Here is a 144,179-nt window from a genome sequence, read left to right as displayed (position 1 = left end):
TCTTCATGGGAAATAACTACTTCTCACACCCCTGATTATATCACCTTCTCACAGATTCCTCTGTTGGAAGGAATACCTAGAATAAACCCAAAACAGAAATGTTCCAAGAGTAACAAGGGAAGAGTGAAAAGCTAGTGAATGCATGGATTGAGGAGAGTCCCTGACCTTTTGAGAAGTCAAGTAAATCCAGAGCAATATACTTTGGAGCAAACTACTATGGCAATTAAAAAGATTAGCAAAGGCTTACTGATCTGTGGCAAGCAAACCACTGTTCTAGACTTGGAAAACAGAATTTTCTTTGTCTCTTTTAATTTATAATGTGTATTTATATGTGTGTGCATATACGCATTGTGTACATATATGTGCCTATGTGTGTACATATATGTATATGCATGTGTGCATGTATACATACATGCATATATATTCAGTAACACAGCGGACTGCTCTTAACCTGTTATTTACTATAGCACTAAAAAAGTGAAAGTACTCAGTGTTATAATAACCAATCCAAAACCTGAATTTGAAAAATATTTACAGTAAACCATATTTATAACAAGTTTAAATTTTAAAGTTCTCCACTATCCATAAATATGGTAATTTTAACATTTGTCACCTATTTTATCGCCAAGAAGCTATACTCTCAGCAGGCTCACCACTTCTGACATTTTCTTTTGTTTTGCAGAGATAAGTAGCATCCTGGAAATGCTTTTCCCACTCTCCATGCCATTAGCATTTATAATATTAATTGCCAAAAATTACCAGCTGCAAGAAATTTTATCTAACAAAGCTGCTCTGTGGCTTCTTCAAGACCATTTAGTACCATTTATGTCCCAAGCAAATACTTAGAAATGTAAATAGGAAGAAACTCATGGCATAATTAATATTTAAAAAGTCAGACTCAGCAAAGCAGTTCTTGAATATCCATTCTCTCCCCCCTCCACTAAACCACCTGTTCTTTCTTGAGAAATGTCCTGGGTTTTAACTGAACAAATTATAATTGATCTGAGGTGAGTGTTTTACTATAAAGTACCAAAAATTACCCAGCCACAAGGTATAGGAACTAGGGTTCAGAATGAGTTTTATTTAACTTCTACACCATTCTTTGAATTCCTTTTATTGGAGCAATTTATTCAACACATGAAAACAAATCATTTTAATCAAGATATAAATCAGAACACAGCAACTGGTTAGATGTAGTCACTGAAGTGATTTTTTCCCCTACTGGTTATATACTGACTGTCAATAAAATGCTACATTTTGCATTCTTCTCAAACCCGTATTGAATTCAAATTGTTTCCATTAGCCAAGAGATATTCTTTATTCAGATTTACAACTGATTTGTTACAGTTACAATGATTGATGTCACTCAAGAAATTTCAGTGAAGTCAAGGAGTCTTTCTTTTTTTGACACAACTGGTGACTGGCAAAGGTTCAATTCAATTCATCAAATATTTATTAAGTGCCTACTAAATGTCGAGAAATATACTAAGCACTGGGAGGACAAAGACAAGATTAAACATACCTTTGAATTCAAAGAGCTAAATATTCTGTTGGGTAGAAAAAATATGTAGACAGTCAAGTGAATTTAAATATATATGTGCATACACGCATGTACACACAATACACATATGTATATTCACACATATATGCGAACATACATAGTACACACCTATATACACACATGCACATGCTAGATCATGTCGAATCCTGGATACCAATGTGTATATTGGTTTGTCTTTCAGGGATATTATTAATCCCCAGCTTAACCTGGAGTCTTTATCCTAAGAAAATCCCCCCACATCACAAGAATATCATATTTATAAGTTCCCCAAACATGAGGAATAAGGTCATGAGTTCCTGGTATTCGTATTTGGTAAAATATCATTTTATTTCATCACAAAGATGGATATCACAAAAGATTCACAGAATTCCATAAATAGATATAGAAATATTTAAAACATTCATGGTATAACATGGCAGATAATTTCTTTTTAACTCTATAAAGATCTTCTCAGGAGTTATACTCTGTTTTTAAAGTTTTCAAATGTATTTTAAACTTATGCTAAAAATAAGAAAAAGAAAAGAAACACTGCCATGTACACAGCAGAAAATTTAAAAAAAGATTGAAAATTAAGAAATAATTTCCATTTCAGTTAAGCCTATATGACAAATTCTACACATTGTTTTCAAAGCTGTCCAGCCTCTCTTTGCTATGTAGGGTGTTTTTTGTTCTTCTACTAATCACTTTTTACTTCATTTTCCCGTTCCCCCCCTAAAGCAGGGTACAATTAAGCAAGGATATGTGTGTGTATTTGTGTATATGTCAAATGCACACATGCATATATTCATACATATATACATGTATGTTCATATATGTATACACACATACAAAGATATCCATAAAACATGTGTTTATATATGCATGTATATGCACGTGTGTGTGTGTGTGTGTGTGTCTGTCTGTCTGTGTGTACTCATACTCATACTCATTATTTAAGACCGTACTATGCTTGTTTCCACTTTTCATCTCTTCCTCTGAAGGTGGATAGCATCTTCTTCCATAACTGCCAGTATTTCCATGTTATTCTGAATTAACCAGGTCATAATTTCCTACACTACAGTTACATTCCAACCCAATCACTTTCTTTCTGAGAGATTTTCTATTAAAGCTACTCCATCACCTCAATTTTCTGCATTCCTTCTATTCTTCATAGGTTATGTTTATAGAAGAAAAAATCAATTTAAAATAATAAAAATTATTCATTTTACACTTCAGCAATACTCTCACCTTATAATATGGTGAATCTCTTTCCTTTACATCTTCCCCCCACCCCGGTTTCTTTGAAGTACCTGAGATTTTGTCCTTCTAAATGAACTTTGTTATTATTTTTCTAATTCAGTAAGTTAATTTCAGTAATTTAATTGGGGTGATATTACATAAATAGATTAGTTAGGTAAAATTGTCATTTTAAAAATTATATTGGCTTTACCTACCCATGAATAATAAATATTATTTCAATTATTTAGACCTAACTTTATTTGTATAAAAAGTGTTTTATGTTTATATTCATATAGTTCCTGCAACTGTTTTGGCAGGTATACTCTCAGGTATTTTATACTGTCCAGTTATTTTACATGGTCTAAAATATTATTGAATAACATGGCTGAAACATAGTGTAGTTTCCATATTTCTCTCTTTTTATTAAATCTATTGTAGTTTAAATTTTGTCTGAAATCATAATTTCTTCCCATAATTTTTATATAAATTCTCTCCTGACCTTTATTTTATATTTCTGTGTATCTCTCACTTTTGTAACATTTTTCTGAAGGTAAAGCATTGTTCAATTCAAATTTTTAATCAGCTGTGCATTTCCATTTTATGCATAAATTCATCCCATTCACATTCTAAGCTATAATGACTTGTTGCATATTTTCTTCCTTCCTATTTTTCCTTCTTATCTTTTTCACCCTATTCCCATACCTCTTCACTACTCTGCTTTACCCACTACCTTACCCTTCTATTCCTTAACCTATGCAACCCTCCAAGAATTCCTCCTTTATCTTCTCTCCCCATCATATCCCCTTGCCTTATTTCTTTCTGATTTTAGAAGACACAGACACATATACATATATCCACATACATACATATGCGTAAACATATATCCACATACATACATATATACATATAAACACACACACATACACACATATATTCCCCCCCCACTAACTTCTGTGTCAATTTTTATTTCTTTTCCCTAATTTGTATATGGTAATTGCTCCTTTTTATCTCTCCCTTCAGATTTTTTAGAATCACTCTATTATATTCAGCTTCGCCAAAGTCTTTTTTTTCAGATTACTCAAATAAAAATGACAGTCATAAAAGAACTGATATTTTGTCATATAAGAAATAAGTGATTTGACCCTATTGAGTTCCTCATAAGTGATCCTTAATGTTTATATATCAAAGATTCCCTTAAATTCTGCTGTGTTAGGCACAAATACCTGAAAGTCTTTCAGTTAGTGAAATGTCCTTTTTTTTTTTTTTAAATTCAGGATTTTACTTAACTTTGCTGGGTAAGTTACCCTTGGTCATAACTCTAGTGTTTTACTCTATGAAATATAGTATTCCAAGACCTATGGTCCTTCAATGTAGTAGCCATTCAGTCTTGTTTAATCATTTCTGTAGCTGCATGATATTTAAAATGTTTTTATTTTCTTGTTGCTTCCAATATTTTCTCCTTAACCTGGGAGCTTTGAAACTTGGCTCTGATATTCCTGTAACTTTTCCTCCTAGTACCTCTTTTAAGTGGTGATCAATGGATGTTTCTATTTCTGCTTTGCCTTCTTGTTCTATAAGTTCAGGGCAATTTTCCTTATAATATCTTATAATACTGTATCAAGATTTTTATCATAATTTTCTGGCATTCTGACTATTCTTATATTATTTTGCCTCATTTGTTCTCCAGAACAATCATTTTTTTGTCTGATGAACAGTTTCACATTCTGTTCTACTTTTTCATTCTTTTGATTTTGTTTTAATTTTTCTTTGTGTCTTAGAATGACATTAGCTTCCCTTTGCCTGAGTCTAGTTTTCAAGGAATTATTTTATTCAATAAGTTTTTGGTTCCCTATTTGAAGTTGATTGACTTTCTTTTCATAATTTTCTTGATTTTCTTGGCTTGCTTTTATTTTATTTTATTTTTTAAATTTTTCCTCAGTCTCTTCTAAGAAACATTTTTGTGATTGGGACCATTTGATGATTCTCATTGAAAAAGGAGTGGCTTTTTTAGCTCCATTATCTTCCTTTGAATATAAACCCAAATCTTCTCTATTCCCATCAAGGGTTGCCTTATTTCTCTTTTGTTTTTTCTTTATTATTATTTTTTATTTTATTTTTAGAAGCTATTAGTACGATCAAGTTCTAGTCTTCTGTATGAGGAATAATGCCCCAAGCCTCAAGTCCTTCTTACTATTATTTTCTGAGATCTGTCCCATGCTAAACCTTGGCTCTCCTCTCCACTCCTTTGGCAGGGTAAGAGCCCCAGGTCATGCCATTCTGCAAATTATCTTACTCCCTGGGGTCCTTCAGTTGGTTGCAATCTATAGCTGTCCTCTCTTCCCTAGAACTGAAACCACAGACTCCGCTCTCCTACAAGCGCCCTTCCCCTCTGTTACTGCAATCACCAAGGTTTGGGATAGCTTCTTTTGTCCCACAGCAGCAACCCAGCCTTAGACTTTCTGGTCAGCAAAGCTGTGTTTAGTTTCCCTTGACAGGCCTTCCTTCTCCTTCTACTCAGCTGTCTGATCCCCCACACTGTTAGTGACATGAAAGTTTCTGAGGCTGAGGTTATCTCTCAACCCCAGCTGCCCCCAGGGCTTGTTGACTGTTGATTCTGTAGAATTGGCCTGGAGGCATTTGCACTTACTCTGGCCAAACCTCTGCTCCTGGAGGTCAGGTCTTTCCTGGAGTCTTCTTAGGTTTTCTTAGGAGATGAATTGCTTAACTTGACTTTTTTTTTGTTCTGTTTTTGTGTGCAAGAAATTTGGAAAGCTGAAAGTTTTTTGTCCTACTCCACCATATTGCCTCCCACAATCGTCCCAGAGTTATACTTTTCTCAGAAACAGAAAAACAAAATTGGAACTGCCAATGGCATCAAACTTCATTGGATCTAGATTTCTCTAATAACTCACTAACAATAAAGGGATGGCTAACTACTGGTTTTTTGCTTCTGTGATCACAGGGTTTTTTTAATTTTTTTTAATTGTTTAAATTCTATTGATTTATTTATTTATTTTTACCACTTCTCTGTTCACAGGGCCCATGCAGGTTTCTTCTTTTCTCAAAAGGCAAGGTTACTCAAGAAATCTAATTTCTCCAGAATCTCCATAACCTGAACTCTCGGACTTGAAAGTGCTTAATATTAATTTTACAAAATATCCAAGAAGTCTTCCTTCACTGGTTAGAAGGTTGAATTTTGGAATCACACAGCCAACAAATCAAAATTCCTCCACTTCTACATAGGTTATTGGTGTTCAGAAACATGGTATTTTAGGTGAATTTTTGGGGGGAGAGGAGGGCATACAGGTTATTTTTTCAACCCTGTACTCCCATAGGTAATTACTAATCTGTGCCCCCAGTTTTCTGCCTTTTTTGGTCCATGAAGGTTCACTCTCTCCTCTCAGCCTGCATGGAAAACCTTATGCAATTCTCATGTACTTTTACCCCAAGGTAGCAGAGAAGGAGAGAGCACACTACTAGACTTCACTCCCCATATCACTGACATGTCCCTGAATACATAGTGCTTCATTTTGCATTGTAATCTCAAAATAGGAAAAAAGGGGAAAAAATGACCAAGAGCAGATTTTGCTCCTCATTAAAGGACAACAAAGGAGAAGCATTTCAGGAAGCCAAGATGATGGAGTAAACAGCAAATCACTGCAGCTTTCCCATATTAATCTCCTAACAACAAAAAAACCCTATAAAATCGCACCCCAGAATAAATACTGGAATAGTGGAGCCAGCAGAAAGTGTGGGTGGCATGTTTTTTTTTAGTCCAAGAGACTTGCATGATCATCATGAAAGGTCCATCTTACTCAGGTGAAAGGGGAGCATATTCCAGGAGAGGAAGCATCTCAATAAGCCAACAGCAAACCCCATTCCAGCAAATCAGAGGGAAATCCTGAGGCTCAGTGTGATGGAGAAGGAAAATATAAACATCAAGACCCTATCCCCACCCCAATGTACCTTAGTATAACTACTGGAATCAGCAGACTCCAGCTACAAGAACCACCATGTGCTTCAGGGTAGCACCAGACAAACAGGCACTGTCCTTCAGCCAGACATCTCCATGCTTTACATGGCCTCACCAGGCATCCTACAGCAACTGGATGTGCACATGCTTTAGAGTGGCCCTGGGCAGGCAAGGGTGCTCCAATATGCATTCTTCCACATGCTTCAGCTGAACTCAGGGCTCTATCACTCCCCAAAAGTGTTTTGCTTCTGACTACCCACTCCTCCAATCTGTCCTCCTTTCTATCACCATCTCTTTTCTTATCCACTTCCCTTCCTATTTTCCTGCAGGTTAAAATAGATTTCTATACTCAATTACATTTCTATGTTATTCTCTTTTTGAGCCAATTGTGATGAGACTCCTTCTCTTCTCCTTCCTCTTCCCCTCCACTGTAAAAGATTTTTCATGGCTCTTTTATATGAGATAATTTATACCATTCTACCTCTCCTTTCTCTTTCTCCCAGGACATTCCTGTCTGACCCTCTGATTTTCTATTTTTAGATATCATCCTTTCATATTCAACCCACACCTGTGCCCTCTGTCTATATATACTCCTTCTAACTACCCTAATAATGAACAAGATGTTAGGAATTACAAATAACATCTTCCTATGTAGGAATGTAAACAGTTTAAATTGATTAAGTCCCTCATAATTTCTCTTTCCTGTTTACTTTTTATGCTTTTCTTGAGTCTTGTATTTGAAAGTCAAATTTTCTATTCAGCTTTGGTCTTTTTATCCATAATGTCTGAAACTCTACTATGTCCCTGAATGTCCGTTTTCCCCCCAAAGGATTATACTCAGCTTGCCTTAGTTGTAATTCTAGCTCCTTTGCCCTCCAGAATATCATATTCCAAGCCCTCAAATCCTTTAATGTAGAAGGTGCTAAATCTTGTGTTGTCCTGACCGTATCTCCATGATACTTGAATTGTTTCTCTCTGGCTGCTTGGAATATTTTCTCCTTGACTTGGGAACTTTGGAATTTGACTATAATATCCTAGGTAGTTTTCATTTTTGGATCTGTTTCAGTAAGTGATTGGTGAATCTTTCTATTTCTATATCTTCTTTTGCTTCCAAATATCAGGGCAGTTTTCTATGATACTTTCTTGAAAGATGCTGTCTAGGCTCTTTTTCTCATCATGGCTTTCAGGCAGTCCAATAATTTTAAAATTATGCCTCCTGGATCTAGTTTCTAGATCATTAATTTTTCAAATGATATATTTTAATTATCTTCTTTTTTCCACTCTTTTGGTTTGTTTGTTTGTTTGCTTCTTGATTTCTAATAAAATCACTAGACTCCATTTACTTCATTCTAAATTTTTAAGGAATTATTTCCTTCATTGAGCTTTTGGATTTCCTTTTCCATTTGGTCAATTCTACCTTTAAAGGTATTCTTCTCATTGGCACTTTGGACCTCTTTTGCCATTTGAGTTAGTCTATTTTTAAGGTGTTACTTTCTTCAGTATTTTTGGGGTCTCCTTTACCAAGATGCTGATTCATTTTTCATTATTTTATTACATCACTCCAATTTCTCTTCCTAATTTTTCTTCTATCTTATTTGCTATTCAAAATCCTTTTTGAGATCTTCCATGACCTGAGACCAATTCATACTTTTCTTGGAGTCTTTGGACATAGGCGCTTTGACTTTGTTGTCTTCTTCTGAGTGTATATTTTGATCTTCCTTGTCATCATAATAATTTTCTATAGTCAGAGTTGTTTTCCCTTATTTGCTCATTTGCCCAGCCTATTTTTTAATTTTTATTTTTTTGTTAAAGTAGGACTCTGGAGCCAAGCTTCAAGGCTTTTGTGCAACTGTTTCCAGAGATACTTCTAGGGACCAGTAATTTTTTTTCCCCAAGGTAGTATGATCTAAGAAAAGGTGATTACTACTCCCCCTTGCCTGTTCTCTAGTTGGTGAGTGATCACAAGCACTCTTTTCTGCCCTGCAATTTTGATGACTGTTCCTGCTCCACTGTGGCCATAAGCTCTGCTGTGCTAGTGCTCCTCCTTGTCCTGGGACTATGACGGAGGATGGCAACTCAGACCCAAGTGTGGGCAAACTGGCAGATTCCTGCCTCAGTGCTAGCAAAAAGACCCTTGTAATCTACTGAGAATTCCAGAAGCAGTAGCTACTTCTGCTGATTCAGTCACTCCCAAGGCCTGCTCCTCTTTTGCTGTGGCTATGGCTGTGATGGAGTAGCCTGCACTGGACTGCACTCTACTTGCATCCATGTGTGACAGACTTTTTCCGTTTACCTTCCAACTTATCTTTGGCATCTGTTAGCCTAATGGTCTGGAAACTGCCACTGCTGCCACTGGTTAAGCTTCCTTAAGGCTTTTTCTGAGTTTTCTGGGGCCCAATCTGCACTGATGGTTTGAGATGGACTGTGATCCTCTATCACCCTGGTGCAAAAAATCTTTCCTGCCAACTTTCCAAGTTGTCTTGGCTTGGAAATTCATTTCACTCCATCTTTTTGTGGGTTATGCTGCTCTAGACTTTGTTTATAATCATTTTAAAAGGTATTTGGAATAGTTTTGGGAGAGTTCTTTTGAGTCCCTGCTTTTACTCGGCCATCTTGGGTAAACCTTTTAATTGGGATTTCAAGCAATCTTGTTGTAGAGAAGAGAGAGAATTTCAGATAGCCAGATAAAATGCCTGTAGTCACAAGATGGGATATCTTGTTTGTACAACAACCAGGAGGCCAGTATCATTGGTTCATAGAGTATGTAGCAAGGAGGAATGTGTAAGAAGACTCAAAATGTTGGAGAAAAATGAAGAAAGTCTTTGAATGCCAAACAGAACGTTTTGTATTTTATCTTAGAGGTAATAGCAAGCTACTAGAGTTTATTTAGTGGAAGGGTAACATGATTGAACTTGTGCTTTAGGATAATCTCTTTGGTAACTTACTTGAAAATGCATTAGAATGGTTATATACTTGGCACAGGAAGACCCAGTAGCAGGAAATATTCCAGGTATGAGGTGATGAGAGCTTTCAGTAATGTGATGGCTGTGTCAGAAAAGAGAAGGGCAGCATATATATGAGAGATGTTACATAAGTGAAACAGATAGACTTTAGCAATAGATTGTATGGGAGGGAGATAATGAGGGATTCAATATTACCTAAGTTGTAAATATGAGGGATTAAGAGGATGATGTTAACCTGTACCATAAGAGGCAAAAGGTAGGAAGGATTTAAGGGGAAATTCAATGAAATCTGTTTTAAGCATATTGAGTTAATTTAAGATTTCTACTGGAAATCCAATTGGAAATATCTTAAAGACAGTTAGAAAAGCAGTGTTGGAGGTCAGCAGAGAGTATGTGGCAGCCAAAGACAAGGTTTATTAAACATCCATCATATTAGCCAGACCCTTAAAGATTCTGAGTAGTAATATAGTGAGACCAAGGGAAAACAGGTGGACAGCTTGAACTCTTTAATGCTAATCAGAGGAACTTAAAAACAAAATTCATGGAAGACATAGAGCAAATTGGGTAGGTATCCTTAATTTGATTTATGGAAGAAAATGGATAAGAATCACAATGGATGCATTGTGGTATGTATCTTTGTATAATGTAACAACACCCATAAGATCACAGTTCTATTAAAGTATTTATGTATTCATAAAAAAAAGAATCTGAGCAGTGACTAGATTTTAAGAATCTGAGCATTTTAATGGAGGCAAGATGAACTTAATATACAGAAAGACTGTGAGAGGGATCTAGAATTGGCCAAGTAGTTTAGGGTAATTGGAGGAATCTCAGGAAGATCTGGATGTTAGTGGCTAGCAAACTGGAGTTTACAGAATGCCTGGGACCTGGACCACTTGGCCAAGGGAGAATGGAGTCTAGATAAGATTAAGGGTGAAGGAACTGGGAGATTGGGTTTAGGGTATAACAAAGGCCAATTGATAGGATTATAGCCTCAGGAAAACACCAGAGATTTGGCCATTCAGGAAAGCCCAGGGTTTTTTTTTTTCTTTCCTTTTTGGAGTCCAGATCCCATCCTCATCATTCCTCCCTCAAACAAACGGGGCCCAAATTCCTTTGGGATAAGGGGCAAAGGTCTTCTGAAACTACTTCTTGCTGGCAAGGCGCATACAGCTGTCCCTATCTCAGAGTAGTCCCAAACAGTAGTTTGACTGGTACCATGCACAGGATACATTCAAGGAACAGTGAGGGAGGAGAAGGATATTGGCTCATATCCACTGTTTTCTACCAACTGCAAGTGAATGGCCTGTAATCTAAAAGACAGAAATCTGACAGAAAAAAAGAAAACAAAACAAAACTGCAAGACCAATATATGACGGGATAAAATATCCTTAGCTCTGTTTGGATGTACATAATTCAGTTTTCCAACCACACAGTATAAAATCTACCTCATAGTCAGACTCAGGAATAGCCAGGGGGGTGACATTCTTTTTCAAAGGAACATAACAGAGCGATATAGGCAGGAGGATCCCATCTCAGAGTGAGGCTAAAATTGTCCTCTCAGCTTTTCCCAATGCTGACTTCTCACCAGTATAACATTGTCTCTGAGTAGCTTGTGGCATCTTCCTTAGATAGTGGATTATTGATTATCAATGGATTATGATCCATCTGACAACTCAAAATAAATCCCACCAACTTTTATCTCAAACAAAAAGTTTCACTGATCAGAACTTAGGAAAAAACTTTTCAGGGATTTATTTCTTAAATTTAAATTTGTCCTGGTGTAAAGAGCCAATTGTTAGAGATTATTTCTATATACTTGCAAATTCTCAGCAAGAAAAAACCCAAACAAGCTTTTTGGCAAGTTTGCACATTAAAATAATAACCAAAAATAGCCAAATTATTTTAGCAGTAACCAAATTATAAAAAAGTTGTTTGGCATCACTGATACAAAAAGTTCACCAATTTGAAAGTTGAAACAAATTCACTACCAATCAGGTGACTTCAGTTTTGTTAAACACATTTTCAAATTAATTTACACAGGGAATCAATCTTATCATTAACAGTTAAAACTACAATTTCAAAAGAACATGCTTACCCACGTTCAGAGGTTAGCTTCTTTACCTTGAGCAGGATGTGCTGAACCTGGCTGGTACTTTCATGGCCCAAGACCATTGTCAGTGGAGCCCATGCTGTAGAGGGCAAATTTAGAGGTGGGAATGGAGAATGTAAAACCTTCTTCTCCTATGAGAGAGATTAACAAATACCCTCTTGACTCAAGTGAAGGGAGTGGGAGAAGGGAGTGACCAGGGTTGTAAGGAGCTGTTTGAAAACTCCTTAATGATCAATCATAAAACTTCCAGAATCTGATAAGATGTTTTTAGCTGTTCTAACTTTTCTTTGTAACCTACATGAAGGAGAATACAGGGGTTTCAAGAGAAGGGAGTAAGTAAGCCTTAGGGAACTAAAAAGCACCTGCAGTTTTCCCAATTCCCTAGTGCTGAGAAAACTGACAGAATTGGGCATGTGCGTCTAGATAGCACATACATCCTTGTCCTCTATGCTGCAGAAGATGTACCCAAGTCCATGTCCTTGGACTGAACCAGTGGAGCAAGAGCCTGAGAGTGTCAGGCTGAGTGTGAGATAGCCTTGCAACTGTCCACCTGAAAAGAAACTCCAAGCCTCCTAGGTTCTTGGAGAGTAACCTGAATGTAGGTCAGGAAAGAAGGGGGTGATGCTTATTCACCTTCCCGTCTTGGCTGGAGAAGAACTTGAGGTTAGACAGTTTTGCCCATAGGGGCCACCAAAATGTTGAGGTTTAGGGATATTTGGTCCCAAAAATCACAACACACATGTGTTCAACTCAAGCCTTGTTTCAGACAAAGACAAGGTTTATTAGAATATCCATCATATTAACCAGACTCTTAACAAATCTAAGCAGAGGCTAGATTTTAAGAATATGAGCTAGTAACACAATTTTTAAGAGTTAAAAGTATAGTCTTCCCATATAGATATACAATAACAGTTTAGCTCTATTGAATTCCTCATCTTTTCCCTTTTTTACCTATTAGTGCTTCTTTTGGGTCTTGATATCATAGGTCAAAGTCTTTAATTTATTTCTGGTCTTTTCACTATGAAGTCTTGAAATCCTTCTCTTTCATTGAATAGACTTTTTTTCCCCCTTCATGTATTATGATTAATTTTGCTGGCAAAATGGTTCTTGGTTGTAGCCCTAATTCCTTTGCCTCTGATCCTTTAATGTTACATCTGACAGGTCCTGGGTAAACCTGATTGTGCCTCCTTAATATTTGAATTGTTTCTTTCTGGCTACCTGTAATATTTTTATTTTTCCTTGAACTGATACTTCTGAAATTTGGCTAAAGTGTTCCTTGGGAGTTTTTATTTTGAGATCTCTTTCCTAAGGTGGTCGGTGGATCCTTTCAATGCCTATTTTTGCCTCTGGTTCCAGGACATCAGGCCACTTTTCCTTAATAATTTCTTGAAGGATGCTGTCCAGGTCTTCCTTTTGATTGTGGCTTTCAGGAAATATAGTGATTCCAATATTGTATCTCCTGGATCTATTTTTCAGGTCAGTTGCTTTTCTTTTGATATATGTTACATTTTCTTCCACTTTTTTATTCTTTTGAATTTCTTTCATTAATTCATGATGTCTTGTAGAGTTACTAGCTTCTATTTTCTTAATTCTAACTGTTAAGGTGTTGTTTTCCTTGGTTATCTTTTGTACTTTCTTTAACATTTGGCCAATTGCACTCTTTAAGTAGTTGTTTTCTTCATCAGATTTTGGTATCTCCTTTTCCATTTAGCCAATTCTCCTTGGCAGTTTTCAAAGCTGTTGACTCTTTTTCCATAATGTTCTTTTTTGTCCCCATAATACTCTTGTGTTTCTGTCATATCTTATCTCAATATTTCTTCCTTCTACATTATATGATTTTAAGCTCCTTTCTAAGCTCTTCCATGAGATCTTTCTGGGCTTGACACCACTTCCCATTTTTCTTTGGGGTTTTGCCCACAGTTCTTTTGACATTACTGCCATTTTCTGAGCTTGTGTCATGGTCTTCCCTGTCATCATAATAACTTCCTATGGGCATATTTTTTTGTTTGGTTATTGTTTTCTGCTCATCCCTCCTTTGATGGCCTTTTTCTTTCCTTTTAAATTTGAGCTCTGAGGCCCCCTCATGGCACCCTCAAGTCTGGTACTGTGCTGCAAGGTGGGGTTAGGGTTGCCTGGCACTGCTGTAATCCATGGGGTCTAGCAGCTTATGAGGTGGTGAACTGGGTTCCTAGTGGTGGTATCTGGTGCATGCTGGGGCAAGTGGAGACTTTCTGCATTTCCCAGTGGCTCCATTGAAGTAAGTGTTGTCAGGGCTCTGGAGATTATCTATGTGCCCACAGGTGTGCTGAAGCATGGAGGGGCCCATGCTGGCTTGTTTCTGCTTTTCTTTGCATTATTTCCACATTTCTTTATATCCTTTATAAACTTCAATTTTAATTATATTATAGTATCCTTACATTAATGGACTTTATTTAACCATTACCTTGGTTTTAAACATTTAAGGTGACTCTCTTTTTCTTAAATTAGAAATGATATTGTTCTAAAAATCTTTGAATAGATACTTTTTTTTTGAAATTTTAATATCGTACTCAGGATATGTATTTCTTTTATGAGTGAGAGAGAGAGAGAGAGAGAGAGAGAGAGAGAGAGAGAGAGAGAGAAAGAGAGAGAGATTAGATTGCAGTTCAGTAAAAAATTGTCTCAGTACCCACTAGCTGAGCACTTTTTTTCCCACAGAGGTGACTTTTAACTGTCTAAACAGGCAACCATGTTATGTCTTTGTCCTCAGCTTGCAACAATTTTTCTTATTCAAAATTTTATTTAAAAAAAAGGCATACCTATGACATATCTTTGACTAGAACCTCCACTCATTTCTATTCCTAAATGAAAATCAAATAGCAATTTTTTAAAAATCTTTTCTTTCTTTTCATAATGTTATTTCAAATTCATGTTCTCTAGTTCATATGCCAAACTTATCTCCTACTTTTCCTGGAAATCCTAATATATCATAATCTCTCTAATGAAATCACTATATCCCTGTGGTATAAGAAATGAACCTGACTTTAAACAAGTCAATGATTCATTCCTAACAGTAATAAGCAATTTCTTTTACCATGATCTTCTGAGTGAAATCAGACTAGCATTCCTACTCCCTATTCTTCTAACACATTCTTTAAAGTAAATCCAATTTCTAGCTGGATATGAAACTGAAGCCAAACCCGTAAATGCAGCAACTTACGTTACTTCAAATATGTCTCCCGGGTTAATTGCAATTTAATTAAAATTCTGGATGTCCACCACATGATATCCTGCTGTGCAAATACAGTTATCCTTCATAAAGCATATCCTTACTCTAAATCATCTCTGGAAGCATCCATCCCTCTCCTTTTCATCCCTTCCCTCACAGTAGCTTAACAGGTTCACTTCACTCTACATTCTGTCTCCTATTCTTGTATTCTTTTTAGACAATATATTATATGAAATGGCAGTATGTTATTTTTTGCCTATTTGTTTCTCCTTTCTCACTTTTTTTCTTTATCTCTGTTCCATTTTTTTCTTCTATCATTCTGTAATTTTTCAGCTTTTTCTTTGCTTAGCATAGTGCTTGCATATTAGTTGCTTAATAAACACTTATTGTTGGTTTTCCACCTGTAGGTATGTTCCTATCTGAAAATAGAACCTGACATTTGACATAACTCCTAACCAAAGAATTATTGAGCAAAATCCAGAGCTATGTATATCCTGCAGATTCTGCCCTTATAATCCTTTTTTTCGAACTTTCTGTATGTCTTGACTCTGCTCTTTGCTGAATGGAGCAACCAAGAGGCTCAACCCATCACAAGTCAGAGTTAGTAATGTCAAAGAAACAAGTGTCAGCAGCAATCATCATAGTAGAACAATACAAAGCTAAGCAGATACATTATACTACATGAATTCTTAACTTGGGATCTGCAGCCTTGCTTCAAAAACAAACAACAACCTACCTTTTTCAATACAATTGGTTTCCTTTGTAATTGTGTATTTTTCTTTAAACATTTAAAAATATTACTCTGAGAAAAAGTTTGTAGTCTTCACCAGACTTCCAAAGAGGCTCATGATACAAAAAAAAAAAAAAAAGTTAAAAATTCCCTCTGTCAGTTCAGTTTCCACCTAGACAGGAGAAATATCATACAGTGAAGTAATTTCTCATACAAGGCTTGTAGGGGAAAAGTACATTTTTGATCAGCTACTATGCCTGAGACATTATGTTAAGTGCTTAACTACTATTTCATTTCATACTATGGAAGTATGCTGACATATGAGAGTATTTTTGTTCTTGTTTGTTTTGTTTTTATTTTTTTAGATTTTATATTTTATATTTAGTGGCTTAGAATTACTTAATCAGTCCAATTTTAAGACAGAATTTTCAGAGCCTTAAAGGATTTTTTCTGATTATGGAAAGATCTGATCTATTGGAAACTAGGATCCTCTTTAAACCAACATGTTTCTATGTCTATGATTACAACAGAGTCACATGCTATGGAAAATAGAGTCTTTGCTTTATAAGAATCCATCAAAAAACCAAATCAGATGTGATTATTGTTATTATTACATTTTTGTAGGATGATAGCTGATTTCTTTTTTTCTTTAGTATTTTATTATTTAGTATTAATATTTATAATTTAGTATTTTAGTATTTTATTTTACCCCAGTTACAGTTAAAAACAATATTTGACATTTGTTTTTTGAAACTTTGAGATCCAAATTCTCTCCCTCACTTCCTCTCCACCCCTCCTCATTGAGAAGGCAAGCAATTCAATATGTTATACAAATATAGTCATGTAAAGCATATCCATAAACTAATGTTGTGAAAGAAAACAGAAGCAAAAACCTCAAGAAAAATAAAGTTTAAAAAAGCATGTTTCAATGTGTATTTGGACACCATCAGTTCTTCTTCTGGGGATGGATAGCACTTTTCATCATAATTCCTCAGAGTTGTCTTCGATCATTGTATTCCTGAGAAGAAGTAAGTCATTCACACCTAATCATGTTACAATTTTGCTCTTTTGTATACAGTATATTTGCATCAGCCCATGAAAGTCTTTCCAGTTTTTTTTTTCCTGAGGACATCCTGCTCATCATTTATTATAGTACAATAGTATTCTATCATAATCACATGTCACAACTTCTTCAGCCATTTCCTAGTTGATGGGCATCCCTTCAATGTCTAATTCTTTATCCCTAGAAAAGAACTTCTACAAATAATTTTGTACAAAAAGGTGCTTTTCCTTTCTTTTCTTTTCTTTTCTTTTCTTTTCTTTTCTTTTCTTTTCTTTTCTTTTCTTTTCTTTTCTTTTCTTTTCTTTTCTTTTCTTTTCTTTTGTATCCCTTTGGGGATACAGACATAATAGTGATGTGGCCAGGTCAAAGAGTATTCCTGGTTTTATAGCCCTTTGGGCATAGTTCCAAAGTGTTCTACAGAATGGTTGAATTAGTTCACAACTCCACCAACAATGCATTAAAGCCTTATTTTTCCAATATCTGCTCCAATATCTGTCATTTCCCTTTTCTGTCCTATTAGCCAATCTAATAGGTATGAGGTAGTACCTCAGAATTGTTTTAATGTGTATTTCTCCAATCAATATTGAGTTAGAGAGCTGGAGAGCAAAGATGACAGAGTAAGCAGTAGATCACTGTCCATCTCCCATTATCATCCCTGGACACCCATAAAACAGCATACCAGGACAGAATTTGAAAAAGCAGAGCCAGTAAAAAGATGGAGTAGCACTGTCTTTTGATCGAGGAGACTTAGAGGATCAGTAAATATGTTCCATATTACTTGAATAAAAGGGAGGTGCAGTCCAGGACAGGAAATACCCCAGCAAGCCAGCAGCAGTCTCCACCTCAACAAACCAGCAGGAGATGCTGAGCTCCAGAAAGTTGGAGCAGAGAGGTTCCAACACTAGGACATTGAATGCACCTTAGCACAGCCAGGGCAACCTGCAGACTCCAGAATGGAGAACCACCACTTGCTTCAGTGCAGCCCCATATAGCAAGGCATCCTCAAAAAACTGACCTCAACCTGCTTCATCAAAGGCCTAGGCAAACAGGCAGGAAACTTCCAGCAGGCAGACTTCCCTGTGCTTCAGTGCAGCACCTGGGAAATGCAGAAATACCATACCTGGCCTTAACACACAACAGACACCACACTAATCTCCAACACAGCACCAGGTAAACTGCCAGACATCTACAGACTCCAGTGGCCAGCACCTGAGGCTCCTGCACAAGAACCTTGGGACAGAGCCCTCTATACTCCAGCATGTAAGCTTAACTTTAAAAGCAGCAAATAAGACTTTGCTTCTTGCAAAGAAAGCAAAAAAGAACAAAGGCTACAGAATGTTTCAATACAGACAGGGATGCTCAAAACACAAATTCAGAAGAGGACAAAATTGTCAATATATACACATCTAAAACCTCAAAGGGGAATATGAAGTGGTTATAAACCCAAAAATCCTTCTTGGAAGGGCTCAAAAAAGTCCTTTAAAAGTCAAGCAAGAGAAGCAGAAGAAAAATTGGGAAAAGAAATGAGGTATGGGACAGCTAGGTGGCACAATAGATACAGTACTGGCCTTGGAGTCAGGAGGACCTGAGTTCAAAGCGGCCTCAGACACATAACACTCGCTAGGTGTGTGACTTTGGGTAAATCACATAACCTCAATTGCCTCACACACAAAAAGAAAGAAAGAAAGAAAGAAAGAAAGAAAGAAAGAAAGAAAGAAAGAAAAAAGAAAGAAGGAAGGAAGGAAGAAGGAAGGAAGAAGGAAGAAAGAAAGAAAGAAAGAAAGAAAGAAAGAAAGAAAGAAAGAAAGAAAGAAAGAAAGAAAGAAAGAAAGAAAGAAAGAAAGAAAGAAAAATCCACTAAAGAAAAATAAAAACTCCTTAAAAAGCAGAATTGATCCAATGGAAAAGAAAGAACAAAAACTAAGTAAAGAAAATAACTCTTTTAAAAGTAGAATAAGTTAAATGAAAAAAAGAAGTACAAAAGTAAACTAAAGAAAATAATTCATTAAAAAATAGATTTGGGTAAGTAGAATCTAACTACACTATGAGACATCAAGAATCAGTCAAATAAAATCAAAAGAATGAAAAAATAAGTAGAAGAAAATATAAAGCATCTTATTGGAAAAACAAATAATTGACCTATAAAATAGATCCATGAGAGATAATTCAATAATTACTAGACTACCTAAAAGCCATGATCAAAAAGAAAAAAAAAAAAGGAAAAAGAGCTTGGACAGCATGTTTCAAGAAATTATCAAGGAAAACTGCCTGTACATCTTAGAACAAGAGGGTAAAATAGTCATTGAAAGAATCCACTTATCACTTCTTGAAAGAAAGCCCAAAATGGAAATTCCAAGGAATATTATAGCCAAATTACAAAAATTTTAGGTCAAGGGAAAAAAATACTGCATGCAGGCAGAAAGAAACAATCTAAATATCATGCAACCATAGTCAGGACTTGCAAGACTTATCAGCTTCTGCACTGAAGAATCACATGGCTGGGAATATGATATTCTGTAAGGCAAAGGAACTTGAACAACAATGAAGAATCAACTATGAAGCAAAATTGTGTATAATCTTTCAAGAGAAATGTTGGACATTCATTGATACATGGAAAGTTCAATCATTCCTGATTAAAAACACAACAAAATAGAATAGAACAAAACAGCACAGCACAGAAAATTTGATCTTCAAGTAAAAGACTCAAGAGAAGCATGAAAAGATACATAGGAAAGACAAAAAAGATGATATTCAATAAGGTTAAACTGTTTACATCCTTATATGGGAAGTTATTTTTATTTTTTTGTCATTTTTATTTTTTTATGTCATATTTTTATTATGACATTTAGAAAAGGTATACATAGAGAGTGGGTGTGGGAATAAGTAGAATTTAAATTGAAGATAACAATAATTAATTAAGGGGTAAAAACAACAAGTAATGTCCTGGGAGAAGCTGAAAGAGAAGGCATTATAGAGAAAATTATATCACAGAAAGAGGCATAAAGACCTTTTGTAGTACAGGAAAAGAAGACAGCAGGGCAAGAATTGTTTGGACATTACCTTCATCAGATTTGGCTAAAAGAGAAAATAATATACACATTCAGTTGCTTGTGGAAACCTATCATACTCTGTGGGGAAATAGTAGGAAAAAAAGGAAAGAAAAGGGAGGAAGTGGGAAGAAGGCAGGGCAGAAGGGGAAGATGAGGTAAGAGGAGAAAGGGGAAAGAAAGGAGTGAGGTCCTCATAGAAAGGAGGAGAAATTAAAGGAGGTAGAGGTCAGAAGCAAACCACTGGTGAGAAGGGAAATGGGAAAATAAGAGAGAAAAGTACAAACAAGTGGAAAAATAAGACCGAGAGTAAATAACAGTTAGTAATCAGAACTGTGGAGATTCAGGAGACAAGATGGTACAGTAAAAGCAGTGAATTGCTTGAGCTCTCCCCCAAACCCCTCAAATACCTATAAAAATGGCTCTAAACAAATTCTAAAGTAGCAGAACCCACAAAAAGACAGAGTGAAACAAATTTACAACCCAAGACAGTCTATCATGCCGAGTAGGGGAAAGAGGGCAGATCCACTTGGGCAGAAAGGCAAGGCAGGCCTCAGCAAGCCTGGAAAAGGCCTCAGAGGACTGAATCCTGGGCAGCTGTGATGGTTTACAGACTTCTCAACCCATGAATTCCAAAGACAACTTAGAAGGTCAGTGGGAAAAGTCCGTGTCTGTGGTGATAGAGAGAAGGGTGGAGCCAGCCGCAGTCCCCAAGCTTGGCCCATGGGGAAGAGGATGCTTCTGGAGCTTCTAGCCCACAGAATGAGGGAAAATTGAGTGACTTATTAGAGGGGGATTGCAGGAATCACTTCCCTGGTGCAGGATTATCTTGCTTTGCTTGTGCTTGGATCTAGGTCACAGTTCTGAGTGGTGGTCCTGGGGTGAGGAGGAGCTTGTACTGGTGGTAGAGAGAAAATTCTCCTCACAGTTCCAAGAAAGAAAAGAGTGCTTGTGGTCACTCATAGACCAGAGCAAAGGCCAGGAAAGGAGTAAACACCTCACCCTTGATCATAACACCTTGGAAGAACTGAAAATTTACAAGTCCCTAGAAGTATCTCTCAAACAGCCACACAAACCCCCCTAATTTTGGGAGAGTACATTATCCACACTGGTAGGAATCCCTTACTTTAACAAAGAGTTTATAACTCAAATAATTGGCTGGGATCATGAGCAAGAAGCACAAAAAGAGTCAGACAATAGAATCTTAACTTGATGACAAAGAAGATGAAAATATACAACCAGAAGAAGACAACAAAATCAAAGCTCCTACATCCAAAGCCTCCAAGAAAAATATGAATTGGTCCCAGGCCATGGAAGATCTCAAAAAGGATTTTAAGAAGCAGGTAAGAGAAGTAGAGGGAAAACTGAGAGTGATGCAAGAAAATCATGAAAAAAAAAAACCCAAGTCAACAGCTTGCTAAAGGAGAACCAAAAAATAATGAAGAAAATAACACCTTGAAAAATAGCCTAACCCAAATGGCAAAAGAAGTCCAAAGAGCCAATGAGGAGAAGAATTCCCTAAAAAGCAGAATTGGCCAAATGGAACAGGAAGTCCAAAAGCTTACTGAAGAAAATACTCCCTTAAAATTTTGAATGAAGTGATTGGAAGCTAGTGACTTTGTGAGAAATTAAGACACTGCAGAACAAATCCAAAAGAATGAAAAAAATAGGAAGCAATGTGAAATATCTCATTGGAAAACAACTGACCTGGAAAATGGATCCAGGAGAGAGAATTTAAAAATTATTGCAGTATCTGAAAGCCATGATTAAAAAAGAGCCTAGACATCATCTTTCAAGAAATTATCAAGGAAAACTGTCCTGATATTTTAGAACCAGAAGGTGAAATAGAAATTGAAAGAATCCACTGATTACCTCCTGAAAGAGATCCTCAAAGAAAAACTCCTAGGAACATTGTAGCCAAATTCCAGAGTTCCCAGGGCAAGGAGAAAATATTGAAAGCAGTCAGAAAGAAACAATTCAGTTACTTTTGAAATACAATCAGGAAAACACAAGAGTTAACAGCTTCTACATTAAGAGACTACAGGGCATGGAATATAATATTCCACAGGACAAAGGAGATAGGATTACAGCAAAGAATCACCTACCCAGTAAAACTAAGTATACTCCTTCAGGGCAAAAAATGGTCATTCAGTGAAATAGATGACTTTCAAGCATTCCTGATGAAAAGACCAGAGCTAAACAGAAACTTTGACTTTCAAATACAGGACTCAAGTGGAACATGAAGAAGTAAACAGAAAAGTGAAATCATAAGAGACTTATTAAGATTGAACTGTTTACATTCCTGCATGGAGAGATGGTATTTGTAACTCATGAGACCTTTGTCAATATTAGGTCCCATGGGCCAAGCTTGGGGACTGCATCTGGCTCTGCCCTTCTCTCTCAACACAGACACGGACTTTTCCCACTGACCTTCTAAGTTGTCTTTGGAATTCATGGGTTGAGAAGTCTGTAAACCATCACAGCTGCCCAGGATTCAGTCCTCTGAGGCCTTTTCCAGGCTTGCTGAGGCCTGCCTTGCCTTTCTGCCCAAGTGGATCTGCCCTCTTTCCCCCACTCGGCATGATACGCATATGTATGTATGGATAGATAGATGGATAGACAGACAAATAAATAGATAGAGGGCACAGAGTGAGTTGAAGATGAAGGGGTGATGTCTAGAAAATAAAATTAAGGGGTGAGAAAGGATTATACTGGAAGGAGGAGAAAGGGAGACGTAGAATGGGGTAAATTATCTCATATGAAAGAGATGAGAAAAGGCTTTTACACTGGAGAGAAAATGGGGAAAGGTGAGAGGGAATGAGAGAATCTTATTCTCATAGTATTTGTCTTAAGGAGGCAATAACATACACACTCAATCGAGTATGGAAATCTATCTTATTCTACAGGAAAATAGGGAGGGAAGTGGCCAAGAGCACAGGGAGATGATAGAGGAGAGGGCAGATTGGGTGAAGGGGTAATCAGAAGCAAACACTTCTGAGGAAGGACAGGGTCAAAAGAGAAAATAGAATATATAAAGGTTGGGATAGGGTGAAGGGACATATACTTAGTTTTTCACAACATTACCATTATCAAAGTGCTTTGCATGACTGCACATGTATAATGTACATTGATTTGCTTGCCTTTTCAGTGAGGGTGGGTGGGAAGGGAGGAAGGGAGAAAATTTGGAACCCAAAGTTTTAAAAACACATGTTAAAAAAATGGTTTTCCCATGCAACTGGGAAATAAGAAATACAAGAAATGGGTTATAGAAATCTATCTTGCCCTACAGGAAAATAGAAGGGAAGGGGATATGAGAAGGGTAGGTGGAGGACAGATAGAAGGAAGTGCAGATTAGAGGAAGGAGCGTACAGAATTCATGCCATCTTGGGGTTGGGGGCAGGAATGAGATGGGGAAAAATTTGAAACTCAAAATCTTGTGGAAGTAAATCTTGAAAACTAAAAATAATTTTTTGAAAATAAAAATAAAACAGAATCACAACTGTGAATGTGAATGGGATAAACTTTCCAAGAAAACAGAAGCAGGTAAGAAAGTGCATTAAAAAGCAGAATCTTACAAAATATTTTTTAACAAGGAACACATTTGAAGAAGAGAGATACACACAGATTAAAGGTAAAGGACTGGAATTTATTACAGCATGTCAGTCAAAATAAAAAAATAATGAGGGTAGAAATCCTGATCCCAGACAAAGTAAGAGCAAAAATAGATCTAATTAAAATATAAAAAGAAGGAAACTATATCTTGCTAAAAGATACCATAACCAATGAAGTAATATCAATACTTAATCATATATGTACATATATATACATATATTGCTATTCTGAGCAATGCAATGATTCAAGAAAATTCCAAAAGACTCATGATGGAAAATGATATCCACAGAAAGAGACAGAACTACATAGTCAGAATGGAGATTGAAACATACTCTTTCCCCTTCTTTGGTTGTATTTTTGTGTTTTCTTTCTCATTTTTTTTTCTTTTGTTCTCATGCTTCTTTCACAACATAACTAATGTGAAAATGTTTAATATGGTCATACATATATAGCCTATATGAGATCACATGCTGTCTTGTAGGCAGAGAAATGAGAGGAGGGAGAGGAATTTAGAATTCAAAATCTTAAGGAAAAAAATGTTGAAAAGTAGAAAAAAAAGAAATATTTTAAAATTTTAAAACTAGTAAGAATTTTTATATGTCTATAGATAACTTTGGTTACTTCACCTGAAAACTGATTAAATATTTCTATCATTTATTCATTTGGGGAATGGCTCTTATTTTTTATACATTTGACACTATTCTCTGTATGTTTGAATAAGATAAATTTACTTCAAAATGTTTTTCATGGTTACTATTGTTAACTTCCCTTCATCCTATTTTCCCCACCCCTGTTTATTTTATTCTCTTTCTCCTTTCAGCCTGTTCCTCCTCAAAAGCATTTTGCTTCTGACTACCTACTTCTCCAATCTGACCTCCCTTCTTTCACTCCTCCTTCTCTATCCCTTTTGCCACTTGCTTTCCTCCATTGTAAGATGGATTTCTATACCCAATTAGATGTGTATATTATTTCCTCTTTGAGCCAATTCTGAGGAGAATAAAGTTAACTTACTCCCTCTCTTCTCCATCCTCTTCCCCTCTACTGTAGAATCTTTTTTTTGACTTTTTCATGTGAAATAATGTGAAATAATTTACACCATTCTACCACTCCCTTTCCCTTTCTCCCAGTACGTTCCTTTTTCACACATGATATCATCCCTTCATGTTCAACTCATGCATTGCCCTCTGTCTAAATATATTCCTTACTACCTTAATAATGAGAAAGGTCTTATGACTTACAAAAATTATCTTCTCATGCAGGAATGTAAACAGTTTATACTTATTAGCTCCCTTATTTAATCCCTTATTTCATTTTCTTCTTTGCCTTTTTATCCTTCTTTTGAATCTTGTATTTGAAAGTCGAAGTTTCTGTTCAGTTTTGGTCTTTTCATCAAGAATACTTGTAAGTCCTCTATCTCATCAAATATTCATTTTGTACCTTGCAGGATTATGCTCAGTTTTGCCTGGTAGGTGATTCTTGGTTATACTCTTAGCTCTTTTTCCCTCTGGGATATCATATTCCAAGCTCTCTGACCCTTTGAGGTAGAAGCTGCTAAATCTTTTGTCATCTTGAATATAGCTCCATGATACTTGACTTGTTTCTTTCTGACTGCTTACAATATTTTCTCCCCGACCTGGGAGCTTTAGAATTTGGTATAATATTTCTGGGACTTTTCATTTTGTAATTTCTTTTAGGATTTGTGTATTTTTCAATTATGATTTTACCCTAATGTTCTAGAATATTGGGACAGTTTTCCTTGACAATTTCTTGAAAGATGATGTCTAGGGTCTTTTTTTTTTTATTATTGTGGTTTTCAGGAAGTCAGATAATTATTATCTGCTTCTATTTTCCATGTCAGTCACTTTTTTTCATGAGATATTTCACTTTGTCATCTTCTTCTTCTTCTTCTTCTTCTTCTTCTTCTTCTTCTTCTTCCTTTTCCTCTTCTATACATTCTCTTGGCTTTGTTTAGTTGTTTCTTGATATTTCCATAAAGTCATTAGCTTCCATTTTGGGTCACTTCCTTCTTTCTTATTTAGTATTTTATTTTCCCCCAGTTAGATGTAAAAACAATTTTTAACATTCTTTTTTTTAAACTTTGAGTTCCAATTCTCTCCTTTCCTCCTTCCCCAATTCTCATCATTAAGGAATCAAAGAATCTGATATTACTTATACATGTGCAATCATCCAAAATATTTCCATTACAGTAATGTTGTGAAAGAAAACAAAGAAAAATCAATCAAATAAAGAAAGCAAATAAGAATAAGCAGTATACTTCAATCTCTGGGGATGGATAGCATTTTTCATAATAAGTCTTTCAGTGTTGTCTTGGGCCATTTTATTGCTAAAAATAACTAAATCATTCACAGCTGGTCATCTTAAAATATTGATGTTACTTTTTATGCAGTATATTTCACTTTTTAATTTTTATTGTAATTTATTAATTTATATATTTTTAGTTTTCAACATTCACTTCCTCAGTATCTTCAGTTCCAAATTTTCTCCACCTTCCTCCCCAAGACAGCATGCAATCTGGTATAGGTTCTACATATACATTCATACTACATATAGATAGATACATAGATAGATAGATAGATAGATAGATAGATAGATAGATAGATATAGATAGCTATAGATATATAGATATAGATAGATAGATATAGATAGATAGATATAGATAGATAGATAGATAGATATAGATAGATAGATAGATAGATAGATAGATAGATAGATAGATAGATTTCATATTAGCCATATTGTAAAGAAGAATTAGAACCAATTGGAGGAACCACAAGAAAGAAAAAACAAAGAAAACAAAACAAAAAGATAGCAAATAGTGTGCTTTGATCTGCATTTAGACTCCATAGTTCTTTTTCTGGATGTGGATAGCATTTTCCATTATGAATCTTTTAGAGTTGTCTTAGATCCTTGCATCGCTAAGAAGAGGTAAGTCTATCACAGTTGGTCATCATGCAATGTTGCCGTTACTATGTCCAAAGTTCTCCTGATTCTGCTTAGTTCACTCAGTATCAGTTCGTGTAAGTCTTTCAGGTTTTCTGGAGTCCCCCAATCCTCATTTCATTATTGCACAAAAGGTATTCTTTTACATTCATATGCCTCAACTTGTTCAGTCATTCCCCAATTAATGGGCATCCCCTCAGTTTCCAATTCTTGGCCACCACAAAAAGAACTGCTATAAATATTTTTGTAAATATAGAGCCTTCTCCTATTTTTATATAATTATTTCATTTATTTTTAGTTTTCAACATTCGCTTCCATAAGATTTTGAGTTCTAAATTTTCTTCCCCTACATCTCCTCTCCCCTCCATCAGATGGCATGCAATTTGATATAGGCTGTACTTATACATTGATATTAAACATATTTTCACATTAGACATGATGTAAAGAAGAATTGGTACTAATGGGACAAATCACAAAAAAAGAAGAAACAAACCAAAACAAAAGAAAAAGAGAGTAAATAGTATTATTCTATCTGCATTCAGACTCCATAGTTTTGTCTTTGGATGTGGACAGCACTTTCCATCATGACTCTTTTGGAGTTGTCTTGGATCCTTGTGTTGCTGAGAAGAGCTAACTGTATCAAAATCAGTCACCCCACAATGTGTCTGTTACTGTGTACATTGTTCTCCTGGTTCTGCTCATTTCACTCAGCATCAGTTCATATAAGTCTTTCCAGGTTTTTCTGAAGTCCATCTGCTCATTATTTACTTTTTTAAATGATTGTTTTTTTGCCCTTTTTAGTGAGGCAATTGGGTTAAGTGACTTGCTCAGTCACCCATCTAGTAAGTGTCAAGTGTCTGAGGCCAGATTTGAACTCAGGTCCTCCTGACTCCAAGACCAGAGCTCTATCTACTGTACCATCTAGCTTACCTACTCATCTTTTCTTATACCACAATAGTATTCCTCTACATTTATATATCACAACTTGTTCAGCCATTCCCCAATTGATGGACATCCCTTAAATTTCTAATTCTTTGGCACCACAAAAAGGGCTGCTATAAATATTGTTGTATATGTGCATCTTTTCCTCATTTTTTTTTTATCTCTTTGGGATACAGACCTAGTAATGGTATTGCTGGATCAAAGGGTAAGCTCAGTAAAGGGAAAGGGATAATGAAAGGGAGGAGGGACTGAAGGAGGTAGTGGTCAAAAGCAAAACACTAGTGAAGGGGGAAAAGGAAAAAAGGAGAAAGTAAAGCATAAATAAGGGGGAAAAGGATGGAGAAAAAAACACAGATAGTAATCACAACTGTGAATGTGAGTGGGATGAACTATTCCATAAAATGGAAATGGATTGCAGAATGGATTAAAAACCATAATCCTACAATATAGTTTACAGGAAACACATTTGAAAAAGAGTGACACTTACAGGGTAAAGGTAAAAGGCTGGAGCAGAATATATTATGCTTCAGCTGAAGTAAAAAATAAAAGCAGGCATAGCAATCCTGATCTCAGACAAAGCAAAAGCAAAAATACATCTAATCAAAAGAGGTAAGGAAGAAAACTACATCCTATTAATAGGCACCATACACAATGAAGTAATATTACTAAACATATATGTACCAAATGGTGTAGCATCCAAATTCTTAGAGGAGAAGTTAAAGGAGTTACAGGAAGAAATAGACAGCAAAACTATGCTAGTGGGGCACTTGAACCTCCCCCTCTCCGCACTAGATAAATCTAGCCAAAAAATAAACAAGAAAGAAGTTAAAGAGGTGAATAGAACATTAGCAAAGTTAGGTATTATAGACCTCTGCAGAAAACTGAATGGGGATAGAAAGGAATATACTTTTTTCTCGGCAGTACATGGCATATACACAAAAATTGACCATTACTAGGGCATAAAACCCTCACAATCCAATTCAGAAAGACAGAAATATTAAATACATTCTTTTCAGATCATGACACAATAAAAATTATATGTAATAAAGGTCTGCAGAAAGACAGACTAAAGAGTGATTGGAAACTAAATAATCTAATCATAAAATATGATTGGGTCAAGCAAAAAAACATAGAAACAATCAATAATTTCATTCAAGAGAATGATAATAGTGGACAACATGCCAAAACTTATGGGATGCAGCAAAAGCAATTCTTAGGGGAAGTTTTATATCTCTAAATGCTTACATAAATAAAATAGAAAAAGAGGAGATTAATGAACTGGGCATATAACAAAAAAACTAGAAAAAGAACAACTTAAAAACCCTCAACTAAATACTAAGTTAGAAATATTGAAAACCAAAGGAAAAATTAAGAAAATTGAAATTAAGAAAACTATTGAACTAATAAATAAAACTAAGAGCTGGTTTTATAGGGAAAAAAAATAAACTAGATAAACCTTTGTTTAACTTAATTAAAGAACAAAAAGAAGAAAAACAAATTACTAATATCAAGAATGAAAAGGGCAGAGCTACCACCAAGGAAGAGGAAATTAAATCAATAATTAGGAATTATTTTGTCCAACTTATGCCAACAAATTTCACAATCTTAGTGAAATGGATACATATCTACAAAAATAGAAAATGCCCAGATTAACTGAAGAGGAAGTAAAATACTTAAATAACCCTATCTCAGAAAAAGAGATTGAACAAGCCATTGATGAACTCCATAGGAAAAAATCTCCAGGGCCAGATGGATTTACATGCGAATTCTATCAAACACTTAAAGAATAATTAATTCCAATACTATATAGACTATTTGGGAAAATAGGTAAAGAAGGAGTCTTACCAAATTCTTTTCATGATGCAAATATGGTGTTCATACCTAAACAAGGAAGACTCAAAATAGAGAAAGAAAATTATAGACCAATTTTTTTTAATGAATATAGAAGCAAAAATTTTAAACAAAATACTAGAAAGTAGATTGCAGCAACTTATCACAAGAATAATACACTATGATCTGGTAGGATTTATACCAGGAATGCAGGGTTGGTTCAATATAAGGAAAACTATCAGTATCATTGAGCATATCAACACTGAAACCAACAGAAACCATAGATGCAGAAAAAGATTTTGATAAAATACAACACTAATTCCTATTAAAACAAAAGTAGAAAACATAGGGATAAATGGAGTCTTCCTTAAAATAATGAATAGCATCTACCTAAAACCTTCAGGAAGCATTATATGTAATGGGGACAGGCTAGAAGCATTTCCAATAAGAATGGGGATGAAGCAAAGATGTCCATTATCACCAGTGTTATTCAATATTGTACTGGAAGCCTTAGTTTTAGTAATGAGAGAAGAAAAACAAATTGAATGCATTAAAATAGGCAAAGAAGAAACAAAGTTATCACTCTTTGTAGATGACATGATGATATAGTTAGAGAATCCTAGAGAATCAAGTAGAAAACTATTTCAAATAATAAACAACTTTAGCAAAGTTGCAGGCTGTAAAATTAACTCACATAAATCATCAACATTTCTATATAGTACCAAGAAAGCCCAACAGCAAGAGATAGAAAGAGAAATCCCATTTAAACTTACTGTAGACATTATAGAATGTTTAGGAGTTTACCTCCTGAAACAAACCCAGGAACTCTATGAGCACAATTACAAAACACTTTTCACACAAATAAAATGAGATCTAAATAATTGGAAAAATATCAGTTGCTCATGGGTAGGCCGAGCTAATATAATAAAAATGACTGTGTTACCTAAGGTAACATACTTATTTAGTGCCAGACGTATCAAACTACCAAGAAATTATTTTATGCAGTTAGAAAAAATAATAAGATTCATTTGGAAAAAAAAGTCCAGAATATCAAAGGAACTAATGAAAAAAAAAAATGCAGGAAGGCAGCCTAGCAATTCCAGATCTTAAATTGTATTATAAAGCAGCAATCATCAAAACTGCTTGGTACTGGCTAAGAAATAGGGAGATCGATCAGTGGAATAGGTTAAATATGCAAGACACAGTAGTCAATGACTATAGTTATCTATTATTTGATAAACCCAAAGACCCCAAGACTCACTCTGAAAAAAAACTGCTGGGAAAACTGGAAAAGAGTACGGCAGAAACTAGGCATAGACCCAAATCTCACACCATATACCAAAATAAAGTCAAAATGGGTTCAGGACTTAGCTATAAAGGCTGATACCATAAGTAAACTGAGAGGACAAGGAATAGTTTACTTATCAGATCTATGGAGAACAGAAGAATTCATGAGCAAACAGAAGATAGAGAACATTATGAAAAGAAGAATGGGTAATTTTGATTATTAAATTGAAAAGTTTTTGCACAAACAAAGCCAATGCAACTAAGATTAGAAGGAAGGTAGAAAATTGGGAAAGAATTTTTACAACTGATCTCTCTGATAAAAGTCTCATTTCTAAAATATATAGAGAACTAAGACAAAATTTATAAGAACACAAACCATTCCCCAATTGATAAATGGTCAAAGAATATGAACAGACAGTTCTCAGATGAAGAAATTAAAGCAATCTATAGTCGTATGAAAAAATGCTCTAAATCGTTGTTGATTAGAGAAATGCAAATCAAAGCAACTCTGAAGTATCACATCACACTTATTAGATTGGCCAACATGACAAAACAGGAAAATGATAAATGTTGGAGAAGATGTGGGAAAATTGGAACACTAATACATTGTTGGTAGAGCTGTGAAATGATCCAACCATTTTGGAGAACAATTTGGAAGTGTGCCCAAAGGGCTACAAAATTATGCATACCCTTTGATCCAGCACCAGCACTCCTAGGGCTATATCACAAAGAGGTCAAACAAATGGGAAAAGGACCCACATGTATAAAAAGATTGATAGCAGCTCTTTATGTGGTGGCAAAGAATTGGAAATTGTCAGCATGACCATCAGTTGGGGAATGATTGAGCAAATTGTTGTATATGAATGTAATGGAATACTATTGTGCTATAAGAAATGATGAAAAGTCTGACTTCAGAAAATCCTGGAAAGACTTATATGGTCTGATGCTGAGTGAAGTGAGCAGAACCAAGAGGACTTTGTACACAATAACAGCCACTTTATGCGATATTGTTAAATTTAATATTGTTAAACTGAACCCTTCTCAGCAGGACAAGGCTTTAAGACATCTCCAGAGACCTAAGGAAGGAAAATGCTGTCCACATACAAAGAAAGAACTATGGAAGTCGAACTGCTATCACTTATTTTTACCTTCTGTTGAATTTTGTTTCATGTTTCTGATGGTTCCTCCTACTCGTTTTAATTTTTGCTTACAACTTCACTAATGTGAAAATGTGTTTAATAGGAATGTAAATGTAAAGCCTATATCAGATTGTGTGCTGTCTTGGGGAGGGTGGTGGGGGAGGAAGGATGAGAAAAATTTTCAACTCAAAAGCATATGGAAGGGATTGTTGATAAATCAAAATAAATTAATAAAAAAAGAGTAAAAAAATAAATAAAACTAATCAAAGTTGCAGTGGTAGCTAGGAACTTTTATATCTGAAGCAAATATTACTTACTACATGGAGTATTCTGGGTAAGGCCTAATCTAGGCCAGACCAGTAAATTAATTTAGAAGTCTGAAATGCAGTAAGTCACTTGTGGACTATAAAATTCAATAAATACAACTTTACTGTTTAGATTAGAAAAACTGAATTAAAAAATATATTAACACATTTAAATGGCACTCATTTCTCCCTCAGAGTTGTCATGGCAACCATTCATATTAGATCAGGAATGCATTTCTAGAGGGCAGCAGGATCACAGGTAAAAATTCTTACACTGATTCCCCCTAGGCAGTGTTGGCTTCCTTAAATATCTAGTCCAACCTGTGTATAACAAGTGCCTCTCCTATCACAACCCAGGTAAAGGCTATTGAAAACAAACCAACAAACAAACAAGAAACTGATCTCAATTGAGAAGAGATAATAGAGAAAAAAAAATGAAGTCACTGGAAGAGACCAATGCTGAAAAAGTCACTGAATACTATGGAGAGGTAAGATAATGGAGAGAGCACAGAAGTTCACATCAGATCACAACCTTCTCATTTTAACTAATTATTTCTGCTAATTAGGTGTGAAGATCTATTGTTTCTAGGTTGCTTAAGGACTACAAATGTCAGCACTCTCTAAATCTGACATCCTGAAAAAAGCCTGATTGCTCTTCCTTATTTATGGCTCTATTAAGTTTTTTCTTTTCCCTTATTAAATGACAGAAGCCAAAAACAACATCTGAACAGAAATTAAAAGAGAAAACTCTAGGAAAACAGTAATTTTCTGTTACTTTGGAGACATCTTATCATTAATTCAATTTTGTAACACCTACTGCCATTTCATAAAAGTGTTGTATAGTTTTAAAGATTAAAGTGAATTAAAATTGTTTTGAGAATTTGTAAAATTCCCTAATTATCGACAGCCTGAGATCTTGCAAAATCAGAGTTGTTAATCATTGATTCAAAGGTCAACATGAAATGAAAATGCTCAGCATATGTTTATTTTAATAAATGTAAACTGAATCCAAAGATATTTGAAAAGAAAACTTTTAGAACTAGCTCCCACACTATGTAAGAATGTTTACATGACAAATCATTAAAATGGCTTGATAATTAAATCAGAAAGTACTTCTAATAAAGATGGTACTGAGAATGGTTGTTGTTAAACCTCACTCTCCTAAAAATACTCTCCACCAAAGGACATAAAATAAAAGAGTTCCAGATGAAGCATTTGTCAATGATACAAAATGGAAGGAGACCATAAGAAGATGGCCAAAGGATGATTGGTGTTCTGTTTGGGGGTGTGATTAATGTCTGAATTCAAGATAAGGTCAGTTACAGGAGTGTTTGAATGCCGTGAGATCTCATTTCTATTATATCAGAATCACAACAAGGACCAGATATTAAATAATGCTACCAAATAGTTATCATCAAATCTATATGAGAATACTTCTGGTGCCAAAATGGCAGAGTGAGAAAGGAACCCTCTGAAGCCCTCCCAAATTCCCCCTCCAAACAACAAGAAAACCATGTCAGAATTTATCTAGGAGCAAGGATGCAGCATACAAGCCCACCAGAAAAGGTCTGTCTCACTGGGGTGGGAGGGGAATAAGGTCCAAGAGTAGCAGCACCTGCAGCAGCAACTGGCAGCCTCACAGCAGGGAGCCTGAAGCAGGGCTCCAAACCTGGGGTAATCTGCCAGTGAGCCATCATAGTCCTACAAGCCAATAGCCTTCTAGGCAAGTGAACAGTCTTTAAAGCAAAGCAAAGCTACACTCCAGTTACACCATCCCCCAGCAAAAGCTACCAGTGAGGTCTTGACTCCCTTGCTGTCCAGTAGTGAAGTTGAGCCCTGAGGCTGGCCAACAACAAGATCCCATGCCTAGAATATACCGAGAGAGAGAGAGAGAGAGAGAGAGAGAGAGAGAGAGAGAGAGAGAGAGAGACAGACAGACAGACAGGCAGACCCTGTTTCCATAGTAACCCTGTAGCTCCCCTGGGGCAGACCAGCAACAAAATCCTTCCTCCAGGGCCAGCAAAGAGAAAGACATTGTTACCATAGATACACAGAAGCAAGACCCTATTCCTAGAGCAGGCCAGCAGCTAAATTCCACATCCAGAGAATGCCAATAGGGAGGAACGCTACCCCTACCCCTGCCCAGTACAAACCAGAAGAGAAGCTTACCTTCCACAGAAAGCAAGCATCTAAGCCCTGAAGTCCAGTAAAAGCCAGTAAGAAGACCCAGAGCCCCAGCCCAAGAAGTTTTGGACAGTGCTGGATCAGAGTCCAACATAAGAAAACTATTTTGAAATATTAGAAACAGAGGGAAAAATAGAAATTGAAAGAATCCACTGATCGCTACCTTAAAGATCACCAAAGGAAAACGTCAAGGAGCATCTTAGCCAAATTTCAAAGCTCACAGATCAAGGAGAAATTATTGCAAACAGTCAAAAAGAAACAATTAAAATATTGTGGAGCTACAATCAGGATTACACAATATTTGGCAGCTTCCACACTAAACAAAATAACAACAATAAAAAACCCAAGAGGACTTCGAATATGATAGAGCAGAAGGCAAAGGAGTTAGGATAACAATGAAGGATGACTCACCTAGCAAAACTGAATGTAATCTTTCAGTTGAAAAAACAGGCATTTAAGGAAATAGAGAATTTTCAAGCATTTCTAATTAAAAGACCATCACTGAATAAAGCTAACTCACTAACTAACTAACTAAATAATACTAGCAAAGAGAATAAAGCAACTTATCATGAGAATAATATACTATGAGCAGGTGGGATTTTATATCATGAATACAGGGTGGGTCAATATTAGTAAAACTATCAGCATAACCTACCATATATTAATAAAAAATAACAGACATCATATTATTATCTCAATTGATGCAGAAAAAAGTTCCTCAACAAATATGACACCTATTCCTATTAAAAACACTAGAGAGTGTGGAAATAAAAGGATCTTACCTTAAAATGATAAGTAACATTTAATTAAAACCATCACCAAGCATTATCTCTAATGAAGATAAGCTAGAAACCTTCCAAATATAATCAGAAGTGAAATAAGGATGCCTATTATCACTTCTCTTTTTAGTACTGTACTAGAAATACTAACTATAGCAATAATAGAAGAAAAATAAGTTAAAGGAATTAGAACAAGCAATGAGGAAAAAAAGACTTTCACTCTTTGCAAAAGTTATGTTGTTATACTTAGAAATTCTTGAGAGAATCAACTAAAAAAAGCACTTTAGATTATTAACACTTTTAGCAAAGCTGCCAGATACAACATTAACCTATGTAAACCATCAGCACACATAGAAGTATAGTACCAAGAGATAGAAGGAGAGGAAATAGAAAGAGAAATTCCATTTAAAATAACTGTAGACAATCTAAAATATTTGGGAGTCTACCTGAAAAAGCAAACCCAGGAACTATATGAAAACAAGTGTAATACACTTTTTGCACAAATTAAATCAGATCTAAATAATTGAAATAATATTAATTGCTCATATATAGATTGACCCCATATAGAAAAATGACAATTCTACCTAAGTGAATCTATTTATTCAGTGACATACCAATCAAATTATGAAAAATTATTATAGAGCTACAAAAAATAATAAAATTAATCTGGGAGAACAAAAGCTCAAATATATCAGAGGAATTAATAGGAAAAAATATGAAAAAATGTGGGCTAGCTGTACCAGATCTCAAATCATGTTATAAAGTGGTATTCATTGAAATAATTTAGTACTGGCTAAGAAATGGCATGTTGGATCAATGGACTAGATTAGGCTCAAATTACATTATAATAAATGACAATAGCAATCTAGTTTTGGGCAAACATCAATAATAGGTCCGACCACGTGCCTTAGCAAAGTTAGGGGAACCAGCAGACTCCATTTCCAGAAACCATCACATACTTCAGTACAGCCCACTTGGAAGGAGTGCTCTTGGGGAAGGAACCACATGTGCTTCAGCTTCATGGTGGTCAGGCCAGACCTCCTCTTCCTATAGTGCAGCCCAGGACAAAAAAGCATCTTCCAGGAGCCTGACCTCTGTCTATTGCAGTGTAACCTCAGAAAAATGCAAAAAATTACCAGCCTCAACACATACCAGACAACACCACTAGCACACCAGCTGAACACCATGTGAAGCACAAGACCCCTACAGCCTCCATCCACAAGCACCTGAGGCCCCAGCACAGAAAGCCAGCTACCAGGTCCCTGTCTGCCAAAACAAGAAGCTTGTAACAGTATTCCTTGTGCTCTGGTAAGACAGCTCAACTTTGAAAGCCACAAAATACGGCAATAATTAGTAAGATGCAAAAACAAACGTTGAACATAGGAAGTTACTATGCTGACAGAGAAGATCAAAACACAAATTTAGAAGGGGACAAGATTTTCAAAGTACCTAAAACCAAAACCTCAAAGCAGAATAAGTGTTGGTCCCCAGGACAAAAATCCTTATTGGAAGAGCTGAAGAAGTACTTTAAAAGTCAAATGAGAGAGGTAGAAGAAAAATTGGGGAAAGAAATGAGAGTTACGTAAGAGTCAATAGTTTGGAAAAGGAAGGACAAAAATTGACTGAGGAAAGCAATTCTTTAAAAAATATAGTTGGTCAGATAAAAAAAAATAATATATTGAAGAAAACAACTCCATAAAAAAGCAGAATTAGCCAAATGAAAAAGAAGTATGAAAGCTAGCTGAAGAAAATAATTTCTTAAAAATTGGAATAAGGCAAGTGGAAGCTAATGACTTGGTGAAACATTAAGAATCAGTCAAGCAAATTTTGCTTCTGGGAGCCAAGATGGCAGAGTAAAAAGGTAGTCTCTCTCACCTTTCCCTATAAACCTCTGAAAGGCCAGAAAATATTGCCCCAGGAAAATCTCTGGAACAGCTGAACCAGAAGAAAGTCGGGGAGCAGCATTGCAGTAGCTCAGGTAGCTTAAGGGATTAATGGGAAAGGCCCCTCTTGCCGTAGGGGAAGGGGAGAAGTATGGAACAGAAGGCAACCCAGCCACCCAACAAAAAGCCCCACTTTAGCACACCAGGAGGAGATATTCCGTAGCAAATGGGTCTCCCAGAGCCTCAGCAAAAATAAGGGAAGGAGCACTACAAAGAACCCCAGGTGGATAAACAACCTGCAACATTCATCTGAAAGGAGCTGAAGTAAGCTAAAGGAAAGGAAAAGCAAGCAACTTAGAGTTGCCTGAGAATTCCAGCCTTGCTGATTCCAGCCCAACACCAGGTAGGCTGTCAGAACCTTACAGACTCCAACTGCCCAACCAGGAGGAGATGCTGAAACTCAGGAGGTGGGAGCAGGCAAACACCGACACTTGGGCCTCCAAGTGCCTCAGTGAGGGCAGGGAAACAGGTGGAAACCAGCTCAGAAAACCACCATGTACCTCAGCATTCTGCAGTAAAAGAGCCTCCCAGTGCCTCAGCAGAACTAAGGGAGGAAGCACAGAAAGGGGCCCCAGGCAGGTAAACACCCTGCAGCACCAACCTAAAAGAAGCTGAAGAAAGCTAAAGGAAAGGAAAGGCAGGCAACCTACAATTGCCTGAAAGTTACAGCTTTGCTGATTCCAGCCCAAACCAGGTAAGCTGCCAGAACCCTACAGCCTCCACTTGCAAACACCAGAGGCCCCAGCACACAAAGCCAGTGACCAAGACCTAAGCTCCCAGCACAAGAAGATTGGGTCAGTGCCCTCTGCTCCCCCAAAGGAGAACTCAATCTTTTTAAAAGCCAGGGAATAAAGAAAAACCATGAGTAAAAAGAAACATGCAATAGATTAATACTATGAGAAGAGTGAAGATCAAGGTAGAAATTCTGAAGAGGACAACACTATCAACAAACCCGCATCTGGAATCTCAAAAGGGAATATGAACTGGTCTGAAGGCCAAAAAGCCTTCTTAGAAGAGCTCAAGAAGGATTTTAAAAGTCAAATGAGAGAGGTAGAAGAATCCTTCAAAAATACAATTGGCCAATTGGAAAAAAAAGTACACTGAAGAAAACAAATCCCTTAAAAATACAATTGGACAAATGGGAAAGGAAATACAAAATCTAATAGAAGAAAACAATTTGTTAAAAATTAGAATTGAGTGAATGGAAACTAATGGCTGTATTAGAGAGCAAGAATCAGTCAAACAGAAACAAATAAAAAAAAAATAGATGAAAATGAAAAATAGCTCATTGGTAAAATAACTGACCTGGAAAATCAACCCGGGGAGACAATTTAAAAATTATTGGTATACCTGAAAAATATCAATGAAAAAAAGAGCCTGGAAAGTATCTTTCAGGAAATCATCAAGAAAACTGACCTGAAGTTCTAGAACCAGAGGGTAAAATAGCCATACAAAGAATCCACCAATCACCTCCTGAAAGAGATCTCAAATTGAAAATGCTGAGGAATATAGTAGCCAAATTCCAAAATTTCCAGGTCAAAAAGAAAATACTACAAGCAGCCTGAAATAAACAGTTTAAACATCATGGAACCACAGTCAGGATTACACAGGATCTTGCAGCTTCTATATTACAAGACAATAGGGCATGGGACATGATATTCCATAAAGCAAAGATGCTTGGATTACAAACAAAGATGAACTACCCAGCAAAAAGGGAGCATGATCTTTCAGGGAAGGAGATGAATATTCAATGAAATAGGGGACTTCCAAACCTTCCTGATAAAAAGACTAGAGATCAACATAAAATTTGATCTTCAAGTACAAAACTAAAGAGAGACATAAAAATGTAAATGGGACGCAGAGATGCAATATGTTGTTAATAAGGGCAAATTGTTTACATCCCTAAAAGGGAAGATGACCTTTGTAACTCTTGAGAACTGTATTGTTATTACACCATGTTAAAGGAGAATACACATAGGTGGTGGATGCAAGTTGACTTTTATGAACTGATAAAAAAAAATCTAATCAAGTTGGTTAAATGGATCCAAGTAAGTGGATTAATCTGATGTAAGATACTGTACTGAGAGAAAAGAAAAGGAGGAGTCAGAGAAGGGTAAATTACATTACAGGAAAAGACACAAAAACCTAGTAAAGCAGAAGGAAAGAAGGGAGAGAGAGGAGCATTGTTTGAACTTGTCATATAGGCAGTAGGAGGGAAAAGGGGAAAGAAAAGGGAAGGGACATAGAAGGGAGGTAAGAAGCAGTAAGGGTAAATGGGAAGAAAAGGGAAAGGACTAATAGAAGGGAGGAGGGACTGAGGCAGGCAGTGTTCAAAAGGAAAACACTAGTGAGAAGGGAAAAGAAGAAAGAAAAGAATGAAGGGGGGAAAGGATGGAGAAAAAGACACAGATAGTAATCATAACTATGAATGCGAATGGGATGAAGTGGATAGCAGAATGGATGAAAAACCATTATTCTACAATATGCTTTTAACTGGAAACACATTTGAAAAAGAGTGATACACACAGGGTAAAGGTAAAAGACTGGAGAAGAATATATTATGCTTCAGCTGAAGTGAAAAAATCATGCAGGGGTAGCAATCCTCATCTCAAAGCAAAACCAGAAATGAATCTTTTCAAAAGAGATGAGGAAGGAAACTACATCCTGCCAAAAGGCACCATAAACAATGACGCAATTTCATTACTAAACATACATAGACCAAATGGTAAAGCACCCAAATTTTTAAGGGAGAAGTTCAGGGAGTTACAGAGAGAAATAGACAGGAAAATTATACTAGTGGGGGACCTCAACCTCCCCCTCTCTGAACTAGATAAATCTAACCAAAAAATAAACAATAAAGAAGTTAAGGAGGTAATAGAACACTAGAAATGTTAGGTATGATAGACCTCTGGAGAAAACTGAAAGGGGGCAGAAAGGAATATAATTTTTTATTGGCAGTACATGGCACATACACAAAAAATGACCATGTACTAGGGCATTAAAACCTCACAATCCAGTGCAGAAAGGCAGAAATATTAAATGCATCCTTTTCAGATCATGATGCAATAAAAACTATATTTATTAAAGGGCCATGAAAAGATACACTAAAAATAATTGGAAACTAAATGATCTAATCCTAAAAACTGATTGAGGTAAACAACATAGCATAGAAACAATGAATAATTTCATTCAAGAGAATGACAACAAGTGGAGTGCAAGGAATAATTTACCTATTAAATTTATGGAGAACAGAAGAATTCATGACCAAACAGGAGATAGAAAACATTACAAAAAACAAAATGGATAAGTCTGATTACATTAAATTGAAAAGGTTTTTTTTTTTTTCCCAGAAAGGCAATGTAACCAAGATTAAAAGTTAGGGAGCAAATTGGGAAAGAATTTTTACAACCAGTATCTTTGATAAAAGCCTCCTTTCTAAAATATATAGAGATATAAGTCAAATTTATAAGAATACAGGTCATTCCCCAATTGATAAATGGCCAAAGCATATGAATAGGCAGTTCTCAGATGAAGAAATTAAAGCCAACTATAGTCATATAAAAAATGCTCTAAATTACTACTGATTAGAGAAATGCAAATCAAAACAACTCTGAGGTACCACATCACACCTATCAGATTGGCCAACATGATAAAACATGAAAATGATAAATGTTGGAGAAGATGTGGGAAAATTGGAACACTAATGCATTGTTGGTCGAGTTTGAACTGAACCAACCATTTTGGAGAGCAATTTGAACTATGCCAAAAGGGCTATAAAAATGTGCATACTCTTTGACCTAGCAATAGCACTTCTAGGGCTATATCCCAGAAAGAATATATAAATGGGAGAAGGACCCACATGTACAAAAATATTCATAACAGCTCTTTTTATGGTGGCAAAGAATTGGAAACAGAGAGGATACCCATCAGTTGAGGAATGGCCAAAAAAGTTGTGGTATATGAATGTAATGGAATACCATTGTGTTATAAGAAATGATGAACAGGCTGATTTTAGAAAAGCCAGGCAAGACTTGTGTGGTCTGTGCTGAGTGAAGTGAGCAGAACCAAGAGAACCATGTACACAATAACAGCCACATTGTACAATGACTAGTATTGATAAACTTAACTCTTACCAGCAATACAAGGATCTGAAACATTTACAAAGGCCTCGTGATGGAAAATGCTATCCCCATCCAAAGAAAGAATTGTGGAATTTCAATGCAGATCAAAACATACTGTTTGCTATTTTTTTCTTTTCTGTTGAGTTTTTTTTCTTCTTTTTGCAATTTTTACTTACAGCATCACTAATCTGAAAATATATTTAATGAGTAGATATAGATATAGATATAGATATAGATATAGATATAGATATAGATACAGATATCTATATCTATATCTATATCTATATCTATATCTATATCTATATCTATATCTATATCTATATCTATATATCTATATATCTATATATATATATATATAAATAGATATATATATATATAATATATATATAAAACCTATATCAGATTGTGTGCCATCATGGGAAGGGTGGAGGGGAGGAAGGGGGAGAAAAATTTTGAACTCAAAAGCATATGGAATTTATTGTTGATAAATCAAAATAAATTAATTTTAAAAATCAGTTAAAGTTAATCAAGAGAAAAAAATAGAAGAAAATATATACCACCTCTTTGGAAAAAGACTGACATGGAAAATAAATCCAGGAGAGGTTATGTAAGAATTATTCTACATCCTGAAGGCCATGCTCAAAAAGCAAAACAAAACAAACAGAAAAGAAACAGGGCTTGGATAGCGCCTTTCAAGAAATTATTGGGGCAACTAGGTGGTACAATGGGTAGAGCACTAGCCCTGGATTCAGAAGGACCTGCATTCAAATCTGGCCTCAGACACATAACACCAGCTTAGTGACCCTAGGCAAATCACTTAACTCCATCCCCTAGCCAAAAAAAAAAAGGCAAAAAAAAAACTATCAAGGTAAACTGTGTCCTAGAACCAGAGTGTAAAATACTCATAGAAAGAATCCACTAATCACCTCCTGAAAGAGATCGCAAAATGAATAATACTGTAGACAAATTTCAGAATTATAAGGTTAAGGAGAAAATACTGCAAGCAATCACAAAGAAATAATTTAAACATGTAACTTCAGCAAGGATTATACAGGAGTTAACTTCTACATGAAAGGATTGTAGGACTTGAAATATTATATTCTGAAAGACAAAGGAGCTTGGATTACAACCAAGAATCAACTAGCCAGCAAAATTGAGCATAATCTTTCAGAGAAAAAGATAAAATTTCAATGAAATATGGGACTTTCAATCATTCTTGATTGAAAAAAAGCAGCTGAAGACAAAATTCGATCTTCTAATGTAAACATGAAAAGAAACATAAAAAGTTATAAAGGAAAGGGGAAAAATTATGTTTTCCAATAAGTTTAATCTCTCTACATTCTTACGTGGGAAGATGGTATCTGTAACTCTTGAGAAATGGATCTTTACTATGGCAGTTAGAAGGGGTAAACATAGAGAGATGGTAATGGGTAAAGCAAAACACTGGTGAGGAGGGAAAAGGTGAAAGGAAAGAGAAAAGTATAAACACAAGCAGTAAACACCTTGTACTTTATCATACCACCTTGAAAGAACTGAAAATTTACAGGTCCCTAGAAGTATCTCTGACAACAGTTATACAAAATGACCTAAGCTTGAGAAAGTGAATTCTCCACACTGGAAGCAGATGTCTACCTTAACAAAGAGTTTATAACTCAAGTAATTGACTGGGATCATGAGCAAACTGTAGAAAAAAGCAATGATCAAAAAAAAAATAACACACACATCATCTTTCATTAAGGGACTGGAGGGCATGGGATATAATATTCCAGAGGGCAAAGGAAATAGGATTACAATCAAGAATCACCTACCCAGCAAAACTGAGTATGATCCTTCAGGGAAAAAAAATGGTCAGACTATGATGAAGAGGTGATATTTGGAGAAGAAAATTAAGGGGTGTGAGAGGATTACACTGGGAGGATAAAGGGAGAGGTAGAATGAGGTAAATTATGTCCCAGAAAACAGAGAAGAAAAGGCTTCTACAGTGGAGGGGAATCGGGGGAAGGTGAGAGGGAATGAGTGAATCTCATTCTCATTGGATTTGACTTAAAGAGGCAATAACATATACACCCAATAGGGTATGGAAATCTAGATTACCCTGCAGGAAAATAGGGAGGGAAGGGGACAAGAGTTCAGGAGAATGATAGAGGGGAGGGCAGATTGAGAGAGGGGGTAATCAGAAACAAACCATTCTGAGGTAGAACAGAGTCAAAAGGGAGAATAGAATAAATAGGGGGTGGTATAGGATGAAGGGAAATATACTTAGCTTTTCACAACATGACCATTATGGAAGTGTTTTGCATGACTGCCCATGTATAACATGAATTGAGTTGCTTGCCTTTTCAGTGAGGGTGAGTGGGAAGGGAGGAAGTAAGAAAATATGGAACCCAAAGTTTTAAAAATTCATGTTAAAAAATTGTTTTCACATGCAGCTGAGAAATAAGAAATACAGGAAATGGGGTATAGAAACCTGTCCTGCCCTACAGGAAAATAGAAGGGGAAGGGGATAAGAGAAAGGGGAGGGGTGAGATAGAAGGGAGGGCAGATTAGGGAAAAGGGTATAGAGAATGCATGTCGTGTTGGGGTGGGGGAAGGGATGAGATGGGGAGAAAATTTGGAACTCAAAATCTTGAGGAAGTGAATGTTGAAAACTAAAAATAAATTTAAAAAAGAGAAAAAAAAAACTTGATATAAAAAAAAGAAAGAAGAAATCCAAATTACCAGTATCAAAAATGAAAAGAATGAATTCACCACCAATGAAGAGGAAATTAAAGCAATAATTAGGAGCCATTTTTCTGAATTGTATGACAATAAATCTGAAAATGTAAATGAAACAAATTAATATTTACAAAAGTATGAATTGCCCAGATTAATCAAATAGGAAACAAAATATTTAAATAATCCTATTTCAAAAAAAATAATTTGAATAAGCCATTAATAAACTCCCTAAGGAAAAAAAAAATCTCTATGGCCAGATGGATTTACAAGTGAGTTCTACGAAACCCTCAAAGAACAATTGATTCCAATACTTTAAAAAGTATTTGGAAAAATAGGCAAAGAAGGAGTCTTACAAAATTCCTTTTAGGACACAAATGTGGTGCTGATACCACATTGAGGAATGAGGAAGAGCCGAAATAGAGAAACAACATTATAGACCAATTTCCCTAGTTAATATTTATGAAAAAAAAATAAATAAAATATTAGCAAAGAGATTACAGTAATTTATCCCAAGGATAATACACTATGAACAGATTGCCTTTCTATTAGTAGAGAGCTGGTTTAAATATTGGGAAAACTATCAGCATAATTGACCATACCAATAACAAAATTAATAGAAATCATGTGATTATCTTGATAAATGCAAAAAAAAAAATCTTTTGACAAAATATTTCAACAATTCCTATTAAAAACACTAGAGAACACAGGAATCCACTGAGTTTTCCTCATAATACTAAGTATCATCTATCTAGAACTATCAGCAAGCATTATATATAAAGAGAATAAACTAGAAGCATTCCCAATAAGATCAGGGTTGAAACAAGGCTGTCTGCTATCACCACCGTTATTCAATGTTAGACTAAAATTGTAAGTGTTAGCAATAAGAAAAGAAAAAGAAATTGAAGACATTAGAATAAGCAATGAGGAAACAAAGCTATCACTCTTTGCGTAGGATATGATGGTATATTTAAAGAATCCTACAGAATCAATGAAAAAAAAACTACTTAAAATAATTAACAACTTTAACAATGTTGCAGAATATAAAATAAACCTTCATAAATCTATGGCATTTCTATATATTACCAACAAAGCCCACCAGCAAGACACAGAAAGGGAAATAGTATTTTTTTTCTGTAAGATTTTTGGATAAGGAAAGAATTTAGGATTAAAGAAAACACAGAGAGAATTACAAAATGGAAAATAGATAATTTTGATTACATGAAACTAAAAAAATTTGCTCAGACAAAATTAATACTACTAAAACTATGAGGAATGTAGAAAACTGGAGGGAAATTTTGCAACAAGTATTTTTGATAAAGACCTCAATTCTCAAATATATAAAGTGAGTCAAAATGATGAAAAAAAAAAAGAGTCATTCCCTAAAAGAAAAATGGCCAAAAGATATGAACTGTCAGGGAAAGAAACCAAAGGTATCTATAGTCATATACATATATATAAACATGCTGTAAAATACTATTGATCAGAGAAATGCAAATTAAAACAACTCAGAGGTACCTCTGCACACCTATCAGGGTGGCTAATATGACAACAAAGGAAAGTGTTAGATGTTGGAGGGTCCTGGAAAAATTGAGATACTAATGTACTGTTGGTGGAACAGTAAATTGGTCCAACCATTCTGGAGAGGAATATGGAAATAAGCCCAGAGAGATATAAAAATGTGCATACTCTCTGATCCAGCAATACCACTGCTAGGTCTATATCACGGACTTCTAAAAAACAGAGAAAAGAAAAGTACCTATATGTTCAAGAAAATTTATAGCAGCTCTTTTTATGGTGGCTAAGAAGTGAAAATCAAATGTATTCCATCACTTAGTGAATGGCTATACACCCTTTGGTATGATTATAATGGAATATTATTGTGTTATAAGAAATCACAATCATGACAATTATAAAAAATACCCAGAAAAAGCTTTATGAACTGACACTTAGTGAAGTGAACAGAATCAACAGAATGTTGAAAACAACAAAAGTAACATTGTTTGATAGACAACTTTGAATGAGTGACTATCCTCCTCCAGAAAAAGATCTGACATTGATTGAATGAAGACTGAATCATGCTATTTTTCACTTTCTTCCTTTCATTTTTGGAAGAAAAAATGGGAAAAGAAATGAGAGGAATGCAAGAGAGAGTCAGTAACTTGGAAAAAGAAGGACAAAAAATAACTAGAGAAAACAATTCCTTAAAAAATACAAATGGCCAACTGGATAAAAGTACACTCAAAAAAACAAGTCCTTAAAAAATACATTTGGCAAAATGGAGAAGGAGGTACAAAATCTAACAGATGAAAACAATTTGTTAAAAATTAGAACTGACAAATGGAAGCTAATTACTCTATGACAGAGCAAGAATCAGTCCAAGAGAAACAAAAGAATGAAAAAAAAATAGATGAAAATGTAAAATACCACATTGGTAAAACAACTGACCTGGAAAATCAACCTAGGGGAGACAATTTAAAAATTATTAATCTACCTGAAAAGTACAATGAAAAAAAGAGCCTGGATAGCATCTTTCAAGAAATCATAAAGCACAACTGCCCTGAGATCATAGAACCAGGAGATAAAATAGCCACAGAAAGAATCCATCAGTCACCTCCTGAAAGAGATCCTAAATTGAAAACACCAAGGAATATGGTAGCCAAATTCCAAAATTTCCAGGTCAAAGAGAAAATACTGCAAGCAGCCAGAAAGAAACAATTTAAACATCATGGAACCACAGTTAGAATTACACAGGACCTTGTAGCTTCTGTATTAAAAGACAATAGGGTATGGAACATGATATTCCATAAGGCAAAGGCACTTAGATTACAACCAAGGATCAACTACCCAGCAAAAGAGGAACATGGTCTTTCAGGGAAGGAGATTGATATTCAAGGAAGTAAGGGGCTTCCAAACTTTCCTGATAAAAAGCAAACAGAAAATTTTATCTTCAAATACAAGACTCAAGAGAGATATAAAAAGGTAGGAAGATACAACATGTTATTAATAAGGGCAAACTGCTTACATTCCTACAAGGGAAGATAACACTTGCAAGTCTTGAGACCTGTATTGTTATTACACCATGTTAAAAGAGCATACGTAAAGGGGGTAGTTATAAATTGACTTTGATATAATGATAAAAAAAATCTAATCAAGTTGGTTAAATGGATCCAAGTAAGTGGATTAATCTGATCTAAGAAAATGTACTGAGAGAAAAGGAAAGGAGAAGGACAATGGTTAATTACACTACAGGAAAAGGCACAGAAACTCATTCCATAGAGGGAAAAAAGGGAGAGAGATGAGCATGTTTTGAACCTTACTCTCATCAGATTTGACTCAAGAGAGGTAGTTAGATACAGAAATTTAAATTACCCTATCAGAAGTAGGAGGGAAAAGGGGGGAAAAAGAAGGGGGGATAGAAGGGAGGGGGAGAAGTAGTAAGGGTAAAGAGGAAGAAAAGGGAAAGGACTAATAGAAGGGAGGAGGGACTAAAGGAGGCAGTGATGAAAAGTAAAACACTAATGAGGAGGGAAAAAGAGAAAAGAGGAAGAAAAGCATAAACAAGGGGGGAAAGTATAGAGAGAAAGACACAGATAGTAATCATAATTGTGAATGGGAATGGGATAAACTCTCCCATAAAACAGAAGCAGATAGCAGAATGGATTAAAAACCATAATCCTACAATGTGTTGTTTATAAGAAACACATTTGAAACAGAGTGGCCACACACGGTAAAGGTAAAAGACTGGAGCCAAATATATTGTGCTTCAGCTGAAGTAAAAAAAAAAAAAGCAGGGGCAGCAATCCTGATCTAAGACAAAGCAGCAGCAAAAATAGATCTTATCAAAAGAGATAAGGAAGAAAACTACACCCTACTAAAAAGCACCATAAACAATGCAGTAATATCATTACTAAACATATATGCACCAAGTGGTATAACATCCAAATTCTTAGAGATGTTCAGGGAGTTCAAGGAAGAAATACACAGCAAAACTATACTAGTGGGGGACCACAACCTCCTCTTCTCTGAACTACATAAATTTAACTATGAAATAAACAAGAAAGAAGTTAAGTAGGTGAATAGAATATTACAACAGTTATCTATGATAGACCTATGGACAAAAATAAATGGGGATACTAAGAAATTTTGTTTTTCTCAGCAGTACCTGGCACATACACAAAAACTGACCATGTACTAGGGCATAAAACCCTCACAATCCAGTGCAAAAAGGCAGAGATTTTAAATACATGCTTTTCAGATCGTGATGTAATAAAAATTATGTGTAATAAAGGGCCATGGAAAGATAGAAAAAAAGTATTTGGAAACTAAATATTCTAATCCTAAAAACTGATTGGGTCAAACAACAAATCATAGAAACAGGAATTTCATTCAAGAGAATGACAATAATGAGACAACATATCAAAACTTATGGGATGCAGCAAAAGCAGTTCTTAGGGGAAGTTAGCTTTAGCAATAACAGAAGAAAAAGAAATTGAAGATATTAAAATAGCTAAAGAAGAAACAGATCTGTTACTCCTTGCACGTAACATGATGATATCCTTAGAGAATCAAGTAAAAAACTACTTGAAATAATAAACAACTTTAGCAAAGTTCAGGCTATAAAATAAACATGGATAAATCATCAGCATTTCTATATATTACCAACAAAGCCCTACAGCAAGAGATAGAAAGAGAAATTCCATTGAAACTTACTGTAGACATTACAAAATATTTAGAAGTGTACCTACCAAAACAAACCCGGGAACTCTATAAACACAATTACAAAACACTTTTCACACAGATAAAATCAGATCTAAATAATTAGAAAAACATCAATGGTTCATGTGTAGACTGAGCTAATATAATGAAAATGACAATTCTACCTAAGCTAATTTACTTATTTAGTGCCATACCAAACTACCAAAAATTTTTTCTTATAGGTTTAGAAAGAATAATGACAAGATTCATTTGGAAGAAGAAAAGGTTCAGAACACCAAAAGAATTAATGGAAAGGAACTTATTCAGTGCCATACCAATCCAACTACCAAGAAATTATTTTATAGAGTTAGGAAAAATAATAAGATTCATTTGGAAAAACAAAAGGTCCAGAATATCAATGGAACTAATGAAAAGAAATGGAGGGGAAGATGGCCTAGCAATTCCAGATCTTAAAATGTATTATAAAGCAGCAATCATAAAAACTGCTTGTTACTGGCTGAGAAATAGAGTGGTAGATCAGTGGAATAAGTCAAATATGCAAGACACAGTAGTCAATGACTACAGCAATCTAATGTTTGATAAACTCAAAGACCCCAGCTTCTAGGATAAGAACTCACTCTTTAACAAAAACTGCTGGGAAAACTGGATAAGAGTATGGCAGAAGCTAGGCATTGATCAAAATCTCACACTATATACCAAAATAAAGTCAAAATGGGTTCATGATTTAGATATAAAGGCTGATACTGTAAGCAAAATGGGAGCATGAGGAATACTTTACCTATTAGATTTACAGAGAACAGAAGAATTCATGACCAAACAGCTGATAGAGAACATTACAAAAAGCAAAATGGATAACTTTGATTTACAAAAAGCAAAATGGATAACTTTGATTACATTAAGTTGAGAAGGTCTTTTTGCACAAACAAAGCCAATGCAACCAAGATTAGAAGTTAGGTAGCAAATTGGGAAAGAATTTTTACAACTAGTCTCTCTGACAAAGACCTTATTTCTAAAATATATAGAGAATTAAGCCAAATTTATAAGAATACAAGTCATTCCCCAATTGATAAATGCTCAAAGGATATAAACAAGTATTACTCAGATGAAGAAATTAAAGCCATCTATAGTCATATGAAAAAAATGCTCTAAATCACTACTGATTAGAGAAATGCAAATCAAAACAACTCTGAGTTACCACATCACACCTATCAGAATGGCCAGCATGTCAAAATGGGAAAATGATAGATGTTGAAGATGATGTGTGAAAATTGGAACACTAATGCATTGTTGGTCGAGTTGTGAACTGATCCAACCATTTTGGAGAGCATTTTGGAACTATGCCCAAAGGGCTATAAAAAATGTACATATCCTTTGACCCAGCAATACCACTTGTAGTGTTATATCCCAAAAATACCATACAAATGGGAAAAAGACTCATATGTACAAAAATATTTATGGTGGATCTTATTGTGGTGGCAAAAATTGAGATTGAGAGATTGCCCATCAATTGAGGAACAGCTGAAGAAGTTGTGGTATATGAATTTAATGGAATACCATCTTATTATCAGAAATGATGAACAGTCTGACTTCAGAAAAACCTGGAAAGACTCATATGGTCTGATGCTGAGTGAAGTGAGCAGAACCAGGAGAATACTGTACACAATAACAGCCATGTTTTGTGATGACTAATATTGATATCTTAATCCTTCCCTGCAGTAAAAGGATCTAAGACATCTCCAAAACCCTCGTGATGGAAAATGTTATCCACATTCAAAGAAAGAATTACAGAGTTGGGATGAAAATGAAAGCTTAGTATTTGCTACTTTTTTTTATTCTGTTTTATTTCCTCTTTCTGATTATTCCTCCTATTCGTTCTAATTCTTATTTACAACCTCACTAATGTGAAAATATGTTTAATAGGAATGTATATGTATAGCATATATCAGATTGTGGGCCATCTTGGTGTGGGAGTGGGTAGGTAGGTGGAGTAAAAATTTTAAACTCAAAAGATTATGGAAATGACTATTGATAATTCAAAATAAATTAATTTAAAAAAATAAATAAAAAGAAAAAAATTAAAGAATCCATCCATCACCTCCTGAAAGTGACCATAAAAGCAAAACTCCAAGGAATGTCATAGCCGAGTTACAGAAATATCAGGTCAAGGAGAAAATACTGCAAGAAGTCAGAAAGAAACAACTTCAACATTGCGGAGCCACAGTCACAATTAGCAGGACTTACCAGCTTCTATCTTAAAGGATTGCAGGGCCTATAATGATATTTCGGAAGTCCAAGGAACTTGGATTACTACCAATAATCAAATATCCAGCAGAATTGACCACAATATTTAAAGTGAAAAGGTGGATGTTCAATGATATAAAGGACTTTTGTTCATTCCTGATTTAAAAAAAAAATCAGAATTGAAATCAAAATTTGACCATCAAATAGAAGACTTAAGAGAAGTATAAAAAGATAAATAGGAAAAAAAAAGTCATTCAACATGGTTAAACAATTTCCATCCTTACACAAAATGATGATACTTGTAACTCTTGAGAACTGCATCTTTATTATGGACTCTAGAAAGAGCATACAGAGACAGAGGATGTGGAAGTAAGTTTTATTTGATGTGATGTTAAATTTAATTAATTAATTAACTAATTTGTAAAAAAAAAAGGTTGTACTGGGAGATGAGGAAAGGGGGAGGCAGAATAGAGCAATGTATGTCACCGGATGAAGTATAAATACCATTATATTAGAGGAAGCGTGGTGAGCATTTTTTTGTTTTTGTTTCTTAAGTTTACTATCATAGGATTTGGCTCAGACAGGGAATAACATCCAAATTTTGTTTGTTATAGAATCCTATCACACTCTATATGGAAGTAGGAGGAGAAAGAGTAAAGAAAAGAGAGTGAGTAGATAAAATACAAGGAAGAAGGGAGTGAAGAAGTAGTAGGGGAACATTATAATTACATGTAATAAAGGGTCATGGAAAGGTAGACTAAAAATTAATTGTAAACAAAATGATCTAATTGTAAAGAATGAGTTAGTAAAACAACAAATCATAGAAACAATCAGTAATTTCACTGGAGTAAATGATAATAATGAGACAACATACCAAAACTTATGGATGCAGCCAAAGTACTTCTTTGACAGAATTTTATATCTCTATATATTTACATGAATAAAATAGGGAATGATGAGATCAATGAATTAAGCATCCAATGAAAAAAGCTAGAAAAAAGGACAAATTAAAATCCCCAATTAAATACCCAATTAGAAATTCCAAAAATCAAAGGAGACAAAATAGAATTTAAATTAAGCCAACTATTACACTAATAAATAAAACTAAGAGCCTAGTTTTATAAAAATGACTAAATAAATAAATAAATAAATAACCTTTGATTAATTTAATCTAAAAAAAGAAAGAAAGTCAAATTACCAGCATCAAAAATAAAAAGGAAGTTAAATAGTAATTAGGAGCTATTTTGCCCAATTGTATGCCAATAAATCTGAAAATCTAAGTGAAAAGATGAATTTTACAAAAATACAAACTGTCCAGATTAACAAAGGAGGAAACAAAATACTTAAACAGTCATATTTCAGAAAAAATATTTTTAACAAGCTGTCAATGAACTCCATAAGAAAAAATTGCCAGGCCCAGATGCATTTACATGTGAATTCTGCCAAATATCTAAAGAAGAATTAATTCCAATACAATATAATGAATTTGGAAAAATAGACCAAAAAAAAGGAGTCCTACCAAATTCCTTTCACAGTACAAACATAATGTTGCTACTTAAACAAGGAACAGCCAAATCAGAGGGAAATATATAGACACACACACACACACACACACAGACACACACATAAGTGTGTGTGTATGTGTGTACACATGTACATACACACATATACATATATACATATATACACATATGTATATATGTATATATATATGTACATATGTACATACACACATATATACATATATACATATATATACATATATATATAGAGAGAGACCAATTTCCCTCTTGAATATAAATGCAAAAATTTTAAATGAAACTTTAATTAAGAGATGAAAGCAACTTATTATGAGGATAATATGCTATGATCAAGTGGGATTTATGCCAGAAATACACTGCTTGTTCAATATTAGGAAAAATGTCAGCATAATTGACCATATCAATAACAAAATTAACAGAAATCATGTGATTATCTCCATAGATGCAGAAAAAAAAGCTTTTGAAAAAAAGACAACATTCATTCTTTCTATAAGCACTAGAGAGCATAAGAATCAATGGAGTTTTCCTTAAAATGATACGTGGCATCTATCTAAAATAATCTGGAAGCATTATAGGTAATGGGGATAAGATAGAAGGATTTGTAGTAAGACCAGGGGTGAAACAAGGATATCCATTATCACCACTGTTATTCAATATGGTGCTAAAAGAAATTGAAATAATTAGACTTGCTGATGAAGTTATAAAGCTATTACTCTTTGTAGATGATATGATGGTATACTTAGAGATTCCTAGATAATCAACTACAAAACTATTTGAAATAATAACTTTAACAAAGTTGCAGAATATAAAATAAACCCACATAAATCATCAGCATTCCCATATGTTACTAACAAAGTCCAACAGCAAGAGATAGAAAGAGAAATTGTATTTGAAGTAATTGCAGGCAATATAAAATATTTGGAAGTCTATCCACTAAGACAAACCCAGTAATCATATGACCACAATTACAAATTACTTTTCACAAAAATAAAGTCAGATCTAAATAATTAAAAAAGCATCAGTTGCTCGTGGGTAGGGTGAGCTAATATAATAAAAATGACAATGTTACCTAAATAAATTTACTTATTCAGTGCTATGTTAATCAAGCTGTCAAAAATATTTTATATAGCTAGAAAAAAATAATAAAAAATCGTCTGCAAGAACAAATGTTCAAGATTATGAAGGGAATTGATGAAAGGACATGCAACGTAAGGTGGCATAGCTGTACCAGATCTAAAACTATATTGTAAAACAGCACTCATCAAAACAATTTAGTACTAGCTAAGGAATAGAGTGGTGGATCAGTGCAATAGACCTTATCTTGGTATATGGTGTGAAATGTTAGTCTACACCTAGTTTTTTTTCTAAATAGTGCTTTTTTTCCTTATATTCGGAAATTCAGGATATTTTTTTTCTTATTACATTTTGCATAAGGGTTTTCAGGTTTTTTGACTACTTGTGTTCTTCTTTGAAGTCTATTCCTTTCTTTCTATGCACTCTATATTTTGAGATCAAAGTGTTGTACAGAAATCATGCAATCTTTTATCATTATTTTATTTTGCTTCTCTTTTATATCAGAAGTTGTTAAACTACAGCTAAATGAGGGCTACCATCTGTTTTAGCATTAACCTGGAGTTAAGAATGGTTTGAACATTTTATTTCTTTAAATTTATTTATTTTTAGTTTTCAACATTCACTTCCATAAGATTTTGAGTTTTAAATTTTCTCTTCCTCCCATATCTTCCCCACAAGCACCTTGAGATGCCATCCAATTCAATATAGACTCTACATATACATTCATGTTAAGAATATTTTCCCATTAGTCATGATGTAAATAATGATTAGAACTAATGGAAGGAACCACAAGAATGAAGCAATAAAACAAAACAACAAAGGAAAAGGAAAGTAAATACTATGCTTCTATCTGCATTCAGACTCCACATTTCTTTCTCTAGGTGTGGATAGCAATTTCAGTCATGAATCTTTTGGAGTTCTCTTAGATTCTTGTATTGCTGTGAAGAGCCAAGTCTACCAAATTCAGTCATCCCATAATGTGGCTGTTACTGTGCACAATGTTTTCCTGGTTCAGCTCAATTCACTCTGCATCGGTTCATGTCTTTCCAAGATTTTTTTTTTTAATTCTGCCTGCTCCTCATTTCTTATAGTACAGTAGGTTTCCATTACATTCATTTACAACAACTTGTTCAGCCATTCCCCAACTGATGGGCATCCTCTTAATTTCCAATTCTTTGCTACCACATAAATAGCTGCTATAAATATTTTTTGTACATGTGGGTCCTTTTCACATGTCTTTGGAATACAGACATAGAAGTGGTATTGCTGGGTCAAAGGTTATGCACAATTTTATGGCCTTTTGGACATAGCCCCAAATTGCTTTTTAAAATGGTTGGATCATTTCACAACTATACCAACAATGTATTAGTGTTCCAATTTTCCCACATCTTCTCCATAATTTATCATTGTCCTGTTTTCTCATGTTAGCCAATCTGATAGCTGTGATGTAGTATCTCATAGTCATTTGCACTTGCATTTCTCTAATAAACAGTGATTTAGAACATTTTTTTTCCTATGACTATAGATAGCTTTAGTTTCTCCCTCTGACAACTGCCTGTTCATGTCCTTTGAACATTTATCAATTTGGGAGTAACTTGTGTTCTTATAGATTTGACTTAGTTCTCTCTCTCTCTCTCTCTCTCTCTCTCTCTCTCTCTCTCTCTCTCTATATATATATATTATATATATATATATATATATATATATATATAATATATATACACACACACACACACACACACACACACACACACATATTAGAAATGAGGCCTTCATCAGCGAGGCTGGTTGTAAAATTTCTTTCCCAGTTTTCTCTTTCTCTCCTAATCTAGGAGGCATTGGCTTTATTTGTGCAAACATTTTTCAATTTAATGTAATCAAAATTGGTCATTTTGCATTTCATAATGTTCTCTATCTCTTGTTTAGTCATAAATTTTTCTCTTCTCCATAGATCTTCCTTAGTTGTCTAGTTAGCTTATAGTATCAATCTTGATGTCTAAATTGTGTGTCTATTTTGAATTTACCTTGGTATAGGGTGTAAGATATTGTTCTATGTCAAGTTTCTGCCACACTTTTTTGCAGTTTTCCAAATAGGTTTTGCTAAACAGTTATTTCCTATCTCAGAAGCTGGAGTCTTTGGGTTGATCAAATAATAGATTACTAGAGTCATTGACTACTGTGTCTTCTATATTAACTAACACATACCACTGATCCACCATTGTATTTCTTGGCCAGTAGCAAGTAGTTTTGATGATTGCTGCTTTAGAATACAATTTAAAATCAGGTACAGCTAGACCACCTTCACTTACATTTCTTTTCATTAGTTCCTTTAATATTCTGGACTTTTTCTTCTTCCAGATAAAGTGTTTTCTTATTGTTTTTGTCTACCTCTATACAATAATTTTGGATGGTTTGATTAGTGTGGCACTGAATAAGTAAATTAATTCAGGTAGAATTGCCATTCTTAATATATTAGCTTGGCCTACCCATGTCCAACTGATGATTTTCCAATTATTTAGATCTGAGTTTATTTGTGTGAAAAATGTTTTGTAATTTTGTTCATATAGTTCCTGGTTTTGTTTTGGCAGGTATACTCCCAAATATTTTATAGTTTCTACAGTAATTTTAAATTGAATTTCTATTTTTATCTCTTGCTGCTTGGCTTTGTTAGTAATATATATAAATGCTTAGGATTTATGTGGGTCTATTTTATATCCTGCAACTTCACTAAAGTTGTTCCTTATTTCAAGTAATGTTTTTACTTGATTCTCTAGAATTCATTATGCATATTATCATGTCATCTACAAAGAGTAATAGCTTTGTTTCTTCTTCACCTATTCTAATTCCTTGAATTTCTTTTTCTTTTCTAATTGCTACAGCTAACATTTCTAGCACAATATTGAATGACAGTGGTGATAATGGACTTCCTTGTTTCACCCCTGATCTTATTGGAAATGTTTCTAGGTCATCCCCATTGCATATAATGCTTGCTGATGGTTTTTGATAGATGTTATCTATCATTTTAAGGAAGACTCCATTTATTCCTATGCTTTCTTGTGTTTTTTTTTTTAATTAGGAAAGGGTGTTGTATTTTGTCAAATGCTTTTTCTGCATGTATTGAGATAATAATATGATTTCTGTTAGTTTTGTTGTTGATATGAACAATTATGCTGATAGTTTTCCTAATATTGAGCCAGCCCTGCATTCCTGATATAAATCTTACCTGGTCATAGGGTATTGTCCTTGACATAAGTTGTTGTAATCTCTTTGCTAATATTTTATTTAAAATTTTTGCATCTATATTCATTAGGGAGATTGGTATATAATTTTCTTTATGTTTTGGCTCTTCTCAGTTTAGGCATCAGCACCATATTTGTGTCATAAAAGGAATTTGGTATGACTCCACCTATTTTCCCAAATAGTTTATGTACTATTGGAATTAGTTGTTCTTTACATGTTTAACACAAAATCTAACTGGCCTTGGAGATTTTTTCTTACGGAGTTCATTGATGGCTTGTTCAATTTCTTTTCTTTTTTTTCTGAAATGAGGTTAAGTATTTTATTTGCTCCTCTGTTAACTTAGGCAATTAATATTTTTGTAAATATTCATCAATTTCATTAAGATTGACAAATTTGTTGGCATATAGTTGGGCAAAATAGTTCCTAATTATTGTTTTAATTTCCTCTTCATTGGTGGTTTATTCACCCTTTTAATTTTTGATACTGATAATTTGGTTTTATTCTTTCTTCTTTTAAAATTAAATTGACCAATGGTTTGTGCATTTTATTGTTTTTGCTTCATAAAGGCATCTATAAGTTTTATTTATATCCTATATATGTGTATATATGTATGTGTGTATACATTTATATATACATACATACATATGTATATATATGTGTGTGTGTGTGTGTATTTTTTTTTTTATGGGAGAGGTCATCCCATTCACATTCACAGTTATGATTATTATCTGTGTCTTCCTCTCCATACTATTCCCCTCCTCCACAATTTATGCTTTTTTAAATTTTTATACCTAATTGATTATGCTATTCCCTCTTTGAACCAAATGTGATGAGAGTAAGGTTCAAACAATGTTCATCCCCCTCCCTTCTTTCCATCTGCTATATTTGTTTTTTGTGCTTTTTCATGTGATGTAATTTATCCTTGTCTACCTCCTCCTTTCTTCTTTTCACTTTTCTCCACTTAATTAAATATTTTACCATCACATCAAAGTCAACTTACACCCATGCCTCTAAGTACACCCCCTTTTAAATGTCATAATGACATTACAATTCTTAAAAATTGCAAGTGTCATTTTCCCTTTTTGAGATGTAAGCAGTTTGCCTTTATTGATAATATGATGTTGTTGTTGTTGTTTTTCTTTCCTGTTTACCTTTTTATACTTCCCTTGAGTCTTGTATTTGAAGGTGAAATTTTCTGTGCATTTCTGGTCTTTTCATCAGGAAAGTTTGAAAGTTCTCTATTTCATTGAATTTCCATTTCCTCCCTTAAAAAAGATCATACTCCGTTTCACTGGATAATTGATCTTTGGTTATAATCCAAACTCCTTTGCCTTATGGAATATTGTATTCCATGCACTCTGATCTTTTACTGTAGAAGCTGCAAGGTCTTGCATGATCCTGACTATGGTTCCATGATATTTGAATTGTTTCTTACTGGCTACTTACAGTATTTTCACTTTGACCTGTTAATTTTGGAATTCAGCTACTATATTTCTTGGTGTTTTCAATTTGGGATCTCTTTTAGGAGGTGATCAGTGAATTCTTTCCATGACTAATTTGTCCCTTGGTCCTATGACCTCAGGGCACTTTTCTTTGATGATTTCCTGAAGGATGTTGTCCAGGCTCTTTTTCTCATCATGGTTTTCAGGTAGACCAATAATTTTTAAATTGCTTCTTCTGTATCTACTTTCCAGGTCAGTTGTCTTATAAATGAGGTATTTTATGCTTTCTTTTATATTTTTTTCATTTTTTTCTTTCTGTTTGACTGATTCTTGCTCTCTCATACTCATTAGATTCCACTTGCCCCATTCTAATTTTTAAGGTGTTGTTTTCTTCTATTAGATTTTGTACCTCCTTTTCCATTTGTCCCATTTTACTTTTTAAGGATTTCTTCTCTTCATTGCATTTTTGTGCCTCCATTTGGCTGATTCTATTTTTTAGGACTTGTTTTCTACACTTAATTTTTGTCCTTCCTTTTCTGAGCTATTGATTCTCTCTTGCATACCTCTCATTTTTTCCCAAATTTTTCTTCTACCTCTCTTATTTGACTTTTAAAATTCTTCTTGAGCTCTTCCAAGAAGGCTTTTAGGGCTAGAGAGCAGTTCATATTCCCCTTTGTGTATAATAACAATATTGTCCCCTTCTGAATTTGTGTCTTGATCTTCCCTTTCCTAAAAATAAGAATCTATTGTCATTTTCTGTTTCTATTTTTTTTTAGGGTGTTTGCCAATTTTCTGACTTTATACCAAAAAAAAAAACCTTTTGAATTCTTTTGCTGGAGCAAAGAAAGCACTTACCTCAGATTCTTTTCCTCCTCCTCTGGGCCTTGCACTTCAATGTTTGACTCTTGGTCACCCAGGCCTTACATAAGGATGTTTCATGGCTAGTGGGTTTCTGTCAGCCTCGAACTTTCCTCCTGGAGTTGTGCTTCCCGGAGTGATTTCATGAGCCAGTGTCTACCAATTCCCCTTTCTGTATTAATACTCTAAGGGGTCCTGGTGTTGGCACTTGCCTGTTCCAACAACCTGGGTCTCAGGATCTTCCTTGGAATGCTGACATGGGGCTTTCCCCTGGCTTGCTGGGATGTCTCTAGTCCTGTACTGCACCCCAGAGGAAGAAAGGCCCTTTCTTTTAATCCCCCATGCTTCATGAGGTACAAGACTGCTGTGCCCTGTCTTTTTGCTGGCTCAGGGTTTTTCCTGGGTTGATTTTTCTGGGCTTTCAGAGGTCAATGAGAGAAAGTGAGAGTGATTTACTCCTTACTCCTCCATCTTGGCCCCCAGAAACAGAAATCAGTGTATACATTTCGACATTAAGTTTTATTTTGTTTAAAAATGTAAAAATAAAATTTAGCTGATTGGCCATCAAAACAAAAAAAGTTTCAGGCCTTAGCTGGTCTGAATACCATAGTTTGCTGATCCTTTTTCTTGATTATCTTTCATATCTTTATAATTTTCCCCACCCCAATCTAGTGTTATATCTTTTACTTCTTTGGTGAAATGTGCCACTGTAGCTTAATTTTTATTTATTTATTTTTATAATTGGCTAATTATTTTACTGTTAAGTGTCATAAATTCTGCCATTTGTTTCCATTTAAATTATTTTTAAAGTTTTAATTTGTTTCTTGAACCATTCAAAAACTTTCAGTTGCAGTTTAATGTTCATTTAAAAATACACAAAGATTATCTGCTTCATCAGGAATTGGTTACATTTCATTTGTCTTTCAATAATTATTTAGAGGGTTATTTTATACTTTAGTTAGTTTGTTACTCACTTCCTTTTGATTTTAATCTTTCTACTTATTTGTCCATTTGCACTCTACGTTATTAAATGATTCTTATTTTTAAGATACTTAGTAGTTTTAGTCTTTTTTTTTTAATTCTCTCTCCCACAGAGTCCCATTTAACTCACTTTCTATGTCCTTCAATTTTTGATGGTGGTCTTAACCCAGGGCAAGAACTCAGAGTTGTCTCAGTGTCTTCCCATTCTGGGAAACTCATTTACAATCAGTTCATGTTCCTTTCTCTGTAATTTCTAAAGAGCACAGGACAGATTCTAGCTGTATTACAGTACAATTCTCTTTAGTACAGATGCAACCACACATGGTTGCTACTAGCCTACTTCCTTTATTTTTTTTTTGTTGTCTGGCTCAATTTAATCAGAGACATTTGGAGAAAAAGTCTCTGATTAAGCAGAGATTTGGAGGAAAATAAAGTGGGTGTACTTACTAGAATCGTTGTTGTTCCTAGATTCCCTAACATAGATACTGCCTGAGGTAGAATGTAGTATAAACCTCTTATACCTCCTCCTCCTTTACACACGGCTGAACAGAGCTGAGGTGCAATGTATATTAAAATAGAATTCAGATGGTGATAGAGCGATAGATTTGAAAAATGTTAGTAAAATAGATAGAGTCATAGATGATAAAATAGATTTTGAAAATGCTAGCAAAAAAGGGATAGCAAATGTTTACCCAATGTATGACCTGTTAGTGAGAAAGAAGAGAGACAAATTATATCACAACTTTCATTACAATAATAAAGTTTTCACACACACACACACACACACACACACACACACACACGCACACACACACACACATACACAGAATGAACCAAAGGAAAACAGGAAAAAAAAATTACTGTTGCCTTTTGTGTAACTAGAAGAATATATGATTATCAATCATTTGTATGTGGCTCTTTTCCGTGGCTCCTTACCATTGTATTTAATGTTGCCTAATGAGGGACAATTGCTCATTTAAAGTCTTTGTTACGGTGAGACACAAACTATTTTTGAGCAAATTCTCTTAGGTTGAACCATATACAGAATACTGCATTTAAATTAAGACAAATCCTATTTTATTAACTAGTATTTGCCTCTTAAGTGTAGGTATAAAATGCTCCATAACTGCACAACTAATTAGAAACAAAATAATGAAGTTAGTCAAAAAAGTAAATTAAAGAAATTATCTTTCAAAACCTCTTTGCCATATGTCTGGGGATCAATTACCCACATGTACATCCTGTGACTTAATTTTAGCAGACAAATCATAGAAGAGGAGAAAATATATATTTTTTCTATACAGCATAATATTGGACATCCATGAGCCAACATGGCAGAATAAACAGTAAATCACAGTAACTCTCTCATATTCATCTCCACATAACCATAAAATAATGCCTCAAAATGCATCCTGAAAAAATTGAGCTGATGGAAACATGGGGTAGAGCAGAATAAGCCTAGAAGACTTGTAGGATTGGCAAGAAAGGTCTGAATCACTTGGACAAAAGGTGAGTGCAGTCAGGGACAGGATGTATCACAGCAAACCAGCAGTAAGCTCCACCTCAGCAAATCAGCAGGAGATACTGAGCCCCAGTGTGGTGGAGCAGGCAAATATCAATATTAAGAAACCACTCATAGCTTAGCATAGCCAAAGGAGCTGGAAGATGCAAGCTCAGAGAACCGCCACATATTTCAGCAACTGGGCAGACCACCCCATTCTTTAATGTAGTCCAACACAGTCAGCACCCTCTAGCAGCTAGACCTCCAATTGCTTCAGTGTAGCCATGAGGAACCTCAGAGAAACCCCAACTGGACTCAGCACATGCCAGATACAACCACTAAGACATTATCTGAGCACCAGGTACACTGCCAGACCCCTACAGACTCAAGCTATCAGCACCTAAGACCCCAGTGTAAAAAGCAAAGGACCAGGTCCCTGGACCCTGGTACAAGAAGCTTGGTAGAGTGTCCTCTCTTCTTCAGCAAGAGAGCACAATTTTATAAGTCACAAAATAGGCAAATAACGAGCAAGAAGCAAAAATGAACATTGAACGCTGAAAGTTACTATGATGTCAGGAAAGATCGAAACACAAACTCAGAAGAGGACAACATTGTAAATATACCTACATCCAAAACCTCAGAGGTGAATATAAATTGGTCACCATCCCAAAATGCCTTCTTCAAAAAGCTCAAGAGGATTTTAAAAGTCTAAGAGGAGACATAGAAGGAAAATTGGGGAAAGAAATGAGACGTATGCAGGAGAGCATCAACAGATGGGAAAAAGGACAAAAATTGACTGAAGTAAACAATTCCTTAAAAAATACTATTGACCAAATGGAAAAATAAAATCCACTAAAGAAAACAACTACTGAAGAAGTAGAATTAGCCAAATGGAAAAGAAGATACAGAATCTAACTGAAGAAAAGAAAAATTCCATAAAATTAGATTTAGGAAAATGGAAGCTAATGACCTATGAGACATCAAGAAACAGTCAAATAAAATCAAAAGAATGGAAAAAAAAAACAGAAGAAAATGTAAAATGCCTCATAGAAAAACCTTGAACTTGAAAAAAGATCCAGGAGAGATAATTTTGGAATTAATGGATTACCTCAAAGTCATGATTGAAAAGTGAGCCTGAACAGCATCTTTCAAGAAATTATGAAAGAAAATTGCCCTGATATCATAGAACCAGTGGGTAAAATGATCTTTGAAGAATTCACCAATCATCTTCTGAAAAAAATCACAAAATGAAAACTCCAAGGAATATTGTAGCCAAATTTCAGAACTATCAAGTCAAGGATAAAATACTGAAAGTAGACATTAAAAAACAATTGAACTTTCATGTAACTACAGTTAAGATTACACAGGATTCAGCAGCTTCTATATTAAAGGATTGGAGGGCTTAGAATATTATAGGATAGAAGGCAAAGGAGTTTGGATTACTACCAAAACTCAACTACAGAGCAAAAGTGAGCAGAATCTTTCAGGGAAAATATGGATATTAAATGAAATAGGGAAGTTTCAAACTTTGTTGATGAAAGACAAGAGCTAAACAGAAAAATTTGAAATTCAATTACAAGGCTCAAGAGAAGCAATGAAAAGGTAAACAGGAAAGAAAAAAAATGTTATTCCACAAGGTTAGACTTTTTACATCCCTACATGGGAAGATGATACTTGTAATTCTTGATAACTATACCTTTATTAGGGCAGTTTGAAGGGGTATACATAGACAAAAATTCTGAGCATTGAGTGACGTTGATGTGATGATAAAAATTAATTAAGGAATGATTGAAAAAAAGGATTGTACTGGGAGAAGAAAAGGTGAGGCAGAATAGGGTAACTTACATCACATGAAGAGGCTAAAAGACCTATGATAGAAGAGGAAAAGAAAAGGTGGAAAGCATTGTTTGAACCTTATTCTCATTGGATTTGGTTCAGATAGATAACAAACATTCACTTGATTGTAGAAATCAATCTTACTCTATAGGGAAGTAGGAGGAGAAAGGGGAAAGAAAAGGGAAGGGGTGTGGGTAGAAGGAATGGAAGAAGGGAAGGAAGAAGTAGTGGGGGAAAGAAGAAAGGAAAGGGGAGTGATAGAAGAGAGGGCATATTGAGGAAGAAAGAAGTCAGAAGCAAAACACTGGTGAAGAGGGAAATTGTGAAAGGAGAAAGAAAAGTATAAACAGGAGAGAAAACAGGATGGAGAAAAAAATATAGAATTATTAAACATAACTGTGAAGGTAAATAGGATGAACTCTCTCCAGAGGAGAAGCAGATAGCAGAGCGGATTAAAAAACAGAATCCTACAATATGTTGTTTACAAGAAAAATATTGAAACAGAGGGATACAAATAGAGTAAGGGTAAAAGGTAGGAGCAGAATATCTTATGTTTAATTTTAAGTGAAAAAGAAAAATAAACAAATAAACAACAACAATAAAAAAAAAAACAGAGGTATCTATCCTGATCTCAGACAAAGCAAAAGCAAACAATTGCTTTTGATCTAATAAAAAGAGATAAGGAAGGAAAAAAAATTACTAAAAAAAATAGTATAGATAGTGAGGTAATATCAATACTAAATACATGCACCAAGTGGAATAACATCCAAAATTAAGGGAGTTAAAGAAAGAAATAGACAGCAAAACTACCCTGGTGGGAGATTTCAACCTCCCCCTCTCAGAACTAGATATATCTAATCACAAAATAAACAAGAAAGAAGTTCAGGAGGTGAATAGAATTTTAGAAAAGATAGATCAGGTAGACAAGGTAAACCTCTGGAGAAAATTAAGTGGGAATAGAAAGGAAAATACCTTTTTCTCATTGGTATATGGCACTTAAACAAAAATTGAACATGTATTAGGGCATTAAAAACTACACAATCCAATGCAGAAAGATATTATGATCAGTTGGGTTTTATGACAGGAATACAGGGCTGGTTGAATATTAGAAAAAAACTAACAGCATATTTGAGCACACCAATAAAAAAAAATAGAAAACATATGGTTATCTCAATAGATGCAAAAAAAACCTTTTTGACAAAATATAGCATGTATTCCTATTAATAACACCAAATAATATAAGTATGAACAGAATTTTACTTAAAATGATAAGTAGCACCTATCTAAAACTATCTGCAAGTATTACATGTAATGGGTATAAGCCAATAACATTTCTAATATCAAATACAAAAAATGATGTCTGTTATCACCACTGTTGTTCAACATTGTACTAGAAATTTTAGCTTTGTCAATAAGAAGAAAAGAAATTAAAATAATTAGCATATTAAATGGGAAAACAAAGCTGTTATTCTTTGAAGATGGTATGATGGTATACATAAGGAATTCTAGAGAATTAAGTAAAAAGCTACTTGAAATAATTAACAACGTTAGCAAAGTTTCAGGATATAAAATGAACCCACATAAATCACCAGCATTACTCTATATTACTAATAAAGCCCAGCAGCAAAAAATAGAGAAAAAAAAACTTATGTGGAAGAACAAAATGTCAAGAATATCAAAGGAAGTAATGAAAAGAAAAGCAAGGAAAGGTGACCTAGCCATACTAGATCTAAAACTGCATTACAAAGTATCAATCATCAACATCTTTTGGTAGTGGCTAAGAAATAGTGCTGAATCACTGAAATAAGTTAGGTACACAAGATACAGTAGTCAATAAATATAGTATTCGACTGTTTGGTAATCCCAAAGACTCTGGATTCTGGGATAAGAACTCCCTATTTGACAAACACTACTGGGGAAACTGGAAAATAGTATATAAGAGAAAATTGGAATTGTCCAACATATTACACAGTATACCTAAATAAGATCAAAATGGTTATATGATTTAGATATAAGGAGTAATGTATGATAAATGTGGCCTTTATCAGAGAAAATTCCTTCAATTTTTTTTTTTCAGTTACTATTGCTAGCTGTATTTTCCTCCATTTTTTCTCTTTTTATTATATTCTCTCCTCTCCTTTCACCCTGTTTCTCCTTAAAAGTGTTTTACTTCTAATGGTTGCTTAATCTTGGTAGTGTTATGATCCCATAACTCAGGGTCCCACTAAACAATCTAGTCCCGTCTAATGCCATCAGAACCCACCTAAAAATTATGAGTATTGGGAGGCAAGGCAGTAGAACCCCTTAGGCTTTACAAAGATGATTGCAGTGTTTCCCCATTGATCTTCATCTGAAAGAGTCTGCTCTGGCCCACAGGATGAGGCAGCATGGCCACAGGTCTTCTACTAAAGATCTTCTACCTCTGAGATCAGTTGGTGAGTGAACAACCTGAAGTGCAGGGGAACATCCATGTATCCTCAGAGGTTGCATATCTGGCTTGCAGAGAGAGGGAGCCTCAGTCACCTTTCTTCTCAGGAGGCCTCATGGCCACTAGTGAGTCCTGGCACTGAAAAGATGAGATAAATCCCACTTTATTTAACTAAAGACTGAGGGACATTTCTACTTATTGCTACTGCAATATAAGTAAATAAAAGTCTTCTAAGAATACATACCCAATAGATTGCCTGCTGCAGTGATATGGATTAAGCTTTAGACTCTTCACTGAAGAGCCAGGGAAATTTCCAGTACTCTCCCAACTCCAGTTATCTTCACAGAACTGAATAGAAATAAACCCTTAGAAGATCAGAGCCATCAATCACCATTCTGACCAGCATAAGTAATATCCTATCACTAAAGCTTCCAGGACATTTCCAGTTAACTCACTTTGCAGTGTGAACAGACCCAAGGCCTGCAAAGATCCAGACACATTTATGTATACCATATCAGATAAAAGTCTATTTATGTTAGCCACTCCCAACTCCACTAAAAGCCACTACTAATTCCTCAAAGATCCAGAACCATCAGTCTACATTTCAGCCTGCTGCTGTGGCAAGGGACAAATATTGGACTGTCACTGAAGGCTGAATGACTTTTCCAGTGTCCTGGAATGGTCTAGAAATGATAGGGAAAGAAACGCACATCACCTCACTAAAGATCATTCAGTAAAGAAGCTAAATGTTAGAAATACAAAGAAAGAGAAAAACAGGGTTTCTGGCATCAAGGAACTCTCCTTTTTGTGAGGGATGGGGAAAACATACAAATAACCATATATAAAAGATATAGTCAGGGTAAAAGGATGATAAACCCTATGAGTGAAGAAGGTATTTGGGCTTGGGAGGTCACTGCGATAGGCATCCTGCAGAATATGGGATTTTATTTGAGTCTTAAAGAAAACCTGGGATGCTAGGAGGCAAAAGTGGGGGGAGGGTCCATTCCAGGCAGGAAGGACAATGAGTGAAGGGGCACAGAAATGGGAGGTACAGTGTCATGTGGGAGGAAAACCAAGAAGACAAGAGTTCCTTAAAGTATAAAAAGAATGGAAAAATAGGAAGGGAATAGTTTGTGAAGGGCTTTAAATGCCAAAAAATTTGATTCCTGCCATCAAGAAGCTCACGTTGTGATGGGGGATAAAGCATGCAAATAACTACCTCCTCAAAAACAAACAAACAAACAACTAAACCTAAAGACAATATTAGGGAAGACACTAACCATGGAAGAAGATTAGGACAAAATAATCTTGAAGAAAGTAGGATTTAAACTGAGTCTTTAAGTTAATCATGCAGGCTAATAGGTGGAGATAAGGAAGAAGTTCATTCCAGGCATAGAATTAGGAGATGGAGTGTCACATAGGAAGAACAGCAAGTAGGCTGGTGTAGCTGAAACTCAGTGTATGTGGAAGGGTAGAAAGTGTAAGAAGAACAGAAAAATAAGAAGGAGCCTGATGGGGAAGGACTTTATATTTGATCCTGGGGGGTAATAGGGACCTAAGTAAAAGGAGAGAAGGATGGGAAGGTGAGAAATGATATGAACAATTCTAAACTTGAGGAAAAATCATTCAGGCAGCTAAGGACTAAGAAAGGTGATTTGTATCGGCAAGGGGCTTGAAGCAGGGGCACAAGTAAGAAAGCTATTGCAGTAGTTCAAGCAGGAGGTAATGAGAACCTGTTTAACAATGGTGGCTGTGACTGGAGAAAAGGGGCATTAAAGAAAAAAAAATATTGCATAAGCAGAAATACCAAGACTAGACCACACATAGAGTATATGGGGTAAATGGGGATTAGGAATCAATGTTGATACTATGGGGATTGTTAGCTGTCAAGGGTGAGGGATCAATATCCATGGAGTCACTAACTACTTCATCAAAATCTGCTTTCCTTAATACTCAATACATTGAGACAGATAAGTCACAACACTATCTTGAGAGGACTCTTGATCTTCCTCCATATGAATAGTTGCAGCATACTGCAGACTAATGTCTTCTAATGAAGTAGGCAGCTAAGATCAAACCATTCTGTAGCACATGTAAGGAATAATCCTCATTTCCAATCTTAATGCATAGTGACAGGTACTCTTCGCCTTTCCTGTAGTGCGGATGAGCAGTCCAGGGACCAATTACTTTGAAGTTGAGATCATGATGATTCCCTGAAGCAATGAAGGATTAATCCCAAGTCCTAGGGAACAATGCCACACTTCTGCATCACCTAACAAATCAAGAGAGCTTAGCAATCATATCTCATTTGGGTAGCATTTGCCTACAATTGGGAGGTATAGTCCCCATTTTTTTTAATAAAGACCTAAATATCTTCATCCTTTTGCTCCTGTAAAGGAAATTTTAGACACAAGCTATTTCAGATTAAGGAAATTTGTATTGCATGCCCTGAAACGAAGAGTCCCCATATCTGCCCTCTCAACCCCTCCCAACCCTGCAACCCCCTTCAGAATAATAGCCAACAAGTGGTGGCATTTTAGCAATAGGGGCTACTTATTTGGGTCCTACACAGGATGATTTTTCTAAAGCTCCCCAAACATCTCTTCATCTTTCTGCTGTGCCTAACAACATTCCACGTATTAGCTACTTTGAAGCTGAGATCATGGTGAGGGATTAACACCAGAACCTACGGATCAGCTCAACACTTCAGCACAATCTCCATCTACTACAACCTAACAAACCAAGCTGGCTTAGTCATCTAGGATGTTGCTTGGAAAGTATTTTCTTGCAACATGATGAACATATCACACATCTTTTCCTTATATATCTAAAGAATTCCCTTTTTCATTCTGCCAGGTTAAAGAGGCCTCTATGGACTAGCAGCTTTCAGACTGAGATCATGGATATTGCTGGCTCTGAAAAAAGGGATAGAACTGCTATCTAGAGAACTGCCTCTGCTTCAGAATAATATCACTTAAATGGTAAACTGAATCATCTTAAACAATTCTTCCTGTGTTTGGGTAGAATCTCCCCATCTCCTGAAATGTGTATTTGCACCCTCCTGAGGGACATTTCATTAAAGACCCCAAACTCTTTTTCTCTGCCTATCAATTGGTGAATGGCAGAACAAGTTGTAGTATATTATTGTGATAGAGTACTATTGTGCTAAAAAGACATGATGAGCAGGTGGATTTCAGGAAAACCTGGAAAGACTCACATAAACTGATGCTGAGTGAAGTGAGCAGGGCTAGGATGATATTGTACATAGTAACAGCAACATTGTGTGATGACCAACTTTGATAGAATTATTTATTCTGAGCAATACAATGATCTAAGGCAATTGCAAAAGTCTTATAGTGGAAAATGCTATCCACATACGGAGAAAGAACTATGGAATTTGAATGTAAATGGAAGCATATTATTTCCTCTTTTTTTCTTGTGGTTTTCCCCTTTTGCTCTGATTCTTCTTTCACAATATTACCAATAGAGAAACATGCTTAATATGATTGTAATGTATAGTCTCTGTCAGATTGCTTTTAGTTTTTGAGAGTGGAGAGGGGAGAAAAATAATTTGGAACTCAAAATCTTGTAAAAGTGCATGTTAATTGTTGGTGGAATTGTGAACTGATTGAACCATTCTGGAGAGCAAGTTGGAACTATGTCCAAAGGGCTATAAAAATGTGCCCTTTGACCCCTCAATATCACTTCTATGTCTGTTTCCCAAAGAGATCATGCAAACAGGAAAAAGACCCACATGTACAAAAATATTTATAGCAACTCTTTTTGTGGTGGCCAAAAACTGGAAATTGAGGGGATGCCCATGAATTGGGGAATGGTTGAACAAGATGTGGTATATGAATGTAACAGAATGCTATTGTGCTATAAGATATGATGAGCATGTGGATTTCAGAAAAAAAACTCAGAAAGAATTGAATGAAATGATGCTGAGTGAAGTGAGCAGAACTAGAAGAACATTGTACACAGTAACAGCCACAATGTGTGATGACTAATTTTGATAGATTCATTTCTACTTAGCAATGCAAGAATCTAAGACAACTCCAAAGGACTGACTCATGGTGGAAAATGCTGTCTACATCCAGAAAAAGAACTACAGAGTCTGAATGCAGATTAAAGCATATTACTTGCTCTCTTTCTTCCTTTTTTTGTTTGTTTCTTCTTTCTTGTGGTTTCTCCCATTGGTTCTAATTCTTCTTTACAACATAAGTAATATGAAAATAGCTTCAATAGGAATGTATATGTGGAGTCTGTATCATATTGCATGCCATCTTGGGGTGGGAGGAAGGGAGAGATGGAGAAAAAATTTGGAAATGAAAATCTTATGAAAGTGAGTATTGAGAACTAAAAATAAATAAATATATTTTTTAAAACAATATGTCAGGTCTGGGAGGGGCCTTGGCTCTCTATCCTCTATGTCGGAGATGTCAAACACAAAGCCCATGGACTACTAGCCCAAACCAGATCAGAATGTAATCTGAAAATATTTAAAAATAAATAAAATAATACATATAATAAAACATAAAAAGTGAATATTGAAAACTAAACTAAAGTCATATTAAATTAATTTAAAAGAAAAAATAATATTCTAAGAAAGGGACGAAGACCATAGCTTTCATTCTTTTCCAGTGGATGATTCTATGCAATTTCACAACAAAAATGAAAGTCATAGTGGTCCTTTAGTGTATTTTTCCAAATGCAACATCTGTATTATGATTTTTTTTGTATATATTCATCTCATATATTCTATTTGATTGTAAGGAAAGTTCCATGGGTTCTACTTGTTTAGATAACATATGACCTAGTACCATGCCTTGTATTTAATAGATTTTTGTTTTTTATTGATTAGTTTGTGAATGTGTTATTCATAAAGCACAAAGCTTTTGTTAAAAATTGTGAAATCATTTCATCTAAAAAACAGGACAGCCAAAGTCAGTAAACTCCTTAGATTTTACTACAGAGTAAAAAAAATACTTCAAATTATTTTAGAGAATAATGAACTATAATCAATTATGTTTATTTATTATTGGAAATCTTCATCTATTATATAGCCCAAAATAGGTGTAATTGTTTTATTATAATACTACAAATGGAAGTTCATAGAGATAAGAAGACTAATGCATCTTTCCAAGACAATTATAGTCTATTGTCCATTAGCTAGAATGAAGTCAGCTCCGTTTTCATCAGTTATAACTTTAGACTCCAAAAGGAAAGAGAGAGGTAGATGGTCTGAGGATTATGAATCATCCTCTTTGTCTGCTCTCTGGCAGGGCTCCAGCACTTAACAGACCCAAAAGCTCATCATTACTTTAAGATCCTCTCATTCCTCCCACCCTAAAATCAATTACATACTACAGATAATGCCTTGCTCCTAGTTTACTGATATAGTGGCTGGTTGCCTACTTAAATGCATTCTCCTCACCACATAACAGATCTTGGTTTTTGCATTCTAATTCACTTTCTGTGGACCTCAAAACTGAGTTTAAAAGTTGATGTGATAAGTTAAAAATATACAATGAATACCACCTTTCCATCCATATGGCTTAATTATTATACTTGCTACTTATTTAGAGACTTCGGATTAATTTTTAAGGTGAACTGAAATGTATTTTAATTCCTTTCAGCTACTCCACAACAATACCATCTACCTTTTCTTCCCCATTCTATTACTTCTATGCTAGCATCTGATAAAAAGCAACTAAAAATTGCTTAAGTGCATATTAGTCCATTCTATTTACATTTTAAAACAGAAAGTTTCATTTTAGCAGCTATTCTTAAAAACAAATTTGTTTCAGTCATATGATTGTGACACTCTCATGTGACTAGTAGCAAATTATGTGGATTGAAAAAATGAGATTGTGTATATTGTTTAACAACAGTAAATGTATAACCACACCTAGCACAAAGTTATAATAATTTCTTACGGAGGAAATGTTCCATGTGAGAAGAATCTGTCTGTATAATATAAAGGTTGTTCAAAAGAATGTGAGGAGTGTGATTAGTCCCAAATACTAGGACTCAAAATGAAATTGGCATGATAAGACCAAAATCTGTCAACTTTATAATTACTCTTTTAAACACAAAGACATTTTGGACACCTATTTTTTTGAACTTCTGCCTTAAGATAAACCATGTTTGTCTGCTTTTTATCCCTTTGTATTAAGCTGCTACAGTGTTGATTGATACTTTCAGATATTTTATATAGGTTCTGTTTCTGGTTCCCTGTTTACTATTCAATTTGTTTTAATTGTGCAGATCCTGATGGTTTCAATGGCCTATTTATTTCTTCTGGCTCATTTTAGATGAAGATATCACCCATACAGACATGTCTTCTCAGACAAGAGTATCTTATTGTCATAACTGGTAATGCTGTGAAGCTATGATAACTGACTTAGCCCTGTTTATCCTGTTTCAACTCTTATGGATGTCTAGCAAAACAGTACAACTGATCTCTATCTGTAGTCAGGTACCTAATGCAATACTAGAAATCAATAAATCTATAAATCAAAGCTAAATTGGAGCAGGGGAGGAGCGACCAGTGTTTATGAAATAGGAACTAAGCAACATGAGAAAAAATATAGTGTTCTCTGTAATACATATTCTATGAAATATTTTTGTAGAATCAATTCTATACTATATTCTTTTTCTTCTTTTTATCCATCAAAAACATTAAAACATAAAAGTCCCAGGACCTTGATGGAGCTAAAAGATCAGGTATTCACAGGCACACACACTGCATCCTTGTGAACCTTCTTGTACACATCCACAGGGTCTGAAGTTTTCTATCTCATCTCTGCTATAACTATTCCATTTGTGCCTGCCAGATGTGTTCACCATGCGTGTGTATACACACACGCACACACACACACATACACACACATATGTGTGTGTGTGTGTGTATATATATATATATATAATCTGAATATGTGATGAGTATATATATGCATGTGGAGACAGAAAGACAGAGATAGAGACACAGAAAAAGAGAGACATTATATTTACAGATGTGTATATCTATCTTTTCTGAATATATATAATATATACACACAGCTATATATAAATATATCTATATGAATATAATAAGCATATGCAAGTACCAAATATGTGTGTATATGTGTATATATATTTTTGTGTGTGTGTGTGTGTGTGTGTGTGTGTGTGCATGTGTATCAAAAGACTCCTGGGTTACTGGTGCATAGGAGCTAAGCAATGATGCAAGAATTTTCATCAACTTTTTCTCTAAGTCAAAAGGGCAAAGAGAATTCCATGCCTTCAACTCAAGGGAGTAAGACATTCCAGGGGGAGACTGAGCCAAGTTGGTGGAGTAAAGGCAGGGACCCAAGCCTCTCCAAATACCTTTTAAAAATGACTCTAAGCAAATTCTAGAGCAGTAAAAACAACAAAAAGTTGGAGTGAAACACATTTCCAGGACAAGGCAACTTGGAAGGTTGTCAGGAAAGGTCTGTTGTGTCAGGATGAGAGAGGAGTACAATCCAGCAGAAGCCACGCCAGCACAGATTGGGCCCCAACAAACTAGGAGTAAGCTTCTGGGTGACTGAATTAGTGGCAGCAGTGGCAGTTTCCAGACCTCTCAGCCCATAGATGCCAAACACAACTTAGAAGGTCATAAGGAAAGGTCCGTTGCACCTGGATGAGAGTGGAGCACAGTCCAACACAGGCCAAGCCAGCACAATCTGGCCCAAGCAAACCAGAGACAGGTCTTGGCAGAGGTGGTGGCAGTGACTGCTTTCATAGCTCTCAGCCCACAGACCATAAAGGGGTTGAGAAGTGGTCAAAAGGACATTACAGGGGTTTTTTGCAAGCACTGAAGCAGGACTTTTTGATTTTTCCATACTCATATCAAAGTCCCAGTCATGAGTGGCAGTGCCATGGTGAAGAAGAACATGAGCATAGAAAAGCTTATGGACACAGTGGAGCAGGAACACTCATCACAGTTCCAGGTAGACTGATAGACCTGAGCACAGGCCAAGAGAATAGAAAACAACTCTCCTTATATCATATCATCTAGAGAAAAGTGAAAATTTACAGGTCCCTGGAAACATCTCTGAACACAGCTGCAAAAACCCCTGAAGCTTGGAACAATGCACCCTACACCCTAGAAGCAGTGCCCTATTTTAACAAAGAGTTAACAGTCAAGTATTAGGCAGGTAAAATGACTAAAAAATGGAAAAAAAATCTGACTAGTAAAAGTTACTATAGTGACAAAACAGATCTAAACACACAGTAAGGAGACAATGAAGTCAAAGCTCTTACACCCAAAGCCTCTAATAAAAATAGCAGTTTGTTTCAGTTAATGGAAGAGCTCAATAAGGAATTTGAAAATCAAGAGGCAAAGGAAAAATTGGTAAGAAAAAGGAGAATGGTGCATGAAAATCATGAAAATTGAGTCAACAGCTTGGTAAAAGACACAAAAAATAGTAAAGAAAATAACATCTTATAAAAGAACAGGAAGATGTAAAAGCAGTGACTTGCTTGAGCTTCCCCCCCCATTCCTCCAAATAACTGTAAAAATAGCTCTAAACAAATTTTAGAGTAGCAGAATCCACAAAAAGACAGAGTGAAATAAATTTCCAGCCCAATACAACTTGAATGGTTGATTAGAAAGGACCATTGTGCCAGGCTGGGAGAGGAGAGCAGTTCAGTGTGGACCATACAAGCAAAATCTCAGTCTTACTGAACCTGGAGTAGTTCTCATGGGATTGAATCAAGGGGAGCTGTGGCGGTTTCCATACTTCTCAAACACAAACACCAAAGACAATTGAGAAGGTCAATAGGAAAAGTTTGTCTGACGATGGTGAGAGAGGAGCTTGGTCCAGCACCCAATCCCAGCACAACCCCAGGTGGTGGCTGCTTCCAGAGTTCTCAGCTCAGAGACAGAGGGGGAATAGAGTGGTTGATCACAGTGGGATTGTAGGGATCTCTGCTGGTGCTGAGGCAAGATTCTCTTGCTTTGCCTGTGCTTGGATCTGGGTCACAGTTCTGGGTGGCAAATCTGGGACAAGAAGGAGTGCTGGTGTGGTGACGCTTGTGGTGGTGGTAAGAGGAAATCCTCATCCCAGTTCCAAGGCAGAAAGGAGCGTTTGTGGTCACTCACAGACCAGAGCACAGGTCTGGAAAAGAGAAAGCACCTTGCCCTTGATCATACCACTTTGGAAGAGCTAAAAATTTACAGATCCCTAGAAGTATCTCTGAACACAGCTGCACAAACGCCCTGAAGCTTGAGACAGTATATTATCCACACTGAAAGCAGACCCCTACTTTAACAAATAGTTTAAAACTCAAGTAATTGGCTGGGATCATGAGTAAACAGCACAAAAAATGTCAGACCACAGAATCTTACTTTACCGACAAAAAAGATCAAAAAAGAGTAGGACAAGTGGTAAAAAAAAAAAGTCCAAAAGCCAATGAGGAGAAGAATGCCTTAATAAGTAGAAATGGCCAAATGGAAAAGGAGATCCCAAAGCTCACTTAAGAAAACTATTCCATAAAAATAAGAATGGAGCAAATGGAAATTAATATCTTTATGAGAAATCAAGAAATACAAAACAAAACCAAAAGAATGAATATATATATATATATACACACACACACACATACATATACATATACATACACACACACACACATATATATACATATACATACACACACACACACATATATATATACGTACATATATATATGTATATATATATATATGACAATATGAAATATCTCATTTGAAAAACAATTGACCTAGAAAACTAGATCCAGGAGAGATAATTTAATAATTATTGGACTTCCAGAAAGTCATGAATAAAAGAAAAGCCTAGACATCATCTCTCAAATTATCATGGAAAATTTCCCTGATATTCTAGAAGCAGAGGGTAACATTGAAATTGAAAGAATCCACAGGTCACCTCCTAAAAGAGATCCCCAAATAAAAACTGCCAGGAATATTATATCCAAATTCTAGAGTTCCCAGGTGAAGCAGAAAATATTGCAAGCAGTCAGAAAGAAACAATTCAAGTATAGTGCATCCACTGTATGGATAACACAAGATTTAGTATCATCAACCTTAAAGGATCTGAGGACTTAGGGTATGATATTCCAGAAAGGAAAGGAGCTAGGATTACAACCAAGAATTATCTACCCAGTAAAACTGAATATGATCCTTCAGGGGAAAAATAGACATTCAAAAAGATAAAGGATTTTTAAGGATTCTTGATAAAAAGTCCAAAATTGAATATAAACTTTGACTTTTAAATACAAGACTCACAGGAAGCATAAAAAAAAAAAACAGGAAAGGGAAATCATAAGGGACCTAATAATTTTAAACTGTTTACATTCCTACATGTGTAGATGATATTTATAACTCATAAGATCTTTCTCATTATTAGGATAGTTAGGAGTATATATAAACAGAGGGCACAGGTATGAGTTGAATATTAAGGGATAATATGTAAAAAATTAAATTAAGGGGAAAGATGAATATATTGGGATAAAGAGAAAGGGGAGGTAGTAAGGGGCAATGTATCTCACATAAAAGAGTCAAAAAATACCTTTTAAAGTGGAGGGAAGTGAGGGAGTGAGTGGACCTTACTCTCATCAGAATTGGCTCACAAAAGGAATAACATACCTACACAATTGTGTCCAAAGATTTATCTTACCCTACAGGAAAGTAGGAGGGCAAGGGCATAAGAGAAGCGGGAGTAATAGAAGGGAGGGCAGATTGGGGCAGGCAGTTGTCTGAGGTAAAACACTTTTGAGGATAAGCAGGGTGAAAGGAAAGAGTATAGAATAAATGGGGGTGAGGAAAAAGGATGGAGGGAAATACAATTAGCAATATTAATTGTGAAAAAATTGAAATTTCTCTGATAAAGTCCTCATTTCTCAAACATATAAAGAATAGAGAATTCATAAAAGTAAGAGCCATTGCCCATTGATAAATGATTAAAATATATGATCAGTTTTCAGATGGAGTAATCAAAGTGATCTATAGCCACATTGAAAAAAAATATTCTGTCACTATTGACTAGAGAAATACAAATTAAAACAATTCTGAGGTACATCTCATACCTATTAGATTGGTTAATATGACAGAAAAGGTAAATGACAAATGTTGGAGGGGTTGTGGGGAAAATGAGACTTTAACACACTGCTGGTGTAAGCTGTGAACTGATAGAACCATTCTGTACAGCAATTTGGAACTATGCCTAAAGGGCTATGAACCCATGCGTACCCTTTGACCTAGAAATATCGCTACTAGGTCTGTATCCTGAAAGAGATTTTTTAAAAAGGAAAATGATTTATAAGCAGAAAAAAATATTTATAGCAGCTTCTTTACTTGGGGTAAATAATTGGAAGTTGAGGGAAAATCCCTCATTTGGTAAATGGCTGAACAAATGTGGTGTTTGATTATGATGAAATGCTATTATACTGTGAAATGATGAGTAGAGTGCTCACAGAGCAACCTAAAAAGACATACATTGGCCGATGCAAAGTGAGTGTACTGTGGACAGAGGTACAATAATATTGTAAGATGATCAGCTGTGAATGACTTAGCTATTCTCAGCAACACAACAATCCAACACAACTCTGCAGGACTTATGATGAAAAATGCTATCTATCCCCGAGAATGAACTGATGGTGCCTGAATATAGATTGAAGCACATTCATTTTTTACTTTGTTTTCCTTGATTTTTTTGTCTGTTCTTTCACTATAGGTCTATTATGCATATGATTTGCATGACTATACATGTATAAACCTATATCCATTTGCTAGCCTTCTTAATGAGAGGTTGTCAGGAGTGATGAAGGGAGAGAATTTGAAACTAAAAGTTTTAAAAATGAATGTTAAAAATTGTTTTACTTAAAACTGAGGAAAAACTAAATAAAAACTAAAAAAGAAAAACCTTCCAGGGGATCCTAATACTTTGGGCCATGCTTTAAAAAAAAAAAGGCGAAAGGTAGCCTTTGTCCTCTGGCTACAACTATACAAGTGTGGCATATAAAAGAGGGCAAAACATTGCCTTGGGATGTAACTTTATTCAATATTTCAGATAAAATTTGTTTTTACCTCAAAACATGCATTATTTGTATTCTGAGCCTTACTTTACAAATTTTAAGATATATATCTTAATCACTTTAAACATATTTAGCCAATTGAATTTAATTTATCACCTTATATGATATCCAAGATAGACACAGTTAGTCTTATCTTTCCAGAATTCCAAAATTCCTTATTCACAAAATAAGAAAAGACAAAGCAAATGCCCACTTACATAAATGTATGAAATACCTCCATGACTGACACAATATTTTTATTTAATTTTATCATACATCTTCTTATCACTTGTATGGGCATGATACTTCTTCTGTTTTACAAAAGAATTTCTTATGTTTTGTTCCTTCAAATCTTCATGATACTTCCCTTTAACCCTTCCCTTCAAAAGCAGAATTGGCCAAATGGAAAAGGAAGTCCAAAAGCTTACTAAGAAAATATTTCATTAAAAACTTGAATGAAGTAAATGGAAACTAATGACTTTATGAGAAAGCAAGACATTTTAAAATAAAACCAAAAGAATGGAAAAAATAGCAGACAGTGTGAAATATCTCATTGGCAAAACAACTAAAGTGGCAAATAAAGCCATGAGAGAGAATTTTAGAATTATTGGACTATCTGAAATCCATGATAAAAAAAAGAGCATAAATATCATCTTTCAAGAAATTATCATGGGAAACTGCCCTGATATTCTCAAATGAGAGGGTAAAATGGAAATAGAAAGATTCACCAATGACCTCAAGAAAGAGATCCCCAAAGGAAAACTCCTAGAAATATTATAACCAAATTCCAGAGTTCTCACATCAAGGAGAAAATATTGCCAGCACCCAGAAAGAAACAATTCAAATGTTATGGAAACACAATCAGGATGACACAAGATTCAACAGCTTCTACATTAAAGAATCAGAGGGCTTGGAATGTAATATTCTAGAGGTCAAAGAAGATAGGATTACAGCCCAGAATCACCTACCAGCAAAACTGAGTATAATCCTTCAGGGGAAAAAAATGCATATTCAATGAAATAGAGAACTTTGAAGCATTCTTGATCAAAAGATCAGAGCTGAATAGAAAATTTGACTTTCAAATACAAGACTCAAGAGAAGCATGAAGAGGTAAACAGGAAAGGGAAATCATAAGGGACTTATTAAAGTTGAACTGCATACATTCTGCATGGAAATATGATATGTGTAACTCAAGAGACCTTTTGTCAGTATTAGGGTAGTTGGAGGGGAAAAATTCTATGAATACATAGATAGATAGATAGATAGATAGATAGATAGATAGATAGATAGATAGTCACAGGGTGAGTTGAAGATGAAGGGACTATATATAACAGATAAAATTAAAGACTGAGAGAGGATTATACAAGGAGAAAAAGAAAGGGAGAGGTAGAATGGGGTAAATTATCTCACATAAAACACAAGAAAAGGCTTTTACAGTGGAGACAAAGTGGGGGGAGGTGAGAGGAAATGAGTGAATCTTATTCTTATCTGATTTGGCTTAAGGAGGGAATAACATACAAACTCAATTAGGTATGGAAATCTATCTTACCCTCTCATTTGATAAAAAAGGGTGGATGACAGGAGGGAAGGCAGACTGGGGGAGGGGATAATCAGTAGCAAACCCTTCTGAGGAGGGGCAGGGTTAAAAGATAAACTAGAATAAATGACAGTTAATCAGAAGGAAAATACTTCTGAGGAGGGACAGGGTTAAAAGCGAAAATAGAGTAAATGTGTAGTGGGATAGGATTAAGGAAAATATAGTTAATTTTTCACAATGTGACTGCTATGGTAATATTTTATATGACTACACATGTATAACCTGAATTGAGTCACTTGCCTTCTAATTGAGGGTGGGTGGGAAGGGAGGAAGGGAGAAAATTTGGAACCAGAATAACAATTTTTAACATAAAAACAAATGTTAAAAATTGTTTTCACATGCAACTGGAAAATAAGATAGACAGGTAATGGGGTATAGAAATCTATCCTGCCCTATAGGAAAATGGAAGGGGAAGGGAGTAAGAGAAGGGGGTGGGTAATAGAAGGGCAGGCAGATTAGGGGAAGATGTATTCAGAATGCTTGCTGTCTTATGGTGCAAGGAGGTGTGAGATGGGAAGAAAATTTGGAACTCAACGTCTTGTGGTAGTGAATGTTGAAAACTAAAAATAAATAAATTAATAAATGTTTAATATAAAAAAAGAAAAATAGTAATAAAAACCAACTAGCATATTTACAATGTCCATTATCATATACATATGTGTGTATATAATTATACACATATATACATGCATATATGTGCATACATATACACATACACATATTCTGCCAATGCTCACAGTCTCCTATTTCATTATTGAGAGAAGAGAGATGCATTTTCTCATCTCTTCATAACAGCCAAGACTGGTCGCTATAATTTTCATGTATATAGTTATATTTGTAACCTATGTGGGCTAGTTACACCTCTCTTTAAGTTCTAGTGATCCATTACCTTACTAAATCTAATTAGATTCCAAATAATCAAGGGCCTAGTCTTATTTTTCTACATACACTAATAGAAATAGAAATATCTTTCATCAGTTAGCTTGGATTGCCCCCCCCCTCAATTTAATATATAAATAGGAGATATTTATTTTCCATTATTTTTCATTTTTCTCTCTCCATATGAAACCCCAATCTCAAGGGCTTTGGACAACATCAGTATTTCAAACTGTACAATTTAATAATAGGGCAACAAAAATAGGATGAAATGTTTTAATTTTCAACAGTGTAGAAACTATGGTAAAGATCACAGTCAGAATTACCTCTAACCATCAATTGAAACTGCTGATTCCTCCTCTGATTCTCTCAAAGTGATAATTTAAAGTATCCAAAAATATTATTTTCAAAATATCTTCTCCATGGCATAGCTTCTACACCAGGTAAGTGTTAAACTCACTTCTTTCAAAGTATCTTCAATATTTCTTGAAGATGACAGCTCACTAGCTCTCATAGGAAAAAAAAAATATTTTAGTACTCTTTCCAGTTTCATAGAAAGTTAATTCTCTCCAGATTATGGGAACTATCTCTCCTCCAAAATTGTATTACTACTTTACGATTCAGTAAAATTATTCATAATCTCTGTTATGGAGACTATTGAAGCTTGTGTTACAAAGGAATTGTGTTGTGTATCTGTTTTTGCTTAATTCACTTTATGCTCAGTTGATGTCTTCCCATATTTCTACAAATTATTCACATAATTTCTTACAATGCAATTGCATTCAGAAATCTATGTACCTGAATTTGTTTAATCATTTCCTTATCAAATGTGTCTTTTTTGTTTCCTGCAATTTGCTGCCACATATATGGCTCTTCTTTATGTCTTTGATCTCTTTAAGATATAAGCCCAGTCTTTAAATTCTGTTTATTTTATAATACTGGAAATTTTTAGAAATTTGCAAGAAAGGAGTTCTAGAGAAACTAAAATAAATAATTTGTATAAGGAGGATAAAAGGAGATTTTCAGAAGAAACTGAGATGTAGGCATAAAGTCACTCAACATTATAATGTACAGAAGATAAAAAGATAAGCAATGTAAATATGTAAGGAAAGATTGTCCAAAATTATTGAAAATTACCATAACTGTCTCAAGATATAATTGTTTTCTATTCATTAGTGATCTTCTAGTGGAAGTTGGTTGACCATTTGTTGGAAAGCCTGTGGAGAGTTTTCAACAGGAATAAAGTATATAGAGAGTATAATGGAAGATGAAATGGATAATTTGATTACACAAAATTAAAACATATTTATACAGCAAATCAAATAAATCTAAGGTTATAAAGGAAAAAATGGAAATATTTGCAACCAGTTTCTCTGACATAGTTCTGATTTCCATGATATATAAGGAATAGATTTAAATTTATAAGCAAAAATGTCATTCACGAATTGATAACTATCTAATGATATGATGTGTACTTCTCAAGGGAAGAAACCCAAGCTGTTTATAGTCAAACAAAAAAAAAAAAAGAATCTTAAAATCCTCACTAATTAGATGAACAAAAATGGAAACAATTCTAATATTCTACCTCGCTCATCAAAGCGTCAAAGATAGCAAAAAGGGAAAATCATTAATGTTTAACAGGCTGTAGGAAGACAGGAAAATTAATGTAATGTTTGTGAACTTCTTAATGCTTTCAAACATTTTGGAAAGCAATTTAGAATGACACAAAAAATTATTAAACACTCTATTCCTTTTTTTATCCAGCTATGCTACTACTCAGCTTAAACCTAAAAGAGAGCAAAGGAAGAAGAAAAGATCATGTGTATATGTATATATGACATGTATATGTGTAACAACTCTTTTTCTGGTATAAAAAATAAATAAATAAATCAGAAACCAAGAGGATGTCCAACAATTGAAGAACATCAAAATAAGTTGTATTATAAGAATGTGACAAAACATTGTTTTGAAAAATGAAGTAGATGATTTCAAAAAGATGAACATATGTACTGATACAGAATGAAACAAGAAGAAAAATAAGAATAATTTGTACTGTATAATCAGTATTATGAAAATGAACAATCTTGAGAACTTTTAAAATCAATTGAAAGATGAAATGAATAGAATCTAGATAAAATTTAAATAACAACACTTTAAAAAGAAATAACTATGAAATATGTAAACAATGAACAATATGACCATTCAAATGCTCTAGAGGATTAGTGATGGAATATTCTATCCAATACAAAAACCTGCTGTCCACATTAGATAAATAATTTATACACACATACATATACAAATACATACACATATTGTGTATATGTGTATATGTAAACATATACATATGTGTGTATACATATACATGCACTGTAACTAGTATGTTTTACTTTATTATGACTATCCCCTATCAGATATTTCTTTTTTTTTACTTTTTATTTATTTTCATTGGTATTGGGAGTGAAAGAAAGAGAAAATAACAATGTTTTTGTTAATTTAAAAATAGAGACCTGAGAGGTTCTACCAATGTGAAATGTTGTATGTCCTTTCAGATGAAGTCACTATATTATTTATTTTACTTAATTGCATTTCTTGTTACAAGAGACATCTCATGAAGTGGGAAGTAATCTGTAAATGTTTGTAATATAAAAATAAAATGTATCAATAAAAGTGGGAAAGGGGTAAATACATGACCTTTAGAAGCAAGAAGACATTTGGAAGATATAGACTCTAAGGTCCCTTCTTGATCTTGGAGGTCTCTAGTAATATGTCTCTTTGTAAAACTAATGTAATAAGGAGAGTGGTATGAAAACCAAGTCCATACTTTTATTACTTTTTGCATAATGCTTTCACATTTACTATCTTATCTCATTCTTGCAAGATATTTGTGACTTAGTTGTGCTTGTGTCACAATCAATTAAATAGGTGACAAAACTGAAACTCAGATAGATTAGGTTTCTTGGCTAAATTAAATGGCAGAATTGGAAGTTGTACAGTTTTGATTCATTGCTCATTCCTCTTTCCATTACACTAGGAAAACTTGTCTTATCACAACATCTCCCATGTAAACCACACTTGCATTGCACTTCTAGTACACAATATTCTGACCATGTCATCATTCATCCCATTTAATAAACTTCAATGTCTCTCCATCAAGTTCAAGATCAAATATAAAATTTTCCGTTTAGCTTTCAAAACCTACATAATCTTCCAACTTTCCCCCACCCTGTACTTTTCCACTCTTCTTCTATTCTCATCCACCTGTATCCCGCCATATATTCTGCAATCTAATGACACTTGCCTGCTTGCTAGTTTTTGTACTATACACTCAATCTCTCAATACTGGGCACTTTCACTGACTCTTTCCAGTGCCTGAAATGTTCTTCCTCATTGTCCCTTCCTGGTGTCCCTGGCTTCCTCAATCCCAGATAAAATTTCACCTTCTACAGGAAGCCTTCCCCAACTCTTCTCAATTCTAGTGATTATTTCTGATTTATCCTTTAGTAGCTTCATTACATAGCTATTTGGCTGCTGTCCTTTCCCATTAGACCAGGAATTTCTTGAGAAATGAGATTGTCTTTTTTATTTTCTTTGTATTCCCAATCACAGTGTTTGGCTTACAGTAAGGACCTCAAAAATATTTATTGACTGACTAACTGACATAATAAAGCTTTTTACAACTTACTTTCCTGGCTTATTACATGATATACTTCTTCATATATTCTATAGTCCAGTTTTTTACTGTTCCTCACACATAGCTTTAGGTCTCCCTTCCCCTCTGCACAAGCAAATTTCCTAGCCTTTTCCCTATCTGCCTCTTACAATCTCTAGCTTCCTTCAAAGCTTAGCATAAGGACCACCTCTACATGAGATCCATCATAATTTCCCTAGATACTAGAGCCACCCCCTGAAATCACCTTGAATTTATTTTCCATTATTTTATGTATTCTTTGACATGCTTTGCTTCCACTAGCTTTTCACTTTTCTCTCTGTAATCCCAGAACCTAAGAGAGTGTGTCAGGTACATGTTTGTTGTTCAGCCATTCAGACATGCCTAACTCTTTGTCACTCTGTGGACCACACTGTCCATGTGGTTTTCTGAACAAAGATTTTTTTTTTCTGGGCAAAGAACAGTTTGCCATTTCCTTGTCCAGGATTTATGCTACATAGAGGGCACTTAGTAAACGTTTACTGATTGATAGTTTTTGTTGAAGTCTAATTTCTGTTTCCAAAAAGTAAGTGTTCTGTGGGGAGAGGAAGAAAAGATGGTGATGCTTGGAAAAAAGATCATCTGAAATATTTGAGGGCAAAGCATTGCTACGTATCCACTGAAAACTCATGTTTAAATTTACTCACTTGCCCTTTAAATATATTTTTATTTAATTTAATATGAGTTAATACTTTAATAATAATTTAATTAAATATATTTATTATTTTTTAATTACCCTCCTTTCTAATCTAATACCTTCCATAATATGAAGGGGACATAATATTGTTCAGAAAGACAAAAAATCAACTTGTGTTTCTGTTTTAAATTCAAGAGAGCTTTATTTATATTGCTTATTCACTCTTACAGTATTCTTCTAGCTTGGACAAAACAGCACATTCTTTTTATACTGTCTACCAGCTAAAGTACTTTATATTTCCTTTCTTCTATGAAGTTTTTCAGTTTTTTTCAGTATATTTGACTTTGGGTTTTGACATAAAATGATAAGGAACCACAGACATTTTTCTTAAAATTCTTTTGTGTGAGTTGTTATTTAAGTACTTTTATCAGTCTGCCAAACCTGGACAGAAATCTTCTCCATAGTGTATATTGTTTACCTCCTAGAATCTCATGAGTAGTATGAGGAGCCTTCCCCTTCATTAGCAATAAAATGTCCCTTTTCATCAAATGTGATTCTTCATACTTCCATATCAGAAATGTTTTCCCAGTCTGTCTATGCATTTTCTCACTACTCATTTTACTATTATGACTTTTTAATTATTTCATAAATTTCACCTATCAATATGAGGGATAATACTCATCTAAAGCCCAATGCTTTTCCCCATTTGGTGAATTTTTATTATATAGGGCATTGTGGCCTTGCTGATGAACTTGATTAAATGTCCTTTTTAGTCACTGAGATGTTTGATTCATGTAGAACTTAACTACATAGCCTCTTCCTAATAAGAATCATCAACACGTTGCTAATACTGCACAGCATCCAAAATACAAAAAGATGGAGGAGCAGAGTTTGGTAGTGGGTGATGGTGAATATGAATTGAGAAACAAAATTGGAATAACTTTACTCACAAAAAGAACTTTGTGCGGAAACCATGCTTTCAAGTCGCCATATAATACATATAGAACACGCACTATAAGATGTATAAGGTAGCTAATGGCATACTGAATTTACTGTTTGTTTTGTAAAAGAGTGGAAATTTATCTACCAAAAATATGTTATCCCAGGTGGAAAGATCTTAATTTGTGACTCCAATTCAGAACTGAGAACTCTGGGATTCATAATTAGATCTCTGCCAGTCCAGAGGGATCTTGTTCTCAGATTGATAAGAAAAAAAGAATCTTGAATTTTTTGTTAAATGTGATTTTTTTTTATACTATATAGCTTGAATGTGGATGTTTTTTTTCTCAAGGAGCTTGATTAATAAATTTCATTGTTGAGAACAAAGGAGAAATTTGGCCTTATAAGGTCAGCAAAAAAATGAAATGTTCAACTAAGAGTGATGGAAGGAATAACCCGATGACTATTCTTTGTAACTTCCATGTACTCAAAACTCAAGAATTACATTATTTCAAAATTGTGTGATACTGCTCAGAGACCATGAACAATGAAGCGAATAATCAAGCTATATGAAAATTTTGGTCCTCTCCTCAGTCGCAGTAGGAAACACATTGTCACTGTTCATATTCAGGTTCAAGTGCTTCTCTGGGGTATGTGGTATTTTTTGTTACACTTATGGTGTATTAACTTATGTTTTCTTTCCTTTTTATTTAAAACATTAAATTCAATAAACTAATCTCACTATTCTGCATTGGAAAGGAGCAGGTTGGCCTGAAAACGTACTAGGATATTCAGGGTAGATTCAACACTTGGGGGTACAGAGAATATTATGTTTAACCCTTACAGTTCTATAGCTATTTGAAGGGTCACTATTCTTTAATGTGCCTACATGTGTCTTCATGCAGGAGAGGGGCCAGGATCAATTTTCAATAAGGGAAGAGATAGGTAAAATAAGAATAAGTATGTATACTTTCACTGATTTTCTTGGACAGGCTCTCCAGTTTTCCAATACTCCTTCTAGGTCCAGTCACTCTACACATTCAAAATAAATGTAGTCCACTTCATAGCTCCTATGAAAATAGGGACCGTTGTCTCAGTGAGATAGCTCTTATCAAAAAAATTTGAAAGATTAGTGAGGATGTTATTAGAAAATGAAGTGGCAGAATATCAGGATCATTAACAGATAGCACTATATTTAAGAAGGCATGGAATAAACAAATTGTTTCTATGCATTTGCCTAGGTTAAAATTAAAGCACACTGTAAACCTCAGCTGTGACATATATGCATATGTTGAAAGGCCTACTCATTGTGGAGCCAGGAAGACATAATTCAAATCACTGTTGTTATTCAGTCATTTCAGTTGTGTTCAATACTCTCTGAATCTATTTGGGATTTTCTTGGCAAATGTATTAAAGTGGTTTGTCATTTCTTTCTCCAGCTCATTTTTCAAATGAGGAAAATGAAAAAAAATAGCATAAAATGACTTGTTCAGGATCACAGAGTTATTAAGTCTCTGAGGTCAGATTTGAACTCAGGTCTTACTGACTCCAGAGACAGCACTCTATTAATTGCACCGTCTACCTGTGTATTCAAAGTATATCACTAATGAATAAGAGCTGTATGACCATGAGCAAGTCACTTAATCTCTCCATGTCCCAGTCAACTCTATACAACTTGAAGTATGGATGAATTAGCAGTGTATATTACTGAGACTTTCTACAACAGGGAGTTCTCCACAATGATGAAATATTTAGTCTCAATTTAGACTAAAATAATTTTAATCTGAAAAATCCAGAATAGAAAGGAAAGAAAACAAACACAACATATATGTTACATATCAGTTATTCTGAACCTTTATATTTTTATCAATGTCATAACATGATCTTGACATATTTCTATATAATGAATACAAGTAAGAGAAAATCTTGTTTTAATAGAATATGTTTTATCATGATAGTAATATGTGATTAAAACAATAGGAAATTATATACAAATAAAATATATCTACTTACTGGTTTATGTGTTTTGAAATGCTGTTTTCCATTACAGAAATATATTTGCAAAATTGGCATATTTTCATTTTGTGATATACACACAGATACATACACATACCCACATATGTATTTGTATTTGAATTTAACAAAAAATGCTGTCTTCTGACCATGAAAACAGATTGGGAGGGGCTCATACTTTTAAGTCAATTTACATTAGATGAGAATAATCTACTACTTCATCCATTATTATTTACAAACAAGAAAATGAAAAAGTAATAATGCTAGGGAAAATTATTTAATTTCAAAAGAACCTAGATGTAGAAATGTTGACTGTTATATTGTCTCTCTGTCTCTGTTTCTCTCCGACTCACTTTACATATATGTGTGCACACATACGCATACACACACACACACACACAGAGTATAATTTATGGAAGTTTTGTTTGCATCTCAGAATTACATATAGAAATAAAGGGTATACATACATACACACGTATGCATGTGTGTATGCATGATGCACATATGCATGCATATATGCATGTATACCCTTTCTTTTGGATAGTCTGAAGTATGATTTCATATAGTAAAACTTTGTATTTTAGGGGAAATATTTAAAAATAATACAACTAGATTCCTATTAATATAAATGATAAATCTCATGGGGTAAATGATTTATTCAAATTTTTATTGTATGTTACCATTAGGCTGAGACCAATGGTCATAATTTGCATGGTAAAATCACATGAACTTTAATAATGTGAGCATTTCATCACATTTGTTATTCACAGTAATCAGAACTCTGCTGATATACTGCTTTAGCTTACCTATTCTTCCAAGTATATATGTAGATTTTCTTGGTAATATAATATTTTCAATTGGAATATAACTATTATTTTGAACTATTCTAAATTTTATCTCCTAAATAAAGCCAAATTACAGTAAGTAAAACATTGTTGCAGTAATGATTGACTTCACCTTAAATGTAACCTCATGTTTATTTTATATGCATGCATACATACACGTATACACATATACACATGCATACTCCAAAGAGAGTTGGAACATAGAATCAATTTTAGACATACTTAAAATGAACATGAGACTTTTTGTTTTCATTTTCCAGAATTAAGCTCAGCCACTCTGTATGAATATCTTGCTCAAAGTGATTGTTTGTAGCCAAATAGTTCTAAACTCATATTTTGGCATTCACATTTGAGTTTCAATTATGTTAACCTATTTTTATTGTTATACCAGTCTGGTGGAGGCCAGAACAAAATTCAATAAGTATTGCTTAATGATTGAATAGTCTCAAAATGCATTATTTCTTTTCTTGATTTTAGAAATCACCTGTGACCATGTTGATGTGGCAAGACCCATTTTTATTTTTATCTCTCAGACTGTATTTGCAAGAAAAAGTGAAGTGGAATGCATGCAATCATACTGTGAATAGGTTCCATATAGATGGGTTATTTCTCCCTCTTCTTGCAATGTCTTTTCCCCCTCATCGCAGTGTTTTTATTTGGCCTGACTGACCTATACAACTGTCTAACATTTAAGATTCATTTTACCTCTGTAAACAAAACCTTCTATCCAATGCATCAGCCTTGTGGCAAAAATAAAAATAATGTTCAATAACTGCCTTAGACGCTGAAATAATCACTTACTTAAAAGCTGAAGAATTAAATTTCCCTCAATGTAAAACTTGGCCAATCCAACCTACTGATGGGCAATCCAAGTTTTAAGCTAACCTAGATGAGTTGGATTCAATTCGCTAGTCATAGACAAACTGCTGCCCTTTTCCTAGGCTTACTGTAGCATAATGGTGTGTGAACCAGCTCATTAAAAATGCTGTATCTAATGCTGATGTTAAATTCAATATCAGTTTTCTCCTCAGCTTAAGGCTTTTTTTTTTGTCATTTCACACAGACATCTATTTTTCAGAGTCTTATATTCTATAACGAATAATCCAAATTGAGGTAAGATTATCACACAAAATCATTGGTTTAATGATAATATTTATTGAAGTTCTCAGAGACAATTCAATCTCACACTGGTCAAGATACCTCTGTCAATATTTAATCTCTATTGACCTTTGGCTTGATTGCAATGCACAATGCTGATTACATTCATCTTCCGATGCAGCTGAGTTATTGTTTGTGACAAAACTCTATTGATACATTTGATTTGCCCTGACAGTGAAAAACTGAGAAACTGCTGAGATTTCCACTTTCCACTAAGCTGCTCATATATTACTGCTCAGAAAGAATTCATGAAAACATTTAATGACAGCCCATTTATTCCACTGTTTATTTTATTTTGGACCAGCTTTGCACACAAACATAAAAGCCTACTCTATTCACCCACATTTTGCTGGCTTTGCCTTTCTCCAATGGTGCCATGATGGGTGAATCAATGAAAATGTCATTCTGCTCAATATCCTTAGAAATAATAAACAGTGTGACTTTGTAATATTCTGAAGCCATCACAATTATCATTTTTGTGTATATTTATGTTTTGTCCATTTAAGTAGAATAAAACTCTCATAGAGTATAAAAATTTCTCCATAAGATATTCTTTTGACAGGAATGGCACTAATATGACATTAATTTTCTGACAAGTGCCAATTAACAAAATAGAAAGTGTACTTTTTTAATATAAATTAATTGATTTTTAGTTTTCAACATTCAATTCCACAAGTTTTTGAGTTCCCAATTTTCACCCCATCTCACCCCTCCCCCCATCCCAAGACAGCATGCATTCTGAATATCCCTTCCCCTAGTCTGTCCTCTCTTCTATCTCTCCCCCTTTCTCTTATCCCCTTCCCCTTCTATTTTCCTGTAGGGCAGGATAGGCTTCTGTACCCCATTTCCTGTATTTCTTATTTCCCGGTAGCATGTGAAAACAGTTTTTTAAACATATGTTTTTAAAACTTTAGATTTCAAATTTTTTTCTTCCTCCCTCCCCACCCACCTTCATTGAAAAGGCAAGCAACTCAGTATAGGTTGTACATGTGCAGTTATGCAAAACACGTCCATAGTGGACATGTTGTGAAAAACTAAATCTATTTCCCTTAATCCTATCCTGACCTTCCATTTATTCTATTCTTTCTTTTGACCCTGTCCCTCCTCAGAAGTATTCACTTCTGATTACCCCCTTTCCCAATCTGCCCTCCTCTCTATCATTCCCTTGCTCTCTTGTCCTCTTCTCCCCCTATTTTCCTGTAGGGTAAGAGAGATTTCCATATCTAATTGAATGTGTATGTTATTCTCTCCCTATTCCAATTCCTGTGAGAATAAGATTCCCTCATTCCCTCTCACCTTCCCCCATTTCACTTACACTGTAAGAGATTTTTCTTTTCTGTTTTTATTTTTGTGAGATAATTTACCCCATTCTACCTCTCCATTTCTTCTTCTCTGAGTATAATCCTCTCTCATCCTTTAATTTTATTCTCCAAAATGACCCCTTATTCTTCAACTCACCCTGTGCCCTCTATCTATCTATCTATCCATACATACATGTAATTTTTTTTCTTCCATCTACCCTAATACTGACAAAGGTCTCATGAGTTATAAATATCATCTTTCCATGCAGGAATGTAAACATCTCAACCTTAATAAATCTTTTATGATTTCTCTTTCCTGTTTACCTCTTCATGTTCCGCTGGAGTCCTGTATTTGAAAGTCAAATTTTCTATTCAGCTCTGGCTTTTCATCAAGAATGCTTAAAAGTCCTCTATTTCACCGAATTACCATTTTTTCCCCTGAAGGATTATACTCAGCTTTGCTGGGTAGGTGATTCTTGGTTGTAATCCTATCTCTTTTGCCCTCTGGAATATTATATTCCACACCCTGCAGTTCTTTAATGTAGAAGCTGCTAAATCTTGTGTTATCCTGATTGTGTTTCCACAGTACTTGAATTGTTTCCTTCTGGCAGCTTGTAATATTTTCTCCTTCACCTAGGAACTCTGGAATTTGGCTACAATATTCCTAGGAGTTTTCCTTTGGGGATCTCTTTCAGGAGGAGATCTGTGGATTCTTTCAATTTCTATTTTGCCCTCTGATTCTATTATAACAGGGCAATTTTCCTTGATAATTTCTTGAAAGATGATGTCTAGGATATTTTTTTGATTATGACTTTCAGTTGGTCAATAATTTTTAAATTCTCTCTCCTGGATCTATTTTCCAGGTCAGTTGTTTTTCCAATGAGATATTTCACATTGTTTTCTAATTTTTCATTCTTTTGTATTTGTTTTACAGTGTCTTGATTTCTCATAAAGTCACTAGTTTCCAATTGCTCTATTCTAATTTTTAAATATAAGTATTTCTTTCAGTAATCTTTCGGACTTCCTTTTCTAACTGGCCAATTTTTCTTTTTAGGGCATTTTTCTCCTCATTGGCTTTTTGGATGTCTTTTGCCATTTGGGTTAGGCTATTTTTTAAGGTCTCATTTTCTTCAGTATTGTTTTGGGTTTTCTTTAGCAAGGTGTTGACTTGTTTTTTGTGATTTTCTTGCATCACTCTCATTTTTCTTCCCAGTTTTCCCTCTGCTTCCCTTACTTGCTTCTCAAAATCCCTTTTGAGCTCTTCCAAGACCTGGGACTGATTCATATTTTTCTTGGAGTCTAAGGATGTGGGAGCTTTGACTTTGTCATCTTCTTCTGGTTGATATTTTGATATTTCAGCAAAGTAAGATAATATACTCTGATACTTTTTGTGCTGCTTGCTCATGATCCCAGCCAATTACTTGAGTTTTAAACTTTTTGTTAAGGTAAGAGTCTGCTTCCAATGTGGAGAATGTATTGTCTCAAGCTTCGGGGGTTTATATAGCTGCTTTCAGAGATACTTTTAGGGACCTGTAAATTTTTGGTTCTTCCAAGGTGGTATGATAAGAGGCAAGGTGTTTACTCCTTTCCTGGCCTGTGACCACAAGTACTCCTTTCTCTCCTGTAACTGTGAGGAGGGGTTTCTCTCCACATCCACTATAAGCTCCAGCACACCAGCGCTCCTCACTCCAGCACCACAGCCCAGAACTGTGACCCAGATCCAAACATGGGCAAAGCAAGAAATCCTTACCTCAGCACTGGCAAAGGGATCCCTGTAATTGCTCTCTGATCAGCCACTGGATTCCCCCCTCAGTGTATGGGCCAGAAGCTCATGAAGCAGCTGCCCACCCCAGGGCCACACTCTTGGGGAATGGAGCTGAGACCCCACCTTCCTGTCTCAGCACCACAGAAAAAGACTTTTCCCACTGACCTTCTAAGTTGTCTTTGGTATCTGTGGATTAAGGAGTCTGGAAACCTCCACAGCTGCTGGGGTTTCAGTCCTCTGAGGCCTGCTCCAGGTTCACGGTGGCCTGTGTGCCCACACGTTGATGAGCTGCACTCCCAGCCAGGTGGTCTTGGGCTGGAAATTTGTTTCACTCTCTCTTTTTGTGAGTTCTGCTGCATCAGATTTTGTTTAGAGCCATTTTTATGAGTATGTGGAGGGGTTTGGGGGACAGCTCAAGCAAGTCACTGCTTTCACTCTGCTATCTTGGCTCCACCCCCTAGAAAGTGTGCTTTTAATGAGGCTTTGCAAAAGAAGTCCTTTTATAAACTTAGGACTCAAATTTTGGTAAAAAAAAAAAAAAACATGGTAAAATACCTTTATCAGCAAATCTCATTATTACTCTGAATTGACTCATTCTCCAGTGGTGAGCATAGACCCATTGCTACTATTCTCTCTACCTTTGTGATACTGGAAACCTTGCTATCAAAGAACAAACCCTGGTCCCCAACCACAGTTCTTTATTTTTCTCATTTCCAGCCCTTTCAAATCTCTCCCCGCGCCCCAGTGCTCTACTTCAAGTGTGCCCCTCTCTATTCCTGTGCCTTCTTGAATACCTATGGCATAATTGACAAAATCATTTTTTTAACCTAAAATATCTTACTTTCTCACTCTGTTACTTGTCTCCCTCTTGATGACACTACTTCCTTTTTCACCTCTTGCAGTCTTGGTTGCACTTTTATACATCTCCTCTTCCTTAATTCTTAATGGCCTTTCTAGAATCTTTCTTTACTGCTAATAGTTAACAATCTTTTATCTTTTGATATTCATTCAATAAAAAGTTATTGTCCCAACCAGATGCTACCAGTTATTATCTACTAACCTCTTTCTCAATATATTCAGTGTCTTTCATTGTGATCCAATTTCTTCCTTCGTTCTAGGGCATTTCTCCATATATGGTGATGTTCCCTCAAATATTCTAACTTCCTAATTTCTCAATCTACGTAACTCCCATGACTCATTTATACAGTCTATCTCAGTTACATAAAGGAATGGCCATACTCTTGACTTTGCCATCACCCATAAGTGTTACACTTCAATGTTCAACAATTATGCAATTATTTTATCAGACCATAATTTATTTGTTTGTCTTCCTGTCTCCTTCTACATCTCATTTTACCTAGGTGTACTCTATATTTTCATCATAACCTCAAATTCATGCATCCATCAGTACAGCTCCACGTCATTCCCTGACTTCTCTACCCTGGATACGTTGTTCCCTTCCCAATAATGACCAGTGTATGAACTCATTCAACCCTACACTTTTCTCTACTCTTAAATTTCTAACTCCCTATTCCTACCACATTTTGTACCTAGCCCAAACTTCAACCTGGATTACTCCCACTGTCTCCCTCCTTTGTTCTTACTGTTGCATTGCTGAATAGCACTACAAAAAATCAGAAGACTTGCTATTTGATTTCACTGTAGTATAATGCAGTCTAATCTTAACTGGGTCATCATTACATCAAGGAAATCCTACCACTCTTCCTTAATTGGTTCCCTAAACCATTCAGCATATTGTTGTAGTTTTTGTTCATTGTCCATTGTTCAGTCATGTACAACTTCATGATCCCATAGATCATAGCACACCAGGCCCCTCTATCCTCCACTGTCTCCTGAAGTCTGTCTAAGCTCATATCCATTAGTTTAATGACACTATCTAACCATCTAATCTTCTGCCATCTTCTTTTCCTTTTGCTTTCAAATTTACCCAATATCAGGGTCTTTTCCAATGAGTCCCGTCTTCTCATTATGTGGCCAAAGTATTTAGAATTTGGCTACAATATTTGTCCTTCCAGTAAGCAATCTGAATTAATTTCTTCAAGTATTGACTGATTTAAAATACACTACTGTTGGAAAAACCATAGCTTTGACTATATGGATCTTTTTTGGAAAGGTGATGTTACTGCTTTTTAGTATGCTCCCCAGATTTGCCACAAGTTTCCTTCCAAGGAGCAACCATTTGTCAATTCCAGGGCTACAATTGCTCTCTGCAGTGATATTTGAGCCCAAGAATATAAAATTTGATAATGCTTCCAATTATTTTTCCTCTATTTTCCAGGAAGTGATGGAACTAGCTGTCATGCTCCTATTTTTTTTTTTAATGGTAAGCTTCAAGTCAGCTTTTACATTCTCCCCTTTTACCTTCAGAAGAGGCTTCTTAATTTTTCTTTAGTTTCTGCCATCAGAGTCATATCTGCACATCTGAGATTGTTGATGTTTCTCCTGGCAATCTGAATTCCAGCTTTTTATTTGTCCAGCCTTGCATTTTGAATGATGTTTTCTACTTATAAGCTAAATAAATGACAACACACGGTCTTGATATATGCCATTCTCAATCTTAAGCCAATCATTTCTTCCATGTTCGGTGTTAACGGTTGCTTCCACATACAGGATACAAGTAAGATGATCTAGTACTCTCATCTCTTTGATGACTTGTTACACTTTTGTATAATCCACATAATCATAGGTTTTAATATAGTCAACAAAGCAGAAGTAGACTTTTTTTTTTACTTGCTTTATCAGCGAATGTTGGCAATTTGGTCTCCAGTTCATTTGCTTCTTCAAAAACTAGTCTGCACATTTGTTAATTCTTGGTTCACATATTGTTGAAGCCTAGTTTGCAGAATCTTAAGCATAATTTTGCTGGCATGTAAAATGAATCAAATTGTTCAGTAATTTGAATATTCTTTGTCATTGCCCTTCTTTAGAGTTAGGATAAATTGATCTTTTCCAATCTAGTTGCAATTTTTGTATTTTCAAAATTTGCTGGTATATTAAGTGTAGCACTTTAACAACAATTATCTTTTTTTTTTTTAAGGATTTTAAATAGTTCAGCCTGAATTCTATCACCTTCCCTAGCCATTATGGGAATGGTCCAAATATTTTCTTTCTTTTCCCTGTCATCTCATGTAGTTTCATTCTCTCATTTTTGTAGCTGAGGGCCCTACCTAATACTTCAAAGGGAAAAACATCCTTTAAACTAACATCTTCTTTTCCTCAGCCTCCTAAAAGAACAGAATAGATTGCAATCTATATAGATGGATAGAGTGCAACATAATCTACCAATGACAATGAACTCATGGATCAATGAAGTATTCAAATTACATCTTTCATTGAAATAATTTCCAAGTGTGACACATTTACCCATTTTTCCTCACTTTCTGAGTGTTAGAAGTATATTATTGGTCCCCCAATGCCATGATTGCATGTGACATGGCATCATCCTAATCTGAAAGAGTCATAGTACATGACTCACATATTTAAGTTTTCTTTATCTCTCTTTCCTAATACCTGAATTACTTTTGCAAGAGTCACATCACCTAACTTATATAGTTATAAAATGAATAAAAGTCAAGCTGCCTATCTATTGATCCCTTAGAGAATTTGAGACACAGCAGATAATAACCTTTGGGTTGGTAACATAGTGAATAATCTAAGGGATAAATTATGAGATGAGGTATACACTAATTCCTGATGAGGCTGACAAATGTAATTCATATTTGTCCAGCCACTGAAATAAAATGAAGTTAGAAATATATATTTTAAAAGTTTTTACAACACTGAACTAGGCAATAGAATGTTTGTAAGCCATTGAAGAAGTATGCTATAACTATTCAGGAACTTAATATAAATTTATTTTTAGGTTTCAACATTCACTTCCATAAGCATTTGAGTTTTAAATTTTCTCCCTTCCCTCTCCACCTCTCTTATCAAGACAGCATGAAATCTGATTTAGGCTCTGCACATACATTCCACTTGAACATATTTTCACATTACTAATTTTGTAAAGAAGAATTAGAACCATAGGAAGAACAACAAGAAAGAAGAAACAAAACAAAATGGAAGGAAAAAAAAGAGCAAATAATGTGCTTCTATCTGCATTCAAACTCCATAGTTCTTTCTCTGGAAGTGGATAGCATTTTCCATCATAAAACTTTTGGAGATGTCTCAGATCATTGCATTACTGAGAAAAGATAAGACTTTCAAAGTTAATCATTGCACAATGTGGCTGTTACTGTGTGCAAGTGTTCTCCTAGTTCTGCTCATTTCATTTAGCATCAGTCCATACAAGACTTTCCAGGTTTTTCTGAAGTCCTCCTTCTCATAATTTCTTATAACACAATAGTATTCCATTGAATTCATACACCAGAACTTACTCATTCTCAACTGATGGCTGTCCCCTCAATTTTCAATTGTTTGCAGAAAGAGCTGCTATAAATATTTTTGCACATGTGGGTCCTTTTCCCAGTTTTATGATCTCTTTTGGATACAGTCCTAGGAGTGTTATTGCTGGGTCAAAGTGTATGGGCATTTTTATAGCCTTTTGGGCACAGTTCCAAATTACTTGCCAAAATGGTTGGATCAGTTCGCAACTCTACCAACAATGTATTAATATTCCAATTTTCCCACATCTTCTTCAACATTTATCATTTCCCTTTTTTTGTCAAGTTAGCCAACCTGATAGGTGTGATGTGGTGCTTTGAAAATGCTTTGATTTCCATTTCTCCAATCAATAGAGATTTAGAACTTTTTCATATGAATATATAGCTTTAATTTCTTCACCTGAGAACATCTATTCATATCCTTTGACAATTTCTCAATTTGGAAATGACTTGTATTCTTATAAATTCGACTTAGTTCTCTATATATTTTAAAAATGAGGCCCTTATCAGAGCTACTGGGTGTAAAAATTATTTACCAGTTTTCTGCTTCCCTTCTAATCTTGGTTGCATTGGCTTTGTTTGCGCAAAAACTTTTCAAATTAATATAATCAAAAATTATCTGTTTTGCATTTCATAATATTCTCTATCACTTGTTTGTTCACAAATTCTTCCATTCTTCATAAATTTGACTAGTAAATTCTTCCTTGCTCTCCCAGTGTGCTTATATTATCAGCCGTTATATATAAATAGTATACTCATTTTTACTTTATTTTGGTATATGGTATGAGATGTTGGCCTTTGCCTAGTTTCTGCCATACTCTTTTCCAGTTATCCCAGCAGTTTTTATCAAAGAATGAGTTTTTATTCCAGAAGCTGGAGTCCTGGATTTGTGAAATAGTAGATTGCTATAGTCATTGACTACCGTGTATTGTGCACCTAACCCATTCCATTGATCCACCACTCTATTTCTCAGCCAGTATCAAATAGTGTTAGTGATTGCTGATTTATAAGACAATGTAAGATCTGGTATGACTAGGTCACCTTCCCTAGCATTTATTTTCATTAGTTCCCTTGATATTCTGGAACTTTTGTTCTTCCATATGAATTTTTTTATTACTTTTTATAGGTCTATGGAATATTTTTGGTAGTTTGATTGGTATGGCACTGAATAAATGAATTAACTTAGGTAGAATTGTCATTTTTCGTTATATTACCTTATGTGCCCATGAGCAACCAGTATTTTTAAAAATTATTTAGATGTGACTTTATTTGTGTGAAAAGTGTTTTATAATTGTGTTCATATGATTTCTGAGTTTGTTTCAGCAGGTAGACTCCTAAATATTTTATAATGTCTAAGTATAGTAACTTTAAATGACATTTCTCTTTCTATCTCTTACTGTTGCCCTTTGTTGGTAATACATATAAATGCCAATAATGTATGTGGATTTATTTTATATCCTGCAACCTTGTTAAAATTGCTCATTATATCAAGTAGTTTTTTACTTCATTCTCTAAGTATATCGTCATGTCATCTGCAAAGAGTGATAGCTTCATTTCTTCTTTGCCTATTCCAATACCTTCATTTTTTTTTCTCTTATTGTTAAAGCTAATATTTTAATGCCATTTTGAAAAACAGTGGTAATAACAAATATCTTTCTTTCACTTCTGCTCTTATTGGAAATGCTTCTAGCTTATCCCCATTACATATAATGAATGCTTGATGAAGGTTTTAGGTAGATGTTGCTTTTCACTTTAAGGAGGACTCAATGTATTCCAATCCTCTTTAGTGTTTTTAATAGGAATGGGTGTTGCATTTTGTCAAAAGCTTTTTATGCACCTATTGAGATGATTATATGGTTTCTGTCAGTATTGTTGCTGATATTATCAATTATGCTAATAGTTTTCCTAATATTGAACCAGCTCTAAATTCCTGGGAAAACCCTACCTGGTCATAGTGTATCATTCTCATGATAAGTTGCTGTAATCTTTTTGCTAACATTTTATCTAAATTTTTAACATCTATATTCATTAGGGAAATTGATTTATAGTTATTTTCCTCTGTTTTGACTCTTCCCAGGTTCAGGTATTAGCACTGTATTTTTATCATAAAAAAGAATTTGGTGAGACTTCTTCCTCACCTATTTTCCCAAATGGTTTATATAATATTGGAAATAATTGTTGTTTAAATATTTGATGGAATTTGCTTGTAAATCCATCTGGCCCTGGAGATTTTTTCCTAGGGAGTTCATCAATGGCTTGTTCAATTTCTTTTACTGAAATGAGGTTATTTAAGTAGTTTACTTTCTCTTCTGTTAAACTGGGCAATTTATATTTTGGTTTATTACTTTTATTCAACCATTTCACTAAGATAAAATATTTCCTAATTATTGCTTTGATTTCCTCTTCATTAGTGGTGAATTTACCCTCTTACCTTTGGATACTGGTAATTTGATTTTCTTTCTTCTTTTAAACTAAATTAACCAAAGTTTTCTCTGTTTTACAGTTTTTTCCTCACAAAACCAGCACTTAGTTATATTTATTAGATCAATAGTTTTCTTAATTTCAGTTTTGTTAATTTCTCCTTTGGTTTTCAGTATTTCTAACTTGGTATTTAAATAAGAATTTTTAATTTGTTCTTTTTTTAGTTTTTTTTTTTTAGATGCATGCTCAATTCTTTGATCTCCTCTTCCTCTATTTTGTTTTTAAAGATATAAAACTTCCCCTAAGAATTGCTTTTGCTGAATCCCATAAATTTTAGTGTGTTGTTTCATTATTGTCATTCTCTTGGATGAAGTTATTGATTGTTTCTATGATTTCTTGTTTCACATATTCATTTTAGGATTAAATTATTTAGTTTCCAATTAATTTTTAGTCTATCTTTTCATGGCCCTTTATTCCATATAATTTTTTATTGCATCATGATCTCAAAAAATGATGCATTCAATATTTCTGCCTTTCTACATTGGATTTGAGGTTTTTATGCCCTAATATATGGTCAGTTTCTGTGTATAAGCCATGTACTGCTGAGAAAAAAGTATTTTCCTTTCTATCCCCATCCTGTTTTATCCAGAGGTGTACTACATCTAACTTTTCTAAAATTCTCTTCACCTCCCTAACTTTTTCTTCTTTCTTTTTTGGTTAGATTTTTTCCAGTTCATGGAGGGGAAGGTTGAGGTTCCCCACTAGCATAGTTTTGCTGTCTATTTCTTCCTGTAACTCCTTTAATTTGTCCTCCAAGAATTTGGGTGCTATACCACTTTGTGCATACATGTTTAGTAACTATGCAACTTCATTGTCTATGGTGCCTTTTAGCAGGATGTTATTTACTTCCTTATCTCTTTTAATAAGATCTACTTTTGCTATTGCTTTGTGTGAGATCAGGATTGCTACCCCTGCTTTTCTTTTTCTTTGCTTCAGCTGACACATAATGTACTCTGCTCCAGCATTTTACCTTTACCATACATGTATTCCTCTGTTTCAAATGTTTTTTCTTGTTAACATATTGTATGATTATGGTTTTTAATCCATTCTGCTATCTACTTCCATTTTATGGGGGAGTTAAACTCATTCACATTTACATTTATAATTACTGCATGTGTCTTTCTCTCCATCATAATCTCTCTCCACCATTTTCACTTTTCTTTTTCCTTTTTTCTTTTTCCTTCCTCACTACAGATTTGCTTTTGACCACTTCCTCTTTCACTCTATCCTCCCTTCTATCAGCCCTCTCCCTTTCCTTTTCCCTTATTACTTCCTACTTCCTTTCTATTACAAAATCCTTTTTCTTTTCCCTTTCCCCTCATACTGCCTATATGGCAGGTTAAATTCCTGTGCTTGAGTATGTTATTCCCTCCTTGGGCCAAGTCTGATGAGAGTAAAGTTCAAATAATGCTCTTCTCCCCCCACTTTCACTCTACTATAATATGTCTTTGTGCCTCTTTATCTGATGTAATTTACGATTTTCTGCTCCCTCCTTCCCTCATCTCCCAAATTAGGTTTTTTATCTTCACATCAAAGTCAGTTTAAACCCATCCCCTCTGTCTATGCATATCCCTTCTAAATTTCATAATAAAGATACAGTTCTCAAGAGTTATAAGTATAATCTTAACATGTAAGCATATAAACAGTTTACCCTTATTGAATAACATGTTTTCCTCCTTCCTTTTTATATTGTTATGCCTCTCTAGAGTCTTGTATTTGAAAATCAAATTTTCCATTGAGCTCTGATCTTTTCATTGGGAAAGTCTGGAAGCCCCTTCCCTGAAAGATTCTACTCAATTTTCCTGGGTAGTTGATCCTTGATTGTAATCTAAGCTCCTTTGCCTTATGGAATATCATATTCCCAGCCCCATGATCTTTTAATGCAGAAGCTGTAAAGTCCTGTGTGATCCTGACTGTGGTTCCATGATATTTGATATTTTTCTGGCTACCTGCATGATTTTCTCATTTTCCTGATAATTCTGGAATTTGATTATAATATTCCTTGACATTTTTAATTTGGCATCTCTTTCTGGAGGTGTATTCTTTGGATGACTATTCTACCTTCTGGTTCTAGGTCCTCAGGGAAGTTTTCCTTGATGATTTGAAAGATGTTTTTTGGGCTCTTTTTTCTATCATAGCTTTCAGGTAGACCTTAAGTTACCTCTCCTGGATCAATTTTCCAGGTCAGTTGCTTTTCCAATATGGAAGTTTGCATTTTCTTCTATTTTTTTTCATTCTTTTGATTTTGCTTGACTGATTCTTGATGCCTCATAGAGTCATTAGCTTCCAATTGCCAAATTCTAATTTTTGATGTATTATTTTCCTCTGTTAGCTTTTGTGCCTCCTTTTTAAGCAGTTCTTTTCTCTAGTGTGCTTTCTTTCCATTTTGTCAGCTGCATTTTTAAATGAATTGTTCAATTTTTCTTCTACCTCCCTTACTTGACTTTTAAAATCCTCCTTGAGCTCTTCCAATATGGCTTTTGGGGCTTGAGACTAGTTTATATTTATATATATGTGGATATATTGACAATTTTATCTTCTCATGAATTTATGTTTTGATCTCCCTTGTGACCAAATATTTTTCTATGGTCATTGTTTTTCTGTGTTGCTTCTTGCTCATGTTGTTTCCCTTTTTTTTCTGGTTTTTTAAGTTGATCTTTGCTTCTCGGACACAGGGGGCACTGTCCCAGGCTGCTTGTGCCAGTAGCTGGGGTGGGAGGATCTGGTTATTGGGTTGCTGAGGTAGGGCTTTCCACTGGCTTCCTGGGATGCCACACTTCCCGTATTGGTCCCTTTCAGCCAAGACAAGAGGGACCTTTTAATCCCCCTAGCCTCAGGAGCTAAAACACTGCTGTATTTGATCTTTTCTGCTGACTCCACTATTTCAGAAACTTTCCTGGAACAATATTCTCTGAATTTTTCAAGGTCAATAAGGGAAGGTGAGAGTGACTTACTGATTAATCTGCCATCTTGGCTTTCAGAAGTCAAAATAGGTGACTTTCAAGCATTCATTCTGTGGGCTAATAATAATAAAAATAATAGCTCCTGGAGCAGTGCTTCAAATGTTGCCACCACTGCTGTTGCTGATTCAATCCCAAAGCCCTTTCCTAGTTTGCTGGTGCAGGAGCTATACTGGCACAACCTGAAGCCCTGAGTTAGACAGTGCTTCTCTCTCACTCAGTTCCAATAGACCCCTCCCACTGACCTTCTATGTTGTCTCTGGCATCTTTTGGCTGACAATACAAGAACTCACCTCTACTACTGGTGATTCAGTCCCCTGAAGCCTGCTGTGGATTTACTCACACCTGGTCTGTACTGTGCCATGCACACTAGACATTCATTTCTCAGGCTAGTGCAACAAACCTTTCCTGGTGATTTGCCATGCTGTTTTGGATTGGAAATTTGCCTCACTCTGTCTCTTTGTGGGTTCTGCCACCCTAGAATTTGTTCAGAGTCACTTTTTAAAGATATTTGAAAAGATTTTTGGGAGACTCAGGTGAGTGTCTGCTCCTGCTTTCACTCCACCATTTTGGCTCCACCTCCAAGAAGGTATTTAATTTTTTTTAATTTGATAAATTTTCTTATTAATTTATTTATTTTTCAGTTTTCAACATTCACTTACAAAAGATTTTGAGTTCTAAATTTTCTCCCCATCTCATCCCTTTCCCCACCCCAAGATGACATGCATTCTGAATGCCCCTTCTCCTAGTCTACCCTCCTTTCTATATGCCCCAACCTTTCTCTAATCTCCTTCCCATTCAATTTTCCTGTGTGGCAGGATAGATTACTATACCTAATTTCCTGTATATCTTATTTCCCAGTGGCATGTGAAAACAATTTTTATAGTAATTGTTTTTAAAACTCTGGGTTCCGTATTTTGTCCCTTCCTCCCTCCCCACCCACCCTCACTGAGAAGGCAAGCAACTCAGTATAGATTATATAGGTGTAGTCATGCAAAACACTTCCATAATAGTCATGTTGTGAAAAACTAAGTATATTTCCCTTGATCCTATCCCCCATTTATTCTATTCTCTTTTTCACCCTGTACCTCCTTAGAAGTGTTTGCTTCTGATTACCCCCTCCCCTAATCTGCCCCGTTCAACACCACCTGCTCTCTTGTCCCATTCCTGCCTTATTTTCCTGTAGGGTAAGACAGCTTTCCATACACAATTGAGTGTGTATATTATTCCCTCCTTAAGCCAAATTCTATGACAATAAGTTTCATTCATTCCCTCTCACTTTCCCCTATTTCCCCTCAACTGTAAGAACATTTTCTCTTCTGTTTTTTGTGAGATAATTTACCCGATTCTACCTCTCTCTTTCTCCTTCTCCTAGTATAATCCTCTTTCACCCCTTAATTTTATTCTCCAGATATGACCCCTTCAGCTTCAAATCACCCTGTGCCATCTATCTATCTATCTATCTATCTATCTATCTATCTATCTATCTACATATAATTTTTCCCTCCAACTACCCTAATACTGACAAAGGTCTCATTAGTTATAAATATCATCTTTCCATTCAGGAATGTAAACAGTTCAACCTTACTAAGTCTCTTATGATTTCTCTTTCCTGTTTGCTTACCTCTTCATGTTCCACTTCAGTCTTGTATTTGAAAGTCAAATTTTCTATTCAGCTCTGGTCTTTTCATCAAGAATGCTTGAAAGTCCTCTATTTCACTGAATGATCATTTTTTTTGCCTGAAGGATTATACTCATTTTTTCTGGGTAGCTGATTCTTGGTTGTAATTCTATCTCCTTTGTCCTCTGGAATGTTATATTACATGTCCTCCAAGGTAGTAAGATCATAGGTGAGGTGTTTACTCCTTTCCTGGATTGTACTCTGGTCTATAAGTGACCATAAGCACTCTTTTCTACTTTGGAACTGTGAAGAGGCTTTCCTCTCTCACACCACTACAAGCTCCACCATGCCAGTACTTCTCCTTGCCACCAGGCTGCCATCCAGAACAGTGACCCAGATCCAAGCATGAGTAAAGCAAGGGAATCCTCCACTGACAAACAGATCCCTGCAACCCCCTCTAATCAGCCACTGGATTCCCCCTCTATCCATGAGCCAAGATTTCAGGAAGCAGCTACCACCCTGGGGTTGCACTGGGACTAGTGGGCCAGACCAAGCTCCCCTCTCACCAAGGCCTAACAAACCTTTCCTACTGACCTTCTAAGTTGTCTTTGGCATTTGTGGATTGAGAAGTTTGGAAACCAGAACAGCTGCCCAAGATTCAGTCCCCTGAGGCCAGCTCCAGGTTCAACGAGGTCTCATCTTTAACTGTGTGTGTGCCCATGCTGAACTGCATTTCTCTCCCAGCCAGGTGAGATAGACAATTCTAATCAAACATCCAGGTTGTCTTGGACTGGAAATATGTTTCACTCTGTCTTTTTGTAGGTTTTGCTGCTCTAGAATTTGTTTAGAGCCAATTTTAATGGGTATTTGGAGGGGTTTGGGGGAGAGCTCAAACAAGTCACTTCTTTTACTCTACCATCTTGGCTTCCATTCTAAGTTTCAAGGAATTATTTTCTTCAATGAGCTTTTGGACTTCCTTTTCCATTTGCCCAATTCTGCTTTTTAAGACATTCTTCTCGTTGGCCTTTTGGACATATTTTGCCATTTGGTTTAGTCTATTTTTCAGGTGTTATTTTCTTCATTATTTTTTGAGTCTCCTTTAGGAGGCTATTGACTCTTTTTCAGGATTTTCTTGCATCACTCTCATTTCTCTTCCCAATTTTTTCTCTACTTCTCTTACTCAATTTTCAAAATCTTTTTGAACTCTTCCATGGCCTGACACCAATTTTTCTTGGAGGCTTTGGATGTAGGAGCTGTGACTTTGTCATCTTTGTTGTTCTGGTTGTATGTTTGGTTTTCTTTGTCACTAAAGTAAGATTCTATAGTCTGAGTTTATTTTTTGTTTTCTGTTTTGTGTGTGTGTGTGTGTGTGTGTGTGTGTGTGTGTGTGTGTATGCTGTTTTCTCATGTTCCTAACCAGTTACTTTCTTTTTTAATTCATTTTTTTAAAGGTCGGGCTCTGCTTCCAGTGTGGAGTGTGTACTGTCTCTAGCTTCAGGGGTTTTGTGTAATTGTTTTCAGAGATACTTCTAGGAACCTGTAAATTTTTATTTCTTTCAAGGTGGAATGATTTAAGGAGAGGTGATTATTCCTTTCCTATCCTGTGCTCTCATGTATTAGTGACCACACTGTTTTCTGCCTTGGAAATGTGAGGATTTCCTCTCTACCACTGACACAAGCTTTACCATGTCAGTACTCTTCCTTGCCCCAGCATTGAGACTCAAGACTGTGACCTAGATCCAAGTACAGACAAAGTGCCTCAGTATCAACAAAGAGATCTCTGCAATCCCCCCTTTGAGCAGCCACTTTATCCCCCCACCATCTGTGGGCTGTGAGCTCTAGAGGAAGCCATTGCCACTGTGGCCACCACCCTGAAGCTGCATGAGGGCGAGGGCTAGACCACGGTCCTCTCTCCCCCATGTCTGATATACCTTTCAAACTGACCTTTTAAGTTGTCTTTGGTGTTTGTGCATTGAGAAGTCTGGAAACCACCATGGCTGCCTGCGATTCAGTCTCTTGAGGTCTACTCTTTCTTTACCTACCTGGCCCACTCTGAACTGTGCTCCTCTCCTAGCCAGGGACAGCAGACCTTTACTATCCAGGTTGTTTTGCATTTGAAATTTGTTTCACTCTGTCTTTTTGTGGGTTCTGCTGCTCTAGAATTTCCTTACAGTTATTTTTTATAGATATTTGTAGGGGTTTGGGGGATAGCTCAAGCAAGTAACCTATTTTACTACACCATCGTAGTTCTGACCCTTCCAGAGATCAACTTAAAAAAAAAAAAGGAGCAAAATGCCCACCCCCCACAAACAAAAAAAAGTGCTAACCGTAGAAAGCTACTATGACAATAGGGAATACCATAGCACAAACTCAGAAGAGGACAACAATATTAAAAAGCCTACATTCAAAACTTCAGTGAGGACAATGAACTGATCTGAAACTCAAGAATTCCTATTAAAAGAACTCTACAATAATTTTAACAATTACAGAGGTAAAAGAAAAAATGTAGGAAAAGAAATGAGAGTTACGCAGAAGAATTTTTTTTGAAAAGGAAGCACAAAATGTTACTGAAGAAAAGAATTTCTTAAAAAATACAATTGTCCAAATGAAAAAAAAGAACAGAAGAAAACATGTCCTTTGAAATTATAATGGGGGGGAGAGCCAAGATGGCAGAATGAAAGCAGTGACTTACTTAAGCTCTCCCCCAAACCCCTCCAAATACATATAAAAAATGGCTCTAAAAAACATTCTAAAGCAGCAGAACCCACAAAAAGACAGAGTAAAACAAATTTCCAGCCCAAGACAGCCTGGATGGTTGATTGGAAAGGCATATTGTGCCACAGAGAGAGGAGGGCAGTTCCACTTGGGCACCCAGGCTGCAGTGAACCTGGAGCAGGCCTCAGAGGAATGAACTGCAGGCAGCTATGGTGGTTTCCAGACCCTTCAATCCATAAACGTGGAAGATAACTTAGGTCAGTGGGAAAAGTCTTTTTTTGCAGTGAGAGAGGAGCTGGGTCAGAGCCAGTTCCAGAGCACAGAGCACAGAGCTCAGGCTCCTGGGCGGTGGTTGCATCCTGAACTTCCTGCACACAGACTAAGGGGGAATCAAGTGGCTGATCAGAAGGTGATTGCAGGGATCTCTTTGCTGGTGCTGAGGCCAAAATCTCTTGCTTTTCCTGTACTTGGATCTGGGCTACAATTCAGGGTGGCAGTCCTGGGGTGAGGAGTAGCACTGGTGTGGTGGAGCTTGTAGTGGCAAGAGAGAAAAGACTGCTTGTGGCCAGTCACTCAAAGACCAGAGCACAGGCCAGGAAAAGAGTAAAGACCTCGACACTTATCATACCACTTTGCAAGAAGTGAAAACTTACAGGTCCCTAGAAGTACCTCTGAAAACAGCTATACAAACCCCTGAAGCTTGGGACAGTACATTCTCCACATTGGAAGCAGACTCTTACCTTAAGAAAGAATTTAAAACTCAAGTAGTTGGCTGGGATCATGAGCAAACCTCGCAAAAAGAATCAGAGTATATTATCTTACCTTGGTGAAAAAGATCAAAACATACAACCAGAAGAAGACAACAAAGTCAAAGCTCCCATAATCAAACCCTCCAAGAAAAATAGGAGTCTATCCAGGCCTTGGAAGAGCTCAAAAGGGATTTTGAGAAGCAAGTAAAAGAAGTAGAGGAAAAACTGGGAAGAGAAATGAAAGTGATGTAGGAAAATCATGAAAAACAAGTCAACAGTTTGCTAAAGGACACCGAAAAAAATACTGAAGAAAATAACACCTTAAAAAATAGCCTCATGCAAATGGCAAAAAAGGTCCAAAAAGCAAATGAGGAGAAGAATGCTCTAAAAAGCAAAATTGGCCAAATGGAAAAGGAAGTCCAAAAGGTTACTGAAGAAAATACTTCCTTAAAACTTAGAATAGAGCAATTGGAAGCTCATGACTTTATGAGAAATCAAGACACAGTAGAACAAATCAAAAAGAATGAAAAATTAGAAAAACAATATGAAATATCTCATTGGAAAATAGGTCCAGAATTTTAAAATGATTGGACTATCTGAAAGCCATGATCAAAAAAAGAGCTTAGACATCATCTTTCAAGAAAGTATCAAGGAAAACTGCCCTGACATTTTAGAACCACAGGGCAAAATAGAAATTGAAAGAATCCACCAATCTCCCCCTGAAAGAGATACCCAAAGGAAAACTCCTAGGAATGTTGTAGCCAAATTCCAGAGTTCCCAGGTCAAGGAGAAAATATTACAAGAAGGCAGAAAAAAGCAATTCAAGTATTGTGGACACACAATCAGGATAACATAAGATTTAGCAGCTTCTACATTAAGGGACCAGAGGGCATGGAATATAATATTCCAGAGGGCAAAGGAGATAGGATTACAAGCAGGAATCACCTACCCAGCAAAACTGAGTATAATCCTTCAGGGGAAAAAATAGTCATTCAGTGAAATAGAGGACTTTCAAGCATTCTTGATGAAAAGACCAGAGCTGAATAGAAAATTTGACTTTCAAATACAGGACTTAAGGGGAACATGAAGAGGTAAACAGGAAAAAGAAATCATAAGAGACTTATTAAGATTGAACTGTTTACATTCCTGCATGGAAATATTATATTTATAACTCATGAGACCTTTGTCAGTATTAGGGTAGTTGGAGGAAAAAAATTATATGTATGTATGGATAGATAGATATATAGAGGGCATATGGTGACTTGAAGATTAAGGGGTCACATCTGGAGAATAAAATTAAAGGATGAAAGAGGATTGTACTAGGAGAAGGAGAAAGGGAGAGGTAGAATGGGGTATATTACCTTGAACAGAACAGACAAGAAAAGGGTCTTACAGTGGAGAGGAAACAGGGGAAGGTGAGAGGAAATGAGGGAATCTTATTCTCATAGGATTTGGCTTAACAAGGGAATAACATACACACTGAATTGGGTATGAAAATCTGTTTTACTCTGTAGGAAAATAGGGGAGGATCGGGACAAGAGAGCAGGGGGATGATAGAGAGAAGGGCAGATTGGTAAAGTGGTAATCAGAAGGAAGTACTTCTGAGGAGGGACAGGATGAAAATAAAGAATAGAATAAATCCCGGTGGGGGCAGGAGCGGATTAATGGAAATAGAGTTAGTTTTTCACAAGTTGTCTACTAGGGAAGTGTTTTGTATAACTGCATATGTATGGCTTGTATTGAGTTGCTTGCATTTTCAATGAGGGTGGGTGCGGTGAGAGGAAGTGAGAAAATTTGGAACCCAAAGTTTTAAAAACATGTTTCCACATGCAACTGGGAAATAAGAAATACAGGAAACGAGGTACAGAAATCTATCCTGCCCTACAGGAAAATAGAAGGTGAAGGGGATAAGAGAAGGCGGAGGGGAGATAGAAAGGAGGGAAGACTAGGGGAAGGGGTATTCAGAATTCATGACATCTGGGGCGGGGGGAGGGGCAACATGGCATCAAAATTTGGCATTCAAAAACTTGTGGAAGTAAATGTTGAAAACTAAAAATAAACAAATTTATATGTATATGTGTATGCATACATATGTGTATATATGTATGTATGTATATGTATATATGTGTATATATATATATGTATATATGTATGTGTGTGTGTGTGTGTGTGTGTGTGTGTGTGTGTGTGTGTGCGCGCGCGCGTATGTATAAATGCGCCTCCGGGTGCCTCAGCAAAAATAAGGGAAGTAGCATTATAAAAGACACTGTGTGAATAAACACCCTGTAACATTCTTCTGAAAGGAGCTGAAGAAAGGTAATGGAAGGGTAAAGTAGGCAATCTACAGTTGCCCAAGAATTCCAGCCTTGCTGATTTCAGTCCAACACCAGGTAAGCTTTCAGAACCCTACAGCCTCCAACTGTTAACCAGGAGGAAATGCTGAAACCCAGGTGGTGGGGCAGGCAAACAGCAACACCTGGACCTCTGAGCACTTCAGTAAGGGTGGAGAAACTGGTGGAAAATAGCTCAGAAAACCACCAGATGCCTATGCATTCTACAGAGAAGGAGTCTTCCAGCGCTTCAGCAAAACGAAGGGAGGCAGCACTGCAAGGGGCCCCAAACAGATAAACATCCTGCAGCATCCATCTAAAAGGAACTGAAGAAAGCTAAAGGAAAGGAAAAGCAGGCAAACTAGAATTGCCTGAAAGTTCCAGCCTTGCTGACTCCAGTCCAGTGCCAGGTAAGCTGCCAGAACCCTACAGCCTCCAACTGCCAACATAAGAGGCCACAGCACACAAAGGGTCAGTGACCTCTGCTCCCCTGAAAAAGAGCTCAATCTCTTTAAAGGCCTGGGAATAAAGAAATGCCATGAGTATAAAGAAACGTTGTCAACAAACCCACATCTGCAACATCAAAAGGAATATGAACTAGTTTGAAGCCCAAAAAGCCATCTTAGAAGAACTCAAGAAGGATTTTAAAATTCAAATCAGTGAGGTAGAAGAGTCCTCAAAATTACAATTGACCAATTGGAAAAAAAGTACACTGAGGAAGACAAGTCCCTAAAAAACACAATTGGTCAACTGGAAAAAAAGTACACTGAAGAAAACAAATCCCTTAAAAACACAATTGGCCAATTGGAGAAGGAAGGACAAAAACTAACAGAAGAAAACAATCTGTTAAAAATTATAATTGGACAAATGGAAACTAATGACTTTATGAGAAAGCAAGAATCAGTCAAACAGAAGCAAAAAAATGAAAAAAAAAACTGTATGAAAACATAAAATACCTTATGGGTAAAAGAACTGACCTGGAAAATTGATCCAGGTGAGACAATTTAAAAAATTATCGGACTACCTGAAAATCATGATGAAAAAAAGAGCCTGGACAGTATCTTTCAGGAAATCATAAAGGAAAACTGTCCTGAAGTCCTAGAACCAGAAGATAAAATAGCCATAGAAAAATTTCACTGCTCACTACATGAAAGAGATCCCAAATTGAAAAGATCTAGGAATAAAATAGCCAAATTCCAAAATTACCAAATGAAAGAGAAAATACTGCAAGTAGCCGGAAAGAAACAATTTAAATATCATGGAACCACAGTCAAAATTGCACAGGACCTTGCAAATTCTACATTAAAAGCCTGAGGGTGTGGAACATGATATTTTATAAGGTAAAGGAGCTTGGATTGCAGACAAGGATCAAGTACCCAGCAAAAAGGAGCATGATCTTTTAAGGGAGGAGATGGATATTCAACAAAATAGGGGACTTCAAAACTTTCCTGATAAAAAGATCAGAGCTCAACAAAAAAATTGATCTTCAAGTACAAGATTGAAGACAGACATAAAAAGGTAAATAGCACAGAAAGATAAAATATGTTGTTAATAAGGGCAAACTGTTTATATCCCTACAAGGGAAGATGACCTTGTAACTCTTGAGAACTGTATTGTTATTGCACCATGTTAAAGGGGTATACACAAAGGGGGTGGATATAAGTTGTCTTTGATATAATGATAAAAAAAAAAGTAACAACAATCTAATCGAGTGAGTTAAATGGATTCAAGTAAGTGGATTAGTCTGATCTAAGAAAATATACTGAGAAAGGAGGAGGCAGACAAGGGTAAATTACATTACAGGAAAAGACACAAAACCTATTACAGGAGAGGGAAAGAAGGAGGGCTTTGAGCATGGTTTGAACCTTACTCTCATCAGATTTGGCTCAATAAGGGAATAATATGATCAGTTAGACATAGAAATCTAACTTCCCATATAGGCAGTAGGAGGGAAAAGGGGAAAGAAAAGAGAGGGGGGTTAAAAGGGAGGGAAGAAGCAGTAAGGGTAAAGGGGAAGAAAAGGGAAAGGGGGGAGGGACTGAAGGAGGTGGTGGTCCAAAATAAATAATCTAATCCTAAAAAATGATTTGGTCAAAAAGCAAATCATAGAAACAATCAATAATTTCATTCAATAGAATGACAATAATGAGAGAACATAACAAAAGTTATGTGACACAGCTAAAGTGGCTTTTAGGGGAACTTTTATATCTCTAAATGCTTACATAAATGAAATAGAAAAAGAGGAGGTTAGTGAATTGGGCATACAAAAAAAAAAACTGGAAAAAGAACAAATTAAAAATCTTCAATTAAACACCAAATTAGAAATATTGAAAACCAAATAAAAAATTAAGAAAATTGAAATTAAGAAAACTACTGAACTAATAAATAAAACTCAGAGCTGGTCTTATGGAAAAAAAAAACCCTATGAAATAGATAAACCTTTGGTTAATTTAATCTAAAAAAATGAAGAAGAAACCCAAATTCCTAGTATCAAGAATGAAAAGATTGAATATAACACCAAGAAAGAGGAAATTAAAACAACAATTAGGAACTATTTTGCTCAACTATATGCCAACAATTTGACAATTTTAGTGAAATGGATACACATTTACAAAAATATAAATTTCCCAGATTAACAGAAGAGGAAATAAAACATTTAAACAATCTCATCTCAGAAAAAGAAATTGAACAAACCATTGATGAACTTCTTAGGAAAAAATTTCCAGGGCTAGAGGGATTTACAAGTAAGTTCTTTCAAACATTTAAAGAACAATTAATTCAAACACTTTATAAAGTATTTGGGAAAACAGATGACAAAGGAGTCTTACCAAATTCTTTTTTATGATACAAATATGGTGCTTATACATAAACCAGGAAGAATCAAAACACAGAAAGGAAATTATAGATCAATTTCTCTATTGAATGTAGATGCAAGATTTTTAAACAAGATATTAGGAAATAGATTTCAACAACTTATCACAAGATTAATACACTATGACCAGGTAGGATTTGTACCTGGAATCAAGGGCTGGTTAAATATTAGGAAAACAATCAGCATAATTTATCTTATCAACACCAAAACTAACAGAAATCATGTGATCATCTCAATAGTTGCAGGAAAAGCTTTTGACAAAATACAGCACCCATTCCTATTAAAAACACTAGAGAGCCAAGGAAAAAACAGAGCCTTCCTTAAAATAATAAATAACATATACCTAAAACCTTCAGCAACAATCATATGTAATGGCGATAAGCTAGAAGCATTTCCAGTGAGATGAAAGGTGAAACAAGCATGTCCATTATCACCACTGTTGTTAGCTTTACCAATAAGAGAAGAAAAAGAAATTGAAGGTATTAGAATAGGCAAAGAAGAAACTAAGTTATCACTCTTTGCAGATGACATGATGATATACTTGGAGAATCCTAGAGAATAAAGTAAAGAACTGCTTGAAATAATAAACAGTTGCAGACTAAACTAAATCATTGGGATTTACCAACAAAGCCCAACAGCAAGAGTTAGAAAGAGGAATTCCTTTTAAATTTACTGTAGACATTATAAAATATTTAGGAAACTGCCTCCTGAAACAAACCCAGGAATTCTATGAACAAAATTACAAAACACTTTCCAGAAAAATAAAGTCAGATGTAAATACTTGGAAAAATATCAGTTAGTTGCTCATGGGTAGGATGAGCTAATATAATAAAAATGAAAATTCTAACTGAGCTAATTGACTTATTCAGTGCCATACCTATCAAACTACCAAAAAATATTTTATGGAGTTAGAAAACATAGTAACAAGATTCATTTGGAAGAACAAAAGGTGCAGAACATCAAAGGAACTAAGGAAAAGAAATGCAGGGGAAGGTGGCCTAGCTATTCCAAATCTTAAATTGTAATATATAGCAGCAATCTTCAAAATTCCTTGGTGCTGTTTAAGAAATAGAGTCGTAGATCAGTGGAATAGTTTAAATATGCAAAATACAGTAGTCAATGACTATACTAATCTATTATTTTATAAACCTAAAGACCGCAGCTTCTGGAATGAGAACCCACTGCTTGAAAAAAACTGCTGGGAAAAATGGAAAAGAGCATGGCAGAAACTTGACATAGATCAAAATCTCACACCGTATACCAAGTAAAGTCAAAATGGGTTCATGATTTAGACATAAAGGCTGATAATATAAGCAAACTTGGAGAGCAAGGAATATCTTCTTTATCAGATCTATGGAGAACAGTGGAATTCTTGACCAAACAGAAGACAGTGAACATTATGAAAAGCAAAACTGATAACTCTGATTACATTAAATTGAAAAGTTTTTGCACAAACAATGCAACCAAGATTAGAAGGAAGGTAGAAAATTAGGAAATAATTTTTACAACCAGTCTCTCTCATAAAGGCCACATTTCTAAAATATATAGATAATTAATTCAAATCTATAATAATACAAGTCATTCCCCAATTGATAAATGGTTAAATGATATGGACAGTTCTCAAATGAAGAAATTAAAGCCATCTACACTCATTTGAAAAAGTGCTCTAAATCACTGTTTATTAGAGAAATGCAAATCAAAACAACTCTGAGGTACCACATCACACCTATCAGATTGGCCGTGACAAAACAGGAAAATGATAAATGTTGGAGATGTGGGAAAATTGGAAAGCTAATACATTGTTGGTGGAGTTGTGAAATGATCCAACCGTTTTGGACAACAATTTTGAACTATGCTCAAAGGGCTACAAAAATGCGCATACTCTTTGATCCAGTAATAGCACTTTTAGGGCTATATCCCAAAGAGATCAAACAAATGGGAAAAGGACCCACATGTACAAAAATATACATAACAGCTCTTTTTGTGGTGGCAAAGAGTTGGAAATTGAGAGGAAGCTCATCAATTGGGGAATGGCTGAGCAAGTTGTGGTATATGAATGTAATGGAATACTATTGTGCTATAAGAAATGATGAACAGGCTGACTTCAGAAAAACCTTCAAAGATGTGTATGTTCTGATACTGGGTGAAGTGAGCAAAATCAAGAGAACTTTGTACACAATAACAGCCATGTTATGTGATGACTAATATTGATAAACTCAAACCTTCTCAGCAATACAAGGATATAGACATCTCCAGAGGCTTCATGGTGAAAAATGCTATCCACATCTAGAGAAGGAACTATGAAAGTTTAATTACTTTTTTTTTTCTCTTCTGTTGAATTTTTTCCCTCTTTCTAGTGGTTCCTCCTTTGTTTATAATTTTTACTTACAATATCACTGAAATGAAAATATGTTGAAAAGGAACGCATATGTATAGCCTATATCATATTGTGTGCCATCTTTGGAAGGGGGGTGGGCAGGAAGGGAGAGAAAATTTTTAAACTGAAAAGCATATGGAAGTGATTGTTGATAAATCAAAATAGATTAATAAAAAATTAAAGAAAGAGAAAACACCAAGCGGGGTCACAAAAAGTCAGGCATATCTGAAAAGATTAAACAATCACCTGGATGCTTCTAAATGTTGTACTTACACAAAGGAATTAGATGAGGGAATACAGCTGCTAGTCTCGTAACCCTACTCTCATCTGGAATAGATTAAAGAGGGAACAGTACATATATAACAAAAATAGTATAAAATCTTTTAAATTCAAAAAATAAAAAATAAAAAGCTAAGGGGACAGGCAATGGGGAAAGGGTAAGTTAGAAAGTTTTAGAAAGATCTCTACTCACATCAGACCTGGAGTAAAGAGAGAACAATATATACATTTAAAGGGGAATAAAAGTCTTCTAAAGTTATAAAGAAATAAGAGGATGAGGTCATAGAATTAGAGTGGGTATAAAAGGATATCAAAATGAATGGGAATGGGATAAAGAGGGCATAGCATGTGTGTGTGTGTGTGTGTGTGTGTGTGTGTGTGTGTGTGTGTGCGTGTGTGTGTATTTTTAGGAAACTGGGGTTAAGTGTTTTGCCCAGGGTCACACAGCTAGTAAGTGTCAAGTGTTTGATTTGAGGCCGAATTTGAACTCAGGTACTCCTGACTTCAGGGCCGGTCATCTATATACACTGTGCCACCTAGCTGCCCCTAATATCACATATTTTTTAATGATATGAAAGTCTTTTAAATTTAGATAGAAACAAAAGGGTAAAGGGAAAGGGTAGGGGGAGAGGATAAGAGAGGAATCTTTGGAGTGGAGTAGGTTAAGTAATAGGAGGACAAAGTAGAAGTAGAGGAGTAAGGAGATACGGAGAATAAGAGATACACACAAACAAAAAGAAGTTCAGGAGTAGAATTTATTAAGAAAAAAGCAGAGGTAGTAATCATAATCTCAGAGAAAGACAAAGCTGAAATTCAGTTATTCAGAGGAGGAAAATAGAGAAACTACACTATATGTCAGCCATATTACTCAGTACTGTTTTATACTATTTAAAATAATGAGAAAATGCAACAGTGCAACATTGCTGTGGTGTAGGAAATTATGAATTGGTGGAGTTAGAAAAATATGGAAAGACTTGGAATTATGAAGGAAGATGTCATCCACCCTCAGAGAAACAGAGGACAAACAAGTGTATGGCCTTAAGTAGATGCATATGAATGTATATGTCTACATGTATGATTCTATATATCCAAGTATATGCATTTGTATGTCAGTGTATATATGTATATATACATATATATGTTTGTGTGCATATGTTTATATGTGTGTGTATGTATGCATGTGTGTATATATATACACACATACATATATATATGTGTGTATGTGTGTATGTATGCACATACGCACATATATGTCCACACTAACAGAATGAGGTAATGACAGGAGCTCTTATACATTTGGCGTAAGGAACTCTCAGAGGAGGAACATTAAACATATATAAGCTTTTCTTTTTAGCATTAATAAAGCTTTTTGGTAATGGGCAATCTGTCCCATTCTTACTGTTTGAGTCTTCTTATACATTATTCTCTCCTATATAGTACCATCCAGTCATATTAGCCTTCATGTTGTTTCTCACAAACATTTTTCATGTGGAAGAAAAAGCTGTCTTCCAAGCCTGGAATTTACTCCCTACTCATCTATTTCTATTCAGATCCCTGGTTTCTTTTAGTACATAGATCAAGCATTACTTTCTCCATGAAGTCGTTTCTGGTTTTTTTTTCCTAATTTATATTTTCCTTCCTCTCCAAACTATTTTGTATTCATTACACGTATATTCTGTATATAACTGTATATGTGCAAAGTACCTCTATTATTAGAATGAAATCTCCCTGGGAGAAGGTAATGTTTCCCTTCTTTCTGTGTCCCCTGAATTTAGCACTATGCCTCACTCACAATAAGCTTTAATAAATGCATGTTCATTGTAATTTCGATCTGTATCAGTAGAGTACTTATCCTGAAGAAATCCCTGAAGTCATGTTGAAAAATGTCTTATATTTTTGTTAGTGAAAGCTATAGGGAAAGAAGATTTGGCTCAAACTCAGGGAAAAGTTATCTAAAAATTAGAATAGTTCAATATTAATCTGTCTGAGGAGATAATAAATTTTAATCAGCAGAAGTCTTTAAGCAGTGGCTAAATGACCACTTGATGGGCATGTTGTAGAAAGGAGTCATCATTTTTAGCTATGGTTTGAATTAGATAAACTTTGAATCCTTTTTTTAGTTATAGGAGCAGAGTATCTGTTATTTAATACGTAATTTATGCCCTACTGAATATTATGAAGTATGAGAACCACCCATTATCCCTGTGGGTCTTGAAATATCATTGGGAATAAAACACTCACACACACACAGCATTTTGAATCATTAAAGATTATCCCTTAGGTTCGGAAATTTGACTTATATTATAATGAATACATTTGTCTAGATTATATTTCTCTCTCCTTAAAAATGCAAGCCTTTTTCAAATGGTCTGTCAAAATTTTGTTCAACTATTTCTGTAGCATTTTAGGTGGTGCTGTGGAGAGAACACTGGGCCTAGAGTTAGAAAGACTCATCTTCCTGAGTTCAAATTTTGCCTTGGACACTTACTGACTGTGATCTTGGACAAATCACTTAATCTTGTTTGTCTCAGCTCCTCATCTGCAAAATGATCTGGAGACAGAGCTGACAAAGCTCTCCAATATCTTTGCTAAGAAAATGCCAAATGAAGTTCTTGAAGACTTGGGCATGACTGCAAAATCACTGAACAACAATTAAAAAAAACACTTTATTTCCCTGATGTAACAATCCCATTACTCTGACAAAAAAGAAAATAAGGTTGGTCTGGCAAGATCTTGTTCTTGAAGACTTGCTGTTTCTTCGTGCTCACTATTTACCTTTCTAGGTCTACACTAACCATATGTTAAAATGTTCTAGAATTTTCCTCAGAATCAAAGTCAAACTTTATGGCCTATCATTTTTAAACTCCATTTTCTTCTTCCTGCTAGTACTGATATCTGCTCATTCTCTGTGTGTGAATAGATAGATGGATAGATAGATAGGTAGGTAGATAGATAGATGTAGATATAGACATATACAGACATATCTATATCAACATCTATCTATCTATAGAAAGGGAGAGAGAGATGCAAATATAGACATATAATTGGGATAGCGTTTTTTCTTTAGTCCTGTGGTATGACTTTATTTTTAAATGGTCTTTTATTTATAATGGCTCAGAAAGCACATAAATCTGGTTCTCTCAGATTCCACATGCACATACATTTATATTTACACATAAGTATACATACACACATAGACATATATATATATATATATAGTTATGTAAACACCCGTATACATTCATACATGTGTATATGTATACACACATGTGTGTATGTGTGTAAAAGCTCTCTATGAACCATTTTTTTTGTTTCATCCTTCCAGTCAAGAAAACATTCCCATGGCAGAGAAAACATAAGTGCAGTTTCAAGTTCCTTCTTTACTCCATTATTCATTATCACTGACGGATAAATCATGAGCAGTAGTCCTATTCCATCTTTGATTTTCCTTTTTCTCTCAATGCAACTAAAATTTGCTGTTTATTATACTAAATATGTTTCGCCAACTTCAGCTTATTTTGAAGTTCAGTATCCCTGACAACAGTTTTGCAGTATCAAGTTACATGTTTTTTATCAATCACCTGTGCCCAGTACTTACTTTAATCTTCTGTATGTATCTTTTAACAATTTTAAGCTGTTTCATTAAGTTAATTTGCATCTATGTTTGACCAAATATCTTCTGAAGTCAAGTGACATTTAATGATTTCAAGAATTAAGAAGGACCATTTAGATAAATGCCCCATTTGGTCATATTTTCATATTTATAACCAAGGAATACTATCTTTTTAATAGAAATATAAATTGAAACTTGGCCCATAAATTTTATATTTCTTTCTTCCTGCACTCAATACAGCCTGCTCAGTCTCTTGTTACATGCCCATTCATACAAAGGGGCACATACAGTCTTAATAAATGTCTATTAATTGCTAGCAAAAAAAACTTCTTGTTCACTCACAACTAAAGTTTGGAATTTCCTGGGTGTGCTGGTAAATCTGACATTAAATAGCTGGGCATCTGAGGATTGAGAAGCTGCACTCTGGAAGTGGAGGTTTTTTCATAACAGAGAATGAGTGGATCAGGTGTCTGTGGACCTCAAACACTGCTGTTGGCACTGCAAAAGATAAAGATAAAGAAAGGAAACCACATGCGCGCACATACATTCATCTATTTCCAATACAGAGGGGATTGCTGGCAACAGATTAAGATGCTGTTACCCTTCATGATATTTAAAAACAGGACTGGTAGTACTGCATAATGATCACACACCTTATCATAGACAACGGAACAAGCAGACCTCAGGTCCAAGAACTATCTATGCTGAAGTGTGGTGGGACTTGTGCTTACTGGTGGCTACTTGTTTCCTTGGGTACCTGTAGGCTAGGTGCCCACCTGTTTCCTGGGGGATGTGTTGGAGCATGTGGAAGTCTGGCTGCTGGAGGATTCCTATTTGCCTGGGAAGGACCCCTCAGTTATGATAAATTTCAGTTAAATTTGACAACATTTTCTTAAGTATCTACTATACACAAAGAATTTTACTACTGTTTACTATTCGGATTTAGGCTAGGAAGATATTCCTTCCTCCCCGTTACACTGTGCCTCTTCCCACCCCTGCCCCAATGACAAGTCCTGAGCTACCTGTTCTGTGTTCATTATGCAGTACTACCAAAGGAGAGAATAATGAAATTGAAATTATGAAAACTATTGAACTAATAAATAAAACTAACAGCTAGTTTTATAAAAAAAATAAAAGCAATAAAATAGATAAGCCCTTGGTTAATTTGACTTAAAAAAAGAAGAAGAAAACCAAATTGCTGGTATCAAAAATAAAAAGGTTGATTTCAACACCAATGAAGAGGAAATTAAAACAATAATTGGGAATTATTTTGCGCAACTTCATGACAATAACTTTGACAATCTTAGTGAAGTGGATAAATATTTATAAAAATATAAATTTCTCAGATTAACAGTAGAGGAAATAAAATACTTAAATAACCCCTTTTGAAATTGAACAAGCTATCAATGAACTTCCCAGGAAAAAATCTCCAGGGCCAGATGGATTTACAAGTGATTTTTTTTTTTTTTGGAGGGTGAAGCAATTAAGAGTAAGAGATTTGCCCAGAGTCACATAGTTAGTGAATGTTATATGTCCGAGGCCAGATTTGAACTCAGGTCATCCTGACTCCAGGACCAGTACTCTATCCACTGTACCACATAGTTGCCTTGTACAAGTGAATTCTATTAAACAATTAAAAACCAATTAAGTCCAATACTATATAAAGTATTTGGGAAAATAGGCAAAGAAGGAGTCCAAACAAATTCTTTTTATGATACGTATATAGTGCTGATACCTAAACTGGGAAGAGCCAAAACAGAGAATGAAAATTATAGGCCAATTTCCCTAATGAATATAGGTGCAAAAGTTTTAAATACAATGTTAGCAAAAAGATTACATGAACTTACAATGAGAATGATATGTTATGGCCAGGTAGGATTTATACCAGGAATGCAGGACTGATTCAATATTAGGAAAAGTATTAGTATAATTGATCACATCAACAATAAAACTAACAGAAATCATACGATTATCTCAATAGATGCTGAAGATGCTTTTGACAGAGTTACAACACCCGTTTCTTTAAGAATACTAGAGAACATAGGAATTAATGATTTTCCCCTTGAAATGATAGAGAATATCGATCTAAAATCAACAGCAAGCATTATATGCAATGGGGATAATCCAGAAGAATTTCCAATAAGATCAGGGCTGAAACAAGGATGTCCATTATCATCACTGTTGTTCAACATGGTACTAGAAATGTTAGCTTTAGCAATAAGAGAAGAAAAAGAAATTGGAGGAATTAGAATAGGCAAACAAGAAAGAAAGCTTTCCCTGTTTGCTGATTAAATAATGATACACTTAGAGAATTCTAGAGAGTCAAGTAAAAAACTACCTGAAATAATAAACAAATTTAGCAGAGTTGCAGGATTTAAATAAGTCCACATAAGTCATCAACATTTCTATATATCACTAATGAAGCCCAACAGCAAGAGATAGAAAGAGAATTCCCTCTTAAAGTTACCATAGATATTTGGGAGTCTACCTGCCAAAACAAACCCAGGAACTATATGAACACAATTAAAAAAAAAACACTTTTCACAAAAAATAAAGTTAGATCTAAATAATTGGAAAGGCATCAATTGCTCGTGGGTATGCCGAGCTAATAAAAAATGACAATTTTACCTAAATTAATTTACTTATTCAGTGTCATACCAATCAAACTATGAAATAATAATTTTAAAGAGCTAGAAAAAAACAATAAAATTCATTTGGAAGAATAAAAGGTCCAGAATATCAAGGGAATTAATGAAAAAAATGCAAGGAAAGGTGGCCTAGCTATAACAGGTCTAAATTTGTATTATGAAGCAGAAATCATCAAAAGTGTTTGTAAATCAGTGGAATGGGCTAGATAAAAACACGTAGTAGTCAATGACTATAGTAATCTACTGTTTGAGAAACCCGAAGATTCCAGCTTCGGGGGTAAGAACTCACTTTCTGAGAAAACCTGCTAGGAAAACTGCAAAATAGTGTGGCAAACCTAGTCATAGACCAACATCATACACTGTACATTAAGATGCAAGTCAATCTCCAATTGATAAGTGATTAAAGAATAGGAACAGGTAGTTCTCAGATGAAGAAATTAAAGCCATCTACAGTCATATGAAAAATGCTCTAAATAACTATTGATTAGGGAAATGCAAATCAAAACAACGCTGAGGTACCTCATCATACCTGTCAGATTGGATAACACGCCAAAAAAGGAAAATTATAAATAATGGAGATGTGGGAAAATTGGAACACTAATGCATTGTTGATGGAGTTTTGGAGTGATCCAATTATTCTAGGGAAAAAATTTAAACTTTGTCCAAGGACCTATAAAACTATGTATACCCTTTCATGTAGAAATACCATTTCTAGGTCTGCACCCCAAAGAGATCATAAAAATGGGAAATGGACCCACACACACAAAAAAATATATTACAGCAGGTCTTTTTGTGGTATCCAAGAATTGGAAATGGAGAGGATGCCCATCAATTGGGGAATGGTTGAACAAATTGTGGTATTTTAATGCAATGGAATACTATATGATGAGCAGGCAGACTTCAGAAAAACCTGAACTTACATGAATTGATGGTGAAGTGAGCAGAAGCAGAAGAATGTCATAGACAGTAACAGCCACATTGAGCAATGACTAACTTTCATAAACTTGGCTCTTCTCAGCAATGCAAGAATCTAAGATAACTCCAAAAGACTATGATGAGAAATAATTATGGAGTCTGAATTCAGATGGAAGTATATAATTGGATCTCTTTTCTTTGTTTTGCTTTATTTTGTTTCTTTTTTTCTTGCGGTTCCTTTCTTTGCTTCTAATACTTCTTTACAATGTGAATAGCGTGAAAATATATTCAGCATCAATGTATATGTAAAGCCTATATTAGATTGCATGCTGTCTTGGGGAGGGACGGGAAGTAACGAAAGAAAATTGAAAGCTCAAAACTTATGAAATTGAATGTTGAAAACTAAAGATAAGTAAATTAATTACTTAAAAATAAAAAACATAATAATTAGAAGAAATGATGAGAAGGCAGATTTCAGAAAGATCTTCCAAGTCTTTTAGAAACTGATGTGAAGTGAAATAAGGAGAACCAGAAAAAATATTGTACATTGTATCAGAAATATCACAGGATTAACTACAAATGACTCAACCCTTCTCAGCAATGCAAAGAACCAAGATAAAAACAAAGGAATCATAAAGCAAAATGCTATTCATATCTAAATGAAGAACTGATGCACTCAGAATGAAGAATGAACCACATTTTTTCCACATACTTAATGATTTCTCATGCTTTTATTTCCTTCTTATGTTTCTTCCACAAATGTAATGACTATAGAAATATGTTTTACATGGTAGTACATGTAGAAACTATATCAAACTGTCTTTCATTTTCAGAAGACCAGAGGGGAAGGAGCCATGAAGAAAAATTTGGAGCTCAAAATTTTCTAAAAATGAATGCTTAATTTTTTTCTTAATATATAATTGGGTAAAAACAAAATATCATTTAAGTAAAAATATGTAAAGTTTTTAAAAAGTATGCTTCTATTTGAATTGAGATACCATCTGTTCTTTCTCTGGTAATAAATAGTATTTTTCATTCTAAATCCTTCAGAGTTGTCTCAGATCATTGTGTTTCTGAGATTATCTAAGTCATTCACTGTTGATCATCTTACAATATGGCTCTTTCTGTGTACAATATTCTCCTGATTCTTCTCATTTCACTTTGTAAGCTGTGCCAGGTTTTTCTGAAAGCACCTAGCTCATCACAATCGTATATTACAATTGTTTAGCCATTCCTCAATTGATAGACATCCCCTCAATTTCCATTTTTTTACCCCTACAAAATAGCTGTTCTAAATATTTAGACATAGCACCAAATTGCTCTATATAATAGTTCAATCAGTTCACAACTTCAAGAACAATGCATTAATGTTTCAATTTGTCCACATCCCCTGCAACATTTGTCATTGTTCTCTTCTGTAATTTTAGCTAATCTAGTAGGCATGAGGTAGTATTGTTTTAATTGGCATTTCTCCAATCAAAAGTAATTTAGGGTATTTTTTCAGAGCTTTGATTACTTCATTTGAAAGCTGACTGCTCATATTTTTTGATCATTTGTTAACTGGAGAATGACTTATTTTCATAAATTTGACTCATTTTTCTATGTATTTGAGAGATGTGGAATTTATCAAGGAAACTTGATTCAATTATTTACAGATATGATTGCTAACTATATTTCCCTCAATTCTATTTCCCCCAGTTGTTCTATGTTCTCTCACCTTTCACCTATCCCTCCTCAAAAGGTTTTTCTTTTTTTTCTTCTCATTACTTCTCCCCAATCAACCCTTCTTTCTATGTGCATTTCCCCATACCTTATCCCCTTCCCCTTCTTCTTTCCTGTAGTGGAAGATAAATTTCTATAACTAATTGAATGTGTCTGTTACTCCCACTTTAAGCCAATTCCAATGAAAGCAAGGCTCCAGCATTCCACACCACCTACCCCATTTTCCCCTCCACTGTAAAAGTTTTCTTGCCTCTTTCATGTGAGATAAGTCATTCCATTCCACATATCCTTTTCCCTTCCTCCCAGTTCATTCCTCTTTCTCAAACCTTAATTTTATTTTTTTTAGGTATCATCCAATCATATTCAACTCACATCTATGTCTCTGTCTATATACACTCCTTCTAACTATCCTAATGATGAGAAAGTTCTTATGAATTACAAGTATCATCTTACCATGTAGGATTGGAAACCGTTAAACATTTTTAAGTCCCTTATAATTTCCCTTTCCCTTTCCATGCTTCTCTTGAGTCTTGTATTTGGAAGCTAAATTTTCTATTCAGTTCTTGTCTTTTCATAAAGAATGCTTGAAAATCCTCTATTTCATTGAATATCATTTTTCCCCTGAAGGATTTTACTCAGTTTTGCTGGCTAGGTGATTCTTGGTTGTAGTCCTAGCTCCTTTGCCCATTGAAATATCAGATCCCAAGCCCTCAGATCCTTTACAGTAGAAGCTGATAAGTCTTTTGTCATCCTGACTGTGGCTCCAAGATACTTCAGTTTTGTCTTTCTGTCTGCTTGCAATGTTTTTTTTTTTTCTTTACCTGGGAGCACTGGAAGTTGGCTATTATATTCCTGTGAGTTTTCATTTTGGGAGCTCTTTTAGGAGATGATTGGCAGATTCTTTCAATGTTTATTTTACCCTCTGGTTCTACAACACCAGGGCAGTTTTCTTTGATAATTTCTTGAAAGATGAAGTCTGAGCACCTTTTCTGATCATGTCTTTCAAGAAGTCCATTTTTTTAAAATTATCTCTCCTGAATCTAATTTCTAGTTCAGTCATTCCCCTACCCCCATGGGATATTTCATATTGTCTTCTACTCTTTCATTCTTTTGATTTTGTTTCTTTGTTAATATTTCATAGATTCATTACCTTCTACATGTTCAGTTCTAATTTTTAAGGAGTCATTTTCTTCAGTGAACTTTTGAGCCTCTTTTTCCAATTGGCCACATCTGCTTTTCAAGACATTCTTCTAGTCATTGGATTTTTGTAGATATTTTACCATTTGGCTATTTTTAAGGTGTTATTTTCTATCCTATTTCTTTTTGTGCCTTGTTTACCAAGCTGTTGACTCTTTTTTCATGACTTTCTTACATCACTCTCATTTCTCTGCCCAATTTTTCCTCTATCTCTGTTTATTGATTTTAAAGGTCATTTTTGAACTCTTCAGTGGCCTAAGATTGATTCATATTTTTCTTGAAGACTTTCAATGAAGGATTTGTGACATTACCATATTTTATTGAGTGTATGTTTTCATCTTCATTGTCACAATAGTAACTTTCTAGGTTAGAATACTTTTTATCTGGTTTGCTCCTCTTCCCAGCTTATTTCTTGTGTTTTTACTCTTTGCTAAAGTAGGGCTCTGCTTCTAGGTTGGAGGATGCTCTGTCCTAAGCTGTTTTTGGAAACATTTCTAGGAACTAGCATGTTTTCAATTTTTCCAAGTATATTTAAGATCTAAGGAGAGTGTGTTTAGTATTTTCCTGGCCTGTACTCTTGTCTGCGAGTGACAACAAGCAAACCTCTCTGCCCTGGAACAGGGATGAGGGTTATCATTCCAGCATGGCCATAAGCTCTGATGTGCTAGGACTCCTTCTTACTCTCTGAGCTCTGATTTTATCATCAAAAATATATGAAAATCCTCTATTTAATTGAATGTCCATACAATGATATTATGAAGAATTTTCGAATTGAGACAGTGAAGATAAGAAGACCTATTAATTGGCTATTGTAATAATGACAATACAAAAAATTTTATTAAGTTCCTTCTAGTACTAGGTACTGTTCTAAGTATTGGGATAAATTCATTATAGTGCTCAAGGGGCTCACATTGTAATGTAGGCAATATGAAAATATTCATACATATAAAATGTATACAATGGAACAAGAATATAATCTCAAAAAGAAAGCACAGTGGTGGTTATAGAAAAAGGCATCCTACAAAAGGCTGTTTATTTAACACCTACTATATATCTAAGACATTGAGCCAAATGCTTTACAAATATTTACAAGTTGAAAGAAATTAAAATAATCCACAAATCACCTCCTGAAAGAAATCCCAAAAAGGAAAACTCCAAGGAATATTATAGCCAAATTCCAGAGCTCCCAAGCTCTAGGAAAAAGTTTCCAAGTATCCATAAAGAAATAATTCAAGAATACATCTTTCTCCTGTTCATCCTTCACCTGTGAGGACTGCGTGCCTGACATCTACCTGCCAGCCATGGATCCCAAATGTAACTGCAAGAATGGTCTCTCTTGAACCTGTACAGAATCCTGCAAATGCCTATCATGCCAGTGTTCCTCCTGCAAGAAAACCTGCTGCCCCTGCTGCCCAGGAGAATGTACCAAATGTGCTCAGAGCTGTGTCTGCCAAGACCCCCAGACCGGGAGTTGTAGCTGCTGCCAATAATGTCCTCACTTCCCTTTGACTGTAAATAGAAGAATTTGTGCATACCTGAATTTTTGTACAGCATTGGATGTGTTTTCTACTGTTTTTCTATGAAATGTATGAATTAAAATAAACATGATAAATAAAAAAAAAAAAACCAAAGAAACAATTCCAGTGTCATGGAGCCATAGTCAGGATAACACAAGATTTAACAGCTTCTACATTAAAGGATCAGAGGGCTTGGAATGTGATATTCCACAGGGCAAAGGAACTAGCATTACAACCAAGAATCACCTACCCAGCAAAATGGAGTATAATCTTTTAGGAGAAAATTCATATTCAATGAAATAGAAGAGTTTCAAGCATTCTTGATGAAAAGATCAGAACTGAATAGAAAATTTTCAAATAAAAGAGTCAAGAGAAGCTTAAAAGATAAACAGGAAAGGGAAATCATGAGGGACTTAATAAGGATAAAGTTTTAACAATCTTAAGTGGTAAGATGATACTTGTAACTCATAAGAATTTTTCTCAGTAGGGCAGTTAGAAAGATTATATGTAGATAGAGTTGTAAGTTGAACTTGAATGGATGATATCTAAAAAAACTCAAGGGTGAGAAAGGACTGGGAGAAAGGGGAAAAAAGAGGTGGAATGGAAATTATCTCATCTGAAAGAGGCAAGAAAATCTTTCACAGTGAGAGAAAGAGGGAAGAGGGGACGGGGATTGAGTGAACCTTACTTTCATTAGCATTGGCTCGAGAACAGAATAACACTCAATTGGGTGTAGAAATCTATCTTACCATATAGGAAAGTAGGAGGGGAAGGTGATAAGAGAAGAGGATGGGGTGATAGAAGGTAGGGCAGATTAGGGGATATTGTAGTCAGAAGGAAAACACTTTTCTTTTGGCTTGGCAACGGGGTTAAGTGACTTGCCCAGAGTCACACAGCTAGTAAGTGTGTCTGAGGCCAGATTAGAACTTGGGTTTTCCTGATTCCAGGGCCAGTGCTCTATCCACTGCACCATCTAGATGCCCAAAGTGAACTGATTCAACTATTTTGTAGTGCAATTTGGGACTATATCCAAGGGGCTACAAAACCATACATCCTTTTGACCTAGAAATACTACTACTAGGTCTGTAACCCAAATGACACTAAAAAAAAAAAGGAAGTAAGATTTATATGTACAACAATATTTATAGCAGGACTTTTCTAGTGGCAAAGAATTTGAAAATGAGGGATGTCCAATAATTGGGGAATGACTGAACCAATTTTGGTATGAGATTATGATGAAATACTTTTGTGCTGTAAGAAATGATAAGCATGATGTGCTCAGAAAAACCTGGAGAAATTTGCATGAGCGGATGCAAAGTGACACGTATTGTTTACAAAGTAACAGCAATATGACTAGGTGATCAGCTGTGAAGACAGCTATTCTCAGCAATGGAATGAACCAAGACAACTCTGAAGGACTTACAATGAAAAATTCTATCCATCCCTAGAAAAAGAACTGATGGTAGCTGAATACACATTACAGCATTTTTTTTTTTTTACTTTTTCTTGAGATACTTTTATTTGATCTACATTTTCTTTCACAACATGACTAATATGGAAATATTTTGCATGACTACACATATATAAACTATACAGAATTTCTTGCCTTTTCATTGGGGGGAGTGGGTGGTGAGGGAAGAGAGGAGAGAATATGGAACTCAAAGTTTCAAAAATAAATGTTAAAATTGTTTTTACATGTAACTGAGGAAAAAGTAAAATACTATTTTTTAAAAGTCTCTTCTCTCACTTCCAATCTTTCTCTCAGTGAATAAAGGAGGGGAAAACTAACAAATATGTGTAATTAAGTAAAATGGATTTCCATATTTGCCATGGCTATATATACATACATACATGTGTGTGTGTATATACATATATACATATATATATGTATATATGTATGTATGTATATATACACATATGTTGTGAATATAGTACTAATGGGTGAATATAATTGTATAAATATGCATGTACAATTTTGCATGCTAAGTCTTTCTTAACTCTCTGTCAGGATGTGGATAACATATTTCATTATTGATCTTCTGGAATTTTTTATAATTATCATGCTGATCAGAGTTTCCACATCTTTCAAAGTTGTTTCTCTTTATAATATTTTTATCATTTTTCTTCTGGTTATTCTCGTTTCACTCTGCATCAGTTCATATGAGGCCTCCTAGATTTATCCCAAACCATTTCCATTATTTCTTATAATTGCTGTTGTTTGTCCTTATTTTTTTAAGAGGACCAATGATATCATGAGGTGATGTCTTGACTCATGCATGAATTGGGTTTCAGTGAGCAGAGTTGCACAAAGTTGTCACCCTTACCTTCAATTCTAGAGTAATCGAAGTCCAGTGGCAAGACAAAAGTCAACAGAACTGGCATTAGCCCAATTTTCAGTAGATATCTTTGAGTTCTTTGATGGCTGATCAAACTCTAAGCACTTAACAGCACCTGCTTCAGCTACCTTCAAGGCTATTTGGAACAAATTATTTTCATATACCCATTCCACCGAAGAAACTCTTTGTATGCTTGGACTAGATACCCCTCTAACTCAATAACAGTTTTGGGGCCTATCAGTTCGCCTCAACCTGGTTTAGCTCATAAGCCAAGAGAGTTTAGCAGGGTGTGGTAGCTTTACATGCAATAGCTTCTTGAAGTCACAGGTAAGAATTAAACACCATATAAACATCAGAGGTAGATGAACAACCCTGAACAGGCCCTGCAAGTCCTTAACCAGAGGTGTTAGTCCACCTTGAACACCCCATATAACCCAAGTATTCTGTCACATTTATACCATAACTTGTTCAGCCTTTCCCCAACTGAGTATCCACTCAGATTCCATGACTTCGAAAAAAAGCCATAAATATTTTTTTTACATTCTTATGCATGTCTCATAAGATATTAAATAAAATATCAATCAATAAGCTACAACATTTAAAAAATTTATACAACATGGATTAATACCACAAATATGTTGTTTCACTATTACTAAAACTACAAGTGTGTTAAATCATATTATTTCTTTTAAAATCATAATTGTTTGTATTATCTCTATATTAAGTGATGTAGGAAAAGCTTTTAGAAAAATCATAGTACTCATTTCTATTACAAACATGTAGCAATAAAAGAAAAAAAGTTGATCTCTCTTGAATTATCTTTCTAAATTATCTTTCTAAATAAAAAGATGAATTATTTGAGAAATAATGGACAGCTCCCAATATAGTCAGAAATAAAGCAAGGAATCCACTGTATTTTCTATTGCAGAACAGAATACTAGAAATGGTACCTATAACAATAACAATGACATGCAGAAAAATAAATTGAGGTAATATTCATCAGGAAAGAGCAGAAAAAATTTTCTTGGCTTTTAGATGATGTCACTTTTTTTAAAGAATCTCAATGAACCACACTCAAAATGAACTGACATAATGAATAACTTCAGAATCATAGGAAGATACTAAATACACACACACACACACACACACACACACTCACCAGGAACAAAACCAAATGAAACCAAACAAAACAACTTTAAGCCTTACTGTATATTGCTGTTTTATATGGGACAAAGATATAGCAAGGTAAAATCCATTGAAAATTGTAACAAAATTTATCATCAAATTTTGAATGCAATTAAAGAAATATTTATTAAATACCTACTCTGTGTAAAGCATTATGTTCAGCTGCTGTGTATGCAGGACTAAAAAAATATATATATAACATCTTGCCTTTAGGAAGTATAGATTTAATGAATAAAAACTGTAAACATTTAGAAATTAACCCGACATAATACATGCAGAACTTACATAAATGTAGATAGAGAACCAACTGTCCTCCCTTTTGTTTAACAGTAATGAAAAACTGATTTATTGGAGTACTTTTCAACATTCATAACTGAGAGGAATCCACATAATTAAAGCTAATAATGCTTCACAAATAACTCCATATTTAGTGCTATATTGATCAAATTACCAAAGAGATACTTAATAGGATTATATAACTAAGTTACATAGTTGCATAATAAGGTGCTTTCAATTTCGTTTTCTTTTTCTTGTTATTGTAATTGGTTTATAACAGTTAAACTTATGAACAGTTAAATAGTTAATTATAAATAGTTAAATAGTTATATTTGATATTATAATCAATATCAATGATATTTTCCTATTACATAATTTTCTGAGTCATAAACTCACCCAAATAAGTCAGAGTTCATTTGATTGTATATCATGTCTTCTTTTAATTCTTTCTTACAGTTTTATATTAATTTTGATCCTTGCTCAAAGATCACACAGTCCACATGCAACTGGCCCAGGAATACATTTAGGGTCAGATTTGTGTAGAGTAGAAAGAGCTGCATTTCAATTTAGAAATTCCACTGGAAATTCCACCTAACACTTACTGCCTGTGTGATGCTCATTAAGTAACTTAGTCTGCATGAGCCTCACTTTTCTCATTGATAAGATTAGCAGACTGGATTTTGTAATTTACTGGATTTTCTTCTAACTCTGAATCTATGATGTTATGATTCATTGATTCCAAAATGAGTAATCAGTTTTTTCTTGTCTATTAAAATATAGTAAATACTATCTGTGTCTGATTATATTTTTTTACTTTCTATCATTAGTATCTTCTGCTGTTTTTCTTAGAAAATATATTTTTAATGTATAAGCAACATTGTTATCCACAAATCTTTTACCTTTCTCATTCCTTATTGCTGTACTGTATTTTCCAGCAATTTTCCTCTCCCTCACCTCAAGTTGTTAAGTATCAAATTATATATGTGGATTTAGGGGTTTTTTTTAATATTTTTTTTCATGTCATCCTCTGCAAAAGAAGTTAGTAATAAGTTCACATCATTTTCATAATGGTCTTTTTTTTTGCAACTATTTATCATAACAATTTCAAAATAAGATGACCAAACATTCCATGAAATGGTGTTTTTTGTTTTACTTGAAGGCATGACTAAAACAAGTCTGCCAACTTCTCTATATGCCTCCCCAAAAACAACCAGTGAGTTATTCCATTTACATGCAATATTTTTCTGTCTTTTTTACTTTATTTATAGTGCCAGAATTGATACAAATATGTTCCATCAACAGGATATTTACTTCTTAGTCATTGAAGACATATCAATAGAAAAGTAATTGTCCTTAGACAGTATAAAAATAAAATGATTTTTAAAGCAACATCTTGTACGTTTCCTACCATTTATCATGCTATTACTTCAGAAGTGTAAGATACCTAAACAAGGCTAAAAATAATTTTTTGCTTTGTGAGTTTTGATGGCCAAATAATTTTTTTCATTAAGAGATGTTTTCTCTTTATTTAGACATATACATTCATAAACTTGGTTGGTCCTCAAAAACCAGACATAGATTATTGACGGGACCATATTCAGAGTCTTTCTCCTTTAAAACAGGGGACAATACTAGAAAATCACCTGATCATATTCAACAAACAAAAATCATCAATAGGCCAGCCTAGACTCTACCATATGATTATGTGTTTTATTTAAAACCAAAAAGTCTTGTGGAGAGGGGAATTCTAAGGTCTATATGGTTCTTACTCTACTTAGTGTCAGTCTTCATGTGGATTTTTTTTTAAATTCATAGTTTTTTAATGTTTATTGTGTTATGAACCTTTTCCCACTTTGATAAAGCCTATGGATTTTTTTCAGGTGATTTTTAAATGTATAAAACTTAAAAAAAATTAAAGCAAAGGTTAGTAAAAATAAAGATGTAGGCTCGGTTTCTTAAAATCTAGGCAAATGCTTGGATTCTTAAAATCCAGCCATTGCTTAGATTCTTATAATCTAGCCAATAGCTCATTTAATGTTTAGATTCCTTAAGAGACTGCCCAATGTAATGGATGTTCTAATAAACCATGTTTTTGGCTGAAAGAAGGCTTCAGTCAAATTCATTTGAGCAGGATCTGCTTGTTGTGACTTTGGAGTCCCAGCACCCTTAAACTCCTAAACCTCAACATTTGGCTGGCCCGTATGGGGAACCTACCTAACTCTAAGTTCTTCTCCAGCTAAGACTGGAAGGTGTGTAAGCCTCCCCTCTTTTTTTCTTGCCCTGCAGTTGGAGTCACTCTCCAAACACCTAGAAAGGCTTGGAGGTGCTTTTCAGGCAGACAGTTATGAGACTGTCTCATACCCAGGCTCTCTGTCTGCTGGTTCAGTTTAAGGCCATGGACCTGAGTACACCTTCCACAGTATAGAGGACAATGACAGATGACTTATTGGGGAGTGTATGCCCAATTCTGTCAATACTCTTGGAGCTTGGGAATTGGAAAAACTGCAGGTGGTTTTTTGTTCCCCGAGGCTTACCCATTCCCTTCCCTCTATACCCCTGAATCCTCCTTCATCGATGTTACAGGGAAAATGTAGAACAGCTAAACACATCTTAGCAGATTCTGAAAGGTTTGTGATCAGCCGTTAAGGAGTTTTGAAACACCTCCTTTCAATCCTGGTCACTCTCTTCTCCTACTCCCTTCCCTTGAGTCAAAAGGGTATTTGTCAATCCCTCTCAGAGAGGAAGAGAGTTTCACCCTTCCCTGCCACCTTTGAATTCATACTCCCCAACCTGGTGAAAAGAAGGAGTGTGGAGGGGCAGCAGCCAGCCCCACTGGCAATGGCCTTGGGCCCTGGGAAAACTTTTGCCTGGAAGCATCACCCAGGTTCAGCACATCCTGGTAAAGGTAAAGAAGCTAGCCTCCAAACTTGAGTAAGCACACTCTTTTAAAGTTGTAGTTTTGACAGTCAATGAGGAGATGTTGATTCTCTGTGAAAAGTAATTTGGAAAGGCATTTAACAAAATTGAAGTCACCTGATTAGTAATGGGCTTGTTTCAAGTTTCAAATTGGTGAACTTTTTCTATCAGTTATGTCAAGCAACTTTTCATAATTTGGTTACCACTAAAATACTTTGGCTATTGTTGGTTATTGTTTCAAAGTGTAAACTTACCAAAAAGCTTGTTTAGGTTTTAGTTTGGTAAGAATTTGCAAGTATATATAAATAAATAATTTTCAAGTATATGGAAATATAGAAAAAAAAAAGATGTACATTTCCCCCCAAAAAAAATTATTCATAAAGCCACTAAAATTTCTCCATGGGCATTGTGAAGACTTTAGGTTAAGAATCTCTGAACTGATTAAACTGTGGGATGGATTAAATCTTCCCTAATGGAAAAACTCATTTTTCCTTTTTATGCTACTGTAAATTGATGTTATTCATAACAAGACATAACTCATGTAAGTATCCAAACATAGCTTGAATGTGTGTGTGTGTGTATGTTCTCATCTTATGAACAAAGAAATAAACCAAAAAAAAAAGTAGCATCAAATGTATGTTTAAAAATACATCACTGAAAAGGACAGAGAGAGAGAGAGAGAGAGAAAGAGAGAGAGAGAATGGAGAAAGACAGCCAAAGGACTATAGATAGTAGCTGTCACAATAGTAATCACAGTACCTACAAGTCCAAAACTCCTTCTTGAATTAGGTAATATTGAACCAGACTAAAGATATGTTCTAAATCCATGAATTCCAGGACACAGCTCATGTTCTTAAACTCATATCCCACAAAAGCTGTTCACAATGAGAATGAGTTACCGTGACCTGTTCTGTTCCACTCAAAGTCTTAAGGAGAGATGTCTGTGAGAGCAATTGATTGAAATACCCAGTATAAAACAAAAGGAACTAGAAAACATAGAAATTATTACTATGAAGAATTGTCCAACTTTGATCCTGGTGCACTAGTCTGAGGTGAGATACTAATATGTGGTTTTGGTGGTTATTAAAATAAAACTGAGTGGATCAATGAGTTCTCAATTAAACCAATATATATGATAGATCCTAATCTTTATTCTTATCAAAACAATTTCTCTTCAAATCCTCATAATTTTATTCTAAAGAGTTTCCTATCTTCCTGGCATTACTTTCCACATGGAATATCAGACCATTTGATCCTATCTTTTGAGAAGCTTTTGAAATCTACACAGATACACTCTTTTTAACATAAGATCCATGGTGGGGTACTCACTTTTCCCCAAGATTTCTACTTTAGCTGCCAATTATTTCTGGTTATTCAGAATCAGACACAGAGTAGCAGTTCCCTTGGTCACTTCTCTACCTTTCAAAGCATGAAATTATCATTAAGGCAAGTCATGAATCCACCAGCAGCTCTGCTTTTGGCAGAGAATAAGCAGTAGCTCGTATTCAAATAGCTGAAGTGTCCCTTCACTAATATTTCATGTTTTTGTGCCAGATTCATGATCTGCTTTCCAAACACTTTTCTATTTTTCCTTCTGTCCAGGTGGCCTCTCATGATGAAATTGCTATTTATTCCACTGTTAATCCTCACATAATTGCTCCTCATCATGCTTTCCCCCTTGGGTTATGCATTTTGTCATTTGAATAGATCTTCTTAATATATAATGCTATTTTTCCATTATTTTAAAAATTAATCTGTACCTTTTGAATCATGAGTCCTAGCCCTCCAAATCTAAGTAATAACAATACAGTCAAATCCGTTTCTTTTTATTATTGTTTCAGTTTCATTATTTATTATTTGTACATATTCTATTCATATATACTATCTGAAACCATGGTTTGTTGCTAGCTCTTCTCTAGGATATAGTCAGACTTGCAAATCACTGCTCTTCTGTCTTGCTATTCTTTATACTAGGTTGTACTTAATACCATTTTTACATTATTTTCCTATACCTCTCCTCTTTATTCATTAATTAATTTTTTTATCAATTACATATAAAACCAGTTCTTAACGTTCAGTTTTTTAAAAAAATTTGAATTCCAAAACATTCTCTTCCTCTCATACACTTCCCAACTTGGGAATGATAACAATTTACTATAGATTATACATATACAGTTATGTAAATGATATTTTCATACTAGTTATATTGCAAGAGAAAACAGAGAAAAAATAATGAAATAGAGTTAAGAGCCAATATGGCTGAGTAAAATCAGGGACTTGCTTCGGCTTTCCTCCAAAGTCCTCCAAATACCTGTAAACACAACTCTAAACAAATTCTAGAACAGCAAAACCCACAAAAAGACAGAGGGAAACAAATTCCCACCTCAAGACAATCTGGATGGTATATGGGAAAGGTCTCTTGCGCCAGGCTGGGAGAGGAGCACAGTTCAGTGCAGGCTGGGCACCAGCAAAGACAGGGCACCCAGCAAACCCAGAACAGGCATCAGGGGACTGAATTACTGGCAACTATGGTGGTTTCTAGAATTATCAACCCACAAATGCCAAAGAAAACATAGAAGGCCAGTGAGAAAGGTCTGTGGGACCTAGCTGAGATAGGAGCTCAGTGAAGCTCCTGGTGGCAGCAGTTGTAGCAGCAGAAGCTGCTTCCAGGGCTCTCCGCCAACAGTCAGTAAGGAGATAGAATAACTGTTCAGAAGAAGATTACAGGGATCTCTTTGCTGTCACTGAGGTAGGATCCTGTTGCTTTGCCCATACTTGGATCTAGGTCACAGTCCTGGGTGACAGTCCTGGGGTGAAGAGGAGCACTGGCTTAGCAGAGTGGCAGCAGTAGAGAGATAATCTTACTCTAATTTCCAGGGGAGAAAAAAGTCCTTGTGGTCACTCATAGACCATAGCACAGGCCAGAAGAGAAGTAAATACCGATCATTAGATCATACCACATTAGAAGAACTGAAAACTTAAAGTCACTAGAAGTATCTCTGAAAACAGCTGCACAAAATGCCTAAAGCTTGGGACAGTACACCCTCCATACTGAAAGCAGAGACTTACATTAACAAAGAGCTAAAAAGTCAAGTAATATAATGGAAAGGTGAGTAAACAGTGGGGAAAAGATTGGAATATAGAATCTTACTTTGGTGACAAGGAAGATCAAGCATACAATCAGAAGAAGAAAACAAAGTCAAAGCTCCTACAACCAAAGTCTCCAAGAAAAAAAAAATATGAATTGGTCTCAGCACAAGGAAGAGCTCTAAAAGGATTTTGAAAATCAAGTAAGAGAAGTAGAAGAAAAAATTGGGAAAAGAAATTACAGTGATATAAGAAAATCATGAAAAATGAGTCAGCAGCTTGCTAAAGGAGACCCCCCAAAAAAAAATATTGAAGAAAGTAACATCTGAAAAAATACACTAAACCAAATGGCAAAAAATGTCCAAAACGCCAGTTGAGAAGAAGAATGTCTTAAGAAGCAGAATTGACCAAATGGAAGAGGAGGTCCAAAAGCTCACCAAAGAAAATACTTCCTATAAAATTACAATGGAATAAATGGAAGCTAATGATTCTGCCTTAAATTAAGAAATTATGAAACAAAATGAAAAGAATGAAAAAAATATAATGAAATGTGAAATATCTCCTATTGGAAAAACAACTGACCTGGAAAATAGATCCAAGAGAAATAATTTAAAAATTATTGGGCTACCTGAAATTTATGACAAAAAAAAAAGAGCCAAGACATTATCTTTCAAGAAATTGTCAGGGAAAACTACCCTAATAATCTAGAACCAGAGATTAAAATAGAAATTGCAAAATCTGCCAATCACCTCTCAAAAGATATCCCAAAAGGAAAACCCCTAGGAATATTGTAACCAAATTCCAGAGTTCCCAGGTCAAGAAGAAAATATTGCAAGCAACCAGAAAGAAACAATTCAAGTATTGTGGAGCCATAATCAAGATAACACAAGATTTATCAGCTTGCTTCTATACTAATGGATCAGAAGGTTGGGAAAATGATATTTGGGGGGTAAAATGACCTATGATTACAGCCAAGAATCACCTACCCAGGTAAACTGAATATAATCTATGAGGGGAAAATATTGTCATTCAATGAGATAAAGGAGTTTAATGCATTCTTGAGAAGCCAGAGCTAAATTAAAAAAAAAAAGTGACTTTCAAATACAAGAAACAAGAGAAGCATAAAAAGGGGAAAAGGAAAGAGAAATCATAAGGGATTAAAAAATTGAACTGTTTACTTTCCTAAATGGAAAGATGATATTTGTAACTCATGAGATTTTTCTCATTATTGAGATCGTTGGAGAGAATATTTAGACAGAGAACTCATGACAAGTTGAATTTGAAGAGATAATATTTTAAAAAAAATAAAATTAAGGGATGAGAGAAGAATGTACTGGGAGGAGAAAAAGAGAGGTAGAATGAGGTAAATTATGTCACATAAAGAGGAAAGAAAAAAAAACTTTTACAGTGGAGGGGAACAGGGGGAGGTGAGAGTGAATGAGTGAATCCTACTCTCATTGGATTTGGCTTAAGGAGGGAGTAACATACACCCTCAACTGGATATGGAAATCTATCTTATCCTACTGGAAAGTAAGGGGGGAAGGTGATAAGAGAGGGAGGGGAGATAGAAGCAAAGGCAGTTTGGGGGAGGGAGTAAACAGAAGCAAACACTTGAGGAAAGACTGGTTCAAAGGAGAGAATAGAATAAATGGTGGTGGTGGTATAGGATGGAAGGAAATATAGTTAGTCTTTCACAGCATGATTGTTGTGGAGGTGTTTTGCATGACTACATAGGTATAACCTACATCAAATTGGTTACCTTCTCAATGAAGGTTGGTGAGGAGGGAAGAAAGATGGGAATTTCAAACTCAAAGTTTTAAAACTGAGTGTTAAAAATTGTTTTTTTACAGGCAACTTGGAAATAAGATATACAGGCAATGGGGTATAGAAATCTATATTGACCTACAGGAAAATATAAGGGGAAGGGGATAAGAGAAATGGGGGTTATAGAAGGGATGGAAGATTGTGGGAAGTGGTAGTAGGAATGTATGCTGTCATGGGGTGGGGGTAGGGAGAGATGGTGAGAAAATTTGGAACTCAAAATCATGTGGAAATGAATGTTGAAAACTAAATATAAATGAATATATTAAAAACAGAAAATTAAAAAGTATGTTTTGATCTGCATCAGAATTTATCACGTCTTTCAAAGTGAATAAGAATTTTCATTATAAAACCCTCAGAATTGTCTTGGATCACTGCATTATTATGTTGTCATGGCTCTAGTCTTTTCACTTTGCGTCACTTAATATAAGACTTCCCAGGTTCATCTGAAGCCACCCTGCTCATCATTTCATATAGCACAATCTTATTATATCACACAACTTGTCCAGTCATTCCCCAATTGATAGGCATCCCCTTAAATTCCAAATCTTTGCCACAACAAAAGTAGCTGATATAAACATTTTTGTACATATATACCCTTTTCCTTTTGCTTTAATTTAGTTGGGATACCTGCCCATTATGGCAATCCTGGGTCAAAGGGTATGCACAATTTTATAGCTCTATGTCAATAGTTTCGAAATGTTCTCCAGAATGGTTGGATCAGTTCACAATGGTAATATGTTTCATTATCCTTTTCTATCATAAGAGTCAATCTGATAGGTGTGGTGTGACATGGTACTGCATAGTTGCTATAATTTGCATTTGTCTCATCAATAGGGATTCAGAGCATTTTTATTTGACTAAAGAGAGTTTTGACTTTTTTCTTCTGAAAACTACCTAATCATATCCTTTGGCCATTTATCAACTGGGGAATTGTAAGTATTCTTATAAATGTGGCTCACTTTGTTATGTACTTGAGACATGCTGCTTTTTCGGAAAAATATACTATAAAAATATATACTATAAACACTTTCTCCAATTCCCTTTTTTTCTCTAAATCTCACCTGGATTCATTCTGTTTGTGCAAAAACTTTTTTTTAATGTAATGTTATTGAAACAATCTATTTTGCATCTTATAATGCTCTCTGTCTCTTTATTTATATATTATATTTTTAAATTATAAATTCTTCCTTTGTCCATAGATCTGAGGGATAAAGTATCCATCCTCCTTTAATTTGCTTATGGTATCGCTTTTGTGTATAAATCATCTATTCATTTTCATGTTATCTTGTTACACAATGTGAAATATTAGTCTGTACTTAGTTTCTGCCTAACTGCTTTCCAGTTTTCCTAGCAGTTTTTGTCAAATAGTGGCCTCTTTTTCCCAAAAGTTGGCTTAACTTCTGTCATGTCATTGGGCTCTGATGACACTGGAAGAGACAGTAAGAGAACCTACTTTATACAACTTTTCCTCACTTAAATCCGATCTGTGAATGAGTTGAAAGGCATTACCCATATCATTTTACCATTTTTACCTACTTCAATGTACTGTGGCAACAGGTAAATGATGAAGCAACAAGGTGTGTGGACACACTGGGAACTGTACTTACAACCTTGCATACAGTCAGCCCAAACAATAGAGTTGTCTTCTTACTTGAATGAATCTGTAGTAGGATTTGGTAGCCCCCAAGTGTCTCAGCAGCACTTTTTAAAGACTGTACTACTCACTTCCATATATGAAGAAGGGGCTAGAAAAGGTGCCCTACTTGCAATATAATACTCCAGAGGTCAAAGGAGATAGGATTAAAACAAAAAAAAAAATCACCTACCCAATAAAACTGAGTATAATCTTCCAGGGGAAAAATAGATATTCAATGAATTAGAGGACTTTCAAGCATTCTTGATGAAAAGGCCAGAGCTGAATACAAAATTTGACTCTTAAATACAAGACTCAAGAGAAGCATGAAAAGGTAAACAGGAAAGATAAGTCATAAAAGATTTATTAAAGTTGAACTGTTTACATTCTTACATGGAAAAATGATATTTGTAACTCATGAGACCTTTGTCAGTATTGGGGTAGTTAGAGGGAATAAATGTATATGATAGATAGATACATAGATACATACAGAGACAGATAGAGGGCACAGGGTGATTTGAAGAAGAAGGGGTGATATCTAAAAATGAAATTTGTAGTTAGAGAGGATTATACTGGGAGAAGGAGAAAGGGAGAGGTAGAATGGGGTAAATTATCTCACATAAAACAGACAAGAAAAAAGCTTTTCATTGGAGGGGAAGTAGGGGAAGGTGAGAGTGAATGAGTGAATCTTATTCTCTTCAGATTTGGCTTAAGTACAGAATAAAAGAAACAGTCAAATGGGTATGGAACTCTATCTTGCCTTACAGGAAAATAGGGGGAAGGGGAGAAGAGAGTAGGGGAATGATAGAAGGGAAGACAGATTCAGGGAGGGGGTAATTAGAAGCAAATACTTCTAAGGAGAGACAGGGTTAAAAGGGAGAAGGGAATAAATGGAGAGCAGGATAAGATGAAGGGAAATATAGTTTTTCACAACATGACTACTATGGAAATCTTTTGCATGACTACACATGTATAATCTCTATCCAGTTGCATGCCTTCTCAGTGAGGGTGTGAGGGGAGGAAGGAAGGGAGAAAATTTGGAACCCAAAGTTTTAAAAACAAACGTTAAAAATTGTTTTCATATACAACTGGGAAATAAGATATACAGGCAATGGGGTATGAAAATGTATCCTTCCCTACAGGAAAATAGAAGGGAAGGGGATAAGAGAAGGGTGAGATATAATAGAAAGGAGGTCAGATTAGGGGAAGGGGTGTTCAGAATGCATGCCATCTTGGGGTAGGGGTAGGGTCGAGATGTGGAGAAAATGTGAAATTCAAAATCATATGGAAGTGAATGTTGAAAACTAAAAATAAATAAATTAATAATTTTTTAAATGGTGCTCTAAAAATTGTGTCCTTTGCCTAACCTAACCCTGGACTGTTTACTGTAGCAGGTGGGGATACTGCCTGTGTTTGAAACAGAAGTATACAAACACTGTTGAAAAGAATATTCCACTCAAAATAATATGTGTGTGTGCTTATGTACAACACTAAATTGAATAACCCTGAAAGACAAACAGCTCCTGTTATGAGAGAACTCAGTAGGTATCATGTACAAGCAACAGCCCTACGTTACACAAGACTGGCAAAAACAGGCCAGCTTTAATGAAGTCAGGATTGGAAACACAACTTTCTAAAGTGGTTGCCACTGGGGGTAGAGAAAAGATGGCAGAGTAAGAGTGGTGACTTGCTGGAGCTCTCCTCAAGCCCCTCCAAATACCTGTAAAAATGGGTATGATCAAATTCCAGAGTAGCAGAACTCACTAAAAGACAGAGAGAAACAAATTTCCAGCCCAAGACAACCTGGATGGTTGATGAGAAAGTTCTGTTGTGCTAGGCTGGGAGGGGAGAGCAATTCAGCATAGACTGTGCAGGCAAAGAACAGGCCTCACCAAACCTGGAGCAGTCTTCAGGGGACTGCCATGGGCAGTTGAGGTTGTTTCCAAACTTTTCAACCCACAAACCTCAAAGACAATTTAGAAGGTCAGTAGGAAAGGTCTGTCAGACCTCAGTGAGAGAGGAGCTCACTCTGGCCCAAGTTCTCGTGCAGCTCTGGGGTTGTGGTTGCTTCTGGAGCTCTTGGGTCACAGAAAGTGGGGGGATCCAGCAACTGATCAGAGAGGGATTACAGGGACCTCTTTGCTGGTGCTGAGGCAGAATTCTCTTGCTTTGCACCTGCATGGATCTGGATCACAGTTCTGGTTGGTGTTCCTAGGGTGAGGAAGAGTGTTGGCATGGTGGAGGTTGTGGAAACAGTGGAGAGAGAATCCTCCTCATAGTTCCAAGGTAGATAACAGTGATTGTGGTCTCTAATAGGCCAGAGCACAAGCCATGAAAGGAGTAAACACTCTCCTTTGATCATACCACCTTCAAAGAACTGAAAATTTAAAGGTCCCTTTAATTATCTCTGAAAACAGCTGCACAAAACCCACAAAGCTTCGGAAAGTACATGTTCCACACTGGAAGCAGAACCCTATTTTAACAAAGAGTTTAAAAGTCAAGTAATTGGTTGGGAACACGAGCAAACAGTGCAAAAAATCAGACCATAGAATCTTACTGTAATGACAAAGAAGATTAAAACATACAATCAGAAGAAGACAACAAAGTCAAAGCTCCTACATCCAAGCCTCCAAGAAAAAATATGAATCAGTCCCAGGCTATTGAAGAGCTCAAAAATAATTTTGAGAAGCAAGTAAGAGAAGTGGAGGAAAAGCTGGGTATAGAAATGACAGAGATGTGCGAAACTTATGAAAATGGTGAAAAACAAGTCAACAGCTTGCTAGAAAGGACCCCCAAAATACTGAAGAAAATGACACCTTAAAAAAGACTAGCCCAAATGGCAAAAGAAGTGCAAGAAGTCAAAGAGGAGAAGAATGCCTTAAAAATTGGCCAAATGGAAAAAAGAAGTCCAAAAGCTCACTGAAGAAAATATTTCTTTAAATATTTCTTAAAATATTTCTTTAAAAATTAGAATGAAGCAAATGGAAGCTAATGACTTTATGAGAAATCAAGACATTGTAAAACAAAACCAAAAGAATGAAAAAAAAAAAGAGGACAATGTGAAATATCTCCTATTGGAAAAACAACTGACTGGAAAATAGATCCAAGAGAAATAATGTAAAAATTATTGGACAACCTGAAAACTTTGGGCTATCAAAAGTTAGCATCTTTTGGGCAGGACACGCTCAATGGAAAGGAGAGGGAGAATGAAGAGGGAGGGGAAGGAGAAGAGAGCGAGATAGAGGATGGGGGACAGTAGTGAAGGGGAGAGGGTAATAAAGGGTAGTAAAGCGGAGATGAGAAGAGAAGAGAGGACAAGCTGAGTTACCAACTAAAGCTGGTCCCCATTCAGGCAGCTCAGACTACTCACATGTGTTTGTCCCAAAGTTGCTAAATGAAAAAAGAGAGTTCTGCATTATTCACCAACAGGGTAGTTGCTCTGTCTCTAAGAAGCTGGGATTTAACACTATTAAAAATAAAGTACAAAGGACAAGATGGTGGAAAAAAGGTAGCAAATCACCTGAACTCTCCTCAGAATCCCTCCAAATACCTTTAAACAATACCATAAAACACTTCCTGGAGCAACAGAACCCAGAAAAGAATGGAGTGAAAAAATATTCTAGCCAAAAACAACCTAGATGGGAAACAGGAAAGGCATATTGCACATTGGCGAGAGTGGAGCATAGTCTTGTGCAGGTGGCACCAGTGTAGACCAGGACCCAAGAAACCAGGAGCAGACCTTGAAAACCACTGAATCAGCAGCCACAGCAGCTGGTTCAGGAGCTCTCCAGCTCACAGAGTGTGAGCTGTTTGAACAATTGCTCCAAAGGAGATCATAAGAGTCTATGTGCTTGAATTGAGGTATGGCTCTGTTGCTTTGCTCATACCTGGATTTGGTTTTCAAGACTGGGTGGTAGACCCAGAGAGAAGAGAAGGACTACCACAGCAGAGCTTGTGGCCACAGTGGAGCAGGAACCCTCATCACAGTTCCAGAGCAGAAAATAGTGCTTGTGGTTGCTCACAGACCAGAACATAGGTGAGGAGAGTAGGAAA

Source organism: Phascolarctos cinereus, unplaced genomic scaffold, assembly GCF_003287225.1.
Source record: "Phascolarctos cinereus isolate Bilbo 61053 unplaced genomic scaffold, phaCin_HiC Scaffold_4;HRSCAF=312, whole genome shotgun sequence".
Taxonomy (NCBI): domain Eukaryota; kingdom Metazoa; phylum Chordata; class Mammalia; order Diprotodontia; family Phascolarctidae; genus Phascolarctos; species Phascolarctos cinereus.
Note: the sequence above shows the minus strand (reverse complement) of the source record.